We start from the raw sequence: 137511 nt of genomic DNA, 5'->3' as shown, positions 1-137511 counted from the left end.
CTTCCCGGGGACCAGGGTGGCCAAAGTACACAGTCGTCATTGAGTCCAAACTCAACACTGCTGCTGCACTGTCCCGTATTTTCCTTTGGGGAGGATGAAATTCCCTCGACACCTTTGGGCACTTTGATGGTGGAGGACTGACTGGTGCTGTTTTTCAGTTTCACATGCCCTTTATGGTTGCTAGGCCATATATATAATATCAGGGTACTTCTTGCAGTACAGAAGTTCAGGATCTGTGCGTAGGGATTGTCATCCATTATGGAGGTAGAGACTGAAGTGATTTTTTTGTTTTACCTCTCATATTTATACATGCAGCTTAACTCAGTGAGTCAACCCGCGTAACATTAGCCTATCCCAAGTGTTCACACCTTCACTATACCGCAGTGATTGGATTATTTGGATAATGGATGTCAACACTGGAAGGGTGGGTGCGAACTTTGCTCATTGTATAGTTAAGTTTTTTCCTAATATTTTTTATATAATCAGCATTATTGTATAATAATAATAATAATAATAATATTAATCAATCAATCAATTTTATTTATACAGCGCCAAATCACAACAAACAGTTGCCCCAAGGCGCTTTATATTGTAAGGCAAGGCCATACAATAATTACGTAAAACCCCAACGGTCAAAACGACCCCCTGTGAGCAAGCACTCGGCTACAGTGGGAAGGAAAAACTCCCTTTTAACAGGAAGAAACCTCCAGCAGAACCAGGCTCAGGGAGGGGCAGTCTTCTGCTGGGACTGGTTGGGGCTGAGGGAGAGAACCAGGAAAAAGACATGCTGTGGAGGGGAGCAGAGATCGATCACTAATGATTAAATGCAGAGTGGTGCATACAGAGCAAAAAGAGAAAGAAACACTCAGTACATCATGGGAACCCCCCAGCAGTCTAAGTCTATAGCAGCATAACTAAGGGATTGTTCAGGGTCACCTGATCCAGCCCTAACTATAAGCTTTAGCAAAAAGGAAAGTTTTAAGCCTAATCTTAAAAGTAGAGAGGGTGTCTGTCTCCCTGATCCGAATTGGGAGCTGGTTCCAGAGGAGAGGAGCCTGAAAGCTGAAGGCTCTGCCTCCCATTCTACTCTTACAAACCCTAGGAACTACAAGTAAGCCTGCAGTCTGAGAGCGAAGCGCTCTATTGGGGTGATATGGTACTACGAGGTCTCTAAGATAAGATGGGACCTGATTATTCAAAACCTTATAAGTAAGAAGAAGAATTTTAAATTCTATTCTAGAATTAACAGGAAGCCAATGAAGAGAGGCCAATATGGGTGAGATATGCTCTCTCCTTCTAATCCCCGTTAGTACTCTAGCTGCAGCATTTTGAATTAACTGAAGGCTTTTCAGGGAACTTTTAGGACAACCTGATAATAATGAATTACAATAGTCCAGCCTAGAGGAAATAAATGCATGAATTAGTTTTTCAGCATCACTCTGAGACAAGACCTTTCTAATTTTAGAGATATTGCGTAAATGCAAAAAAGCAGTCCTACATATTTGTTTAATATGCGCTTTGAATGACATATCCTGATCAAAAATAACTCCAAGATTTCTCACAGTATTACTAGAGGTCAGGGTAATGTCATCCAGAGTAAGGATCTGGTTAGACACCATGTTTCTAAGATTTCTGGGGCCAAGTACAATAACTTCAGTTTTATCTGAGTTTAAAAGCAGGAAATTAGAGGTCATCCATGTCTTTATGTCTGTAAGACAATCCTGCAGTTTAGCTAATTGGTGTGTCTCCTCTGGCTTCATGGATAGATAAAGCTGGGTATCATCTGCGTAACAATGAAAATTTAAGCAATACCGTCTAATAATACTGCCTAAGGGAAGCATGTATAAAGTGTATAAAATTGGACCTAGCACAGAACCTTGTGGAACTCCATAATTAACCTTAGTCTGTGAAGAAGATTCCCCATTTACATGAACAAATTGTAATCTATTAGATAAATATGATTCAAACCACCGCAGCGCAGTGCCTTTAATACCTATGGCATGCTCTAATCTCTGTAATAAAATTTTATGGTCAACAGTATCAAAAGCAGCACTGAGGTCTAACAGAACAAGCACAGAGATGAGTCCACTGTCTGAGGCCATAAGAAGATAATTTGTAACCTTCACTAATGCTGTTTCTGTACTATGATGAATTCTAAAACCTGACTGAAACTCTTCAAATGGACCATTCCTCTGTAGATGATCAGTTAGCTGTTTTACAAGTACCCTTTCAAGAATTTTTGAGAGAAAAGGAAGGTTGGAGATTGGCCTATAATTAGCTAAGATAGCTGGGTCAAGTGATGGCTTTTTAAGTAATGGTTTAATTACTGCCACCTTAAAAGCCTGTGGTACATAGCCAACTAACAAAGATAGATTGATCATATTTAAGATCGAAGCATTAAATAATGGTAGGGCTTCCTTGAGCAGCCTGGTAGGAATGGGGTCTAATAGACATGTTGATGGTTTGGATGAAGTAACTAATGAAAATAACTCAGACAGAACAATCTGAGAGAAAGAGTCTAACCAAATACCGGCATCACTGAAAGCAGCCAAAGATAACGATACGTCTTTGGGATGGTTATGAGTAATTTTTTCTCTAATAGTTAAAATTTTATTAGCAAAGAAAGTCATGAAGTCATTACTAGTTAAAGTTAAAGGAATACTCAGCTCAATAGAGCTCTGACTCTTTGTCAGCCTGGCTACAGTGCTGAAAAGAAACCTGGGGTTGTTCTTATTTTCTTCAATTAGTGATGAGTAGTAAGATGTCCTAGCTTTACGGAGGGCTTTTTTATAGAGCAACAGACTCTTTTTCCAGGCTAAATGAAGATCTTCTAAATTAGTGAGACGCCATTTCCTCTCCAACGTACGGGTTATCTGCTTTAAGCTGCGAGTTTGTGAGTTATACCACGGAGTCAGGCACTTCTGATTTAAAGCTCTCTTTTTCAGAGGAGCTGCAGCATCCAAAGTTGTCTTCAATGAGGATGTAAAACTATTGACGAGATACTCTATCTCACTTACAGAGTTTAGGTAGCTACTCTGCACTGTGTTGGTATATGGCATTAGAGAACATAAAGAAGGAATCATATCCTTAAACCTAGTTACAGTGCTTTCTGAAAGACTTCTAGTGTAATGAAACTTATTCCCCACTGCTGGGTAGTCCATCAGAGTAAATGTAAATGTTATTAAGAAATGATCAGACAGAAGGGAGTTTTCAGGGAATACTGTTAAGTCTTCTATTTCCATACCATAAGTCAGAACAAGATCTAAGATATGATTAAAGTGGTGGGTGGACTCATTTACATTTTGAGCAAAGCCAATAGAGTCTAATAATAGATTAAATGCAGTGTTGAGGCTGTCATTCCCAGCATCTGTGTGGATGTTAAAATCGCCCACTATAATTATCTTATCTGAGCTAAGCACTAAGTCAGACAAAAGGTCTGAAAATTCACAGAGAAACTCACAGTAACGACCAGGTGGACGATAGATAATAACAAATAAAACTGGTTTTTGGGACTTCCAATTTGGATGGACAAGACTAAGAGTCAAGCTTTCAAATGAATTAAAGCTCTGTCTGGGTTTTTGATTAATTAATAAGCTGGAATGGAAGATTGCTGCTAATCCTCCACCTCGGCCCGTGCTACGAGCATTCTGACAGTTAGTGTGACTCGGGGGTGTTGACTCATTTAAACTAACATATTCATCCTGCTGTAACCAGGTTTCTGTAACGCAGAATAAATCTATATGTTGATCAATTATTATATCATTTACCAACAGGGACTTAGAAGAGAGAGACCTAATGTTTAATAGACCACATTTAACTGTTCTAGTCTGTGGTGGAGTTGAAGGTGCTATATTATTTTTTCTTTTTGAATTTTATGCTTAAATAGATTTTTACTGGTTATTGGTGGTCTGGGAGCAGGCACCGTCTCTACGGGGATGGGGTAATGAGGGGATGGCAGGGGGAGAGAAGCTGCAGAGAGGTGTGTAAGACTACAACTCTGCTTCCTGGTCCCAACCCTGGATAGTCACGGTTTGGAGGATTTAAGAAAATTGGCCAGATTTCTAGAAATGAGAGCTGCTCCATCCAAAATGGGATGGATGCCGTCTCTCCTAACAAGACCAGGTTTTCCCCAGAAGCTTTGCCAATTATCTATGAAGCCCACCTCATTTTTTGGACACCACTCAGACAGCCAGCAATTCAAGGAGAACATACGGCTAAACATGTCACTCCCGGTCCGATTGGGGAGGGGCCCAGAGAAAACTACAGAGTGTTGTGGCTGGCGTGCCTGGCTGGCTTTTGTTTGTCTTCTGTTTGTCTTTTGGTTTTCCTTCCAGGTTGTGCGCATTTGGGACTGAGTGGTTGTGTGGCTGAGTTACCAGGATCTCACCCTGATTACCTGAGGCTGATCAGGTGCGGCTCGTCAGGACTCACAGCTGTGGTGCATCTACATGGATTGGAACATGGTGGCATTTAAGTCTGGAGTACACAGTGTGTATTTGCCAGAGACTCGACCTTGTGACCAGACGGGTGAGATCGTCGTCTCGAGAGCCATCTCATCATCAGTGGATGCAGAGAACGTCCAGGTTTGATGCATGGTCTGTGAAAGAGGAGGGGGTGAGGTCTCACGCTCGTCAGCACACTTCCTGAGGTACGTTAGGTTTTGTGACTAACATTTATACAGTCAGTAAATGTGGTGTCCCTCACACCTTATTATATTGAGCTGTTATGTTAGTCGTTTAATCAGCTTCCACTGCAGTTGGAGTTTGTGAACAGGGTGTTCCATGCCTGCAGGGTGGGAAGCTGATTAGCAATTAAGCCAGGAAGTGTTTGCTGTTTATGTACACCTTTGAGCGGTCTCTCTGTGTGTGGGGTGTGGACTCACATGATGATTTCTTCTTTCACAGACTCGGTTTGTCGCAGCCACCTGGGGGGTGTCGGCGGGGTCCTTGGGTCCGAACAGTTTCTGGCTCCGGACCGTTTGTGCTGCTAGGAGCGCACCGTAATCCACCACGCCAGACCGCGCACTCATTTGTTGTATTTTCCACTTCACTGTTATGTCATTAAATTTAGTTATCCTTTGTACCGTGCTCTGCTTATTTCATACTGGGTCCTTCAAACGCTGGTCGGTTCTCCGGGCTGCGTCCGACACATAACACAGAGTCCGACATTGTTTTTGCAAAGTTACACACCGATTCAGTGTTAATTTTAGTGACCTCCGATTGGCGTAACCGGGTGTCATTACTGCCGACGTGAATTACAATCTTACCAAATTTACGTTTAGCCTTAGCCAGCAGTTTCAAATTTCCTTCAATGTCGCCTGCTCTGGCCCCCGGAAGACAATTGACTATGGTTGCTGGTGTCGCTAACTTCACATTTCTCAAAACAGAGTCGCCAATAACCAGAGTTTGATCCTCGGCGGGTGTGTCACCGAGTGGGGCAAAACGGTTAGAAATGTGAACGGGTTGGCGGTGTACACGGGGCTTCTGTTTAGAACTACGCTTCCTCCTCACAGTCACCCAGTCGGCCTGCTTTCCCGGCTGCTCGGGATCTGCCAGAGGGGAACTAACGGCGGCTAAGCTACCTTGGTCCGCACCGACTACAGGGGCCTGGCTAGCTGTAGAATTTTCCACAGTGCGGAGCCGAGTCTCTAATTCGCCCAGCCTGGCCTCCAAAGCTACGAATAAGCTACACTTATTACAAGTACCATTACTGCTAAAGGAGGCCGAGGAATAACTAAACATTTCACACCCAGAGCAGAAAAGTGCGGGAGAGACAGGAGAAGCCGCCATGCTAAACCGGCTAAGAGCTAGTAGCTGGGCTAAGATAGCGGATTCCTAAAAACACGCAAAGTGAATAATGTGTAAATAATTTAGAGGTGATTCAGCAGAGGGAGTGCTTTAGTTAAGGCACGTGAAGATTACACTGGGAAACAAATCGTTATCTAGATAACTAGATCAATAATAATACTGTCAGCATAAACAGTGCTTATAGTGCCAACACGTGCCACAGTTAGAATGTATAAATGACATACACAGGTGAACTGGTAATGTTTAATACTTATTTGGAATTTGGGTGTGGCTTCTGTTAAATCATTCAAGGCAATAACAATAATACGAGGTCTGTGAGAAAAGTATCGGAACTTTTTATTTTTTTCAAAAACCATATGGATTTGAATCACGTGTGATTGCATCAGCCAAGCTTGAACCTTTGTGCGCATGTCTGAGTTTTTTCACGCCTGTCGGTTGCATCATTCGCCTGTGAGCAGGCTTTGTGTGAGCAGTGGTCCACCCCTCTTGTCAGATTTTTATTGCGAATAAATGTCTGAACGATTTGGAGCTTTGCTGCATCAATTTTTTTCCAGAAACTGTGAGAGACCTCCAGGTGGACACCATTCGGAAAATTAATATGGCTTTCAGGGATGATTTTATGGGGATTATACAGATTAAGGAGTGTTATTGCCGCTTTAAGGACGCTCCGAGCGCCGATCGACAGGCTGACACCCCACTGAAACAACAAGATCAGACGCGCGGTGGAGCCGCTCCTCTTTCCATGACAAAAACTCCTGTAACAGTGGAATGTGGCGTTCATTTCTAAACTGGATGCTGTCTTGATCCGGTATGTTGTCTGACTAGCACAGGAATTGTGAAAAGACGTGGACATCAGCACTTTTTCAGCACATTAAGACAGACGTGTGGAGGAGTTCCGCGCGTCGCGGTGGAGCCGCATGGCACAAAGCATTGCCGTGATGAAGCCTTCCAGGACATGTTGGGGCATGTCCAGCTCATGCACAATCACAATCGGATAATCACACGACTGCAAAGCAACCGGAATCCATCTGAAATCCACCTGAAAGCCGTCCTGTGAGACCAACACCGAGGTGGTTTTGTCCCGCGTAATAAACGGCTCTGTGGCGCATCCCTCCGCTTTTCTTTCCATGAAAAAAACTGCTGTAACAGTGGAATGTGCCAAAAAAGTGCTGATGTTCACGTCTCCTGCCTTTTTGTAAAAGTCAGACGACGTCCCGGATCAACAAAGCCTTCACGTTGGAAATGATCTGGTTGTTTGAGCGGGGTCTGAGCATGTCGATTGGCCCTGGGAGCGCGCCACGCTCTCAGCAGTTGTGGGCCGTCCTTAAAGCGGCAGTAACACTCCTTAATCTGTATAATCCCCATAAAATCGTCCCTGAAAGCCATATTAATTTTCCGAACGGTGTCCACCTGGAGGTCTCTCACAGTTTCTGGAAAAAAATTGATGCAGCAAAGCTCCAAATCGTTCAGACATTTATTCGCAATAAAAATCCAACGAGAGATGTGGACCAGTGCTCACACAAAGCCTGCTCACAGGCGAATGACGCAACCGATAGGCGTGAAAAAACTCACGCATGCGCACAAAGGTTCAAGCTTGGCTGATGCAATCACACGTGATTCAAATCCATATGGTTTTTGAAAAAAAATAAAAAGGTCCGATACTTTTCTCACAGACCTCATATTAATATAATTGGTTACAGCTTAGCTTTGAAGTGTTTTCCCAAAGCCTTTAATCTGCATAAATCTGTACAGGTGTTGAAGCTGATTTGCCTCATAATGGTCCTCAAGTGCTATGCTAGTTTTAGCCCTGGGGTAAGAACAGTAATAATAATAATGTAATTGGTGTATAATTAGAGTATCTCATCTGGGCTTTGAAGTGTTTTCACAAAGCCTTTAATCTGGATAAATCTGTACAGGTGTTGAAGCTGATTTGCCTCATAATGGTCCTCAACTGCTATGCTAGTTTTAGCCCTGGGGTAAGAACAGTAATAATAATAATGTAATTGGTGTATAATTAGAGTATCTCATCTGGGCTTTGAAGTGTTTTCACAAAGCCTTTAATCTGGATAAATCTGCACAGGTGTTGAGGCTGATTTGCCTCATAATGGTCCTCAAGTGCTATGCTAGTTTTAGCCCTGGGGTAAGAACAGTAATAATAATAATGTAATTGGTGTATAATTAGAGTATCTCATCTGGGCTTTGAAGTGTTTTCACAAAGCCTTTAATCTGGATAAATCTGCACAGGTGTTGAGGCTGATTTGCCTCATAATGGTCCTCAGGTGCTATGCTAGCTGTAAGTGCGAACTCACTAATTGCTATATCAGTGTTGTACCTATTAAAATGGCTAACACCAAAACTACCTCAGGTGTGATTAACACCCAATAACCATGTATATTTTGTCTTATCATCTGTTTTCATAGAGACGGTGGGGGTAAGAACCAACTGGAGGGGGTAAGAACTGACTAGTTATTTTTACCCTGGGGTAAGAATGGGAGAGTGGGGGGCATTCTGGGGGGTTACACCGAGTCTCATGTAGGCGTTATCCAGTATATACTGTATATTCTTGCTGATGACAGCGGATTGTTTGGTTTCAGTGCAGAAGGTTCATGGTTCAAATCCCACCCCTGCCGCATTTCTCCATTTAATGTGAATTTGCGTCAGGAAGGGCATCTGGTGTAAAATTTGTGCCAAATCAGCATGTAGATCCACCTGCTGTGGCGACCTTGAGTGAAAACTAGGGAGCAGCCGAAGGGACTTACTTACTATTTTGTAACTAATCAGGTCCACTCTCCATACTCAAATATATCTTTTCACAATATGTATTTTATTGAGATTCATTGAGATGTTTTATATGTATTGAAGCTATGTATTTATTTTCAATTAATCTATTTTGCTTATTCATCAAAATGTGTTACTTCATGTTCTTCAAGCAACTTTCTTTTGTCTGATTCAACCCATAAAAATGAAAAAGAATGAGGAAAAAAGACACAGATCGCTTACTTCACAATAATAACAGCTTGTAGATATTGAGTCAATGGTTTTACCAGTGATACAGCTTCATGGTGAAATTTCAGCTGTAGATTACGAGAAGGCATTTAGGAGACTCAACTAGAGCCTTGATTTAATCTGTTTTCTTAAATGAAAAATTTTCTCTGTTCTGCTCAGCGTGTCTTGGTGGCTTCCCTCACTAGTCTCCTTGATACACGGGCACTGTGTTTTTGAGAACTGCCAAATCCTGACATATTTACCATACAGTACCACACTGTTTGTATTCATGATTGATGTAAATGAAGTACAGAATGCAGAAACAAGACCCTCAGTTAAGGAGCAAAAATATAAAAAATAAAAAATTGTCCAATAGGTCACTGAATAAAATTAGTTTGTCCAGTTAAGGCCTGTAAAAGTGTAGGGACTGGTTATAAAAAAGGCTCTCAACACTTACTGCAATATTTTCATTAAATCCCTTGAATTAACTTTGAAAGTCTGCAATATGAGCTCATAGTTTCATTTCAAGTCCATTGTGGTGGTGTTCAGAGGCAAAATTTCAAAAATTGTGTCACTGTCCACATACCTATTGACCGGTCCATTTATCATGGTAATAATCGCCAACTATTATTACCTCTACCAACAAACAAGGCAGTGGTTTTAAGATTGGGTCTCAAGGACTGCTTATTTTTTCATCCAGACTATATAAAATGCAGTGTTTCATTATCAAGTACAGTGATGATACATTTTAAACTTTGAATGTCATAACCCCTATGGCCTTAACCTTTGAGATTCTGACCCCAAAAGTGTCATCATAGGCAGTGATCCAAAAGTCTACCTTTGCTGGTTGTAGCTGCAGCAGATAGATGGAGGCAGGGGATGGAGCGGTTTTCTGCCATCCAGAACCCAAGGTGGTTTTGCGGCATCGTGGATGTGGTGACGCGTAACACAATGCATGCTCCAAGACTTGACTTGGTCTGACTTGACAGAACATATCCGAACGGCACTATCAAGCCTATATGGGACATAAATCAGCCTCACTTTAGAAGTTCTTCTGGGGTAACACATAAGCCACCATGGTAACGCAATCAGCTGTCATTCACTGAAAGAACCAACTTAAAAAGTTGTTGCAGTTGGTAACATCTGAATGAATGTTTGAACTTAAATTAGTAAGTTCAATCAACTCTGACTTACTACCTTAAGTTCAAACAACTTAATTCATTATAGCTTGGGACTCCGGCAAGGGCGGTTGCATCTCCTCCTCTCTCCTCTCCTTTTGTGTTTTTCTCTATCTCTTGTCTTTTGCTGCTTGGATTATGCGCTGCCCTGACCTACCGAAAAACTGGCAAGACGGCTGCTACCAAAACCACAACTCCACATCTGTCGAGGTGGGCAAGGTGGTACAATCTCAGACTGCATTAACTTTTGAACTTAAACCCAAGTGGAACCCATCTCGGGGTAATTTGTCAGCCCTGCAAAGGAATTGATGTTGGAGACCAGTGAATATCCACAACTGGACCTGGATGGTTAAAGAGAGGCCCTATTGGAATTCTGTGTCTCTCTGCTTAACCCAAACATGGCAGCCTTATCAGCTACCTAAGGTAAAAATGCCCTGCTGTTTTCCTCCAGAAGGATTTCAACAGCCTTGGTGAAGCATTTGGCTCCCTCTTCATTTGGCCCTCCCCTACAAACTCTATGCATGCACGGACAGAGACTGTTATGAACTCATCTGCACACATGACGCACTTCCCCCACCCCTACCCTTCCTTTGTGTTTCTGTCCCCGCCCCACCCCGGCCACCGCTCTGCCATTCCGGGAGGCCGCGTGGCAGCAGCTGCAGACCCCCCCCAAGCTCAACTGCGCGGAACTCTGCTGCGGCCTACACTCACTTTGCCTCAATTCAGATGTCGGACTGCTTCAAAGTTGTGTGCCATTATTACATTCAATTTGTAATAATTGTGGATTAATTGCTGTATTTCTGAGGTAATTGGGTGTGAAGATAATTTTGTTGCACTTGTAATGACAATAAGTCATCATTCATTCATTCATTCATGTTACCAATTGAAACAATTCCTATAGGGGAACTATTCTCTCTTTTTTTGTCAATGTTCAAAACCTTAATTAGTAATCTGCACAAACATGTGATCAGTACTGACAGGCATGTGACTGTTTCTTTGCAGCATAGCGGCTCAGCAGATGGTGTCCACTGCAGCATTTGGTGTGCCGTTGCCGCAACTGCCCTGTGAATAGTCATCCTGGCACAATCATCTCAGCAAATGGCTGAGTATGACCATCTACATACCGCAGAGCCGACACCTTCCAGATCACAGCCACCAAAATGTGGCGTTATTGTGAGGCATTCACACGATGCAACCATAATTCTGATTTTAAAAGTGGTTCACAGCGAAGTGAGATCGACTGCAAACAGCTGCTGTTAAGAATCAGCCTGTAAATAGTGAGTAAGTGAGGGATTTTTTTTTTAACATTTCTGAACAAAGCTTTTTATTCTCAACTCCCTGTATAAACATTTGGACAAGCCACAGGCACATGCCAGACTCTTGTTTGCAGACTTCTCGTCGGCATTCAATACGATGCAGCCGTATCTTTTAGTACAAAGGATGCGTGATGATTTCCACCTGCCTCACCAGCTTGTTTTGTGGATTTTTAATTTTTTATCTGACCGAGAGCAGAGGGTCTTTGTAAATGGCTGCTTCTCGGACTCTGTTGTGTTGTCCACAGGGTCACCACAAGGGTGTGTTCTCGCACCCCTCCTTTTTGTCATGTATACAGACAGCTGTAGGAGTTCTCAAGACAACAGTTATTTGGTCAAATTTTCTGATGACATTACTGTTGTTTCTTCTCCACAGTTCAGAATCAGACCACGGAGCTGTTTTATCAGATTTCATTTGTTGGTGTGATAACTTTTTGGATTTAAATGTGTCCAAAACTAAAGAAATGATCATTGACTTCAGATGTAACAGGGATATGGCCAAGGAGTGTATCATTCACAATGAAAAAGTGGAACTTGTCACATCATATAAGTATTTGGGGACTATTTTTGATGACAAGCTGAAGTTTGATGTAAACACAGACGCCATTGTGAAGCAAGGACAGCAGAGAATTTATCTTCTCCGTAAACTGAATTCTTTTTCTGTCAGGCCTGCAATCCTTTGTCGTTTTTATTAGTCTTTTATTAAGAGTCTTTTGTGTTTTTCATTTATCTGCTGGTTTCACAGCCACTCAGTGAAAGACAGAAACAGCCTGAACAACATTGTTAAAATCTGTTCAAAGATTATTGGAGTGAAACAAAGAGACTTCACTCTTTTTGTAATCAACAGGTCCTCCGGAAGGCTGAAATCATATTATACTCAACAAAAATATAAACGCAACACTTTTGGTTTTGCTCCCATTTTGTATGAGATGAACTCAAAGATCTAAAACTTTTTTCCACATACACAATATCACCATTTCCCTCAAATATTGTTCACAAACCAGTCTAAATCTGTGATAGTGAGCACTTCTCCTTTGCTGAGATAATCCATCCCACCTCACAGGTGTGCCATATCAAGATGCTGATTAGACACCATGATTAGTGCACAGGTGTGCCTTAGACTGCCCACAATAAAAGGCCACTCTGAAAGGTGCAGTTTTGTTTTATTGGGGGGGGGGGGGGGGGGGGATACCAGTCAGTATCTGGTGTGACCACCATTTGCCTCATGCAGTGCAACACATCTCCTTCGCATAGAGTTGATCGTCAGTTGTGGCCTGAGGAATGTTGGTCCACTCCTCTTCAATGGCTGTGCGAAGTTGCTGGATATTGGCAGGAACTGGTACACGCTGTCGTATACGCCGGTCCAGAGCATCCCAAACATGCTCAATGGGTGACATGTCCGGTGAGTATGCTGGCCATGCAAGAACTGGGACATTTTCAGCTTCCAAGAATTGTGTACAGATCCTTGCAACATGGGGCCGTGCATTATTCTGCTGCAACATGAGGTGATGTTCTTGGATGTATGGCACAACAATGGGCCTCAGGATCTCATCACGGTATCTCTGTGCATTCAAAATGCCATCAATAAAATGCACCTGTGTTCTTCGTCCATAAGAGACGCCTGCCCATACCATAACCCCACCGCCACCATGGGCCACTCTATCCACAACATTGACATCAGAAAACCGCTCACCCACACGACGCCACGCACGCTGTCTGCCATCTGCCCTGGACAGTGTGAACCGGGATTCATCCGTGAAGAGAACACCTCTCCAACGTGCCAAACGCCAGCGAATGTGAGCATTTGCCCACTCAAGTCGGTTATGACGACGAACTGGAGTCAGGTCAAGACCCCAATGAGGATGACGAGCATGCAGAAGAGCTTCCCTGAGACGGTTTCTGACAGTTTGTGCAGAAATTCTTTGGTTATGCAAACCGATTGTTTCAGCAGCTGTCCGAGTGGCTGGTCTCAGACGATCTTGGAGGTGAACATGCTGGATGTGGAGGTCCTGGGCTGGTGTGGTTACACGTGGTCTGCGGTTGTGAGGCTGGTTGGATGTACTGCCAAATTCTCTGAAACGCCTTTGGAGACGGCTTATGGTAGAGAAATGAACATTCAATACACGAGCAACAGCTCTGGTTGACATTCCTGCTGTCAGCATGCCAATTGCACGCGCCCTCAAATCTTGCGACATGTGTGGCATTGTGCTGTGTGATAAAACTGCACCTTTCAGAGTGGCCTTTTATTGTGGGCAGTCTAAGGCACACCTGTGCACTAATCATGGTGTCTAATCAGCATCTTGATATGGCACACCTGTGAGGTGGGATGGATTATCTCAGCAAAGAAGTGCTCACTATCACAGATTTAGACTGCTTTGTGAACAATATTTGAGGGAAATGGTGATATTGTGTATGTGGAAAAAGTTTTAGATCTTTGAGTTCATCTCATACAAAATGGGAGCAAAACCAAAAGTGTTGAGTTTATATTTTTGTTGAGTGTATTTTTTAATTTTTTAATTTTTTTAACGGACTGCTCAAATGAAATTGCCCCTTGTGGGATTAATAAAGTTGATTGATTGATTGATTGATTGATTGATTGATTGATTGATTGATTGGTTGATTGATTGATTGATTGAACTTAAACTTCAAGGGTGCCAATAATTCTGACCAGGACTGCGTTGCCATAGGACTCTGGTCTTTAGATCTTACCTGTGTTGATGATGCACAGTTGTGCAGCTTTCTCAGTTCTTATTAACAATTCAGTGCTGAGATGTTGTATAGAACTGTGTAAAGTCTGAACAACTCCAGAACCCTTCTGGATGCTCTATAATTCAGTAAGTCCCTTCGGCTTCTGCCTTTTTTTCACTCAGGATCACCGCCGCTGATCCAAGATGCATCTGCATGTTGATTTGGCAGTTTTACACCACATGCCCTTCCTGACGCAACGCCATGTTACAGGTAGAATGGACAGGGGTCTTCTTGAACCATGAACCTTCTGGTATGAGAAGAAGCACACTGTCTTTGACACTGAAATTCAGCAAAACATAATAACATCATTTTAAAAATCACTGTAAGACAAACAAGAGGAATCATCTCATGAACACATTCTGATCTGATACCAGTTCTTCTTCTGTTCATTTAATTTAACACATGGCTGTAATCATTTTAGTGCAAATCACATGGTTAACTTGCAATTAAATCTAATGTACAAATAAAGTTGGCATGTCTCGACTAAAGTCAGATGGCCTTTTCTTATGCAGACTATTCACCCTCTTTTTCTGCATTTTAATATCTGAATGCATTTCCCTAAAATTTACATCTTCATTGTGACAGCCTGATGAAGCAGACACAGTTTGCAACCTAAAGAGAGTCTGGAATTCAAATTTCACTTCAATGAGGAGCTGAAAATTGTTGAATTGGTGGGAGATGGTGCCCCCTGCAGACAAAGAGGAGGCACATACTTTACAGGTTGATGTGGATCATACCACTGGTGGGGTGGATACCACACACACACACACACACTCTAACCCGATTGCTGAAGGTGGACTGTGATTAACTTTCATTAAATTCAAGTTAAGTGTGACTGAGGATAAACAGAGTTTTCCTGCAGCCGCAAAGACTGAATGAATGGACATGTTTGTTTCATAAGATGTTGGTGTGATAATCAATCATCAGAAGAATGAAATGCAAAGTTGATCACTTTATATTGGAAATACAGTCATTTATATCAAGAATTATGGACAGAAACATGCCATCTCTAGAATCCCCCAAACAAAAATAAATTAACTAATAAGTAAGTAAAAATGTTTTCATCAGGCAAAGATGCTGCAAGAAAATAATACACTGCAAAAATGCATAATCCTACAAAGTATATTTCTTTAATTTCTATTCAAAATATCTAATCTACACTCATTATAAGACACAATCAGTTAACAAGTAACATCTCAGTCAGATATAAGGACTTGTTTGTGTGTGTGTGTGTGTGTGTGTATATATATATATATATATATATATATATATATATACAGTGAGGAAAATAAGTATTTGAACACCCTGCGATTTTCAACTTCTCCCACTTAGAAATCATGGAGGGGTTTGAAATTTTCATCTTAGGTGCATGTCCACTGTGAGAGACATAATCTAAAAAAAAAAAAAAAAATCCGTAAATCACAATTTAAGATTTTTTAATAGTTTATTTGTATGTTACTGCTGCAAATAAGTATTTGAACACCTGTGAAAATCAATGTTAATATTTGGTACAGTAGCCTTTGTTTGCAATTACAGAGGTCAAATGTTTTCTGTAGTTTTTCACCAGGTTTTCACACACTGCAGCAGGGATTTTGGTCCACTCCTCCATACAGTTCTTCTCTAGATCTTTCAGGTTTGGAGTTTCAGCTCCCTCCAAAGATTTTCTATTGAGTTCAGGTCTGGAGACTGGCCAGGCCACTCCAGGACCTTGAAATGCTTCTTACAGAGCCCCTCCTTAGTTGCCCTGGCTGTCATGCTGGAAGACCCAGCCATGACCTATCTTTAATGCTCTTACTGAGGGAAGGAGGTTGTTTGCCAAAATCTCGCAATACGTGACCCCATCCATCCTCCATTCAATATGGTGCAGTCGTCCTGTCCCCTGTGCAGAAGAGCACCCCCAGAGTATGATGTTTCCACCCCTATGTTTCACGGTTGGGATGGTTTTCTTGGGGTTGTTCTCATCCTCTAAACATGGTAAGTGGAGTTGATTCCAAAAAGCTCTATTCTGGTCTCATCTGACCACATGACCTCCTCCCATGCCTCCTCTGGATCATCCAGATGGTCACTGGTGAACTTCAAATGGGCCTGGACATGTGCTGGCTTGAGCAGGGGGACCTTGCTGCCCTGCAGGATTTTAAACCATGACAGCATCATGTGTTACTAATATAATCTTTGTGACTGTGGTCTCAACTCTCTTCAGGTCATTGACCAGGTCCTCCTGTGTAGTTCTGAGCTTTTTCAGAATTATCTTTACCCCACAAAGTGAGATCTTGCATGGAATCCCAGACCGAGGGAGATTGACAATCATCTTGTGTTTCTTCCACTTTCTAATAAATAATCATAACAGTTGTTGTCTTCTACCAAGCTGCTTGCCTGTTGTCCTGTAGTCCATCCCAGTCTTGTGCAGGTCTACAGTTTCAAAGATTCAAAGAAATTTATTGTCATATGCACAGTATAGAACATGAACATGTTCCCTGCACAATGAAATGTGTCTACTGCATTTAACCCAATCCTAATTGCCAGTAGGAGCAGAAGTCGCCATTAGGCGCCCGGGGACCAGCTCCAGATGTACATCCCTGCCTTGGTCAACAGCAGGGCTGAGCAGACCAACACCGACCCATAACAAACAACACACACACAACACACAACACATGGGCCGGCCCGGTACATAAAACATATATATGAAAGCAAACACGAGGGAAAAGGAGAAGAAAAAAACCCTCATAGCCGCTGCATTACACAGCAGCAATGAGGAAAAAAAATCCCCATCAGCACAGAAAAACAATAATCACAGAGACAAAAAAACAAGGACACAGGACGACAACCGAGATTTGAAAGGACCAGTTTATCAGAACACTCCGGAGGCAGCCTGTTTGGCGCCATCAATGGCCTTGTCCAACAATCCTGGAGGGGGAGGGAACAGCCCTGCACAGTCTGAGCAGTCCTGGCAGTCCTGAACAGTTCTAACAGAGCTGGAGAAGCTGAGAGGAGGGGGGAAGACCAGGGAGCGAGGCTTAGGTGTTGATCTTCTGAGGAGGTTTTATCACAGCGACCTTGAAGTGCAGCTGTATTTGGGGAAGCCAAATGAATAGCCAGATTAGCAGACGCCTGAAAGATTCCACAGTTCTGAGAACAGAGTGGCTCTCAATGCATCTGAATGTAGAATGGTGGTCTTCACAGACGATCATAGCAGGTTTCCAGGGCCGCAATCCTGCTCAAGATGTTTTCCAACGCGCGGTTAACCCCCGCCGACTGCGCAGCCACTGCCTTCCCAATCGAATCAATCATGTAGGGCAGCCTGGAAGGACCAATCAAAGCTGCTTCCACTTTCTTGATTTTCCGGTAAACCAGCAAAGTGCCCGCTCCACACATCAGAAAGCCGGTCACCACCAAGCCGAATATGTACACATCTTCAACGTCCTCCACAGAAAGCATGTAAAGGCACATGACCTGCCATCTCCTCCACGAGTCCATCACGTAACCCATCACATGCGTCCCGCCCGGCAGGACAGGTCGGGTCCTCCGCCCCCGAATGTCTTGTAGAAAAAAAATAGTGTCAATTGCGTTCAGAGACCACTTTAACAGATCCATTTTTGTTGTTTTCCAGAAGAGCAAAGCTGCAGCCTCACAGACAACACGCCACAGAAGCAGGAGAGATAAGGAGGGAGGGAGAAGAGAAAAGTGCGTCCGTCTCGGTCGAGTGCAAGCTGGCAAAAAAAAAAAAAAAAAAAAAAAGTTTTGTCTCTGGTGTCCTTAGACAGCTCTTTGGTCTTGGCTATGGTGGACAGGTTGGAGTGTGATTGATTGAGTGTGTGAACAGGTGTCTTTTATACAGGTAACAAGTTCAAACAGGTGCAATTAATACAGGTAAAGAGTGCAGAATAAGAGGGCTTCTTAAAGAAAAAATAACAGGTCTGTTTGAGCCAGAATTCTTACTGGTTGGTAGGTGTTCAAATACTTATTTGCAGCAGTAACATACAAATAAATTATTAAAAAATCAACATTGTGATTTCCGGATTTTTTTTTTTTTTTTTTGTTACATTATGTCTCTCACAGTGGACATGCACCTAAGATGAAAATTTCAGACCCCTCCATGATTTCTAAGTGGGAGAACTTGCAAAACCGCAGGCCTATTCCACAAGTCATAAGGCGTGACCCTCGTGACACCCCGGACAGGACAGCAGTCTGTTGCAGGGCTAGATATAGACAAACACACACATTCACACCCGCACGCACACCTATGGACAATAAAGTTTCCAATTTGCCTAACCTGTGTGTCTTTGGATGTGGGAGGAAGCTGGAACACATGGCGGGAACCCACGCAAACAAGGGGAGAACATGCAAACTCCACACAGAAAGGCCACAGGTGGGAATTGATCCCATGACCTTCTTTCTTGCTTTTTTTTTTTTTTTTTTGGACATAACTCGTAACAAGTAAAATGTCGAAAAAGTACTTATGTGTGACTGGAATTTTAGTTGAAAAGTGATTTTGTCATATATTAAGTGCAAATTAGATGTTTTGAATTGATAATAGTCAAATATACTTGGTAGAATTTTGTGTTTTTGCAGTGCAAGTTCTAAATATCACACAAAATAAACAATACTAAAATTACAGAAAATCTAAATCTCTGCTGAGTAGCACTTTTCCTTTAAAACTGATTTTATTTATTTACTTACTGACACTTTTGTGTCTGTGTGTGTGTGTGGGGGGGGGGGGGGGGGGGGTTATCTGGAGAATCTGAGAGTCTGGGTTTGTAATTGTCATGGAGCAAGACCACAATCCAGGCTTTTGGTGACCTTCTGGGTTCAGTCATCAGAAGCGTATCTGTATGTGGGGAAAATGTTGAACTTGCAGAGACATTCACTTTATCTCACCGGTGACATTCATGTCTCTGGGTCCTCAGAACTTGAGGTTGAGAGACTCCTGTAAAAAGCTTATAGACTCATGAGGTCACTGGACAGAGGTGCTTGGTGATGCCCATATCTTTGAAGGTGAACAAAGATCCAAATCTTTAGGGTCCTCCTGGCTCTACCTGTTGTAGGAAAAGACCAAGAGGATGCCCACATCCACCAGTGTTTGTTCTCAGACTGGACCCAACCTCGAACGTACAAATCATCAGCTATGGATTGTTTTAAAGTAGCACATAGAACTAAAGTAGTAGTAGTTTCATCTTTTACATTCTTCATTTCAGAAGCTTCCTTGATGGTGAATCAGACTCTGCCGGTTTAAAGGATGTCATGCGGTTCACGTGAGGTGTCAGCCAAATCAGTTCTTCACGGGCTCCCATGACCCACCAACAGTCTTCAAGTCATTCTTTTCCATGCAGCCTCCCATAAAAGCCCTGACATTGCAGAAGCATCCATAAAGTCCTCTGAGAACCTGGAAGAAGGAACATCATGGCCACAAAGACTTTGCTTCTAGCCTGTGCGCTTATTTTGGGAATGTGCCTCCTTTCAAATGGCATGCCCAGTACAGCAACACAAGCCTTCTGCAAGATCGCCTGGTAAGACTTTATCTGCTTAATTTGATTTTCTCCCTGAGTCAAGAAGGTGAAGGTGGAATAGATAGAAGATACAATATTTGAAATAACTTTAACTGTTCACATCTTCAGGTTGGTTGGATTGCCGTGCGCTCAAGTGAATATGGCCATAGTATCCCAGATGAAGGCGATGGGCGCGTACAAGGTAAGACAAAGAGGAATTCTAATTTATCTAATCTACAAATGTTGTGCACAAAGCACCAGGACAACTTTTCTGAACGCATCAAAGCAAAGCCATAATAACGAAGTGATAGAGATTTGGAAAATTCTTATTCTGCTGCTCCTCTCCAGCTCGGCGTAGTGTCTCCAGGTCTGATTCAGGCCAACCACACCTCTGCGGTCGGCCAAATCGAGAATGTCACCTTCACCATGCTCCCCACAACTATGGGCCTGGGCTGCTATGTTGAGGTACATCAGTTACTTTTGCATTCTGCAAATGAACTCACTAGTGAAATAAAATTGTATATTAAAGGGAGTACAAGACAAAAGTAAATCAATCATGCATTTTTCATTTGCTGCTCAGGGTTCTTCCATCTCGGCCATGTGGTTCAGCCTCTTTGATAACGGCACCAACTACTGTAACCTGCACGATCTAATACAAGGTATGTTTTTGCAAAGTGGAGATTGTTGCACCTTTTCATCTGTGTTAAGCAATAACATTAAAGGAGTCATGTTGTGCAAAAAACAATATGGTGAGATGTTAAACATCCTCAAAGTTGCACATTTGCTTGTGCATGCAGAAACTCTTCTTCTGTGAACCATGTCTGGACTCGAAGCAACTTATTCAGACTCTTGTTTGCGCCAAAAACAAATGCACACTGAGCGTGTCTGTGACACGCCGAGACAGACTGGGAAAAGATGATGATGCCACGCCCTGTTTTTCAGATGTGGGGTGTGACAAACAGCACCTCATTTTACACTAACGCTTCTTTTCCACATGCATATGGATAATGTCCATAATATACGTAATTCGCCATCTAGTTTTCAACACAGACAAAAGGCCTTTCATTATGGAGGTGACAGTTTTCATCATCCAGTTGTGTGGAATACACACACTGAACACTAAAGAGACATAAACAAGCATAAGCAAATTTGTCTGACTCCTACAAAATATATGATACGATACGATACGATACGATATGATACGATACGATACGCTTTATTGTCCCTTCCGGGAAATTTGTCTTGGACTCCAAGAGCTGCACAGATAATACTGCCATGGCATAATTACATAACTCATGCATATTGCACATAACTTAATATATACACTAATATTGCACATAACCCTATTGCACAGCAGTCTCACACAGATGATCCATGCATATTGCACATATCCCTAATACACATACCCATATTGCACATACTGCCGTAATATAACTACCGTAATAGTCACAGTGTTGTAAAAGTCCCTAAACTACTCTATTTTTACTTCTCCAGTGAAATGAAGGAGATAGCTTGTTAGCTTTCCAAAACTTATAAGCTGTCCAAAGCTAGCTTCCTGGCACATATGGTGTCTCCAAAATCCACCTCACAGTTCAGGTTTTTTCAACATACTTGAGGCAAATTATGGATAAAACAAGAGCAATCTGAGATTTCTGGCAACCACCAATCCGGATCCGGATAACCTTCTAAATTCAGTGGACTCTTCCATGCCCTAATATCTATCTATGGAGCAAATTTATTGAGAATCCGCAAAGTAGTTTTGACGTAAGTAGTTTTGATGTAATCCTTCAAAGCCTATATAAAGTGAAATCTTGATCCAGAATCCGGATCTGGATCACCTCCAAAATTTAATGGAGTCTTTCATGGCCTAATATCTATCTGTGGTGAAAATGTCATCAAAATGCATGCTAACAGACAGACAAATAAATAAATGCCGATGATTTTATTATGTCCTTGGCGGACGTTAAAAAAAAAAACAAAAAAACAGGAGGAGCTTTGCATATATGACAGATGTCATGTCAACATCTTCTACAAAAATGAATGGGTAACCAGTCGTCATGGCTATGTTCACATGAGGCATTAAAGCAACAGGCACAAAAAACAGGGTTTTATTTGGTGGTGGGGGGTGTACAGTTAAAGATTATTTTTTAAAGCATCACCTCAAAAAGTATGTAATGTAATCTTTAATGTAACCTTTAATGTAATCTTTAATGTAATCTTTAAAGTAATCTTTAATGTAATCTTCATTTGGATGGGGCAGTAATCTTACAGCGTTCGTTCAGGAAACCATTAAAAACATGAAGACAGTGTTTAACATTTCAAACTGAGCACCATGGCTGTTTGCAGAATGTTTGCACTGACCTTTGTGATTCTCCTCTAAACAGGAAGTGGACTCACCAAAGCTCCAGGCTTCATAGAGTTCACCAATGAGTGGATCTGTCTTGGAGCTGGAATGTCTCCCTGCAAGAAGTGACTGTAAACATCTGAAATTCATGTACTGTCATATTAAAAAAATACATCCTGTCCTACATTTGGAGCATATGACAATGTATTAAAAATCATCTGAAGCTCAAGATCTGTTTGCATTGATGCCTATGTGTCACCCATGTGTTGGTAATTTGGTGTCTTCAGCTCCTTGTGAAGGAGCTGATCCTCTAAAGTGTAAAAAGTGACAGGTTAATAAATTATAAATGAAACAGAATAATTGTGATGGTGGCATGTATATCTTAAAGGGCCAAACTGATTCTGATGAAATGTGAGTTTTGAAGTTCAAATTGCAGAATTCAATAACAACATTGTAAGGACAACGCCCTGCACTCTGCTGTATGTATGCCAGACTGTACAGCAAACTAAAATAAGGTTCATACAACTCAAAGTAGCTATTCCCAAATGTAAGACTGCTGGAGCCCATTTTGAATCTGAAAATCATCTGAGGCCCATCCAGACCTTTACATAGGAAAAATATGTAATCAGATTATATTTACCTTGATTGCATTTTGATTATTAAAATATGAAAACTGTAAAATTCTGAAACTTCTTTTCAATCATCCAGTGTTATTAAGTCACTCACTGTAGGATCAAGAGGAATTTCTACCCCTTGTGGCCACTAGAGGTCAGTCTTCAACAAATAGTCCTTTTCTTCTTCTTCTTCTTTAAGACTAATTGCAATGTTGACAGGCAGCATGGTGGTTTAGTGGTTAGTGCTGTTGCCTGACAGCAAGAAGGTCATGGGATTGATACCTGCCTGTGGCCTTTCTGTGTGGAGTGTTAGTCTCCCAGCTCTTTTTGTATTACTGCCCCTAGCAAAGTACAAATTCAAAATATTCTGCACTTTTAAATTTATTCAAAGTCAGAATGAAAATCAGGCCTGGTTTCTGAAGAACTTCTCTCACACATGAGATCCGCCCATTCAGAACAATGGATACAAACAGTTTTATAAAATACTCCCTGGGTGTAACAAAGGCGGACCTTATTTCACAGAATCCTTCCCTTATTGGTCCTCGTGGGCATTCGAGGGAGGTCCCGCCCCATGCCACTGACCCGCGTGATAACGGGACGTTTATGATTTATAATGTAATCTGAATCTCTTTGTCCTGAGTGTTAAAACCGGTTAAATCCAGTTAGACATGCACATTCCAACAGATAACAGAGAAAAAGTATATGAAACTAAAAATACAATCCTAAGTAGAATAACTATTTTAATACCAAAACAAAGAGAATAAATAAGAAAAACAATAATTAAACACACAAATATATCTAACAGGAGTTTGCATGTTCTCCCCGTGTTTGGGTGGGTTCCCTCCGGGTGCTCCGGCTTCCTCCCACATCCAAAGACATGCAAATTAGGTGGATTGGGAACTTTAAAAATTATCTGTAGGTGTGCGTGTGGGTGTGAATGTGTTTGTTTGTCTATATTTGGCCCTGCATCCTGTCCAGGGTGTACCCTGCCTCATGCCCTATGACTGCTGTGATAGGCTCCAGCTGCACCCCCCCCCCCCCCCCCCATGACTCTTAATTGGAGTAAGCGGTTGAAGATGAGTGAGTGAGTGCAACGCTTGCAAGATCAACAAAATCTCCACAAGATGAAAGACTCAATAATGAGCAGTAGGTCCACATCACTTGAAAAATCAGTTCTTGGCAATATTGCCATAATTTTAAAGTTAAAAATGTGCACCAGAAGAATATATATATATAAATATATATCCCTTTTTATTGGTATGTCAACACAAAATCACTTCCAACAAACATGAATATGTGAACTATATTTTCTCTTCCATCATCATAATAATAATAATAATAATAATTTATTTGTAAGTGTACTGGCCAGTGTAATACCAAAAATCAAAACAAATCAATTTTATTTATATAGCGCCAAATCACAACAAACAGTTGCCCCAAGGCGCTTTATATTGTAAGGCAAAAGCCATACAATAATTACAGAAAAACCCCAACGGTTAAAACGACCCCCTATGAGCAAGCACTTGGCGACAGTGGGAAGGAAAAACTCCCTTTTAACAGGAAGAAACCTCCAGCAGAACCAGGCTCAGGGAGGGGCAGTCTTCTGCTGGGACTGGTTGGGGCTGAGGGGAGAGAATCAGGAAAAAGACATGCTGTGGAAGACAGCAGAGATCAATCACTAATGATTAAATGCAGAGTGGTGCATACAGAGCAAAAAGAGAAAGAAACACTCAGTGCATCATGGGAACCCCCCAGCAGTCTAAGTCTATAGCAGCATAACTAAGGGATGGTTCAGGGTCACCTGATCCAGCCCTAACTATAAGCTTTAGCAAAAAGGAAAGTTTTAAGCCTAATCTTAAAAGTAGAGAGGGCGTCTGTCTCCCTGATCTGAATTGGGAGCTGGTTCCACAGGAGAGGAGCCTGAAAGCTGAAGGCTCTGCCTCCCATTCTACTCTTACAAACCCTAGGAACTACAAGTAAGCCTGCAGTCTGAGAGCGAAGCGCTCTATTGGGGTGATATGGTACTGTGAGCTCCCTAAGATAAGATGGGACCTGATTATTCAAAACCTTATAAGTAAGAAGAAGAATTTTAAATTCTATTCTAGAATTAACAGGAAGCCAATGAAGAGAAGCCAATATGGGTGAGATATGCTCTCTCCTTCTAGTCCCTGTCAGTACTCTAGCTGCAGCATTTTGAATTAACTGAAGGCTTTTCAGAGAACTTTTAGGACAACCTGATAATAATGAATTACAATAGTCCAGCCTAGAGGAAATAAATGCATGAATTAGCTTTTCAGCATCACTCTGAGACAAGACCTTTCTAATTTTAGAGATATTACGTAAATGCAAAAAAGCTGTTGTGAAAGTGTCGTGACACGGACCCACAACAGGGGGCGTTAATGAACGGACAATGGATAAGCCAAAAGGTAACAATTTAATGTTGTGAATCTCACAACGAAGTACAGACAATAACAATATGGTGGAATGTCAATTATACACACGACGTGTGGGCAGGCTCGAAGATAGAAGACGTCTGGCGAGAGAAGAGCCGGATCCCACACAGCTTCCACCACCAACGGATCTGAAGAACACCGGAGCCGCCAAGCCCTGCGCCCCAGGTGGCCACTGTCTTCAGCAGTCAGACCCGGTACTGCTGGCAGAGAACAGAAACAGTATTGATGAGTGTGAGTTCGCACACTCAGTAATCCCACAGTCAATGTTCTCCAAGGAGGGAGCACCTCCAATCACACACTCGTGCAGCTCCTGTGTAACCACTTATCTGCTACGGAGCGTGATGCGAAGTCGTCGCGGTCACGCCCTTACTCCAGCTCCAATAAGGACACCACAGGGCAAACGGCTGCAAGGAAGAGTTAAGTTAGCAGAGAATTTTACCACAGAGGAGGTTACCTGAATGGTAGCTGATTTCTCGGCGGGGAGGTGGAGTTGCAGGCCGGCCTTTATGGTGATGGTGATGTGAATGAGTGACAGCTGGTGCTGATAACGAGTGACAGCTGTCACTCCCGGTTGCTATGACGCCCTCTCATGCTTGAAGCCTGCACTTCAAGCAGGGCGCCATCTGGTGGTGGTGGGCCAGCAGTACCTCCTCTTCAGCGGCCCACACAACAGGACCCCCCCCTCAACGGGCGCCTCCTGGCGCCCGACCAGGCTTGTCCGGGTGCCGGGCGTAGAAATCGGCCAGGAGGGCTGGGTCCAGGATGAAGCTCCTCTTCACCCAGGAGCGTTCTTCGGGTCCATATCCTTCCCAGTCCACTAAATACTGGAATCCCCGGCCCTTTCGACGGACGTCCAGGAGTCGGCGCACAGTCCAAGCCGGCTCCCCGTCGATGATCCGGGCAGGCGGCGGCGCCAGTCCAGGGGCACAGAGGGGAGAGGTGTGGCAGGGTTTGAGTCTGGAGACGTGGAATACTGGATGTATCCGCAGTGAAGCTGGCAGCTTCAGCTTCACTGCGGCTGGACTGAGGACCTTCACGATGGTGAAGGGTCCTATAAATCTGTCCTTAAGCTTCTGCGATTCCGTCTGTAGAGGTATGTCCTTTGTGGATAACCAGACCGCCTGCCCAGGCTGGTATGCAGGGGCCGGGGAACGCCGGCAGTCTGCATGGGCCTTAGCCCTCGTCCGGGCTCTGAGCAGGGCAGAGCGGGCGGTACGCCACACCCGACGGCACTTCCTCAGATGGGCCTGGACCGAGGGCACCCCGACCTCTCCTTCCACTAGCGGAAACAATGGCTGGTACCCCAAACACACCTCAAATGGGGAGAGGCTGGTGGCAGACGAAACTTGGCTATTATGAGCATACTCGATCCAGGCCAGATGGTCACTCCAGGCCATCGGGTGCGCGGAGGTCACGCAGCGGCGGGCCTGCTCCAGTTCCTGGTTCGTCCGCTCTGCCTGCCCGTTCGTCTGGGGGTGGTACCCAGACGAGAGACTGACGGTGGCCCCCAGTTCCCTGCAGAAACTCCTCCAGACCTGGGAGGAGAACTGAGGACCATGATCCGAGACAATGTCCGATGGAATCCCATGCAGACGCACGACATGGTGGAACAGGAGGTCTGCAGTCTCCTGGACCGTCGGGAGCGCCACGAAGTGGGCCGCCTTGGAGAACCGGTCCACTATCGTGAGCATGGTAGTCATGCCCTGGGACGGCGGGAGGCCCATGACAAAGTCCAGGCCGATGTGAGACCAGGGGCGATGAGGCACGGGCAGAGGCTGGAGGAGGCCTTGGACTTTGTGGTGGTCGGCTTTGCCCCTGGCACAGGTGGTGCAGGCCTGGACATACTCCCGGACGTCAGCTTCCATAGACGCCCACCAGAAGCGCTGCCGGACCACTGCCACGGTCCTTCGCACTCCTGGATGACAGGAGAGCTTGGAACCATGACAGAAGTCAAGGACCGCAGCCCTGGCCACTGGTGGGATGTACAATTTGTTCTTCGGACCTGTCCCCGGGTCCGGGCTCCGTGTCAGGGCCTCCCGGACGGTCTTCTCCACGTCCCAGGTAAGGGCGGCCACGACAGTGGACTCGGGGATGATGGTTTCAGGGGGGTCTGACAGCTCGGTCTTGACCTCCTCTTCATGCACCCGGGACAGGGTGTCAGATCGTTGGTTTTTCGTCCCGGGGCGGTAGGTGATCCGGAAGTCAAAACGCCCGAAAAACAGCGACCAGCGGGCTTGCCTGGGGTTCAGACGCCTGGCGGTCCGAATGTACTCCAGGTTCCGATGGTCCGTGAAAACCGTAAATGGTACCGATGCTCCCTCCAACAGGTGTCTGCACTCCTCAAGAGCCTCCTTCACCGCAAGAAGTTCCCTATTGCCGACATCATAGTTCCTTTCAGCCGTGGTCAACCTGCGGGAAAAGTAGGCACATGGATGGAGAACCTTGTCGGACTCCCCGCTCTGGGATAGCACGGCTCCTATCCCTGAGTCAGAGGCGTCCACTTCAACTACAAACTGGCGATTGGGATCGGGCTGCACCAGAACCGGTGCAGTCGAGAACCGGCGTTTCAACTCCCTAAACGCGGCTTCGCACCGATCCGACCAGGTGAAGGGGACTTTTGTGGAGGTCAGGGCTGTCAGGGGGCTAACTACCTGACTGTAACCCTTAATGAACCTCCTGTAGAAATTTGCAAAACCAAGGAACTGTTGTAGTTTCCTACGGTTTGTTGGTTGGGGCCAATCTCTCACCGCCGCAACCTTGGCCGGATCAGGGGCAACGGAGTTGGAGGAGATTATGAACCCCAGGAAGGACAAAGAAGTGCGGTGGAACTCGCACTTCTCGCCCTTCACAAACAGCCGGTTCTCCAACAACCGCTGTAGGACCTGACATACATGCTTGACATGGGTCTCAGGATCCGGAGAAAAGATGAGTATATCGTCTAGATATACGAAGACAAACCGATGCAGGAAGTCCCGCAAGACGTCATTAACCAACGCTTGGAACGTCGCGGGCGCATTGGTGAGGCCGAACGGCATGACCAGGTACTCAAAGTGACCTAACGGGGTGTTAAATGCCGTCTTCCACTCGTCTCCCTCCCGGATCCGAACCAGGTGATAAGCATTCCTAAGATCCAGTTTAGTGAAAATTTGGGCTCCATGCAAGGACGTGAACACTGAATCCAACAGAGGTAACGGGTATCGGTTGCGAACCGTGATCTCGTTCAGCCCTCTGTAATCAATGCATGGACGGAGTCCGCCGTCCTTCTTGCCCACAAAAAAGAAACCAGCACCCATCGGGGAGGTGGAGTTCCGGATCAACCCGGCAGCTAACGAGTCCCGGATGTAGGTCTCCATTGACTCGCGTTCCGGACGTGAGAGGTTGTACAGCCTGCTGGACGGGTACTCAGCGCCCGGTATCAAATCAATGGCACAATCGTACGGATGGTGTGGAGGCAGCGTGAGTACCAGATCCTTGCTGAAGACGTCAGCAAGGTCATGGTACTCGGCTGGCACTGCCGCCAGATTGGGGGGGACTAAAACCTCCTCCTTAGCTGTCACACCGGGTGGAACCGAGGATCCTAAACACTCCCGGTGGCAGGTTTCGCTCCACTGAACCACAACCCCAGACGGCCAATCAATCCGGGGATTGTGTTTTAACACCCATGGAAAACCCAAAATCACTCGGGAGGTAGAAGGTGTTACATAAAACACAATCTCCTCCCTGTGATTCCCAGACACCACCAATGTCACTGGCTGTGTCTGGTGTGTGATTAGTGGAAGAAGGGTGCCATCTAGTGCCCGCACCGACAATGGTGACGGTAAGGCCACTAGAGGGAGCCCAACCTCCTTTGCCCATCTGCTATCCAGCAGATTCCCCTCTGACCCCGTGTCCACCAGTGCTGGGGCGTGAAGGGTTAGATCCCGGATCGTGACTGGGATACGTGCAGATTGTCGGGGTCTCCCCGCGTGGGTGTTGTGACCCACCCTTAGCCCAGTCTCTAAGGACGAGTGCTGCAGTTTTGACCGTTTGGGGCATTCTCTCTGTGTGTGCTCGGTTGAGCTGCAGAGAAAACACTCTCCACGGATCAGCCTCCTTTGTCTCTGATCTGATCGCTTTTTGGCCCTGCTCGTTTCCATAGCAACGTCAGCAGGGGGAGCTGTCGTCACGTGGAGAGCCCTGGCTGTGGAGCGTGGGGAAGTCGGCTCCCTTTCGGACCCGGGAGAAAGAGGGACGGCTTGTGCCTGACCACGCCTTTCGTCTCGCTCCCGTCGTGTTCTGTTAATCGGTTGTCTAACCGTATAACCAGGTCGATAAGCCCGTCTAAATCCCGCGGCTCGTCCTTCGCCACCAGGTGCTCCTTAAGGACCAGAGACAGTCCGTTTACAAAGGCGGCGCGGAGCGCAACAGCATTCCAGCCGGCTCGCGCTGCCGTGATGCGGAAGTCGACTGCATACTTCGCTGCGCTTCGACGCCCCTGTTGTATCGACAGCAGCACACTTGAAGCGGTCTCGCCTCTATGAGGGTGGTCGAACACCTGTCGGAACTCCCTCACAAACTCAGTGTAAATTGTTAGGAGCCGTGAATTCTGCTCCCAGAGCGCCGTAGCCCAGGCGCGTGCCTCTCCTCGAAGCAAATTTACAACGTAAGCCACCCGGCTAGCGTCTGACGCGTACATGACGGGATGCTGTGAAAAGACGAGCGAGCACTGCATCAAGAAGTCCACGCACGTCTCCACACAGCCTCTGTACGGCTCCGGAGGGCTTATGTATGCTTCAGGGGAAGGTGGGGGGGTTCGTTGAACGACCAGCGGAATGTCTGTTTCTGGCATTCGGTCAGCAGGAGGAGGCGCTGCAGCAGCGCCCTGAGCATGCGCTTCCACCTGGGCAGTGAGAGCCTCCATCCTTTGATGGAGAATAATGCTCTGCTCGGTAACTACGTCCAACCGTGCAGTAAAAGCGGTTAAGATGTGCTGCAGCTCACCTAACACGCCTCCTGCTGGCGCCTGTGCACCTCGCTCTTCCATTGGCTGTTCAAGCGATGGTTGACGCCCCTCGGGATCCACGATGCTGGCCGAGAAATCCTGTTGTGAAAGCCCACAACAGGGGGCGTTAATGAACGGACAATGGATATGGTGGAATGTCAATTATACACAAGGTGACCTGTGGGCAGGCTCGAAGATAGAAGACGTCTGGCGAGAGAAGGGCCGGATCCCACACAGCTTCCACCACCAACGGATCTGAAGAACACCGGAGCCGCCAAGCCCTGCGCCCCAGGTGGCCACTGTCTTCAGCAGTCAGACCCGGTACTGCTGGCAGAGAACAGAAACAGTACTGATGAGTGTGAGTTCGCACACTCAGTAATCCCACAGTCAATGTTCTCCAAGGAGGGAGCAACTCCACTTCCAATCACACACTCGTGCAGCTCCTGTGTAACCACTTATCTGCTATGGAGCGTGAAACGAAGTCATCGCGGTCACGCCCTTACTCCAGCTCCGATAAGGACACCACAGGGCAAACAGCTGCAAGGAAGAGTTAAGTTAGCAGAGAATTTTACCACAGAGGAGGTTACCTGAATGGTAGCTGATTTCTCGGCGGGGAGGTGGAGTTGCAGGCCGGCCTTTATGGTGGTGGTGATGTGAATGAGTGACAGCTGGTGCTGATAACGAGTGACAGCTGTCACTCCCGGTTGCTATGACGCCCTCTCATGCTTGAAGCCTGCACTTCAAGCAGGGCGCCATCTGGTGGTGGTGGGCCAGCAGTACCTCTTCTTTAGCGGCCCACACAACAAAAGCAGTCCTACATATTTGCTTAATATGCGCATTGAAGGACATATCCTGATCAAAAATGACTCCAAGATTTCTCACAGTATTACTGGAGGTCAGGGTAATGCCATCCAGAGTAAGGATCTGGTTAAACACCATGTTTCTAAGATTTGTGGGGCCAAGTACAATAACTTCAGTTTTATCTGAATTTAAAAGCAGGAAATTAGAGGTCATCCATGTCTTTATGTCTGTAAGACAATCCTGCAGTTTAACTAATTGGTGTGTGTCCTCTGGCTTCATGGATAGATAAAGCCACACAAACACAGTTGCAAATGATCATGCAATATTAAAATGATTGTAAAACACAATTACTCATACTTTAAGCTGCACTTTTCTTAAAACAGATTTTGAGGTCCTGTGACTTATACCCTGGTGTGACTTATATTGAAAAAAAAAAAAAAAAATCACACATAAATAGAATCCAGTTTTCATATCAATTATCATTTCATTCATCACATATTTCATAACTCTGTCAAAAAAGATCAAATTTCTTTCATATTTGAGAGCATTATGCAGGATGGTATTCTTTATTCACTGATAAAGTTGGATCCATATCTGATCCAGATTACAGATTTTGTAGTCATTTAAATTAAGCATTGAAAACCCAATTTAATGTACATATTACATTATATCTTAATCAAACATGCCCCGCATATTTGAGAGCATTATGTAGGATGGTATTCTTTATCCACTAACAAAGTTTGATCCGGATCTGATCCAGATTACAGATTTTGTGGTCATTTAAATTAATAATTGAAAACCCAATTTAATTTACATTTTATATTATATCTTAAACAAACATGCCCCAGTCACTCTTATGTTTGAAAGTAAGGTGCAAACTGGCACTCACTATTCCCTGACAAAGTTTGATCTGGATCTGATCCAGATTGTGGACTTTGTGGACTTTATCTCAATCAAAGTGCCTCAGTCACTGTCATTTTTCTGTTATGGATTTAGGGCCCCTTCACATGTAGTACAATAAGTACAAACCAGGGTGAATCACAGCAGAACAGCTTGTATGAGGGAACCACAAAAACATCGAGCTGACAGGCAGGCATGAACGAATCCACTGCGACAGTGTCATGCACGACCGTGGACGAAACCTAAATACATTCTCCTGACATTTGATCACATATATTTTAGCTTATGAAAAGGCACTTCTAACAGGCCTTTAACTTCGAAAATTTTTTCCAAGGTTAGATTTTGTGGAATTAGAAAGTAGTGTTGGTGGAGATTTGCACCCTACGAGCACAGTGTTCTAGTTAATTCTAAAACAATGTGGTAATATGTCAGTACTTAATGGCATTGTGTTAAAAGGCTAATAATTTCACATTTAGCAGTAATTTAGTGCCACATTGACTAAGCGCCTACTAGAGTTAGTGTTTTAGCAAATTTTATACAACATCTTAGCAAAGTGCTAGAAGTGCAGTCATAGTTCTCAGCAGGAGAAATTGATGATTATGAAAAGTTGTGCTTCAAATTCGAGACAAATCTGTGAATACACACAATACTTAACAAGAGGATAAACATAATGTTGTAAATGTTTTTTGAAAAGCTCATTTACTTTAGTAAATGACCCTGTAATGATGCTGTTTTGGTTTTTGCTTATTTTTTCATGTGTGTATTTTTGATGCTATTCTTAACTGGTTTCAAGCATCATTTTATAAGCAAAGACCATTTGATGATTAAAACTAATAAAACCAAAGCACAAGACTCCATCAGGATTTCTTCTATGAATAACTTACAATCTGTACACACAAATACCTGATTTTATTTGTTTTTGAAAGCAATTACATCACAAATTATCCAGTTATTATTATCCAGCTTGATTATTATATTACCACAGTTAATGGTTATGAATATATGCAAAACGTGTTGAATTAACATGCACACGAGCAGAAAACATAACAAATTTGCAACTTTTATTGGCATTTTCCTCAATTTTAAAGCAGTGGCATTTTTAAGCATTACAGTGCTGTTAGATTGTAGTTTGCTTTACACATTCAGCAAAAACTGTGTTTGGAATTCAAATGTAACAAAATCCTACAATGACTTTGTTAAGTCATTTCAGCATTTAAGATTGTTTGGGTTTACAGGTGGCGAGTCCGTAGCCCAAACAGGCCCATTCACTGGTCATCTCCAGAAAGCCGGGATCCAAGGTCAGTCCACTTGCTATGAATGCAGACAAAGGAGAGCAGAAATTAAACATTTATCAATAGTCCTTTCACTGAAATGACAACTGCAACACAGCGTTTGATTTCTGAACTCACCTGACAGCAGGTTGTAGAGGTTGCAGTAGTTCAAGCCATTGTCAAGAAGGGTAGTGAATCCAAGAGAAACAGACCTGCCCTGGAAGACAAGGAAAAAAAAAAAAAAAAAAACAGCAAATAAATAAATAAATAAGGTCCCCAACACCAAAAATGGACAAAGAAACTATCAACAATTAAGAATCTTGAATCAATGAGGATGACCATCTATGAAAATAAATAAATGAATAAATAAGTAAATACTAAGTCCCTTTGGCTGCTCCCTTGTTTGCACTCGGGGTCACCACAGCAGATTCAAGGTGGATCTGCGTGTTGAATTGGCACGTTTTACACCGGATGCCCTTCCTGACGCAACTCCACATTACATGGAGAAATGTGGCAGGGGTGGGATTTGAACCAGGAACCTTACGCACTGAAACCAAGTGCACTGACCACTTGACCACCACGCCTGCTCAAATGTATGAATAAATACATTAATCAAATAAGAAGTACAATTATTTTCAATCTACGTATTTCTTTTTGTTTTAGTTGTTCTTGCTATAAGACTGAAATTCACGTGTATGTGATATCTGAGATCCATTTTAATCCTTATCTGTGTATTTGTGACTGGAGCAATAGGTTTGATTTCCAATTACTGATGAGTGTTGAATTGTTGTTGGGACAGATGCAGAACCTATAACCTGCTCAACCCTGAATGTAGGTACAAAACGTCCAGAAAAAGACAATTATTCACTAAATAGGGCGAAAAAAAAGAAAAAATTGTCCCTGACATTTGATCAGGTTTTTGGTCAACACTGGGGTGTAATTACTTTCTGCTGTCTCACAATCACAATGCACAATATTTCACCTGACCACGCCTCATTTTTAGACCCACATGCCCATGGATGCAAAATGAGCGCACTTATATTTGCTACTCAAACGTCATGGTTGTACATTAGTACCAATAACCTCATAAATCCAATCCTTCTGTGATCAACAACCTTCTGTTGAGGTGAAACAACATGGAATGCACATGCTAGTTGACTTGTCCCTTGAGATGTTCCCTTGCAGTATCAGGTTATGTTTTCTCCCTGATTAAAGGACTGAATCTTTGTTAGCAAATAGTTATTGTTGATACTTACAGTAACACGACAGCCCCCCGTCATGATGGTGGGGCTGAAAGTGATGGTTATGTTCTCAGCCTGAAGACCGTCTGGAGAGGTGTGGTTGGCTTTGATAGATTCATTGGTGGCTGAAACAAGCTGCATCAATGGACACCACCATTAGACCAAATATTATCCTTTCATTCTAATAATTACTTAAAAATCCTACAGCAGAAGGGTTCTTACATTATAAAAACACTCATCACAGCCACTCAGCGGGCCAAAGGCTTGAATCTGTTGCACCAGCTTTGTGTTGATTTCAACACAAGGTGTTCCAAAGAGCCTGGAGGGGAATGAACAACATAGTTTGGACATACTTAAGCTTCAAACCAGAAAAAGCAAAGATAATCTGGCATGAAAACCTCCAAATTTTTAGTGACTATAACTTAATATTTGACGTACCAGAGTGTTTGGCAGAAGGCGTGGTAAGGACCAGGGAAGGCAACCAAGGAGCCAATCAGTCCTGCAACGAGAGCAGAGGCCAGCAGCAAGGTCTTCATGGTCACAGTGAAGCAGACTCCTCGTCGTGAGGCACAGTGCGGTTAGTCAGAGTGAACTGAGTCAGAGACCGGTTCGTTTGAAAGCCACTTTATAGAAAACATCAGGCTGGTGTTGTTGCTTGAAATGGATTTTGCAGTGGTGATCACTTGCAGGTCTTGTGATGAATCTGTGACTTGTAGGTCCCATGGTGATTGTCTGGCTTATGTGTCTTGTACTGATTTTTTTCCCCCCGGAGTACAGTTGTTTTTTGTCTTTAGGATGCTCCCAGTTGCTCATGATTGCCTCAGTGGATGCCATGAAGATCTGCATTGGGAATTAGCAGGGTTTTTTTCCACTAGATGCCCTTTCTGACTGCAGTTCTACACGGGGAAACACACACACACACACACACACACACACACACACACACACACACACACACACACACACACACACACACACACACACACACACACACACACACACACACACACACAGCTCCTGCTTGCTGCCAGTCACCTTAAGATGAATTGAAGTGGTTGTAGGAGGAAGAAGAAAAATCACATTTTATGAGCTTTCTCTGCAGTTTTCCTTGTTTGTCAGCCCACTGCTGTGACCACCAAACAAAATGGGTTATTTCTGGCCTCTACCTCACTCACAAGCATCTCAATTTGTTTTAGAAAAGCTTATTTTCTTGCACATCTGCTTAGTTGCCATGATAAGTAAATGTACGTTGGGGTGTGTACGGCAAGCTTAAAAATTCAGGCGTGGTATCGGACTGATCATTGACTTTATTATATTTGTGTATAGGATGGAGTATGTGGCTGGTTCATGTCTGCACAAATCCTGGTGAACGTGTGATTTTGTCAGGTTTTTGGGACTGTTGGGTGGTTATGTTTTAGGTTACTGTCTTGTTTGGGTTGCCTTTGTGTTCTGTCTGTCTCTTGCTCTGTCTTTCTGCTTTGGTTTTCTCTGTCCTGCTTTTCTTGTCAATCTCTCTTGACTCTCGGTGGTGGGTGTCTCTCTCTGTCTGGCCACACCCTGGTTCTGGGAGCTTCTCCACACACCTGTTCTTGATTTGCAGTTAATCACCTGGGTGCTTTATAAGCCTCACAGTTTGCTTTGCCCCTCGCCAGATTGATGTGTCTTGTGCCTCTTTCCAGCTCACTTGTTGTATTTTTACCTTGCTCTGAGTACCTCATTGTGTTTTTTGACTACCTGCTTGTGTACCTCGACCACGCCTTTTGCCTGATGCTTCTGATACTGTTGCTCTGTCTTGACACTTTTATTACGAGTCATATGCACTGCTTTATAAATGAGACCTCAGGACCTTGTAATTACGTGACTCTGCTGATGTTTAACTTAAAACACCAACCATATATATGTGAAGAGCTATAAAAAAAAAAAAAATCAAATTGACCCTACAGAAGATTGCAACTGTCACTGCTAAACCAAAGTAAATCAACAAAATAAAACACAAACTGTCACATTGAAAAGTCACACAGGGACCCAAGGTATAAATTTAATTGTTTAATGATTTAAGTAGTTATTTTTAAGAATCCATTATTTCTGCCTTAAATGTTTCATATAAACATATAGATGTTAAATATTTCATGGTAAGTGCTAAGCGTACAAGCCAAAACAAAAATAGCATTTGTGTAATTGTGTAACATTTGGAAATAATAAAATTGCTCTTTTGCTGATGTACCGTGCATCTGGAAAGTATTCACAGCGCTTCACTTTTCTCACATTTTTTTCCTGTTACAGCCTTATTCCAAAATGGATAAACCCCCCCTCCCCCCAAATTTTACACACAATAACCCATAATGACAATGTGAAAAAAGTTTTTTCAGAGTTTTGCAAATTTATTAAAAATAAAAAAATAAATACTAAGAAATCACATGTACATAAAGTCTTTGCCATGAAGCTCAAAATTGAGCTCAGGTGCATCCTGTTTCCACTGATCGTGCTTGAGATGTTTCTACAGCTTAATTGCAGTCCACCTGGGATGAGTTCAGTTGATTGGACATGATTTGGAAAGGCACACACCTGTCTACGTATAAGGTCCCACAGTTAACAGTGCATGTCAGAGTACAAACCAAGCATGAAGTCAAAGGAAGGTGGTGACCAAGAGCTTTCCTCTGTGGAGAGAGGAGAAAGGAAGAGGAATCCACCAATCAGGACTGCATGGTAGAGTGGCCAGACGGAAGCCACTCCTTAGTAAAAGGCACATGGCAGCCCACCTGGAGTTTGCCAAAAGGCAACTGAAGGACTCGCAGACCATGAAAAACAAAATTCTCTGGTCTGATGAGACAAAGATTGAACTCTTTGGTGTGAATGCCAGGTGTCATGTTTGGAGGAAGCCAGGCACCATCCCTACAGTGAAGCATGGTGGTGGCAGCATCATGCTGTGGGGATGTTTTTCAGTGGAAGGAACTGAAAGACTAGTCAGGATTGAGGAAAAGATGAATGCAGCAATGTACAGAGACATCCTGGATGAAAACCTGCTCCAGAGTGCTCTTGACCTTAGACTGGGGCGACAGTTCATCTTTCAGCAGGATGATGACCCTAAGCACACAGCCAAGATCTCAAAGGAGTGGCTTCAGGACAACTCTGTGAATGTCCTTGAGTGGTCCAGCCAGAGCCCAGACCTGAATGTGATTGAACATCTCTGGACGGATCTGAAAATGGCTGTACACCGACGCTCCCCGTCCAACCTGATAGAGCTTGAGAGGTGCTACAAAAAGAAATGGTTAAAACTGCCCAAAGATAGGGGCACCAAGCTTGTGGCATCATATTCAAGAAGACCTGAGGCTGTAATTGGTGCCAAAGGTGCATCAAGAAAGTATTGAGCAAAGGGTGTGAATACTTATGTACAGGTGATTTCTTAGTTTTTTTTTTATCTATATTATAAGAGCCAAGTGGCCTGTGTGTGTGTGTGTGTGTGTGTGTGTGTGTGTGTGTGTGTGTGTGTGTGTGTGTGTGTGTGTGTGTGTGTGTGTGTGTGTGTGTGTGTGTGTGTGTGTGTGTGTGTGTGTGTGTGTGTGTGTGTGTGTGGAGAAAGCCGACTCACTTCACTGTAAACCAAATCTAACTTTTGGGTACAGGTATAGTTACCTTAATCTATCTATCTATTCTACCTACATACGCTTTTATCATCTCAAGCAATAAATTTCCATGTAATGTGAAATCACTGTGAAAGACATTGATATAAATCCACTGCAGTGCAATAGATGTGGAGAAGCACCACGTGAGGAATCATGAATGGGCAGTAATTTACATCGCTTTCTCACACAACCTTTGACTTTTGATTTATGTGTCTGTTCCTGGAACTGAAGAACATGTTGATTTCACAGTGTGAGCAAACATAGTCAGGATTTTCTCCAGATGCAATCCGTGTATCTGTGTAAGAGGGTGGGTTCATTGAATTCAATGTTATTTTGACAACTTTATTACAAATACAGTATGTGAACAAAACAGGAGAGTTCTCTGCACTTCTGTACAGCAAAAAATCTGGTGCAACCAGGTAGGACTGACTTGTAGAAAATGTTAACAGCTGGTGCAACACAGAAATAGGTGCTGAAAAGTTAATTAAGGTGCTAAAGACATTGAAAAAGTCTAACGTTTCGATGTGCAAATCATATCTTCATCAAAGTCCTGAAAAGACCTGGATGGTGCAGCCTAAATACTAACAGCAACCAGGTGTCATAATGCATAAATGGGGCGTGACCATCCATCAATCAAGGCACTCACTCAATTTATAATTAGTTCATAATTCGAGACACACCGTCCCAATTAAAAAAGAACAAACATAAAATGACAGTAACCCAGAGTAAAAAACATAAATATTATTGTTAGAGAAAACAAGTAAAGTTCAATTCTTCATTCAAACCAAACAGTTCCAAAGTGCCCAAAGTATAAATCCAAAATGCTTCTTTACATAAAAGTTTTTTTAATGATGTCACCTCCTCTGGGTGGAACTGTAATTTTCTCAATCTCCCAGAATTTTAAAGATGCTGGAGAGCCATGACCGGCCTGTTTATAATGGCTCGGCATGGCATAAGTTAGATTCTGGGTACAGATCGCTATTTTATGTTCAGCTATCTGTAATTTGAGTTGACGTTTTGTTTGGCCTATATATGCCAATACACAAGGACATTTTAGGAGATATACTGTGTGTGTAGTGTTACAGTTGATAAATGAAGAAATGGAATATTGCATAGCAGTACGAGGATGAGAGAAGCACTTTGCATTGGTGGAATTAGAACATTGTGAAATTGATGTAACTCATCAAATTAAGAGGACATCATCAATATATCTACGTCATAATGATATTTTTGAGTGGAAAGGGTTATTTTCATTATCATATAAATATATATATATATATAAATGTTACGCCAGTGTGATTGGATTAAACACTAAAGAATAAATAGCAATACACCCTTTTCGCGGACAGGTAATATTTTTCATACCACCCGAGTAATCAGCCAATCCATGCATATGTTGTGACGTCACGGCATTTGTTACTATTGCCTTTAGTGTACATGTACAGTGGTCCCTCGCTATAACGCAGTTCACCTTTCATGGCCTCGCAGTTTTGTGGATTTTTTTAGTCCAGTTTTTCATGCTTTTTTTTTTTTTTTTTTACAGCGCATTGTGTTCTGCGTCCTCATCAAGCAGGCCGGTCGCCGGCACCAGTCGCCATCACTGTGAAGGGAGAGCATGCGCATTGTGTTCTGCGTGTCTGTTTATAAGAGTCTTCTCGCCCAGAAGAAATAAGAGCGCCAACAACTACCCATAACTGTGTTCTTCACTCGGAAGAAGACACCTGCACCGAGGTGTCACTCAGTGGAAAAAGACACGACAGCGGAGCGGCACCAGGATGAAGAGGAGCAGTCAGAGGAACTGTAAAATACTGGCGAGTCACTATTAATAATTTCTTATGTGTCCAACCTCGTAGGTGTCTAAAGTGTATAAAGTGTGTAGTGAGGGGTTTTACAGCCTTAAAACATCTATAATAATTGTAAAAAATAACGCTGACTACTTCGCAGATTTCGCCTATTGTGGGTAATTTTTAGAACGTAACTCCCGCAATAAACGAGGGAAAACCCTTCAGAAAACCATACAACATTTATCATTTATAGGTATATGATAAAATCATTATCAAGTTGTTGTATATATATATATATATATATATATATATATATATATATATATATATATATATATATATATATATATATATATAGTTTTCTGAAGGGTGTAAAAAGCCATATTCATTGGTCAACAACTTGATAACTGATAATATTGAAGACGTGTTTCTCTTCCCAAAAACCCATCACCATATTTACCAGAATATCTGAAAAAAATGATTAGATAAAACAATCTCAACCAACATTTATTTTTTTTACTTTGGGTTACTGTCATTTTATGTTTGTTCTTTTTTTAATTGGGACGGTGTGTCTCTAATTATAAGTTTGAGTGCCTTGATTGACAGATGGTCACGCCCCTTTACGCATTATTACACATGAATCCTGTTAGTATTTAGGCTGCACCATCATTTTCAGGACTCTGATGAAGATGTGATTTGTACATCAAAACATTAGTCTTTTTCTATGTCTTTAGCACCTTAATACAACCCCAATCCCTATGAAGTTGGGACATTGAGTAAAATGCAAATAAAAACAGAACACAATGATTTGCAAATCCTCTTCAACCTATATTGAATTGAATACACCACAAAGACAAGATATTTAATGTTCAAACATAAACTTTATTGTTTTTGTGCAAATATTTGCTCATTTTCAAATGGATGCCTGCAACGTTTCAAAAAAGCTGGAACAGTGGTATGTTTACCACTGTGTTCCATCACCTTTCCTTCTAACAACACTCTATAAGCGTTTGGGAACTGAGGACACTCATGATTGGATATAAAAGGAGCATCCCCAAAAGACTCAGCCATTCACAAGCAAAGATGGGGCGAGGATCACCACTTTGTGAACAACTGCATAAAAAAATAGTTCAACAGTTTAAGAACAATGTTTCTCAACATTGTCAACATTCAATTGCAAGGAATTTAGGGATTCCATCATCTACAGTCCATAAATAATCAGAAAATTCAGAGAATCTGGAGAACTTTCTACACGTAAGCGGCAAGGCCGAAAACCAACACTGAATGCCCGTGATCTTCGATCCCTCAGGTGGCACTGCATTAAAAACCAACATCATTATGTAAAGGATCTTACCACGTGGGCTCAGGAACACTTCAGAAAACTATTGTCAGTTAACACAGTTCGTCGCTACATCTACAAGTGCAACTTAAAACTCTACCATGCAAAGCGAAAACATACACAACATCCAGAAATGCTGCCACCTTCTCTGGGCCCGAGCTCATTTGAAATGTACAGACGCAATGTGGAAAAGTGTGTTGTGGTCTGATGAGTCCACATTTCAAATTGTTTTTGGAAATCATGGACGTCCTGTCCTCTTGACAAAAGAGGAAAAAGATCATCCAGATTGTTACCAACGCTAAGTTCAAAAGCCAGCATCTGTGATGATATGGGGGTGTGTTACTGCCCATGGCATGGGCAACTTACACGTCTGTGATGGCATTATCAATGCTGAAAGGTACATCCAGGTTCTGGAGCAACACATGCTGCCATCCAAGCAACGTCTTTTTCAGGGACGTCCCTACGTATTTCAGCAAGACAATGCCAAGCCACATTCTGCACATGTTACATCAGTGTGGCTTCGTAGTAAAAGAGTATGGGTACTAGACTGGCCTGTCTGCAGTCCAGACCTGTCGCCCAATGAAACTGAGTGGCACATTATGAAGCACAAAATAGGACAATGGAGACCCCGGACTGCAACTTAAGTCATACATCAAGCAAGAATGGGAAAGAATTTCACCTACAAAGCTTCAACAATCAGTGTCCTCAGTTCCCAAACGCTTATTGAGTGTTGTTAGAAGGAAAGGTAATGTAACACAGTGGTAAACATACCACAGTCCCAGCTTTTTTGAAACATATTGCAGGCATCTATTTCAAAATGAACAAATATTTGCACAAAAACAATAAAATTTATCAGTTTGAACATTAAATATCTTGTCTTTGTGGTGTATTCAATTGAATATAGGTTGAAGAGGATTTGCAAATCATTGTATTCTGTTTTTATTTACAACCCCAACTTCATTGGAATTGGGGTTGTACGTACCAGAGTGTTTGGCAGAAGGCATGGTAAGGAACGGGGATGCAGCTAGAGGGCCAGTCAGTGCTACAGCAAGAGCGGAGGCAAGCAACAGAGTCTTCAATGTCACAGTAAAACTGTTGTTTAAATCTCTATATCACTGTGGAGTAAACCAGTGTGGAGCAGTGTAAGAACCAGAGTGCATGATTCTCAACAAAATTTATCACGCTCGTTCTGACATGCAATATGCATTTGTTGTGGTTATGCCTTGTGAGTCTTGTAGCGACTGACTGGCTCATGGGTGCTATGGTGATTATATTTAATTATTCACTAAATTCCAGAAAGATTGTTCATTGTATGTTGCTTATTTCAACTGATGGGGATTTCATCACTGAAGCGTGATATTATGTTTAAGAACTCAAACAGCAATTTTGAATCAAGTAAACATTTAATGTCACCTACTTTAGAAAAGGGAAGAGCACAGGGTGACATATAAGAGCATCATGTTTCGGCCCCTGGGGGGTCACTCCTCTTATTTCCCCTCTCCGCTGTATGATTTTCTAGTTATTATTTTAATTCTCAGTTCATCATTTATTTTCTGTTCAGTATTCTATAGTCTCTGGTTTTGTTTCTGTTTTTCTTACTTTAGTCATGTGGTTTATTCAGTTGTAGTCTCTGTCCAGTTATTGTTTTTTTTTTCCATTGTATTATGCTTTTGTTTCTGGTTTTATTTTCTGCTTCTTATTATGTAGTCTTTCGTTGTTTCATTCCTTTTTTGTGCTACATTTTATATAGTTGTCTTGGGTTTTGTTTTCTCTTTTGCAGTTATGCTGTTTATCTATAGGTTACTTTATGTTTATTATCTTTTAGACTTCAGCCATGTGTTCAGTTTGTTAGCTTAGTAGTCACTGATTTTGTACTTCGTTTGTATGTCCTTCACTTACACTCTTGCACCTGCCTGTTTCATCTTTGTCTGTCTGCCTTGAAAACTCCCTCACTCTCTTGCATCTCTTCCCTTCTCTTGGATTCACCCGACCACACCTCCCTTCTAGAACTTCCTTACACCTGTGCACCTTGTCAGCCTAATTACCACACCTGTGTATTTAAGCCCTTCTGTTGTGTGGGCCGCCAGAAGAGGAGGTACTGCTGGCCCACCACCAGAGGGCGCCCTGCCTGAAGTGCAGGCTTCAGGCATGAGAGGGCGCTGCCGCCACGGACACAGCCGGGGGTGACAGCTGTCACTCATTATCTCCTGACAGCTGTCACTCATTCATGCTTCATCAACTCACTCCATAAAACCCGGACGTCATCTCCACCTCATCACCGAGATATCGTCAAACCGTTCAGGTAGTATATTCTCAGCCGTATTCAGTAGGTACTACTGCACTCGTTATTGTGTTCCTGTTTTGGAGGTGGAGGTGTCTTACCCACCATTAAGGAACTGTCGCTGCTTGTATTTGCTGGGTGTGCACACACCCATATCTTATTGTCTCTGCTCCCTGCCAGCAGTACCAGATCCGACCTCCGAGGGCGGTGGCCACCTGGGGACTCGGGACTTGGAGGCTACAGTATTCTCCGGGTTCGGTGGTGGAGGAAATCGTGTGGTTCCGGTTCATCTCAGGACAGACGTCTTCTATCCTCGAGCCTGCCCACACGTCACCCTTGTGATTGACTGTGCAAAATTTCACATTCCTCTGTGTTGTGCTCATTCACAACAGTAAAGTGTTTATATTCGACTCTTTCATTGTCCGTTCATTTACGCCCCCTGTTGTGGGTCCGTGTCACTACACTTTCACAACAGGATATCTCAGCCAGCGTCATGGATCCCGAGGGGCTTCACCCATCTGTTGGACAGCCAATGGAAGAGCAGGGTGCACAGGCGTCTGCAGGAGGCGTGCTCGGTGAGTTGCAGCAAATCCTCACCGCCTTTACCGCTCGGCTGGATTTGATGACCGAGCAAAACGTCATCCTTAATCGCAGGATGGAGGCTCTCACCGCACAGGTGGAAGCGCGTGATCAGAGCGCTGCTGCGGCTCCTCCTCCTGTCGACCTGGTGCCGGATATTAACATTCCACTGGTCGTTCAACGAACCCCCCCACCATCCCCTGAAGCATACATAAGTCCCCCAGAGCTGTACGGGGGTTGTGTGGAGACGTGCGCGGACTTTCTGATGCAGTGTTCGCTCGTCTTTGCACAACGACCCGTGATGTATGCGTCTGACGCCAGCAGGGTGGCTTATGTTATTAACTTGCTTCGGGGTAAGGCACGCGCTTGGGCTACAGCGCTTTGGGAGCAAAACTCACGGCTCCTTACCTCTTATACTGGGTTTGTGAGGGAGTTCAGAACAGTGTTTGATCACCCTAACAGAGGAGAGACCGCTTCAACAGTGCTGCTGTCAATGCGACAGGGGCGCCGGAGCGCAGCCGAATATGCAGTCGACTTCCGCATCGCGGCTGCGAGGTCCGGCTGGAATAACGTTGCGCTCCGCGCCGCCTTCATAAACAGACTGTCATCGGTCCTGAAGGAGCACCTGGTAGCTAAGGAAGAACCGCGGGATTTAGATAGGCTTATCGATCTCGTTATACGGTTAGACAATCGGTTGGAGGAACGCCGTTGGGAGCGAGACGAAGAACGTGGCCGGGTACGTGCCGTCCCTCTCCCTTCCGGGTTCGAAAAGGCTCCCCCTCCCCACGCTCCACAGCCGCAGCGCTCCGTGGGGCAACAGCTCCCCCTGCTGACGTTGCTAGGGAAATGCACAGGGCCAAAATGAGAACAGATGACAGAATGAGAAGGCTGATCCGCGGGGAGTGTTTTCTCTGCAGCTCAAAAGAGCACATACAGAAACACTGCCCCAAACGGCCACAACGACAACACCCGCCCTTAGAGGCTGGGCTAAGGGGGGGTCATAACATTCACGTGGGACACACACATATTGCCACATGACTCCCAGTTACAATCCTGAGCGGGGATTTAACCCTTCAAGCCCCAGCACTGGTGGACACGGGGTCAGAAGGGAATCTGCTAGACAGCAGATGGGCAAGAGAGGTAGGGCTCCCTCTGGTGGCGCTTCCTTCGCCATTGCAGGTGCGGGCACTAGATGGCACCCTTCTCCCTTTAATCACGCACAAGACACAACCTGTAACTCTGGTGGTGTCTGGAAATCATCGGGAGGAGATCGAGTTTTTTGTGACTCCTTCTACCTCCCGCGTGATTTTGGGTTTCCCGTGGATGTTGAAACACAATCCCCTGATTGATTGGCCGTCTGGGGTAGTGGTTCAGTGGAGCGAAACCTGCCATCGGGTGTGTTTAGGATCCTCGGTTCCTCCCGGTTTACATGCTAAGGAGGAGGTCAAAGTCCCTCCCAATCTGACGGCGGTGCCGGTTGAGTACCACGATCTTGCTGACGTCTTCAGCAAGGATCTGGCACTCACCCTTCCCCCACACCGTCCGTATGATTGTGCCATTGATTTGGTTCCAGGCGTTGAGTTCCCGTCCAGCAGGCTGTACAACCTCTCACGACCTGAGCGCGAATCAATGGAGACCTACATCCGGGACTCATTAGCTGCCGGGCTGATCCGGAACTCCACCTCCCCGATGGCTGCAGGTTTCTTTTTTGTGGGCAAGAAGGATGGCGGACTCCGTCCATGCATTGATTACAGGGGGCTGAATGAGATTACGGTTCGCAACCAATACCCGTTGCCGTTGTTAGATTCCGTGTTCACCCCCCTGCATGGAGCCAAAATCTTTACTAAGCTGGATCTTAGGAATGCGTATCACCTGGTTCGGATCCAGAAGGGAGACGAATGGAAGACGGCATTTAACACCCCGTTAGGTCACTTTGAGTACCTGGTCATGCCGTTCGGCCTCACCAACGCCCCCGCGACGTTCCAAGCCTTGGTTAACGACGTCTTGCGGGACTTCCTGCACCGATTCATCTTCGTATATCTGGACGATATTCTCATCTTTTCTCCGGATCCTGAGACCCATGTCCAGCATGTACGTCAGGTCCTGCAGCAGTTGTTAGAGAACCGACTGTTTGTGAAGGGCGAGAAGTGCGAGTTTCACCGCACTTCTTTGTCCTTCCTGGGGTTTATCATCTCCTCTAACTCTGTCACCCCTGATCCGGCCAAGGTTGCGGCAGTGAGAGATTGGCCCCAACCAACAAGCCGTAGGAAGCTGCAACAGTTCCTCGGCTTCGCTAATTTCTATAGGAGGTTCATTAAGGGCTACAGTCAGGTAGTTAGCTCCCTGACAGCCCTGACCTCTCCAAAAGTCCCCTTCACCTGGTCGGATCGGTGCGAAGCCGCGTTCAAGGAGTTGAAACGACGGTTCTCTACTGCGCCAGTTTTGGTGCAGCCCGACCCTAGCCGCCAGTTCGTGGTTGAAGTGGACGCCTCTGACTCAGGGATAGGAGCCGTGCTATCCCAGAGCGGAGAGACCGATAAGGTTCTTCACCCGTGTGCCTACTTTTCTTGCAGGTTGACCCCGGCTGAACGGAACTATGACGTCGGCAACCGAGAACTCCTTGCGGTGAAAGAGGCTCTTGAGGAGTGGAGACACCTGTTGGAGGGAGTATCTGTGCCGTTCACGGAGGAGGAGGTCAAAACTGTGCAGTCGGATCCACCGGAGCCCATCCTGCCTGAGTCCACTATCGTGGCCACCCTCACCTGGGACGTGGAGAAGATCGTCCGGGAGGCCCTGGCACGAAGCCCGGACTCGGGTACTGGACCAAAAGACAAACTTTACGTCCCACCAGAGGCCAGGGCTGCGGTCCTAGACTTCTGTCACGGTTCCAAGCTCTCCTGTCATCCGGGGGTGCGAAGAACCGTGGCAGTTGTCCGGCAGCGCTTCTGGTGGGTGTCTATGGAGGCCGACGTCCGGGAGTACATCCAGGCCTGCACCACCTGCGCCAGGGGCAAGGCTGACCACAAGAAGTCCCAAGGTCTGCTCCAACCGCTTCCTGTGCCTCATCGCCCCTGGTCCCACATCGGCCTGGATTTTGTCACGGGCCTCCCACCGTCCCAGAGCAACACCACCATCCTCACGATAGTGGACCGATTCTCCACTCACTCCATCAACTCACTCCATAAAACCCGGACGTCATCTCCACCTCATCGCCGAGATATCGTCAAACCGTTCAGGTAGTATATTCTCAGCCGTATTCAGTAGGTACTACTGCACTCGTTATTGTGTTCCTGTTTTGGAGATGGAGGTGTCTTACCCACCATTAAGGAACTGTCGCTGCTTGTATTTGCTGGGTGTGCACACACCCATATCTTATTGTCTCTGCTCCCTGCCAGCAGTACCAGATCCGACCTCCGAGGGCGGTGGCCACCTGAGGACTCGGGACTTGGCGGCTCCAGTATTCTCCGGGTTCGGTGGCGGAGGAAATCGTGTGGTTCCGGTTCATCTCAGGACAGACGTCTTCTATCCTCGAGCCTGCCCACACGTCACCCTTGTGATTGACTGTGCAAAATTTCACATTCCTCTGTGTTGTGCTCATTCACAACAGTAAAGTGTTTATATTCAACTCTTTCATTGTCCGTTCATTCACGCCCCCTGTTGTGGGTCCGTGTCACTACACTTTCACACCTTCACTTTCTCCACTCCCCTGCCAGTTCGTAGCGATCCATGTATCCACATTCCAGTCACTTGATTTTGTCTTGTTTCTGCCTCAGTGTGTTTAGACCTTGTTTTGTTTACCGGACCTTATTTTTGCCTCTGCCTTTGATACAGTATCTCACAGTGTTTTTGAACCCAGCCTGTCTCTCAATCATACTTTTGCTTACCACTTATCTCTACCTCTGCTTCGCTGCCTGCCTTCCTGTGTACCGTACCCCTGCTTGTGAAAACGATAAAGATTATCTTTTTACTTATAACACCTGGCCCTCGAGTCTGCATTTTGTGCCCTCCCACATTTTTTGTGCCATGCATCCTCGAGCCTTGACAGTACAAACTGGCCAGAACTTGGGCACAGCGGACTCCAGCCTGACCATGAACTGAGTCCAGATCATCGCACCATCAAGGAGATTTTTGCAGATATTAGATTCTTTTTTTGTGTGCTTTTGTGACTGTTTCTCCCTAAGAGAGAAGTTTGATTATCTCGACCAGGCTTGGGATCTTGTGGAGGCAAACTCATGGCTGTTGATATCTTCCCTTAATTACTAGAGCTGGATGACTTATTTTCTGAGGAGAGACTGCCTGACTGGGTGAGGCACCCTGATGCGCACTTGCCATCCACTCTGCCACCTACAGACAGTGAGGCCAAGTGAGAAGACATAGATAGTGATGATGATTGCGATGAGGATGAAGACAACAGTAATGTTGAATCTTCATCAGAAACAGAGGGAATGAGGCTTCAAGACTGCTAACATTTTGTTTAAAATCCAGCACTTATTTTTTTTTTTAGTTTTTTGGCAATCCAGGGCATCAGCGCAAGCAGTGTATTTTTTCTGCTCTTGATGAGAGACTGCAGACACTAGCAAAATAAACAAATAAATAAATAAATAAAACACAAAGGGACAAACAGGTGGCAACAGAAACACAGCTTCCATAGCAAATGAATGAACACAAATATCAAAGTGAAAAATTATGTGATCAATGGGGAGCGTGTACATGGCAGGAGCAAGAAGTGATCCTTGAGGCACACCTCACCATAAAAGAGTTTCTAATAAAACACATACATTTATGGAAACAGAGTGCTTTGTTGCACTGTTTAAACTGAAACCATTCTCGTATAATTGTCACAGCAGGTAGCTCAGTGGGATAACCCCAGTGTCACAGACCGAACAGTCCCCCCTTAAAAATTGGTCCGCCCTGCCTTCACTGCGCATGCATCATTTCAGACCACAGCAGCTCATCTGAGACAGTCTCTTCACCCAAAGCGATCAAATAGATTAATGGGATTATTAACAATCAGATGATAAAGGTAAAACCTCTTCAATCATTCTAAAGTCAGTTTTAAGCAGAAATGAGGCCATTTTAAGCAGAAAACGAGGTGACAATTGGCGAGTCGTTATTGCCGCTCTGAAATGACGTAGGTGCCGCAGCAGCTGCTGTGCGCTCTGATCGGTCCGCTGACTTTTATTATGAAATAATGCTGAATTTATGTGTAAATGATTGTGTACAACAGCTTCAGATATGTCACTGAGACAGATGATGACTGGAGTGCAGTTTGAAGCAGAAAAGAGGTGATAATAACTGAATTGTTGGTGACGCTCAGAAATGACTCTGCTGAGGTCAGAAACGACACATGCGCAGTGAAGGCAGGGCGGAACGATTTTTAGGGGGGACCGTTCGGTCGCTGACACCTGGTTTGATTTTTAGTCCTTACTTGTCTCTTACCTGCATTGTCTCAGTCCATAGAGTTCTAAATTAATATTGGATTTGACTGAAGAAATAGCCTGCATCGGGTTGGTGGCCAGTCCGTGGAGGGAGTCGTAGATATTCATTTACTTCACTCTACAGAATCCAGGTGAGACGCACCCACACCAGTGGGCCTCAGGGCCTATAAATCATGAAATTCCACTCACTTTTTGAACCTTTGGACCGACAGATTTTCAATAATACATTTATTGTTTTTGAGATATAGTTTAAACAAAAACAGGAAAGGTTGGGCCTGTCTGTCTCTCTTTGTCCATTTACTTATGACATACATCCCGAGGTACATCCCAAGGTTTTTCCAAAAGAATAAATAGAACAAAACAATAAATGAATAATACCCAAAGAAATGTTAATGATACATGTATAACTTTTGGTATACATATATGGTTATGCTTTGCTAAAACATATATGCAGAACAATATTCAAAATCCAAATTGTTCTCTTGGCAGTAGATAAGCGTTCTGTCAATAAATTGTCTCTTCCGAATCAGAAAATGTTTTCTGTCGAGACTGCTGAGTCACATGTACAGTTGAACTAAAGTCGTATAGTCTTGAATGATTACTGTGAATCCCATCCTCTAATCTAATTTCACAAACATTATCGTCCGCGACCAGCCACATCCTCACAAGGAAACCACCTGACAAACAGCCCCACAAAGACACATTAAAATATTAAAGCCAAATTAAATGTTCTAATTGACAAATAATTTACAGAGACAACATGTGCCTGGTTTTCCGCCAAACATGACGTCTGACGTTCACCCCAAAGAGTTCAATCTTTGTGTCACCAGACAAAATTCTCTTGTCTTCCCTTGAATTTTGTTTCTCCTGGTCTGAGAGTCCTTCAGGTGCCATTTGTCAAACTCCAGGCAGGCTGCCATGTGCCTTTTACTAAGGAGGGGCTTCTGTCTGGCCACTCTACCATACAGGCCTGATTGCTCGATTGCTGCAGAGATGGTTCTTCTGGAAGATTCTCCTCTCTCCACAGAGGAATACTGGGGCTCTGACAGAGTGACCATTGGGTTCTTGCTCACGTCCCTGACTAAGGCTCTTCTGTCCTAATTGCTCAGTTTAGACAGACAGCCAGCTCTAGGAAGAGTCCTGGTGGATCTGAACTTCTTCCATTTATGGATGATGGAGGCCACTGTGCTCATTGGGACCTTCAAAGCAGCAGAAATGTTTCTGTTCCCTTCCCCAGACTTGTGCCTCAAGACAATCCTGTCTCAGAGGTTGACAGTCAATTCCTTTGATCTCATGCTTGGTTTGTGCTCTGACATGCACTGTCAACTGTGGGACCTTATATGTAGACAGGTGTGTGTCTTTCCAATTCATGTCCAATCAACTGAATTTATACCAAGTGGACTGAATTAAGCTGTAGAAATATCTCAAGGATGATCAGTGGATCTCAAGGGTGTAACATGGAAAAAGTGGTGTTGTGAATACTTTGTAGATGCACTGTAACATGTCTTTGACAGTATATAGGGCGTCCCAAAAAATACATTTAAAACACTTGGTTTGACCCTTAAATGCTACAAACCTAATCACTTATGTTTCTTTTTACTTGCAGAGACCCTGAAGTTTATGGTGATGCCAAACATCGATGCATTGAAGGAAAACATCTGACAGGAAATCCAAAACATTCCTCAGGACACTTTCCCCAAAGCGTTTGCAGGCCGTAATTGGCCAGCGTGGGGCCTACAATGAACATGTTGTCTAAGAGACTGACAAAATGCAGGGCCAATATTGACATTGGTATGAAAAACTTCAACCTTTCAGCTTTCTATCCAGCCATAAATTTATTTCCTAGACATATGCTTTGACCATTTTCTTTGCTGATAAAATGTTGCATATTTTTTGGGGACACCCGATATATATAATACTGAGGTCAGGTCTGGGAGCTTACAATTGTGCGGCATTAACTGTGCTAAGGTGTCTCTAAATTAACCATAGGTGTGTGTGAGTACTGCTGGAATGACTTTCTGTCAAAAGGTGACTTATGAAGTATGTCACTTCCATTCTGAGGGAGTGTCAGTGGCAACATTTGTCCATGTGGTGTTTTTCTCTGGGCATGATCCAGCATGCAGGTGCCTCCACACTGAGGACCACAACAGGGCCACATATCAACAGACAAACACAATCACACATGCACTGCACACACACCTACAACCTACAATGAATTTAGGGTCATCAATTCATATAACCTGCATGTTTGTATGTATGTATGTATATATATATATATATATATATATATATATATATATATATATGTGTGTGTGTGTGTGTGTGTGTGTGTGTGTGTGCTGTGCAAACGTTTTAGGCATCCCAGAGTTATAATAAAAGTAGCGTTTGATGTCAATTACCCACCACTTTTTTATTGGCATGTCAGCACAAAATTATGTCTAATAAAAGTGAATAATTGAGCTATATTATTTGATTCCATAAGAATAATCATAATAATGCTCCCTGCCTCACACCCTATGACTGCTGGGATAGGCTCCAGCTGCCCCCCATGAGCCTTAATTGGAGTAAACAGGCATAGAAAATGAATGGATGGATAATAATAATAATTTCTTTGTAAGTGTACTGGCCAGTAGAATACTCCACACACACACACACAGTTGCAAATTATCATGCAATATTAAATAGAACCCAGTTTTCATATCGATTATCATTAAAGTTGGAATTCATCCCACATTTCATTTATGAATATTTATCAGATTTTATTAATTTTTGATACTTTTATGATGTATTAAATGTCCCTAAAACATTTGTACAGTACTGTATATATCCTTTATAATGTCCTTTGAGTTGGTAATTATGAAAGAAAAGAAGAGAGTGGGCTAAGAAACATATACAGCATGCCGATATATCACAAGTTCAAATGTTCATTGTATTTTGGTTAACTTCCATTAAAAATGTGATCGCTTAGTGTCAGGGGTGGGGGTGGAAATTAAGTACATCGTTCACATGACTTGTTGTACCTCTGACAATTCTCTCCTCATAAATTGTGTGACGCCAGTAGTCTGTTAAAGGTCTTCATATTGAAGACATCTTTCTAGAAGACGCCAAACTAAGGCCACAATGAGGGTCAGAGCGCTGCTCGCTGCCACCTCTGTGTTCCTCCAACTGCTGCAGTCTGCAACCTCAGAAGGAGACCAGTCGACATGCAGAGTGATATGGTAAAGTACATGGTTATCGATTGCACTCTTTTGAAATTTTATGTAGAAAGCAGAATATCATGAAGACAAGATGTTCTGCACTCTCCTTGCAGGATCTTCAGTCTGCCATGCACAGAACCTGTCAGTGCTCTGTCCAACCAAGTCAAGGATTGGAGCACCAAGAAGTGTCGCAATAGCCAAGAAAAGTGCATGTATGAGGTGAGCTGTTTTTTTATTCTATGTGAAGTCATCTTATCAAAGCTTAATTGCCTGAGGTGTAAGATGTTTTGATTTCTTCTGTGACTGGTGTGTATTGATGCAGATATGTATAAATTTGAGTTATTACTGCATATTTATGCTGTATAGTTCATATAACACATAAAAGGTTTGTTGCTCATAGGCGGCTCAAGGGTGTGGCATTTTGGAGCTTTCATGTTACCAAGACCTTTGGAAGCTCAAACATAATGCTACGTGTAAATTAACATATTTAAACATTACGTCTTGATTCTCACATTCACTGACTGATTTGGATCTGTAGTTTCCATAGCAGATATTTTTAGCCTTACTTTATATTTATAATTGTATTAGACAGTGTAATTATGTCCAAAAATTTAACTTGTTATTGCCCTTTTTTAATATAATATTGCAATATTTTTGAAATATTAATACCTCAAGGGAGAAATAATATTTAGCATTTTTAAAATTCACAAAAGCAATGTAATTAAATAGATATACATTGCAGTGTCAATTCAAATAATTTATATAGTGCCAAATCACAACATAAGTCACCCCAAAGTGCTTCACAGGTTGAACCATACCAAGCCCCCGAGCAAGGCAAAAGTGGCATGGAGAAACTCCCTGGGGTGTTTTTTTTTGAGGAAGAAGCTTCAAGCAGACCAAACTCAGAGGGGTGACTAACTGGTTTGGCCACCCGAACAATAACACAGATCAAATAAAGTACAAAAGTCAAACTTCCAAAAGAAAAGCAAAACAACAACAACAAAAATGTTCATATTGTCAGAAAAACTCCATATGTCTTCATGATCCACAGTTGGTCACATGTTCAGGTCAAAGCCATGTCCAAAACTGCATGCTCAGACATAGGAACCGCTAGAAAGGTGCTTCCATTGCAGCCATCAGTGAAGAACGCAATGATCAGACAGAGAAAGAAAGCATAGAATCAATCAGCTGAAACTAACAACTCACAGGAGACTACAGGTGAACCCCGTTAACTCGCGTATGTGTTTTGGCTTTACTCACGATCGATCTGAGGACCCCGAAAATTTAGACTACTGTATAAAGACTACTGTATGTTTTTTGTCAACCTCATTTACTCATGGTTTCAGATAAGTTGCGGTTTGATTTTGTGGACCCCAACTTGTGTGAGTTAATGAGGTTCACCTGTACAACAAGTTTCTCAGCATCAAAATAACAGAGCAACGGACAAGATGCTAATGTGGCAGTTGGCAGCTAGCCCTTTGCTTCATGAACAGTCCCAGAATTTAGAAATGACGAGGCCTGCTCAGTAACATAATTTAAGAATATTTAAAAATATTTCAGTAAAACACAAATATCTTAGTCATAGGAAAGAGAGAACAAATGGGTCTGTAATCTTTAATACATTGAAAAATGAGAAGGCAGACAGTTTCAAAACCAGATGCAGAGCCCTGTGGCCTGCTGACTTCTTTTTAACCTTTGGAACACACAGTAAACTTACATCCTGAGAATGCAGAGCACGGGTCGGTATATAAAGTTTAATTAGATCAGCCAGATATGGAGGCGCTCGTCCATGAAGAATTTCATATGTTAATAACAAAACCATAAAATCTGACCTGACATGGATGGGAAGCCAGTGAAGGAAATTGGAGTAACATGGTCAAACGTTCTAATAAGTGTCAGAATTTTACCAGGAGTATTTTTTTTAATCAAATAGTTATTTTAAATGCATTTATAAGGAATATTTCTCATTGCTGACCGTGCACAGGAATCAGCTGTATGAGTTCATGCTACTCATGTAACATCAGATGTAGTACCTCTATCTATTGTGCTTTATTCACTTTGCTTATGCTGATGTAATTAAAATGGACTGTTTCCTTCTCAGACAACCTCATCCAGGAAACAGAATACAGAATAGAAAAAAAAACATTTTAAACAGAGGATGGCAGTTAAACATTCAGAGAGAGTGAGAGAGAATATCCCCACCTAAACAAAACAACATCTGTGTCAACTCTCTCGTTTCTTGTTAGAACTGTTAGTTTTTCTGTTACTCTGTCAGTAATTCTTTAAATTTTCTAAGCAATAATTGTTTTTCTTGTGTTTGTGTGTCTGAAATAACTGTGTAGTACTCATTTAAATATGGGATCTAAAATGCATATTTACTTCAAATGATATATTATTATATATTAAAAATCACCCCGCCCCCAACACAATATCAACTCAATCAATCAACTTTTTTCTTATATAGCGCCAAATCACAACAAACAGTTGCCCCAAGGCGCTCCATATTGTAAGGCAAGGCCATACAATAATTATGAAAAACCCCAACGGTCAAAACGACCCCCTATGAGCAAGCACTTGGCAACAGTGGGAAGGAAAAACTCCCTTTTAACAGGAAGAAACCTCCAGCAGAACCAGGCTCAGGGAGGGGCAGTCTTCTGCTGAGACTGGTTGGGGCTGAGGGAAAAAAAACAGGAAAAAGACATGCCGTGAAGGGGGGCAGAGATCGATCACTAATGATTAAATACAGAGTGATGCATACGGAGCAAAAAGAGAAAGAAACAGTGCATCATGGGAACCCCCCCACAATCTACGTCTAAAGCAGCATAACCAAGGGATGGTCCAGGGTCACCCGATCCAGCCCTAACTATAAGCCTTAGCGAAAAGGAAAGTTTTAAGCCTAATCTTAAAAGTAGAGAGGGTATCTGTCTCCCTGATCTGAATTGGGAGCTGGTTCCACAGGAGAGGAGCCTGAAAGCTGAAGGCTCTGCCTCCCATTCTACTCTTACAAACCCTAGGAACTACAAGTAAGCCCGCAGTCTGAGAGCGAAGCGCTCTAATGGGGTAATATGGTACTACGAGGTCCCTAAGATAAGATGGGACCTGATTATTCAAAACCTTATAAGTAAGAAGAAGAATTTTAAATTCTATTCTAGAATTAACAGGAAGCCAATGAAGAGAGGCCAACACGGGTGAGATATGCTCTCTCCTGCTAGTCCCCGTCAGTACTCTAGCTGCAGCATTCTGAACCAACTGAAGGCTTTTTAGGGAACTTTTAGGACAACCTGATAATAATGAATTACAATAGTCCAGCCTAGAGGAAATAAATGCATGAATTAGTTTTTCAGCATTACTCTGAGACAAGACCTTTCTGATTTTAGAGATATTGCGTAAATGCAAAAAGGCAGTCCTACATATTTGTTTAATATGCGCTTTGAATGACATATCCTGATCAAAAATGACTCCAAGATTTCTCACAGTATTACTAGAGATCAGGGAAATGCCATCCAGAGTAACGATCTGGTTAGACACCATGCTTCTAAGATTTGTGGGGCCAAGTACAATAACTTCAGTTTTATCTGAGTTTAAAAGCAGGAAATTAGAGGTCATCCATGTCTTTATGTCTGTAAGACAATCCTGCAGTTTAGCTAATTGGTGTGTATCCTCTGGCTTCATGGATAGATAAAGCTGGTATCATCTGCGTAACAATGAAAATTTAAGCAATACCGTCTAATAATACTGCCTAAGGGAAGCATGTATAAAGTGAATAAAATTGGTCCTAGCACAGAACCTTGTGGAACTCCATAATTAACTTTAGTCTGTGAAGAAGATTCCCCATTTACATGAACAAACTGTAATCTATTAGACAAATATGATTCAAACCACCGCAGCGCAGTGCCTTTAATACCTATGACATGGTCTAATCTCTGTAATAAAATTTTATGGTCAACAGTATCAAAAGCAGCACTGAGGTCCAACAGAACAAGCACAGAGATAAGTCCACTGTCCGAAGCCATAAGAAGATCATTTGTAACCTTCACTAATGCTGTTTCTGTACTATGATGAATTCTAAAACCTGACTGAAACTCTTCAAATAGACCATTCCTCTGCAGGTGATCAGTTAACTGTTTTACAACTACCCTCTCAAGAATCTTTGAGAGAAAAGGAAGGTTGGAAATTGGCCTATAATTAGCTAAGATAGCTGGGTCAAGTGATGGCTTTTTAAGTAATGGTTTAATTACTGCCACCTTAAAGGCCTGTGGTACATAACCAACTAACAAAGATAGATTGATCATATTTAAGATTGAAGCATTAAATAATGGTAGGACTTCCTTGAGTAGCCTGGCAGGAATGGGGTCCAATAAACATGCCGATGGTTTGGACGAAGCAACCAATGAAAATAACTCAGACAGAACAACCGGAGAGAAAGAGTCTAACCAAATACCGGCATCACTGAAAGCAGCCAAAGATAACGATACATCTTTGGGATGGTTATGAGTAATTTTTTCTCTAATAGTCAAAATTTTGTTAGCAAAGAAAGTCATGAAGTCATTACTAGTTAAAGTTAATGGAATACTCAGCTCAATAGAGCTCTGACTCTTTGTCAGCCTAGCTACAGTGCTGAAAAGAAACCTGGGGTTATTCTTATTTTCTTCAATTAGTGATGAGTAGAAAGATGTCCTAGCTTTACGGAGGGCTTTTTTATAGAGCAACAAACTCTTTTTCCAGGCTAAGTGAAGATCTTCTAAGTTAGTGAGACGCCATTTCCTCTCCAACTTACGGGTTATCTGCTTTAAGCTACGAGTTTGTGAGTTATACCACGGAGTCAGACACTTCTGATTTAAAGCTCTCTTTTTCAGAGGAGCTACAGCATCCAAAGTTGTCTTCAAAGAGGATGTAAAACTATTGACGAGATACTCTAACTCCCTTACAGAGTTTAGGTAGCTACTCTGCTCTGTGTTGGTATATGACATTAGAGAACATAACGAAGGAATCATATCCTTAAACCTAGTTACAGCGCTTTCTGAAAGACTTCTAGTGTAATGAAACTTATTCCCCACTGCAGGGTAGTCCATCAGAGTAAATGTAAATGTTATTAAGAAATGATCAGACAGAAGGGAGTTTTCAGGGATACTGTTAAGTCTTCTATTTCCATACCATAAGTCAGAACAAGATCTAAGATATGATTAAAGTGGTGGGTGGACTCATTTACTTTTTGAGCAAAGCCGATAGAGTCTAATAATAGATTAAATGCAGTGTTGAGGCTGTCATTCTCAGCATCTGTGTGGATATTAAAATCGCCCACTATAATTATCTTATCTGAGCTAAGCACTAAGTCAGACAAAAGGTCTGAAAATTCACAGAGAAACTCACAGTAACGACCAGGTGGACGATAGATAATAACAAATAAAACTGGTTTTTGGGACTTCCAATTTGGATGGACAAGACTAAGAGACAAGCTTTCAAATGAATTAAAGCTCTGTCTAGGTTTTTGATTAATTAATAAGCTGGAATGGAAGATTGCTGCTAATCCTCCGCCACGGCCCGTGCTACGAGCATTCTGACAGTTAGTGTGACTCGGGGGTGTTGACTCATTTAAACTAACATATTCATCCTGCTGTAACCAGGTTTCTGTAAGGCAGAATAAATCAATATGTTGATCAATTATTATATCATTTACCAACAGGGACTTAGAAGAGAGAGACCTAATGTTTAATAGACCACATTTAACTGTTTTAGTCTGTGGTGCAATTGAAGGTGCTATATTATTTTTTCTTTTTGAATTTTTATGCTTAAATAGATTTTTGCTGGTTATTGGTGGTCTGGGAGCAGGCACCGTCTCTACGGGGATGGGGTAATGAGGGGATGGCAGGGGGAGAGAAGCTGCAGAGAGGTGTATAAGACCACAGCTCTGCTTCCTGGTCCCAACGCTGGACAGTCACAGTTTGGAGGATCCAAGAAAATTGGCCAGATTTCTAGAAATGAGAACTGCTCCATCTAAAGTGGGATGGATGCCGTCTCTCCTAACAAGACCAGGTTTTCCCCAGAAGCTTTGCCAATTATCAATGAAGCCCACCTCATTTTTTGGACACCACTCAGACAGCCAGCAATTCAAGGAGAACATGCGGCTAAACATGTCACTCCCGGTCTGATTGGGGAGGGGCCCAGAGAAAACAACAGAGTCCGACATTGTTTTTGCAAAGTTACACACCGATTTAATGTTAATTTAGTGACCTCCGATTGGCGTAACCGAGTGTCATTACTGCCGACGTGAATTACAATCTTACCAAATTTACGCTTAGCCTTAGCCAGCAATTTCAAATGTCCTTCGATGTCGCCTGCTCTGGCCCCCAGAAGACAATTGACAATGGTTGCTGGTGTCGCTAACTTCACATTTCTCAAAACAGAGTCGCCAATAACCAGAGTTTGATCCTCGGCGAGTGTATCGTCGAGTGGGGAAAAACGGTTAGAGATGTGAACGGGTTGACGGTGTACACGGGGCTTCTGTTTAGGGCTACGCTTCCTCCTCACAGTCACCCAGTCAGCCTGCTTTCCCGACTGCCCGGGATCTGCCAGGGGGGAACTAACGGCGGCTAAGCTACCTTGGTCCGCACCGACTACAGGGGCCAGGCTAGCTGTAGAATTTTCCACGGTGCGGAGCAGAGTCTCCAATTCGCCCAGCCTGGCCTCCAAAGCTACGAATAAGCTGCACTTATTACAAGTACCGTTACTGCTAAAGGAGGCCGAGGAATAACTAAACATTTCACACCCAGAGCAGAAAAGTACGGGAGAGACAGGAGAAGCCGCCATGCTAAATCGGCTAAGAGCTAGTAGCTACGCAACCTAGCGGATTCCTAAAAACACACAAAGTGAATAATGTGTAAATAATTTAAATGTGATTCAGCAGAAGGAGTGCCCCAATCAAGGCACCAAACAGGCCATGAAGCAGCACAGGCAACGCACGACAACAGTGCTTAAAGAGAAAAATAAATAAATAAATAAAAAACGAAAGCGTTAGCAAGCTAGTTAGCTTGCCAACGCTGATGAAAGTTAGCAGATAAAAGTGCTCCGTCGCGATGTTTCGACCGTTAGAGGTCTTCCTTAGGCGTTGGAGCACAGTAAAAAAGTAAAAAAAAAAAAAGTAAAAAAGTCTTGAAAAAGACTGTTAATTCAAGTCCAAAGCAGCAGGTAGCAGTCTCAGTGTAAACAGTCCCAATATAGGACCACTAAAAACTCACCTCGGGCCCACTACGACTGATAACACATTGTGAGATTAGTTCAATTGCGTCCAAATAATAATGAACATTGTATATATTTTCCTGTCTCAACATTCTTTCATTTTCTTGTTTTTTGGCTTCCAGCTGGTCGAGGAGTCTCCATCGCACCTCCAAATCAAGCACACATCACCAAACACACAAAAAACCAATACTATTATTTTTTATTTTCATCCTCCATCAGCATCCAGCTTCTGTAAAGCTAAGGTGAGTTTGTTCAGTGCATGTTGTCCAAGAATAAATTTTTGCATTACCTGTTTCTTACATACTTTTTTTTTTTTTTTTGGTCAATTGTATTCAAAATGTTAATTTCACCAAGAGAGGCCAAAAGAAATTAGTTTAAATGTCTTACATTGGAGGGTTCACAATGCATGTAATTAACAATTAAAAAGTAATTAACAGTGTAGAGAACAAAGCAAATTAAGTATACAAAACCACTTAATTAAATGCTTTGCTAAACTTGAGTTAGTCTGACTATAAGTGTCTTGTGTGTACTCAGTAGTGACTGAGTTCAAATTTCTTAAAAAAAAACAAAAAAAACATGCAAATTGATATTTCATCATTCAATTGTTCGTTTTGGACTGTGGAATACGCCAAAGAATATTTCGCTTCTGTGGGCTGATCCTCATGATGTGTAAACTGAAATCAAGTTGAAACTACTCCTATATTTTATGACCAAAATGCCACCATGGGTGCAGCTTTGAACACTGTTACAAACAGCCCCGGTCTCCCCTAACTGTTATAACTAGTCTGCTCGCTGTACCAATAAAGATCACAGCTTTGACCCCCTAAAACAAACAAACACCACTCATTCATTTTATCTTAAATTTTCATCCTCATTTCCACACCAGGAGCAACATTTGGGAGTAAATCAACTTGTGGGCTCACCTGAGCTGAAGTGTGATCGAAAGGCAAATCCGAAGCTTAAAACTACTGAGACATCACGGCCAGGAGGAGTAGGAGCAGCAACTTAAAGTCCCAACATTCTTCAACTTATTCCAGCAAAACACACGGAGACAAAAAAATAAATATAACCCAAGTGTCGGTGGGGTTTTTGTTTCCGCCAAAAACAGCAGCACTTTGATAAATCCAGCTGTGACCCAAGCCATTAAATTTGGCTATGCTGATTGGTCAAATATTTATTATTTTTCCTTAGCAACCACACACAATTGGCCCAGGGGCGAAAATATCTCTCACCCCCAAGCCATTAAATCTGGTGATGCTGCTTGGCCAAATAGTCATTATTTTTCCTTAGCAACCATACACAATTGGTCATTTCGCTGCACTTCAAGGGCGCTTGAGTGATCGCCCAAGAAGAGAAATGATACATTCTGTGCTTTTCTCGGTGGAAATACACTGTTAAATGAGTCAGTTGGTGGAAATGTTGTTTTAAGAATTCAGATTACATGTAGGCACATACTATTAAGTAAAACTGACATTGATAATACTTTTTAAAAAAAGTTTCCCCTCCACATCTGGGAGGGCAGCGCCCGAGCGCAACCTATAGCCCAGCCGCCACTGTAAATCATACACTTTTCCTGTCAATTTTACTTCCCTGGAAACTGGCAATAAAATCAGGGCGATGCAAATCTTAACACAGGGCAATACAAAAAAAGACATTGAAAATATTAGGCTTTGTATCGCCCCGCTTTTCATCCAATCAGAAGCCCCCATTTCTCAGCCCCATCAATGACACCCCCCATTTTGTGTTTCCCTGGTGACAAATGCAGCCTCCTGATAGAGGATCCAGATCATTTCATTCAACCAAGATATCTGATCAAGGTGAGAGAGTCTCTATCAGGGAGAATTTTACAACTTGAGTCTCATGCTGAAGTTGTGAGACATCAGTGAAGAGGACACTCACGACTTTATAGAGAGACATAAGAACATTCCATAATTTCCATATTTACATGATTTACCTGCGTTATTTGTTCTACATTATTCATGTGTATGATTATTGTTCTTTATTTTTGTTGTAACGTGATAAATATCTTGTTACATGTTACACGACCACGACCCCTCACCTGTCCGTCATGATTAATGAGTTGGGCAAGGCGATACATTCTCAGACTGTGTTAACCCTTGAACTCAGATGTAAGTTGGTTAAAATCTCGGAGCAAATGTATGCCTTGCAAAGGAAGATGTCAGAGGCCAGGGAATACTCATAAATTGGATTTGGTCAGTCAGAGGAGCTGCAAATGTGTTTCTCTGCTCAACCAAACAAGGTCAAAACGCCCTGCTGTTTTCCTCCAGAAGAATCTCTACGGCCTTGGTGAACCATTTGGCTGCCCTCTTATCTTCTGCCCTCCCCGACAGTCTGATATTGTCAAGGCAACTCCAGGCATTATGCACACACTGACAGAAACTGATACAAACTCATCTGACTGATACGAACTCATCTCATCTGCACGCATGATGCACGCCCCCTTGTTCGATACAGACACATCGGGGCGTGATACATAAACAAACGTGAAAAGGTATAAGTAGTGATAGAATCCAGCAGAAAAGAAGAGTAGCTGGATATGAAAGCTTTAAAGAATATGACTCGAATCTTTAAGGTGCACAAATGTTCACACCAGATGAATTTCTTGTTGTATAAAGAGATGAATACTTGGCAAAAAGAGGAAGAAAGCATCACTGCATTTCAAACTCACTTTATTGACAGCTTCTTCCCTCACTACAGTGCAATGCAGGATGTGAGGTGCTGAGCAGAGAGGAATAAATACAGCAATAAATACAGTACTGACTAACCTTCCAGGCCTGTTTTTTTTTTTATTCACATTGGCTAAAGCCATCAAACCCTCAAAACAAACACATGAACTGATACAATTTCACCCACAGCAAGGAAGCCTTTGCTTCCACTTTAAATTATAGCGATCACGGATCAACTGATATAAGCAGCACCGATTCAGGACAGCAAAGATCCTCCCTGTGACGACTGCAGTTTAGTCATTGTTTTGATGTGCTCTCGCCCGGAGAGTCTGGAAGAAGCTATTTCACACGACTTTAAAAAATAGTTCCCAGCCAGGATCTGTACACAACGCTGATCGTTCGCTCTGAGCGTAACAGCAAACACGACAGGAGTCTGAATGAGCAGTAAGAGTTTAAAAAACGACATGCTTTGCCCTCATGTGGGATTTAACCAAAACAAAACCACAGTTGATCAGGGATCACTCTGCTCTTAATTTAATCAATTTTCCCTTAATTAGACCAATTGTGCTGTTATTTTCAATCAGGCTTTTTCCTCCCTGTGGTATGATTTTAAAAAATGACACTTCCTGGAAATCAACAGATGATTATGTGAGAATTCTTGCACCGCTGATCAGACGTCTAAAATAATGAGTACATGTAAACTGTATATATCTGTAAAAATGTACATTATAAATGCTTGCACACAAGTCTGCTGGCACACGGTGTGAGAAACAGTATCCAAACACAATCACGTTTTTCCATGTATGAAAGGCAAATGTGACATGATATATATTTCTTTTGGTGGGGGTTGGGTATCGTATTCCTTCACAATACAGGGGAGAGAAAAACAAAACAAAAAAGTTCACCTTTAAACTCAGAGATTGCCTTCAAATCTCACTTGTGTTTCCTACTTCACAATTTCAGCATATTGCTTACTCTATATAGCTTGTTAACCAGTGGTGGACACAGTTGAGCTAATCAGCTAACAGCTAAATAGTGAAGCTAACTTTTTTGTTCTCAGCTAACTTTGAAGCCATTAGCGGACCAATTAGCATCCACTAAATTTAGTTCTGCTAACTTAAAGTAGCTAATATTTCTTGAATAAAGTTCATTCAGAAACATTTCTGAACGCTAAAATCATGGGCAGCACGGTGGCTTAGTGGTTAGCACTGCTGCCTCACAGCAAGAAGGTCATGGGATCAATTCCCACCTGTGGCCTTTCTGTGTGGAGTTTGTATGTTCTCCCCGTGTTTGTGTGGGTTTCCTCCGGGTGCTCCGGTTTCTTCCCACATTTAAAGGCATGCAGGTTAGGTGAACTGGAAACTTTGCAATTTTCCAGGTTTCCCTTGCAAAAGAGGCCTTAATCTCAATGGGACTAACCTGGTTAAGGTTAAATTAAATAAAAAAATATATATAATACACTAATCCAATAAACAAAGCTGACATACAGCGCGAAGGCAAAAGCATTATGGAACAGGAGGCCAGTCAAGAATAAATGCATTCATTAGATTATTTAGCAATATGATTTTCATGTGTATTTTTATTTCTTAATATTTCTTATTAATGTCATACTTTCTGTACTGTACATGTAAACTCCTGTTAAAATTCGTCAGCTAAACCTTTTTGGAAACCATCATGTTTATGCTACAACATATTCAAATTTCAACTCTTTAGCTCTATTGTTTTTTGTTTTTTTTTAAGTTTTAGAGTCAAAACCCCCAAGCCAAACCTAGTTTCATGTAATACAAGTTACTGATTAGTGTTGATAGCTTTAGCAGTTTATCTGTTTAGCATGATCTCAGTTAACATTTCAGTTAGCGGTTTAGCAATTATCAAAACTAACATTTAGGTTAGCTGTAGCCACCACTGTTGTTAACTGTGTGTAACATCATAGATATGGATGATACTTCACATATACAGTACTGTCCAAACATTGAAATACCATAAAAAAAAAAAAAAAAAAAAAGACAAAGCAAAGTGCTGCAAAAATAATGAAAACCTTCTAGATATCAAGTAATTTTGAGCCAACAATGCTCAGCATAAAAGTTTAATTAAATATCTGTTGTGACTGCCCTACTACGTACATGAACAAGTCATTATTTACTGAATATTATCTTGTTTTTGGACTCATGCATTGGGCTGTAATGGTGTTTCTGTTAATCTTGTAGTTCCTTTAACATACAGCATTTCTTATTTTGGTAAAATAGATTTTAAAAAATCTTTGATTTTCTTTGGAAATTTTATATTTACTTAATACTGACATGGAAATGAAGAAAAACATTAAAAAAAAAAAACAACAACATTTCTACACAAATAATTTAGACTCCTGCAAAAAACTATAATTTGCAGGTTTGGGATTTTTAATGTTATTTGTATCAACTTAATGTAGTTTTAGTATGATTATTAGTTGCACATGTACAGTGCATGCAGAAAGTATAGTGCTTCACTTTTTCCACATTTTGTTGAAGTAAATTCATTTTTCCCCCTCAAAATGCTACTCAAACTCTCCATAGTGACAACATGAAAAAAGCTTGTTTTCTTTTTTTTTTTAATTTATTAAAACATTTTTAAAAAATCACAAGAACATATGCATTCATTCACAGCCTTTGCTCAATACTTTGGCACCAATTACAGCCTCAGGTCTTCTTGAATATGGTGTCACAAGCTTGGCGTACCTATCTTTGGGCAGTTTTGCCCATTCCTCTGTGTAGCACCTCTCAAGCTCCATCAGGGTGGATGTGGAGTGTCAGTGTACAGCCATTTTCAGATCTCTCCAAAGATGTTTAATCGGATTCAGGTCTGAACTCTGGCTGGACCACTCAAGGACATTCACAGAGTTGTCCTGAAGCCACTCCTTTGATATCTTGGCTGTGTGCTTTGGGTCATTGTCCTGCTGAAAGATGAACTGTCACCCCAGTCTGAGGTCAAGAGCACTCGGGAGCAGGTTTTTATCCAGGATGTCTCTGTACATTGTTGCATTCATCTTTCCCTCAATCCTGACTACTCTTCCAGTTCCTGCCGCTGAAAACCATCCCCACAGCATGATGCTGCCACCACCATGCTTCACTGTAGGGATGATGCCTGGTTTCCTCCAAAGATGACACCTGGCATTCACACCAAAGAGTTAAATTTTCATCTCATTAGACCAGAGAATTTTGTTTCTCCTGGTCTGAGAGTCCTTCAGTTGCCTTTTGTCAAACTCCAGGCAGGCTGCCATGCGCCTTTTACTAAGGAGTGGCTTCACTCTACCATACAGGCCTGATTGGTGTACTGCCGCAGAGATGGTTGTCCTTCTGGAAGGTTCTCCTCTCTCCACAGAGGAATGCTGGAGCTCTGACAGAGTGACCGTCGGGTTCTTGGTCGTCTCCATGACTAAGGCCCTTCTCCCTAATTGCTCAATTTAGACAGGCAGCCAGCTCTAGGAAGAGTCCTGGTGGACCCGAATGTCTTCCATTTATGGATGATGGAGGCCACTGTGCTCATTGGGACCTTCAAAGCAGCAGAAATATTTCTGTACCCTTCCCAAGATTTGTGCCTCGAGACAATCCTGTCTCGGAGGTCTACAGTCAATTCCTTTGACTTCATGCTTGGTTTGTGCTCTGACATGCACTGTCAACTGTCGAGCCTTATATGTAGACAGGTGTGTGTGTGTGTGTCTTTCCAAATCATATCCAATCAACTGAATTTACCCCAGGTGGACTTCCGTTAAGCTGTAGAAACATCTCAAGGATGATCAGTGGAAACAGGGGCCACCTAAGCTCAATTTTGAGCTTCATGGCAAAGGCTGTGAATACTTATGTACATATGATTTCTTAGTTGTTTTTTTTTTTAAATAAATTTGCAAAAATCTAAAAAAATCAAAACATTTTTTTAAATTGTCATTATGGGTATAGTGTGTACAATTTTGAGGGAAAAAAAATAATTTAATCTATTTTGGAATAAGGCTGTAATATAACAAAATGTGCGCTGTGAATATTTCCTGGATGGACTGTATATAGTGCCTAACTTCCACTATTGAACAGGTTAGCCAGTTAGTTTTTTTGTTAATTTAACATTCAGAATCACATTTCTGCTGATTAGTTTCTGTTATTGTTTAAATATGTTTTCATCTTTGTAGAAATAAGTTAGTTATGCATTTTTTTTTTTTTTTAAACTAATTGCAACAATTTGTTCATCAGCTGGAGCACTGATGCAAGATGTTCTTCTGAGCTTGTGGTAACAAGGGATATGGAAATATGTCTCATTATTTAAAAAAAAATGTGTACGTGCATCTTTTCCCCTCTCCTTTATCTCCCCCTCCTTCCACACATCCTCTGCTGTGTTATCCTAGGCTATGTGAAATGTAAACTGAAAACCCTCTGGCAAATGTTGAAAACAATGAATATGCAGGAGTTTGTTGCATTAGAGGATCCGTGTTTGGGGTATTAGTGTCCAGACTTGGCAGCAAACGTGCTGCTGTCCAGTAACTGATGTTGCGCTTGCTATGGAGCAGACAATTCTTCACTGCAGCCAGTTCTTAATGCATAAGCAGTTTGAATTTCTAATGTGTGATCCCAGTGTTTAGACTCACTACTTCAAAGAATATAAGACGTGGGACATCTGTTTTTAAGGCAGGCTCATGAATATTGCAAAGAGGTTTTGGCCCCCGTTTTGGAGTCCCTAGCTATTAACTGCTGCTTCCTCTCAGTGGGCAGGTTTCTATTGTCCTCTAAATTGCGCAATTAGAAGTGAAGCAGTGAATTAAAAATATGCTTAATGGGAATGTGTATTTCTTAAAAAAAAAAAAAAAAAAACTCAAATTTGCAAGAGTGTTTTTACGCTCACCTTAGGTGGCTTCTCAGGTGATTTGAAAAAGCCATATTTCATAAGACTGCAACAGAAACACATTTGCTGCAATTATAGGTCACGTGACATACAGAAAGAGTCACATGGCATACACTATGGTGCGGTACATGTGGACAGAGGAAGAGAGCTTGTTAAACCTTATAAGATGACATACTGGCAACATTAGATTAAAAAAAAAAAAACAGCAAAATGCCCATATTTAGCAGGACTTGCACATCTCTCGCCATGACTGTTGGAATGACAGTAACAGCGAGAGAACAAAACCCAAGAGACAGAAAAAAATTTTACTCACTTTGCAATTGTCTTTTGTCAACATTCTGAAAATATCACTTAAATATTGCACAAATCTGTAAACGGGTGGATACAGTGTGAATCATACAAGAAAATCATAGTGTGACACCATTAGGATGATCCACAGATGGAAGATATCCACCAAAAACAAAAACACCAAGCTGGAATCCTCTTTGGAAGAAAAAGCCATATTTGGTTTGTGTATCAGTCTCACACACAATGAATGATCTTTTATGGGGGCCCAAAAGCTTAAAAACAAACAAACAAATAAATACATAAACAAAGCACAGCTCTGATGAAGTGAATTAAAAGGTTAAAGTTGTCCGCTGAAGTTAATGCTGGGGGCTTTTTAAGAGGCGTGCAGAAACGGGGATAAACAAAGGTTCCACATGGAGGAGTTCAGTTCAGTTTTGTCTCACTTAACTGAGTTTGTTGCAAGATACAGAAAAATGTTTATACATACGTATAAGTTGGACAACAGAGAGAAACTCCCTCATTGCTCCTTTCACTTCATCTTGCATGTTGTGGGTTCAAATCAGAGCTTTGCAATCTGCCAGCTTGGAGATTTTACCCTTTATAGTATTTGAGGATTCAAGCTAGATCTTAATCAAAGTTTCATGCCGCTCTCTCTTCATGGTGGCATCAGTCCCTCAGACCCACTCCTGCATGGAGCGCTTGCAGTACAGTATGTGGCGCTGCGTGCTCTTCCTCCGAAACTGGAAAACCGTATAGAGGAGGACCATCATACACAACGCCAACACGCAGGGGATGGCGATGGCCACTGCTTTCTCTGTACCTCCTGTGCTGTCCAGTTTAATGACAATATCTGCATCGCCGTTGTCGTAGTGACGTTCCTCAGCCACTGGGGGGTTCCAGTCCCAGTCGGGGTCTGCTGGAAGGCCGTCACAGCCCATGAAGTCCCTCAGGATGGACCGAGGGTAGCCAGGCTCCACGCGAAGCAGCTGGTTGTTGAACTTCCAGTACTGCTTCCCCTTGTAAAAGTAAGTAAAACCTGGACAGAGACAACGTGCAACACAATGGATTTGATTTACACATTCACATTCAAAGAGAACAGGTTGATTTTAACTAGTTACACAGTTTTTGTTTTATTTTTAACAAATTATACAACATAATATACCATCAACAAAAAAAGGGATATATTGATGGATGGCTGGAAGCACGGTTGTATAAGTTGTTTGGAAAAATGTAAGGTTTTTGTTTTCCTTTAAGGAACAGGTCAGTTTGTAAAAGCCATAGACTGTATATATATACTGGACAAAGCCTGGGTGACGTCACCCATAGATTTTCTCTAGAGACCTGGAACAGCCGATAAGAAGCCTGTGCCTGGGCCGTGTTCTGGTTGTTGCCATGTTCACAGCAGCAGTATGATGAACTCATTAATGCATAAAGGTGTGGAGCATGGGACACTCCGTGTGTGGCAAAAGATGCCTGAACACGCCCATGTCTTTGAGTCAGAGCCACCTAACCTGAGTTCGGATGTTTATTAAATCATATTTTTGGGGACTGTGCAATGGATCTCTTAACCGTTTACAATGACCCTAACAAATTGTGGACATTAAAAGTTATAAGCCGCTTATTTTCTCAGTAACCATGCATTAAACGAACGTAATGGATGAAGGTACCGACAGCTGCTAAAAGTGATAACAATGTTAGCATACAACATTAAATCTAACGTGAATTTCACTCAGCACGAATACTGCAACAGAGACATCTTAGATGATCCTTTAGGGCATTTTACCACCCAATAAGCAGTATAATTCCAGGTGTTTGCAATAAAATACTCCAAAACAACAGATATAGCCTCCGTGTGTGGCAAAAGATGCATGAACACGCCCATCTCTTTGAGTGAGACCCACCTAACCTGAGTTTGGATGTTTATTAAATCATATTTTTGGGGACTATGCAATGGTTCTCTTAAAGGTTTACAATGACCCTAACAAATTGTGGACATTAAAAGTTATGAGCCGCTTATTTTCTCAGTAACCATGCATTAAGTGGACATAATGGATGAAGCTACCGACAGCTGCTAAAAGTGATAACAATGTTAGCATACAACATTAAATCTAACGTAAATTTCACTCAGCACGAATACTGCAACAGAGACATCTTAGATGATCCTTTAGGGCATTTTACCACCCAATAAGCAGTATAATTCCAGGTGTTTGCAATAAAATACTCCAAAACAACAGATAGAGCCTCCACAATCCGTATCAAGCGGACACTGAGCTAAAATCAGATGTGGAGTCATTTGACTCAGCTGCGGTCACTCAAAGCCCCCAAATTTACGTAACTTTATGATACATCTTAAACTAAGATGTTAGAAAAAATTCACCCCCAGTACAGTTGTCATGGAGGAGGAAACAATCTATAGAGACCAAAACAGTTGTTGTATCAGGCTGTAAACATGTTTATTTCCTATGGGAATGTGCTCTGTTTTGGAGAAAACCTCAAGTGGCCAGTCAAGGAACTGCACTTCTGTGCTGAGTTGATCTGGCCTTGTTGTGGTTTACCACTTGGTAAAAGCACAGAAAATACTATATGGTGAACAGACAGCTACTGTTTAAAAAGGGTACTGCAGTCTAGATTTAAACAATTAGAGAGAGTTATCTCCCCCTGCACTTTGTCTCTAGACCCAGTGTTGCTGCGCGGTTGCCAAGTTACTCTTGTTAGTGCATGTTAGCATGACAGCACATTAGCTAGCAGTAGTTGGCTGTGCATCACAAATAATCACTGCCTTGCTAACCCATCTGCGCATGGATCACAGGGTATAAATGCAAGTACTCGACTGTTAAAATTACATAAAATGCCCATCTCACACACACACACACAAACACACACGTCATTCCTTTACAAAATACGGCAGTGTCGCCGTGAGGCAGAGGTCTGGCTATAAAAAAGTGCTGCCACTACAGCGAACAATTTATTTAAAAAATGATATTTAACAATTAAACTTCTTTTGCAGTCAAGATTGGCCAGAGGCTGGTATAAATGGTGTACTGTTGTCTCAAGCGTCTTAAGAGAACAATGTCAAGAGAAATGACTTCCCAAATAGGCAATTGATACAAGTACAGCAACTTTGCATTATTAAAATTTAATAATAGCTTGAAACAGACATGCTAAACTGGTTTAAACTGCATAAATGTATTAAAACATGGCTGCAAATGCGATTGCATAAGCTTTCGGCTTTGCAGGTCTGACACTTTCACAAGAGCTTCACGTAACCCTGCAGGAGCTAAATGAGGTTAGTATGAGGCTTGTGGTAAACATGAGAAAGCCCATTAAAGGTTAAAGTTAATTAAAACACACAACAACTAATGTACCATTGGCCTTATCCACAAAAGCCCCCTGTGGAGAGTCGGGGATGCCTTTCCAGACGGTGATGGGTTTTGGATAACCTGGATCCATGGTCCTCATGTCCTCATTGTACCTCCAGTATCTACAAAAGGATATATAAGAATTGATAAATAAGTAGAAGGATTTTAATACAAGAAAAGACATCAAATCTAGGCTTAAGTCCTCCCATGTGCCTTATGGCAAACTGTAGCTAAAATTTCACATAATTTTTGAAGATAATCCTTCTCTGGTCCACTCCACGATGAAGCTGTGCAACTGGTCATGCAACAGACAGAAGCTGCCAGTAATGTCTTCAGAGTTGTCATGAATGTTTTAGTAGTTTTCCTTCCCTATTCTCCTTTTTGCATGGTCAGTCAGTTTTTGATTACCGCCTACCCAAGGCAGTATTTGTTTGTATTAGATGTGACACTCTGTTAGAGACTGCTTAAAAAGCTTAAAATACTCTCTCTGTGCAATGGCACCAGTTTACATTTTTGTGGCTGTGCAGAGTTGTGCTCTTCTAAAAAACAAAATAAAAATCACTCACTCAAGTTTGCACTCCATGCCAGTCCACAATTCATTCAGCGGTGTCCTTTCATAGTTACATAAAAAAATATAATGTGCATAAGGGTGGTCTCCCATTGGCAATTTTTGATGCCAGTTGTTAACGTTTGATGGAAAAACTATTTATTCTAAATTTGGGCCTGAATCTGTGGTAAAAGTAGCATTGTAGAACACTGTGAGCAATCAGGAAATGCAGACCGGTGGTTATCTTGTGTAAAAGCAGGTCAAAGTGGATGAGAGGGCAAAATATGTTGAGCAAAATCCTCCAACTGATCTTCCTCCTTAACATGAATCCCATGAAAAGCAAGTTGTGCTCTTCAGCAGAATACAGTTTTGGGATCTTAACAGAAATATTTTAGGTTTTGTTTTCAAAAGTATGGAAAAAATATGGAATTCATGAGGCATATGTTAAAAAAAATTTGTGCTAGGGGAATTGTACATACTTATGTATTTGGCAATATAAGAAGAAGTCAGTGGATCAAAGAGCCTTTTCGTATCATGCACCCACCCTGTGGAACAGTCTTCCTGCGACCGTGAGGCAGTCGGAGTCCATGGACATTTTTAAGTCAAGACTGAAAACCTATTTTTATTCTCTTTCTTATGAATAGTTTTTATTTTTTTATCTGTTTTATTCTTTTACTTCTGCTTTTAATTATGTATTTGAAATTTTTTATTCATTTTGAAATATTTATTTAAATTTTATGTTGAATTTTTCATGTAAGGCGCCTTGAGACGGCTTTTGCTGTGATTTGGCGCATTGTAAGCTAATTAAATTAAATTAATTTAATTCAATATTTGGTTGTATTCAGCAATACCTGGTTACACTCATATATAAGTGGGTATAAAGTAGTTGTTAATATGAATTTTGCCCACTGTTTTAAAACGACTAGCCCCATTTCCTCCATTTTAAAATTGGGAAGGAAATTACGGCCATTTCATTTGGGATCAGGACAACCTTCCCTCAAGGGTCTTGGTCCACTTGTTTTGGGTCACACCTGGTCAAATGGCAGCAAGGTGGCTTAGTGGTTAGCACCATTGCCTCACAGCAAGAAGGTCATGGGTTTGATTCCTACCTGTGGCCTTTCTGTGTGGAGTTTGCATGTTCTCCCCGTGTTTGTGTGGGTTTCCTCCCACATTTAAAGACATGCAGGTTAGGTGAATTGGAAACTTGTTAACTGTCCAGGTCTCCCTTTCAAAAGAGGATTTGATCTCAATGGGACTAACTTGGATAAATTAAATTTTAAAAATGAACGGCAACAAATCAAACCAGACAACAAAGCACAGACAGGAAAATACCCTAGAAATGGCTTTGCACAATATTACCCCTCTAAGACTATGAACATAATTGGACATTATGTTTCACCTGTTGGTAATCTGAGGTCAAACTCATCAGTTTACAAATGGGTTTTGCATTAAATTCAACCATATACTCACCAGCTAGTGATTTTAAGAGCAGTCGATCCCTGATCCATGTGTTCATTGACAAATTTGTTATGATTAGAGGATTAAATTAGAGGAAACGCCACCTTCCCTCACTGAGGGAAGACATGGGTGGACTGTTTTTGGACAAAACGTGTCCTTTTGGTGGTGATGTGCAACAGCCGGTGGAGGGATGACAGTATCATGACAAAGCACTTTGTCAGGTCTCACCACAGGGTCCCCTGACCTCTGAGGACATGATTGATCATGACAGCTGAACAAACACAAGTGTCACGCTGGCAGACTCTAAAACTCTGAACACATAAACAAGTAAAGTAAGTTCTTTCAGCTTCTCCAGTGTGGATCTGCTCAAGGTTGCGCAAACAACAGATCCACAAAATTTGTTAGGACTGAATGGAACCCTGCTTTAAACTTAAATCTCAGTCCACCCAGCTGTAAATGGGTACCAGCCTTGACTGGGGAAGTAACATGCCATGGACCGGTGTCCCTCCAGTGGCAGGTGCATACTCTGATCTGCTTTGAAATTTTTTCCAGTCTTCCTACAGTGCCTCTGCAGGACCACGCATAAAGAGGAAGCTAATGGACATCAGAATGAGTTTTAGAGAAATGTGCAGGTTTAAAATGATATAACCTAATAGATTTTGAATAATTTATTTTCACTATCATTTATGAACAATGAAAGTCATTAGACTGAGACTTTTTACTGCACTCAATCCTTAAGAAGACAGACTCTGATATTTTCAAATGTGAACAGCTGAATGCGTTTCAGAGTCACTCGGTCAATATTCATGAAATAAAGTGTGCTGACGTCAAATTTATTTGTGACTTTTGTAAGTTTTTAAAAGCCATTAATCCATCTCCTGATTTGTTTTAGCTCATAATTAAATGTGTCACATTCAAAAACTGTCCAGAAATATGTTTAAAACTATTTCATTCATCCATCCATAGAAAGACTGCAGGTAAATGCAGGTTTCCAGGGGCGGGACTACAATATTTTGATATTGGGGTGGGGGGGTGGGTTATTTCAATAATGCAGAAAGTGAAACAGTAAAACTTACAACCATGGAGTTTTGATAATAATGGAATGAGTAGTAAGTCCTATATAGACCCTGAGGCCTGTCCATGCTGGTCATTTCAGTTGGACTCTCCTCTACATCCGAATGAGAGTATACAACCAAAACAGATACTTAACAGAACAGCAGTACAACAAAAGTTTACTTCCACAGCCAACACTCACACCCATTTACAGCTGGGTGGACTGAGACAGTGAAGGTTAAGTGTCTTGTCCAAGGACACAGACAGGTCGCACAGGTGGGATTCAAACCCAGGGCCCGGTATCATAAAGCAGTCTAATCTTGTTTAGTTGAATAAACTCACAGCGCTTAGTTAAAGTTTTGCGTTACCTGACTAAAGTTATTAGCCTGGTACAGAAGAGGCTAATTTTATTTTAGTTGACAAAACCTCAGTGTCTTACCTCAAAAAGTGGCAGCTATCATGTACCAACACTTGATGGAACACTTGGTTGTAGCAGACAGCTGTCATGATGTGTTTGTGACAATTCTCACATTAGCCACCGGGCAGCACTGTTATGCTGAGCAGCGTTGTGTGCACAACAAGGGTTGCTAAGTGCTAAGCACATCATTCTGTAGTTTGTATGTGTCCGTAAATGTTAATAAAGCCAGTTAACGAAACAAAGGCAGGATAGTTCATGACAACAACCAACCCGGAAGTAAACAAAACTGTCGCACATTGGAGCCATCTCTTGGTAACAGCACGCGTGAGGCCATTATGCCCGTGAAAACCATCGACTAACCTAAGACAGCTAATCTACAAGTTTAGCCATCGATGTGAAACGTGATTAGACGGATAACGTTGAACGACTAATTGTAGTCAACTAAGTAAGTTTAGTAGACTGAAAGATTAGACTGCTTCATGAACCCAGGTCCGGTTTACATTATTGGCAAACCAGCTGCTTATCCTCTGAGTTAGCTGCTCTACATGACACATCAGTATGATGGCATATTCATTCTTATTTTGGTCTTGAAAAGGCACCAGAAGCTAGATACAGATATTTAAAATCTTCTTGGGGAAGACCCCCAAACCCCAAGCCTCTCCACCCCCATGTATGAGGGGGGAAACAGCAACAAATGTGTGAATGAAATTGTTACTTTTGTCATTCCAAGTCCTGAGCCTCAGTCACACTAATTGCTAATTATAATTTTAATAACCTGACCTGTCTCCTTTGAAGAAATAGGTTTTCGCGACATCCTCCCACCAGACAGCGGTCTCGATACTCTGCGTGGGCATGCCACTCCCAAACAGTGAGATGTCCTGAGGGTACGAAGGCTGCAAAGTTGTGTCCTTGAAGACCCAGAAACGATTTCCTAAAATACACACAGAACTTTATGAGGCTTTCGGTCAAAGACGAGATTATACACGCAACCTCGAAAACAAAAAAAGCGCTGCTCTGGGCTCATTCTAAACTTCTATGAGGGTTTTTGCCAGGAGGTCTATTTATGCCTTCAAGTTATTTCAAATTACGCATGCAATTTAAAATGATGTGCAGATGGTTGACAGATCTGCACAGAAGAAAATCTGTTCAGGCTTATCTGTACAATACAGTACATATCAAGATGATGCAATGAAGGCAACTCAGATGAGAGTTGTTTTTGAGTTTTATTGAAGATATTGCATTTAATTCAGTTCGATTACACGTGCCTCGGGCAGAGTGAGGAGAGCTGCTGTGCAACATGTGCTTGCTGTTGCACTGCTCTGAGTGAATAAATAACGCACTCTGATCCTGCTGGATGACAGATGTCATGTTAATCTTCCTGATGGACGAATGGCTGCAGCCAACCAGAACACAGAACTCAAATAACCTCACAGCTGCACAGTTATTTACTATAACATAAGTTATTGCTGCACGGCCCCACAGCTCACGCGTGTGCATTCATGTGTAGTGGTGTTAGGCAAAAAACTGCATTTATTCCAAGCTGTTATTAAAGCTACAGTGTGTAGGATTTAGTGCCATCTAGTGGTGAGGTTGTAGCATGCATTATGCCGTTACCATCACGATATTGTTTCTCGCCATGTTTTCACTTGGGTGACCGAGATTCAGGCTCCCTTGTGATATGTAATATGTATGAGCCTCCATTTCACAAAAATGAGGGTTCTTAAACTTATCCTGCACTAGCAGCAATATGTCACTATTGGATTACTGTATCAACATGGCAGTGCAACATGGCAGCCTCCACTAGGGAGCCCGCTCCCTTGTAGCTATGCACACAAATCTGTTGACTTCCTGTTCCGGAGCACAGCGGTGTTTTGCTGTATCTGTTAATTTTGGCTCTCTGTTGGGACTGTTTACACAGAGACTGCTACCTGCTGCTTTGGACTTTGAACTAATAGTCTTTTTCAAGACTTTTTTACTTTTTTACCTTTTTATTTTTTATTTTTTTTACTTGACTCTACTGGTGGTTGGCTCTCACTGCGGTATTGTATCACTTCTTGTTCCGGAGCACAGCGGTGTTTTTCTGTATCTGTTAGCTGTTTGATCTGCGCAGTTAGATTGATCTAGTTATCTAGATTACGATTTGTTTCCCAGTGTAATCTTTACGTGCCTTAACTAAAGCACTCCTTCTGCTGAATCACCTCTAAATTATTTACACATTATTCGCTTTGCATGTTTTTAGGAATCCGCTAGCTTAGCGTAGCTACTAGCTCTTAGCCGATTTAGCATGGCGGCTTCTCCTGTCTCTCCCGCACTTTTCTGCTCTGGGTGTGAAATGTTTAGTTATTCCTCGGCCTCCTTTAGCAGTAATGGTACTTGTAATAAGTGTAGCTTATTCGTAGCTTTGGAGGCCAGGCTGGGCGAATTGGAGACTCGGCTCCGCACCGTGGAAAATTCTACAGCTAGCAAGGCCCCTGTAGTCGGTGCGGACCAAGGTAGCTTAGTCGCCGTTAGTTCCCCCCTGGCAGATCCCGAGCAGCCGGGAAAGCAGGCCGACTGGGTGACTGTGAGGAGGAAGCGTAGCCCTAAACAGAAGCCCCGTGTACACCGCCAACCCGTTCACATCTTTAACCGTTTTTCCCCACTCGACGATACACCCGCCGAGGATCAAACTCTGGTTATTGGCGACTCTGTTTTGAGAAATGTGAAGTTAGCGACACCAGCAACCATAGTCAATTGTCTTCCGGGGGCCAGAGCAGGCGACATTGAAGGAAATTTGAAACTGCTGGCTAAGGCTAAGCGTAAATTTGGTAAGATTGTAATTCACGTCGGCAGTAATGACACCCGGTTACGCCAATCGGAGGTCACTAAAATTAACATTGAATCGGTGTGTAACTTTGCAAAAACAATGTCGGACTCTGTAGTTTTCTCTGGGCCCCTCCCCAATCAGACCGGGAGTGACATGTTTAGCCGCATGTTCTCCTTGAATTGCTGGCTGTCTGAGTGGTGTCCAAAAAATGGGTGGGCTTCATAGATAATTGGCAAAGCTTCTGGGGAAAACCTGGTCTTGTTAGGAGAGACGGCAGCCATCCCACTTTGGATGGAGCAGCTCTCATTTCTAGAAATCTGGCCAATTTTCTTAAATCCTCCAAACCGTGACTATCCAGGGTTGGGACCAGGAAGCAGAGTTGTAGTCTTACACACCTCTCTGCAGCTTCTCTCCCCCTGCCATCCCCTCATTACCCCATCCCCGTAGAGACGGTGCCTGCTCCCAGACTACCAATAACCAGCAAAAATCTATTTAAGCATAAAAATTCAAAAAGAAAAAATAATATAGCACCTTCAACTGCACCACAGACTAAAACAGTTAAATGTGGTCTATTAAACATTAGGTCTCTCTCTTCTAAGTCCCTGTTGGTAAATGATATAATAATTGATCAACATATTGATTTATTCTGCCTAACAGAAACCTGGTTACAGCAGGATGAATATGTTAGTTTAAATGAGTCAACACCCCCGAGTCACACTAACTGTCAGAATGCTCGTAGCACGGGCCGGGGTGGAGGATTAGCAGCAATCTTCCATTCCAGCTTATTAATTAATCCAAAACCCAGACAGAGCTTTAATTCATTTGAAAGCTTGTCTCTTAGTCTTGTCCATCCAAATTGGAAGTCCCAAAAACCAGTTTTATTTGTTATTATCTATCGTCCACCTGGTCGTTACTGTGAGTTTCTCTGTGAATTTTCAGACCTTTTGTCTGACTTAGTGCTTAGCTCAGATAAGATAATTATAGTGGGCGATTTTAACATCCACACAGATGCTGAGAATGACAGCCTCAACACTGCATTTAATCTATTATTAGACTCTATTGGCTTTGCTCAAAAAGTAAATGAGTCCACCCACCACTTTAATCATATCTTAGATCTTGTTCTGACTTATGGTATGGAAATAGAAGACTTAACAGTATTCCCTGATAACTCCCTTCTGTCTGATCATTTCTTAATAACATTTACATTTACTCTGATGGACTACCCAGCAGTGGGGAATAAGTTTCATTACACTAGAAGTCTTTCAGAAAGCGCTGTAACTAGGTTTAAGGATATGATTCCTTCTTTATGTTCTCTAATGCCATATACCAACACAGTGCAGAGTAGCTACCTAAACTCTGTAAGGGAGATAGAGTATCTCGTCAATAGTTTTACATCCTCATTGAAGACAACTTTGGATGCTGTAGCTCCTCTGAAAAAGAGAGCTTTAAATCAGAAGTGTCTGACTCCGTGGTATAACTCACAAACTCGTAGCTTAAAGCAGATAACCCGTAAGTTGGAGAGGAAATGGCGTCTCACTAATTTAGAAGATCTTCACTTAGCCTGGAAAAAGAGTCTGTTGCTCTATAAAAAAGCCCTTCGTAAAGCTAGGACATCTTTCTACTCATCACTAATTGAAGAAAATAAGAACAACCCCAGGTTTCTTTTCAGCACTGTAGCCAGGCTGACAAAGAGTCAGAGCTCTATTGAGCTGAGTATTCCATTAACTTTAACTAGTAATGACTTCATGACTTTCTTTGCTAACAAAATTTTAACTATTAGAGAAAAAATTACTCATAACCATCCCAAAGACGTATCGTTATCTTTGGCTGCTTTCAGTGATGCCGGTATTTGGTTAGACTCTTTCTCTCCGATTGTTCTGTCTGAGTTATTCTCATTAGTTACTTCATCCAAACCATCAACATGTTTATTAGACCCCATTCCTACCAGGCTGCTCAAGGAAGCCCTACCATTATTTAATGCTTCGATCTTAAATATGATCAATCTATCTTTGTTAGTTGGCTATGTACCACAGGCTTTTAAGGTGGCAGTAATTAAACCATTACTTAAAAAGCCATCACTTGACCCAGCTATCTTAGCTAATTATAGGCCAATCTCCAACCTTCCTTTTCTCTCAAAAATTCTTGAAAGGGTAGTTGTAAAACAGCTAACTGATCATCTGCAGAGGAATGGTCTATTTGAAGAGTTTCAGTCAGGTTTTAGAATTCATCATAGTACAGAAACAGCATTAGTGAAGGTTACAAATGATCTTCTTATGGCCTCGGACAGTGGACTCATCTCTGTGCTTGTTCTGTTAGATCTCAGTGCTGCTTTTGATACTGTTGACCATAAAATTTTATTACAGAGATTAGAGCATGCCATAGGTATTAAAGGCACTGCGCTGCGGTGGTTTGAATCATATTTGTCTAATAGATTACAATTTGTTCATGTAAATGGGGAATCTTCTTCACAGACTAAAGTTAATTATGGAGTTCCACAAGGTTCTGTGCTAGGACCAATTTTATTCACTTTATACATGCTTCCCTTAGGCAGTATTATTAGACGGTATTGCTTAAATTTTCATTGTTACGCAGATGATACCCAGCTTTATCTATCCATGAAGCCAGAGGACACACACCAATTAGCTAAACTGCAGGATTGTCTTACAGACATAAAGACATGGATGACCTCTAATTTCCTGCTTTTAAACTCAGATAAAACTGAAGTTATTGTACTTGGCCCCACAAATCTTAGAAACATGGTGTCTAACCAGATCCTTACTCTGGATGGCATTACCCTGACCTCTAGTAATACTGTGAGAAATCTTGGAGTCATTTTTGATCAGGATATGTCATTCAAAGTGCATATTAAACAAATATGTAGGACTGCTTTTTTGCATTTACGCAATATCTCTAAAATCAGAAAGGTCTTGTCTCAGAGTGATGCTGAAAAACTAATTCATGCATTTATTTCCTCTAGGCTGGACTATTGTAATTCATTATTATCAGGTTGTCCTAAAAGTTCCCTAAAAAGCCTTCAGTTAATTCAAAATGCTGCAGCTAGAGTACTGACGGGGACTAGAAGGAGAGAGCATATCTCACCCATATTGGCCTCTCTTCATTGGCTTCCTGTTAATTCTAGAATAGAATTTAAAATTCTTCTTCTTACTTATAAGGTTTTGAATAATCAGGTCCCATCTTATCTTAGGGACCTCGTAGTACCATATTACCCCAATAGAGCACTTCGCTCTCAGACTGCAGGCTTACTTGTAGTTCCTAGGGTTTGTAAGAGTAGAATGGGAGGCAGAGCCTTCAGCTTTCAGGCTCCTCTCCTGTGGAACCAGCTCCCAATTCAGATCAGGGAGACAGACACCCTCTCTACTTTTAAGATTAGGCTTAAAACTTTCCTTTTTGCTAAAGCTTATAGTTAGGGCTGGATCAGGTGACCCTGAACCATCCCTTAGTTATGCTGCTATAGACGTAGACTGCTGGGGGGTTCCCATGATGCACTGTTTCTTTTCTTTTTGCTCTGTATGCACCACTCTGCATTTAATCATTAGTGATCGATCTCTGCTCCCCTCCACAGCATGTCTTTTTCCTGGTTCTCTCCCTCAGCCCCAACCAGTCCCAGCAGAAGACTGCCCCTCCCTGAGCCTGGTTCTGCTGGAGGTTTCTTCCTGTTAAAAGGGAGTTTTTCCTTCCCACTGTAGCCAAGTGCTTGCTCACAGGGGGTCGTTTTGACCGTTGGGGTTTTACATAATTATTGTATGGCCTTGCCTTACAATATAAAGCGCCTTGGGGCAACTGTTTGTTGTGATTTGGCGCTATATAAAAAAAATTGATTGATTGATTGATTGATTGATATGCTCATATGCACATATATTGATTTGTGGATGCAGGTAACTACAAAGTAATGAACAGACGGTTATGAATGCTATGTCATTTCTGCTAATAAACGTCACTAAATCCTACACAGTGTAGCTTTGCATAAGACAAATCCTACATGCAGAGGATGGGGTGTCACTGATTTTTTTACCTTTGAAAAAGACAAACTTTCCCTCACTGTTTTCATACACTGCATCAATTTTTGGAGGTAACCCTTTCCAGAAGTAGTTGATCTGCATGGGGTATCCAGGAACTACGGAATTATCTCGTACCCTCCAGAACCACTGGTCCTGTAAGAAACATAAATTAGGTATTTTCAGCATCATCGACTTCCTCCTGCTCTTCTTCAGGTCAATGTAAAGTACTCTTAGACTCAGGATCTGACTTACCTTGAATACAAAAAGCTCCTGTCGGAGGATGGCCAAAGTGTTGAAGCCTCCATCGCAGATGTTGGGTTTGGAGTTGGGGTTGGAGGGTTTGGCCCCCTGTGGAGGGCGATGGGGTCTGACATGGCGGTCATGCTTGCGAGGATCTGAAGGTGGTTGGAAGCGTGGAGGAGGGACTGTTGGTGGAGGCCTGGTAGGCTGTGGAGCTCTGTCCGGTGGACCTGTAGAGACAAAATTCTTAGTAGAGCAGAAAAACTCACCATGTACAATACAGAGTATATCAGCTACTTCAGCTAAGTCAAATCTGCAGAACCTACCATAAAATTTAGTTCATATAAAGGGTCATCCTGTACACCTTTTAAGTGAACTAATATAGATGATCATTGAGGTATATGTTGATAGTCCGACCCCTATGCCAGAGAGCTGATCTGCATAGATATACCAACGATAGTATTTATTGTTTCTGAGTATCATGTTAGCAAACTGGAGATCATGATATACCATAGTCAGTTGAAAAGTTCTCTCTCCTATGCCGTTATTTCAATAACAAGCAAAATATAAGTGAACCTGGTACAAGAATAATCCTTTACTTATTGAGTATCGCTACACCAAACGGTTTTTGCCCGCAATTGCCAGAATGCTCTGAATCCCCTTTGGTGTAACACATGCACACAGTAGTCTTTAAAAATGGCAATGTACATGGACATGCATTTGAAACAACATGCTGTTACTGAATTCACCCCTTTACCTGCATTGACAAATGATTGTTGTTTTTGGCTATATCTGTCTGGATGACAGTACAGTCTGAAGGTGTCTGAAGAGCAAAAATCCAGCAATAATGAGTTAGCATGAACAGACCTGTAGCGGGTGCACAATAAAAGCCACAGATGCACAGCATCAAGTGTGCGTGCACGACCCATGACAGATACCTGAAAACTTTACAAAAGCTACGCACACGCTTGAAGCAGGTTCGTCCTCTAAAAGACGCAATTCTACAGCATGGCAATGCTCTTCCACACAAGTTGACAAATACAAGATGCATTGCAGAGGCTCAAATTTTGCAAGATCTGTACAGTTCGGATCTTTCGCCCTTGAGCTTCTTCCTTTTATCCAAGCTGAAAGAACACCAGAAGGGACACCTTCATACTAATGATGCACAGGTGCAAGCAGCTGTGCATCACTACTGCTGAGAGAAGAAACTTGATTCCTTCACCGAAGGGATACAAAAATTGTTTGTGTAAGTATGTGGAAGGGAAGGTGACTACATGGAAAAGTAACAACACTGTCTGATAGAGAACATTACAAGTTTTAAGTACATATGCAATTCATGTGAGTATCTTGCTTGTTAATGAAATAATCAGGTAGGAGGCAGAATTTTTCAGCCGATGCTAGTACATCTCACAGCCCCTGTAATGTGCTGAATGACAGCTAATAGTTTCCAACTGACTCTAAGAGGAAAGAGGTCAGATGAGACAAGGTTGAAAGAATTTTGGCATTCTCTCCAAGAATTCCCCCTTTTTTTTTTATAAATAAAAGTCTTCCTGATGGCTCCATCCTCATCATCCTTCTCCCTGTATACGCCACATTCCTCCTCTGCACCATCTCAGTCTCACCTCTCTTACTTCATCTCTGAACTTTCCAACCTCAGCTCTCATATGCTTGTTTCTAATCACTCCCAAGGAAAATTGCGTCATCTTCAGCTCAGTCTCCTGTCTTAGACAGGCAATACAGCCGATCTCACTCCCATCTTGCAAACGTTAACTTTCACTCTTGCAGATACAATTCTATCACTAATCACTCCTGCCACTCCTTTCTAATTAACATGGGAAAAGTGACCATATCTGTTCTTATTATCTGTATGGTGACCAGCAAAACTACTTTTCTACCATCAACATGTGAATGCAACATAATGAGTGACAACAATACAGTGTATATAATAAAAGTGTAGGCAAAATAACATATAATCCTTTAAATTTTAGAAACGACCCAGAATGCAATACTGTGTTAAAACAGTCAGCCGAGCGTCTGGTCCGTCTCATTCTTTACAGTGTTTGACATCTACATTTTATTTGTACATACTGTATCTCTACAAAGAAGCTAATTATTGAGAATACAAGATTATTCAATTTTGCAAGAGTGGGTCAGCGGTCTTAACGGGACACTTGTGATGTGGACTTTGAAGCACGCTTATTGGCTGTGGCTGGAGACATGGCACATGAATCAAGAAACACAAAGGTTACTATGGCAATCGGATGTTTTGTGACCATCATGTGGAGCTTCTGGAACTTTTAAATATCAAAGAATACTAAGCTCTGTGAAACAAGAAGCAGCGTGGGACAACAGGACAATATTCTCCGTAGCTTCGGTGTCCTGCTTAAGGAGAAGTAAAATCAGCAGGATTGTTGTGTTGTATTATTTGTTACTTAGTTTGTCCAGTCTGCTTTACACTTACTGTATGTATTTTTAGCACTGGCTGCTCCAGTTACAGCACAACCAGGAAAATGGCTGATTGTAAATCTCTTCAAAATAAGGCAAATAATAATAGCACGCCCACAATGGTGGCTCACATGTGCAGGAGGGAGAATTGGATATAACACTCTTTTTTTTCCATTTTGGACACAAAGACAGAATAAACATGTGAAACAGATGATTACCATAGATTTTCTGGATACCCTGTAGGTCATCATGAGGTAGTTTGAAGTTCTCAGTGTCCATGTACTGATAGAAGGGAGCCATGATAGCAGTTGGGTCATTTGAGTGCTCCAGACCGAGGGCGTGACCCAGCTCATGAACAGCAACCAAGAAAAGGTCATTACCTGATGAGAGATATGATAAGCACAGTAAACAACCATATTCATATTGGGTGCATAGTGCTGATGTCAATGAATATGGGCACAATTACAGGGCAACTTCACTGTTGAATGCACACACAGTCACACTCATCTTCAACCGCTTAGTCCAATTAAGGGTCACGGAGGGCTGGAGCCTATCCCAGCAGTCATAGAGCGCAAGGCGGGGTACACCCTGGACAGGATGCCAGTCTGTCGCAGTGCTGTTGAATGCAAATGTGGGGGTTTTTTTCAACATGTATTTTTAGTGTTTTGGGTCATTTTAACTGTTGACCGTGTCAAGTGAACTCAGGTTGACATCATCCTCCAGACTACAGAACTACCCCCCAAGTCTTAGATAGCAACAACCCAGGCACACAACAAAAACGCATTGGTTCTCAATTTCCTGTTTCTTGGTCTTGGTCTTCAGATTAATCTGACCATAATCCTGATCATTTCATACATTTTTGTTGGCATTAGCAATGTTGAAAATGGTTGAAGGTCTGAACTTTGAGCCAGCTGATGCCCTACTTTATATAAAATGTAAGATCATGGTACCAACAAGTGAAAAAATATAGATCAATTTAAGCCATGCATGTCCGTTACGATACGATTGAGGGTGGGGGGGACTTAAAAAATAAAATCTTTACAGTTGGGCTCTACAGTCTACAGTTTCAGCTATTTACATAAATTTTATGACTGAAGCAGTCCTCAGGAGGTTGTTTCCCTTCAAAATATGGTTTCCTCCAATTTCGTTGTACCCCCCAATTTTGTTGTACCCCCCTGTACAATGACAATAAAGACTATTCTATTCTATTCTATTCACATCTGCAGCCCCACACAACAGCCAGTGAACCCCAGCCAGCAGTGAAAACGCTTCTCCTCTCCCTCTTCCCCGTATATCTGAAAACACAGAAAATACTCTCAGGAGACGGGCCGGAGCTGCTGCCATTAGTGCTCATCAACATGCAGCATTTACAGTTATGGCGCTGAGAAAACCCATAAAGGACGTGCAGTTCTCCACACACATAAACGGAGACGGTAGCGTTTTCAGCTCTCAACACGTAGATAATGATGGGACGCTGCATCACAGTGAATATGAATCTGACCCGTGACTGTGCGACAAACAGGAAAAGGAGAACAAAAGGACGGGAGGAAGAGGATGGGAGGCAAACAGTGTGGAAGAACAAATAAAACGCGAGCTGCAGCCCTCCTCCTGACAGACTGGCATCCTGTTGGTAGGGTAATTAATGCGCTGCAACAACATCTTTATTATGCTGGTGAGGCTGCTGCACCCTGCTGGCATCAGTGTGAGGCAACACAGCATACTAAAACATGACACAACACTGCATATAACATAAAATAATGCCACAAATTAACATCTAAGAAACAAAACACCACATAATGTAACAAAACTATATCATAATACAACATGTAACACAACATGCATCCATCCATTTTCTATAACCGCTTACTCCAGTTAAGGATCGCGGTGTGGGGGGTGGAGCCTATCCCAGCAGTCATAGGGCATAAGGCAGGGCACACCCTGGACAGTATGCCAGTCTATCGCAGGGCCACACATAGACAGACAAACACATTCACACCCACATGCACTCCTACGATTAATTTAAAGTTTCCAATTGGGGGATTATTCCCATAGGGGAAGTAGCCCTCACGCAATGCATCATGGGATAATCTGTATGCCTACAGCCGGCATCTGTGGCTGTAAACAAAAAGAGATGCAGTACTTTTAAGCCAATTTTGGTCCCAGAATATGCACCTTGAGCTGTTATTAATTCACCAATCGAGGCAGCAACTGCAACGGAACTAAAAAGGTGGTTAAAGTGCAGAACTGAAAGTTTAAAAGGAACAAAAAAGGATGTGATAGAGAGGTAAGTTCTGACTAACTTTTTTCTAGGAGTTATTACCTTGTGAGTGATGGGGGTAAATTGCACATTTTTAGAGGTTTTATATCAAATGTTCATGAAATGCTTAATATTTCTCTTTTTTCCAAACACCTTTGCTGCAAGTTTTGAACAAAACTACTATACTGGTGGTTGATGGAAGTGGTTTGTATGGAAAAACCGGTGATTTGTCTGCCATGTAAGTTTTCTGGCTATTGGAGACTCAGTGAGTTGATGTCGGCTTCATCTTACTAGACTTTCTCTTATTTCCAGCCCTTCCAGTATTGGGAATCGACTTGTTTCTAAGTGTTGAATTCTTGGAAAAACATAGAAGTACACTTGATTATCCCTGAGATGGTTATTGAAGCATCCAGGGACACAACAAGTAATCCCCGACATTCTGAGCCTTTTGTTTTCTTTCTGACCATGTTTGTGCATCCACAGCAGACACACATTTCCCACAATCCCCTACACGACCAAAATCCAATATGGCGGGTATGCAATTCACCTCACCAGCATGTCTTTGGATATGGGAGGAAGTTGGAGCACCCAGAGGAAACCCACACAAACTCCACACACCAAGGCACCAGGTGGGAAGCAATCCCAAGGCCTTCTTGTTGTGAGGCAGCAGTGGTAACCACTAAGCCACTGTACTGCTCATGTAATACAACATGACACAAAATATCAGAATTTAGCGCGATATACAAGTAAACATAACACAACATGAATCAACGCAAATTATAATAAACCAACATAACACAATATAAGACAACACATAAGTAATTTAACAAAACACAACATAAGACATGACACAAATGATATAAGAAAACATAATATAATTTAACAGAAGTTATAAAGAAAATCACATGACACAGTATATAAGTAAACATAATAAACAAAACAAACACACCAAATGAAACAAAACACAACACTTTTTAATATAACATAACACAAAATAACAACATAACACAACACATGACATATATGATATATAAGAACACATAACACATAATTTGATCCAAATTATTTAAAATGACACAACATGACACAATATACAAATAAACACAAAATAACAACAGAACATAACATATCTTATGGATGACACAAAATATTGTAACTTAACATGATATATAAGAAAACATAACACAAGATAATCTGACAAAATTATATAAAAAATGACATGACACAATATACAAAACACAACAAACACACCAAATAAAACAAAACACAACACTTCACAATATAACGAAGCACAAAATAACAATATAACACAACATGTTACAAAATAATGCAACTTAAGATGATACATAAGTAAACATTACGTAATTTAACACAATTTACAACAGCATGACAGTAAAAGATGACACATAAGACAACTGAACAAAACACAACATAATAATACACAGCCTAATAAAATAACCCGACATGATGCAAAATACTGTAATTATGCCATATAAGAAAACATAACGCAAGATAGTTTAAAATAAACTACTGTACAAATAATGAATGTTTATGAGTGCAATAGTATGAATAGTTCCTGAGGTGAAAGATGAAATGTTCCATTCAACGAGGCGAATGCAAATACTGCAGATGCCTCCAGACGGTTTACAGCATACTGGATCTGTTTTGTGTGTGTGTGTGTGTGTGTGTGTGTGTGTGTGTGTGTGTGTGTGTGTGTGTGTGTGTTAAAAGAATAAGCAAAGTCAATAAAACATATTGCACCAAAATTGCACGCTAAATAGAACCAAAACTGCATGGTAAAAGGAACACAGTGGAAAATGGTATGAATAGTTCATATCATGTGACATACAAACCACCAATCAAATGACAAGGATCTATTCAGGCATTATATAAAACAAAATAACTTGACAGAATATAAGACAATGCAATTTAACACAAATTATATCAGCATGACACAGTATTCATAAATTCATTTTCTATATTCACTTACTCCAGTCAAGAGTCACAGAGGGGCTGGAGCCTATCCCAGCAGTTACAGGGCGTGTGGTGGGGTTCACCCTGGGTGGGACCCTAGTCTGTTGCAGGGCCACATATAGACAAACCAACACATTCACACCCGCACGCACACCTATGGACAATTTAGAGTCACCAATACACCTAATCTGCATGTCTTTGGATGTGGGAGGAAGCTGGAACACCCGGAGGGAACTCATGCAAACTCTACTTAGAAAGGATTAGGTGGGAAGCCATCCCAGAACCTTCTTGCTGGGAGATAACAGTCTTAACTAACCACTAAGCCACCACACCACCCATAACACAATATAATACATAAAACCCAATAAACACACCAAATGAAATGAAACACAATACTCCATAATGCAGCATAACATAGAATAGCAAGACACAACACAAAATACTGTAACTTAACATGATATTTAAAAAAATCTTAACATAATTTAACACAAATGATAACAAAACCATGTAAGACAATCTAAGACAACATGTAATGTAATTTATCAAAACACAGCAAAATGACATGACACCAGTGGTGGGCACTGTTCAGCTAATCCAATAGATAATTATCGAAGACAATGTTTTTGTTAGCGGATTATCTTTTCAGATAAGTTTTAAAACCATCATTGGACCAATTATCTTCCGACAAATTTAGTTCTGATAACTTTTAGACCGCTAACGTTTTTTTTACATAGCTAGTAATGTTGAAAAAATATTACTATAATCCCTTTTGCTTCTGTCTGTTATCTGTGTTGCAGCAGTGAGGTAGCTAAGAGGAGCTGAGCTCAACTCTGCTCCCAGCAGAAGGGGCCTGGCTGCCAGACTGCCACACAAAAAAAGAGAAGTCATTATTCCTTAAAACCATACATGGTCCAACCATGAGGCAGAGGTCTTGAAATGGAAAGCAGGTTTGACTTATGGTTTTGATTTATAAATCAAATTATTCCAGATAGAACAACTACATTAATGTAAACTCTTAAAATGTACAAAGCTGGAACACCCATCACCTTTCCTTCTAACAACACTCAATAAGTGTCAATAAGGAACTGAGGACACTAATTGTTGAAGCTTTGAAGGTGGAATTCTTTCTCATTCTTGCTTGTCCGGGGTCTCCGTTGTCATATTTTGCACTTCATAATGCGCCACACATTTTCAATGGCCGACAGGTCTGGACTGCAGGCAGGCCAGTCTACTACCCGCACTCTTTACTACAAAGCCACGCTGTTGTAATATGTGCAGAATGTGGATTGGCATTTTCTTGCTGAAATAAGCTGGACGTCCCTGAAAAAGACGTGCTTGGATGGCGACATGTGTTGCTCCAAAACCTGGATGTATCTTTCAGCATTGATAGTGAAATCACAGATGTGTAAGTTGCTCATGCCATGGGCACTAACACACCCCCATACTATCACAGATGCTAGCTTTTGAACTTAGCACTGGTAACAATCTCGATGGTCTTTTTCCTCTTTTGTCCAGAGGACACGAAATCCATGATTTCCAAAAACAATTTGAAACGTGGACCCATCAGACCACAGCACACTTTTCCACTTTGCGTCTGTCCATTTCAAATGAACTCGGGCCCAGAGAAGGCGGCCACGCTTCTGGATGTTGTTGATGTATGGCTTTCTCTTTGCATGTTAGTGTTTTAACTTGCACTTGTAGATGTAGCTACGAACTGTGTTAACTGACAATGGTTTTCTGAACTGTTCCTGAGACCACACGGTAAGATCCTTTACACAATGATGTCGGTTTTTAATGCAGTGCCGCCTGAGGGATTGAAGGTCACGGGCATTCAATGTTGGGTTTCGGTCTTGCTGGTTACGTGTAGAAAGTTCTTCAGATTCTCTGAATCTTCTGATTATATTGTGGACTGTAGATGATGGAATCCCTAAATTCCCTGCAATTGAACGTTGAGAAACATTGTTCTTAAACTGTTGGACTATTTTTTCATGCAGTTGTTCACAAAGTGGTGATCCTCGCCCCATCTTTGCATGTGAATGGCTGAGACTTTTGGGGGTGCTCCTTTTACACCCAATCATGAGTGTCCTCAGTTCCCAAACGCTTATTGAGTGTTGTTAGAAGGAAAGGTGATGTAACACAGTGGTAAACATACCACTGTCCCAGCTTTTTTGAAACGTGTTGCAGGCATCCATTTAAAAATTAGCAAATATTTGCAAAAAAACACTAAAGTTTATCAGTATGAACATTAAATATCTTGTCTTTGTGGTGTATTCAATTCAATACAGGTTGAAGAGGATTTGCAAATCATTGTATTCTGTTTTTATTTACATTTTACACAACATCCCAACTTCATTGGAATTGGGGTTGTAGCTGAGAGTGTACGGGAGACAAAATTGAAAGTAATCAGTTAGCTGTCGCTTCCGATAAATTTTTAGGCAGTTTATCAATTTAGCATTATAAAAGATAACTTTTTAGTTAGCTGATTAGCAGTTATCGAAGCTAACTTTGTGGTTAGCTGTGCCCACCACTGCATGACACAATATAAATACAACACCATAACGACACACAACACAATATAAAATAGGCCGTATCATAATACAACAGGATGCGTGTACCTGACCCACTAAAAACGTTATAAACATAATCGTGTGCCAGCAAGCAGTGCTTTAAAATAGCAACATTTTCTATCCTGCCATCTTATTACGGAGGAAAGGAAAAAAGCTTCAAAATCCTGACAGATGAGGTGACACATGCACAGCCTGATCAAAGATATTTCTGTGTGTTTTGCTTGCAGGAACGCGTGCATCATGCCACGCCGTCTCTGTCACGCCGTCCTGCTGCCCAGCCATCTGTATGAATCATTACTGCCCCCTCTTCTGATGAATGTACTTTTTCTTTTTGTCAACACACTCCTTCTTCCTACAGCATCACTTACATATTTTCTTTCTGGTCAACAATCCAGACGTCTCTTTATAGCCCCTTTCATATCTTATTTTCCCCTCCTGTTATCTCTCCATTCAGTCAGTGTGTCACATACCATCATGGTTTGGGTTCCCCAGGGTCCACGGCTCATCTGAGTCAAAGTGGGTGTCGCCTCCTATGCCCGGGCCGGGGAAATAGGCGTGGGCGAGGAATCCTCCCTCCCCATCAAAGGGGGAGCTGTCACCATGGAAACCCGAAGCAAAGATGATGGTGATGTCCACATCCCGCCTGCCAGTCTCCAAGGCGCTGTAGGGAACGGCCTCAAAGCGTAGGGGGGTCACGCCCTGCCAACATCAAATGCCCGGCGAATGGCATCGTGAGTCTCCCGAGCGCCCACCTTTGGTGTGACATTTTTTATGCTGAAGGAGGAAAATGGGGGAAAACAACCGAGAAGGTCGTGTTAGTGGCAAAAACTGAAAGCAAGAACCTGCTTATCGTCACATACAATCAGAAATTACAGGGAATCTAAATAAATAAATAAATAAATACACTGCAGCAACTCTTACTCTCATTATCAAATCTGAGTGAACATTTCCCTTTTCAAAATTAAGAGAGGCCAAAAAAAAAAAGAAGAAGTACTTGACACAACTATTTTGAGCCCAGAGGTTTTGAGTGAACTTTTAACATGGCAGGCGTTATCAGTTCCTGGCAGGCAGAGACGCTTTCATGAAAAAAGAAGTCAGCAGCAGCAGCAGTGACGGCGGCTGCGGCGGCGGTGCTTGCTCATCACTGATTGACATTCCATTAGGTGAGGTGGCTCATCAATTCCAAATTCACAGAGGAAGGAAGGATTTGAATAAATTGACAGCGTTATCAGCTTTTACTGCTGTAACCTGCCAATTTGCAGTGTGCCAGAGACCCGTTTATCATTCTCCTCAAAACCTATTAAAAACTGCAGCTTAATAAAGCAGGAATTTGACTATTTCTTCCAAGATTATGTCCAATTTACAGTCAGGATTTTCAAACTGTTTTATGTGAATGAGGAGCTAAAATTACATCTTTATGCTGCTCGGCAAAAACGTTTGTTTTACAAATGACCTAAAAATACTCTGATTAATGTTGCCACCGAGGATGGAAAATAAGCTTCCTTGCTGCGCAAATGTGTGTGTTAAATTATGCATTCCTGATTTGGAAGGCATTTTGATGATGACTGCCATTTACTTGTTTTTGTGGATTTTTATGTGTGCACACCCCCACACATGACGTTATTGTACAGTCTCTATGACAACACAGCACGTGTGATCCCAGATGGTTAAAGAGGAAGGGATGTGACACAGAGTACAGAAAATTAGCACTTTCACATCCGAAGCCAATAATAAGCGCTGCTAAAATAAATTGTCACTATGGCAACTGCCTCCAGTTTCTCACCTGTAAGTGATGTGTGTGCGCTGCCACTTTTGTCCTGTCAGCGCATACCTCCTCTTCCGTGACCTTGAGCCGTTGTCTGGAACGCCACAGCGCGGCCTTTGCATCCAACTTAAATGATGAGAGCAGAAGAGAGGAGAGCACAAGGAAAAATAGAAGACAAAAAAGAAAAAATCCAAGAGGAGAAAAAGTAAAGGAGAAGAAAAAAGCAGAGAACAAAAAGTGAGAAAGCAAAGACAAGAAAATTGAAAAGGACAAACACAAGATGAAAAACAGAACAACAAAAAGAAAAGAAAAAATAAAAATCAATTTGAAAACAAAAGAATATAAAAGGAAAACAAAAAGAAAAATCAATGGGTAAACAAAAGCAAACAACAAAAAGAAAACAACAATGAAAACAGAAGAAAACAAAAAGAAAAATCAATGCAAAAACAAAATAAAGCAACAAAAAGAAAAAGAGGTGAAACCAAAACAACCAAAAGAAAGGAACATAAAAGAAAAAAAATCCATGCCCAAACAAAAGAACGCAGAAAAAGACCAGGTGAAAACCGAAAAAAAGAAAAGATCAATGCAAAATCAAAAGAAAACATCAAAAAGAAAAGAACAAAGAAAAAGGCATGGTGAAAACAGAAGAAAACAACAAAAAGAAAAGAAAAGAGATAAGAAAGAGAAAGAAAAATAATTCAGAAAAAGACAAAACATTAATAAGATGGAAAAAACAAGTCACAGAGAAGAGAAGAGAAGAGAAGAGAAGAGAAGAGAAGAGAAGAGAAGAGAATGAGAAACAATAGAACACTACAGAGCATCATCACAGCAATATTCTGTTCTTCTGCAAATCATTCACACCTTAATGTGTCATCACTGCATTATTTAAAAAAGCGCCCAACCATTCACAAGGTGATGAAGGGAGTTATGTTTTAGTTTTATTTTCTGGTTTGTATTGTTTGTTTTCTCACCACAGTTACTCAAACCTGTGTGGACTAATTTTCATTAAACTCAGTGAAGAAGTGAGAGACGGGCCACTGAGGACTGCAGTATCATTTGATGCAGCTCCAGATGTGTAGAAATCATTTTTCACTTGTATCAACATTATGAAATAAGGCACTTTTTGGAATGGTCCGATTCTCATTACATAATGTATGGACCTGAATACAAGCAATCAAACAAACAAATTAATAACAGTCCATTCATACAATTTATGTGATGTGTGAATTTCCAGCATACGTTATCAAAAACAAATTGTTGCACATGCTGCAGGTACGAGTATATATATGTTTGTTTTCGCTGTGTTTGCAAGACATTTTGTGACGCCACAGCCTGTTCTAGAACTGATGCATGCATGTTTGTTTTGATTTTTATCACAGTAATTTTCTGTAGTATTGTTCTCGTGAGTCCCCCTCTGTAATATCTGCCAACACATAAATGTTATGTTTTATGTCTATGAAGACAACAACTTAAAAAGCTGCAGACTGATTTTGTGGAGGGGTGACATTTAGTCCAAGGAGGAGCTGTTTCCATTAAAATCTATATTTTATGCAGTATTTTGTTTAACTTCCCAGAATAATTAACCAGTATTAATGAAACCGATCAGATGTCTGTCAGTATGCGCCGTTTGAGACGGATGTGGATACAGATCCAGATCTGGCAGATGAAAACAGTTTTAGTTCAAATATACAGTTCATGTCACCATAGCAAATAAACAATCCTGATCATTTTGGGAGGGTATTATGATTGTGAGTTGTAGGGCATTTGGCAGTGGTTAGTTCTCAGTTTTTTCTCTTATCAATCAATCAATCAATTTTATTTATATAGCGCCAAATCACAACAAACAGTTGCCCCAAGGCGCTTTATATTGCAAGGCAAGGCCATACAATAATTACGTAAAAACCCCAACGGTCAAAACGACCCCCTGTGAGCAAGCACTTGGCAACAGTGGGAAGGAAAAACCTCCCTTTTAACAGGAAGAAACCTCCCAGCAGAACCAGGCTCAGGGAGGGGCAGTCTTCTGCTGGGACTGGTTGGGGCTGAGGGAGAGAACCAGGAAAAAGACATGCTGTGGAGGGGAGCAGAGATCAATCACTAATGATTAAATGCAGAGTGGTGCATACAGAGCAAAAAGAGAAAGAAACACTCAGTGCATCATGGGAACCCCCCAGCAGTCTAAGTCTATAGCAGCATAACTAAGGGATGGTTCAGGGTCACCCGATCCAGCCATAACTATAAGCTTTAGCAAAAAGGAAAGTTTTAAGCCTAATCTTAAAAGTAGAGAGGGTGTCTGTCTCCCTGATCCGAATTGGGAGCTGGTTCCACAGGAGAGGAGCCTGAAAGCTGAAGGCTCTACCTCCCATTCTACACTTACAAACCCTAGGAACTACAAGTAAGCCTGCAGTCTGAGAGCGAAGTGCTCTATTGGGGTGATATGGTACTATGAGGTCCCTAAGATAAGATGGGACCTGATTATTCAAAACCCTATAAGTAAGAAGAAGAATTTTAAATTCTATTCTAGAATTAACAGGAAGCCAATAAAGAGAGGCCAATATGGGTGAGATTGAATGACATATCCTGACCAAAAATGACTCCAGGATTTCTCACAGTATTACTAGAGGTCAGGGTAATGCCATCCAGAGTAAGGATCTGGTTAGACACCATGTTTCTAAGATTTGTGGGGCCAAGTACAATAACTTCAGTTTTATCTGAGTTTAAAAGCAGGAAATTAGAGGTCATCCATGTCTTTATGTCTGTAAGACAATCCTGCAGTTTAGCTAATTGGTATGTGTCCTCTGGCTTCATGGATAGATAAAGCTGGGTATCATCTGTGTAACAATGAAAATTTAAGTAATGCCGTCTAATAATATTGCCTAAGGGAAACATGTATAAAGTGAACAAAATTGGTCCTAGCACAGAACCTTGTGGAACTCTTCAAATAGACCATTCCTCTGCAGATGATCAGTTAGCTGTTTTACAACTACCCTTTCAAGAATTTTTGAGAGAAAAGGAAGGTTGGAGATTGGCCTATAATTAGCTAAGATAGCTGGGTCAAGTGATGGCTTTTTAAGTAATGGTTTAATTACTGCCACCTTAAAAGCCTGTGGTACATAGCCAACTAATAAAGATAGATTGATCATATTTAAGATCAAAGCATTAAATAATGGTAGGGCTTCCTTGAGCAGCCTGGTAGGAATGGGGTCTAATAGACATGTTGATGGTTTGGATGAAGTAACTAATGAAAATAACTCAGACAGAACAATTGGAAAGAAAGAGTCTAACCAAATACTGGCATCACTGAAAGCAGCCAAAGATAACGATACGTCTTTGGGATGGTTATGAGTAATTTTTTCTCTAATAGTTAAAATTTTATTAGCAAAGAAAGTCATGAAGTCATTACTAGTTAAAGTTAAAGGAATACTCGGCTCAATAGAGCTCTGACTCTTTGTCAGCCTGGCTACAGTGCTGAAAAGAAACCTGGGGTTCTTATTTTCTTCAATTAGTGATGAGTAGTAAGATGTCCTAGCTTTACGGAGGGCTTTTTTATAGAGCAACAGACTCTTTTTCCAGGCTAAGTGAAGATCTTCTAAATTAGTGAGATGCCATTTCCTCTCCAACTTACGGGTTATCTGCTTTAAGCTGCGAGTTTGTGAGTTATACCACGGAGTCAGGCACTTCTGATTTAAAGCTCTCTTTTTCAGAGGAGCTACAGCATCCAAAGTTGTCTTCAATGAGGATGTAAAACTATTGACGAGATACTCTATCTTACCTACAGAGTTTAGGTAGCTACTCTGCACTGTGTTGGTATATGACATTAGAGAACATAAAGAAGGAATCATATCCTTAAACCTAGTTACAGCGCTTTCTGAAAGACTTCTAGTGTAATGAAACTTATTCCCCACTGCTGGTTAGTCCATCAGAGTAAATGTAAATGTTATTAAGAAATGATCAGACAGAAGGGAGTTTTCAGGGAATACTGTTAAGTCTTCAATTTCCATACCATAAGTCAGAACAAGATCTAAGATATGATTAAAGTGGTGGGTGGACTCATTTACATTTTGAGCAAAGCCAATTGAGTCTAATAATAGATTAAATGCAGTGTTGAGGCTGTCATTCTCAGCATCTGTGTGGATGTTAAAATCGCCCACTATAATTATCTTATCTGAGTTAAGCACTAAGTCAGACAAAAGGTCTGAAAATTCACAGAGAAACTCACAGTAACGACCAGGTGGACGATAGATAATAACAAATAAAACTGGTTTTTGGGACTTCCAATTTGGATGGACAAGACTAAGAGTCAAGCTTTCAAATGAATTAAAGCTCTGTCTGGGTTTTTGATTAATAAATAAGATGGAATGGAAGATTGCTGCTAATCCTCCGCCTCGGCCCGTGCTACGAGCATTCTGACAGTTAGTGTGACTCGGGGGTGTTGACTCATTTAAACTAACATATTCATCCTGCTGTAACCAGGTTTCTGTAAGGCAGAATAAATCAATATGTTGATCAATTATTATATCATTTACTAACAGGGACTTAGAAGAGCGAGACCTAATGTTTAATAGACCACATTTAACTGTTTTAGTCTGTGGTGCAGTTGAAGGTGCTATATTATTTTTTTCTTTTTGAATTTTTATGCTTAAAGAGATTTTTGCTGGTATTGGTGGTCTGGGAGCAGCACCGTCTCTACGGGGATGGGGTAATGAGGGGATGGCAGGGGGAGAGAAGCTGCAGAGAGGTGTGTAAGACTACACTCTGCTTCCTGGTCCCAACCCTGGATAGTCACGGTTTGGAGGATTTAAGAAAATTGGCCAGATTTCTAGAAATGAGAGCTGCTCCATCAAAGTGGGATGGATGCCGTCTCTCCTAACAAGACCAGGTTTTCCCCAGAAGCTTTGCCAATTATCTATGAAGCCCGCCTCATTTTTTGGACACCACTCAGACAGCCAGCAATTCAAGGAGAACATGCGGCTAAACATGTCACTCCTGGTCCGATTGGGGAGGGGCCCAGAGCAAACTACAGAGTCCGACATTGTTTTGCAAAGTTACACACCGATTCAATGTTAATTTTAGTGACCTCCGATTGGCGTAACCGGGTGTCATTACTGCCGACGTGAATTACAATCTTACCAAATTATCCGTGTGATTTCAGCGTGAACTGACAGGACATCATTGTGTGTCATTCTTGTTGCGTGCATACTCACTCCTTGGTTTTCTCATCCAGTGTCCCTGTGACATTGAGCCCGTAGACACGCTGCATAGCAGCAATGGCCAAGTGCATAGTTTGGGCTGAGTGCAGGACAGACATTGCCGGTTCTGTGCGGGGAAGGTAACCATACCTTTGTAGCCATCCCTGTGGGGCACAGAAAGAAAAACAGATATGGGTTCGCATGACTACTGGTGCATTTTTGTTTGTTCAAACATGATTTCTGCAGAAAGAGGAAAGATGGAGCAGGAGGTGACAAAGATACTGAAGTGGACAGAGGACATCCAGATTGCTGTAGCGGTGCTGAACAATCAGGTGAAATGTTACAGTCAGAGAGCATTTGCATCGTGTTCACTCCACTTTATTATTTACACGGCACATAATCTGAGCGCAAAGTGAGGCAGAGGGAACCAAGGGGTTGTATTTGGTCTCTAAAACACTCGTGGGTGTCAGTGTTCTCTGTAGCACGGTGGAACTGAGGCAAAGTTTCAACAGCACGCTCAAATGAGAGATTTTCTGGCGAGTCAACATGAAACACATGAAACACATGACCAGAGAGCAGCTGCCAAGCTCCCTGAGGTGAAACAGTGAAGCACTAAGGTTAATCTTTATTATGTTAAATTCCTGTTTCAATTTAGTTTCATCGGACGTCATACAAGAACTTCTCGCACTAAGAGAAGTGTTTGTAAATGAGTCATTTAACAGATTTAAGAGAACGTCTGGCATTCACCAGTTTTCTCAAATTTTGGGTTTTCTCTTATGTAAGATCATAATTCACAAGTGGTTCAGACCTGTCATAGGACTCATGTGCAAACAGTCTGAATCTTATCCAGATCTGTTTTGAGTGATTGTTTGCCTATTTTATTACTTGGAAGCAGTTTGATTCACAATCCCACAGAAATTACACATCATAATTAATTTGATGTTTCATTTGCTGCCATGTTTAACTTGACAATATCAATTACAGTATTCACACTGTGTTCATGCGCACACCTGAGCTTGTACAAAATTGTCGCAGCGTGATCGTTCATGCCTGTCTGACTGTGTGTCCCTCCTGACAGCAGGTGGAATGCTTTGGGGATCCCCAATTGTTTTTTTCCACCCTTTTTCAGCTGGTTTGTGCTTTTCGACCAACTTCCCAAACAAATCTTCTACTCCCAACTGAGTGAAGGAAAAACGATTTGGAAGAGGGCAGAAGAAATACTACAAGGATGTCCTAAAGCACAACCTGAAGAACTGCTCCATTGACGAGAAGATTTGGAAAGAACACAGGAGGGACCGAGCCAGCTGGCGAGCAATGATCCAGATGGGAAAAGGATGTCTTTGAAAAAATATGGTTGGAGAAGAGGAGAAACAGGAAGGAGACATAGCAAGATCCTGAGCAAGATCCTCCAGCAGAAAGCTTCCTACAGCAACCATGTGGAGCATCTGTCAGAAACAGTACACATCAATACTGGGCCTGTTCAGTCACCTCCACATCCACCATCACATCCTGGAATCGACCAAGAGACCATCTTCCACACCACCAAAAGATTGCTACAGCAATGATTCTAAAGTAATTCTCATAGTCTGATACCATTAATTTATCATTAAGGTATTACTTTGTTAATCCCACAAGGGGGAAATACAAGTGACACCGGTCCAGGAAAGTTAAGACAAGCCCACACCTCCAAAAGGTGTGAGAAGGTGCACGGATTGTTGTCAGATCTGTCCTATGTGAGGAGAAAGATGACTAATGGGCTATATACAACCCCAATTCCAATTAAGTTGGGACATTGTGTAAGAGGTAAAACAGAATACAATGATTTGTAAATCCTCTTCAACCTATATTCAATTGAATACACCACAAAGACAAGATATTTTAATGTTCAAACTGGTAAACTTTATTGTTTTGTGCAAATATTTGCTCATTTTGAAATGGATGCCTGCAAACATTTCAAAAAGCTGGGACAGTGGTATGTTTACCACTGTGTTACATCACCTTTCCTTCTAACAACACTCAATAAGCGTTTGGGAACTGAGGACACTAATTGTTGAAGCTTTGTAGGTGGAATTCTTTCCCATTCTTGCTTGATGTACAACTTCAGTTGTTCAACAGTCCAGGGTCTCCGTTGTCGTATTTTGTGCTTCATAATGCACCACACATTTTCAATGGGCGACAGGTCTGGACTGCAGGCAGGCCAGTCTAGTACCTGCACTCTTTAACTACGAAGCCCGCTGTTGTAACCGTGCAGAATGTGGCTTGGCATTGTCTTGCTGAAATAAGCAGGGACATCCCTCAAAAGACGTTGCTTTGATGGCAGCATGTTGCTCCAAAACCTGGATGTACCTTTCAGCATTGATGGTGCCATCACAGATGTGTAAGTTGTCCATGCCATGGGCACTAACACACCTCCATACCATCACAGATGCTGGCTTCTGAACTTTGCACTGGTAACAATCTGGATGATCTTTTTCCCCTTTTGTCCGGAGGACACAATGTCCATGATTTCCAAAAAGAATCTGAAATTTGGACTCATCAGACCACAGCACACACTTTTAACTTGCACTTGTAGATGTAGCGATGAACTGTGTTTACTGACAATGGTTTTATGAAGTGTTCCTGAGCCCACGCGGTAAGATCCTTTACACAATGATGTCGGTTTTTAATGCAGTGCCACCTGAGGGATCTAAGGTCATGGGCATTCAGTGTTGGTTTTCGGCCTTGTCGCTTACATGTAGAAAGTTCTCCAGATTCTCTGAATCTTCTGATTATATTATGGACTGTAGATGATGGAATCCCTAAATTCCTTGCAATTGAACGTTGAGAAACATTGTTCTTAAACTGTTGGACTATTTTTTCCACGCAGTTGTTCACAAAGTGGTGATCCTCACCCCATCTTTGCTTGTGAACAGCTGAGATTTTTGGGGATGCTCCATTTATACCCAATCATGACACTCACCTGTTTCCAGTTAGGTGTTCTTTGAGCATTCATCAACTTTCCCAGGCTTTTGTTGCCCGGTTCCAACTTTTTTGAAATGTGTTGCAGGCATCCCATTTTAAATGAGCAAATATTTGCACAAAAACAACAAAGTTTATCGGTTTGAACATTAAATATCCTTGTCTTTGTGGTATATTCTATTGAATATAGGTTGAAGAGGATTTTTATTTACATTTACACAACGTCCCAACTTCATTGGAATTGGGGTTTTAAATGAATGGTGACTGATTAACTGATTGATAACGGGCATTCTAGGTGACCTGAGCAAACCTCCCACCCCCAGGGCCCACACATTAATGTGAATGGTTAAATGGACTGCATTTATATACCGCTTTTCCCATCTGCATCAGATGCTCAAAGCGCTTTACACCCCGTTGTCAGACTGTTGCCATGCAAGGCGCCCACATCCAGACCAGGAGCAACTAGGGGATTAAGGACCTTGCCCCAAGGGCCCTTAGTGATTTTCCGTTCAGGCTGGGATTAGAATTGAGGATCCTCTGGTCTCAAGCCGAACACATTAACCACTGGACCATCACCTCCCCTGAGCATTGCACACTGCAAAACCACTTATGAAGGTGGATTCTTTTGTTTATCTCTGTGAAAGGGGGCCTACCTGCTGTGGTAGCGTGGCAGTCCTCATCACTTTGCTGTGGTGAGACTTTTTAAATCAATTTACATGTTAAACCAAATTACTTCCTTATTTCAACAACATAGTCTGACCCTCTCAGGTGAAATGACTTACCATTAAAGACACTCAATTTTTTTCCCCCATTCACTGGCTTTAGAAGGTCACATAATGGCACTTTTTCCACTGTTAGACTAGTGGAATGTAGTGTTCAACTTAAAAAAAAAAAAAAAATCATCAATCATAATATCCCAACATCTATTTGAACTTGTTGGTCTGTTATTTACGGTAATTCACTTTTCTTTTGAAATTGTGCTGATTTATGCATAGGTGGCAGGTCATTTATGAAGTTATCTGAAGTTGGGAGCTTTGAATCTGATGTGACACACTCACAGGAATCCATCGTATGAAAAACACAAGAGAAATTTAGGATAAGACACAAAAACGTTCCTGCATGAGGCCCATTGTATGTTCAGGCAGAATGCATGTTGTATACCCGCCTTCATAAGGTGGAGGCAGGTACTGTATACAATGTATAAAGTGCATATAAAGTTTAAAGTACCATATAATAGCAAGAAAAGTCTGTGCGCAACTTCGGATCAGGTGTTTGTTGTCTGGGTCTGCGGCTCAGCCACTTTCTGCTCCTCGTGATAGCTATGAACCAACACTCCACCCTGAACACACCTCATGTTAACACCAGTGCACCCATGGGTGCACATATTAGTGGACGTGCATTAGTACCTGCACTGGTTAGAACTTGGAAACAAGCAGTGTTGTTGTCAAGATCACATAAACCAAGACCAATGTACTGTGAGACCGAGCCAAGTCCAGGACCAGATCAGTGTGGTTCACCACTGATCTGCTCTACCAACAACAAGCATTATATAAATGTACTAAGCACATATACAGCTAAATCCAGAAAACAGAACAAGATAAAATAACGATCGCAGATTCTTTCAGCAAGTACAAATGAATAACAGAAGTAATATCGTAATTAATGCTCAGACTAAAGACAAGAGCTTGATCTCTTTTATCTTTTATCTCAAATTTTGTATGTTTTCAAAGATACTAAATCCAAATAGGCCTAATATTCAGTAGCCTAACGTCAGGTTAAATACCATATTTTCCAGACAGTAAGTCGTGTTTGTTGCTGTTTTTACTCATTTGAGAGGTCCTGTGACTTATTTTCTGAAGTGACTTAAATGTCAAAAATTAGGGGTATAACATACACAAAACCATGATGCAGTAGGTTTTCAGTGCATTGGAAACACTCTCATCTTCAACCGCTTAGTCCAATTAATCCCAGCAGTCATAGAGCACGAGGCAGGGTACACCCTGGACAAGACGCCAGTCTGTCACAGGGCCACATATAGACAAACAAACACATTCACACTTGCACACACACCTACGGACAATTTTAAAAGTTTCCAATCCACCTAACCTGCGTGTCTTTGGATGTGGGAGGAAGCACCCGGAGAGAAGCCATGCAAACAAGGGGAGAACACGCAAACTCCACACAGAAAGGCCACAGGTGGGAATCGAACTCATGACCTTCTCGCTGTGAGGCATTTGGACGAAAACAGCGAAACAGTGCGAAACAGTTCGAAATTAGCGCACCATGAAACATTGCACCGACAGGCAGATGTGCACGAACCTGGTGCAAGGGTTCGTGCACACGCCGGTGTCTTTCGGGCAGGAACACACAGTCCCGGCTGCGGCACATCGCGCCGCTTATGTGGAATATAAAAAAAAAAAAAAAATGAAACCAGCTGGTGCCTGTGAGACCACATCGTGCCGCTTACGTGAAAAAACAAACAAACATATGATCCACTGGAAGCAAACCCGCACCGTCCAAAAGCTCTGATTGCCAGTCAGACTTTACCACTGAGCTAGGGAGCTGTCCTTTGAAAGCTGTGGGAATATGCCTCATATCAGGAAGGACATGCAAGTATTACAAAAAATAAAATAAAATCACACACCATATAAAAACACAGCATTTATGAAGTGAGCAATACAAATATGATCCATCTGTTCCTCTGGTGATGACCCATGATCACAGACAAACAGGTCGCTCATCTCTTTCATGTCCGCATCTGCTGGTGCATCTCCAACTGGCCGTGCGCGTGTCTTGTGGACGACGCGCCGCAGGACACCGCATCATGTGGAACAGAGCTCATGTGGGTGATGTGACAGTGAGATCACTTGTGCTGTGTCTTCTGATCTGACGGTCTGTTTCAACCTGGGAGCAGCCTGTCCATGTGCGCACCATGTGCGCGCTTGCTCGTTGCAGCATGGCACAGTGATATATGCTTTTATTTATGTCCACTTGATAACAGCAAACAGACACATGCACGTCACAGTGGGCAGTTGTTTGTTCACGTCCATCCAAACACAGTACAGTGGTGTCCAGCTGAAATGTCCAGATCCACAGATGTCCACAGCCGCTTCAGTGGGAGGACACACCTCCTGTCATGTCAGCGCACACACCAAAGCCACACTCGTGATGGACTTAGACAAGAGTGCGCCTGGCCACACATTTTCTAAGTGCCATGCGAGCAGTGTTAGATGTTCGTGTGTGTCACCTGGAATTTGGCCAACACCTGCTGCGAGAGGGTGCAATTGGTTCGCACAGCGCACACTTAGTCTTTCAGGTGCTTGTGTGCACAAATAGTTGTAGCAACAGGTGTACGAGGCGTTGGCGACAGGAACAACATTACACGGTTTGCACACGATTCCTGCGTCATGCACACTAAGTGTGCACTTCATCCCAACTTTGCACTGTGTGTGACTGAATAATTTTTCCAGACTGTCACAAAAAAAAAAAATTTTGTTTGTTTTTTTGTCTTGTGAAATATATATATATTTTTTTTAAATGTGATTCATACTCTCGTGCTAGTTATAGTCCAGAAAATGCACTAGTGATATTGACGCTGTTATGGTCTTTACTGGTCTTGAAATTATATCTTGAATCTTCAATGTCTGAAATCCAGATAAGGCAGAGTAAAAATGCAATCCTGTCCAAGGCCTGTAAAAAGTAGTCTCAAGATAGATCACGCCAGTTCTGCAACAACAGAAACAAGCAGTGACACTTGCACTGTGCTGCACTGGATCCTGTGCATTGTTCTTTTCTGTTCAAGATCATGAAGTACCTACAGCGCCACGAGCATCACAGCAGCAGAAAAACATTTAGCACGCCATAAAACTGTGGGTCTCCATGTGGTATGAAGGAGAAAATGTCATCAGGGTTTTTGCTGAACATCAGCAGGTGATTTTAGAATTCATCATAGTACAGAAACAGCATTAGTGAAGGTTACAAATGATCTTCTTATGGCCTCAGACAGTGGACTCATCTCTGTGCTGTCCTGTTAGACCTCAGTGCTAGGTTAATTATGGAGTTCCACAAGGTTCTGTGCTAGGACCAATTTTATTCACTTTATACATGTTCCCTTAGGCAGTATTATTAGACGGCATTGCTTAAATTTTCATTGTTATGCAGATGATACCCAGCTTTATCTATCCATGAAGCCAGAGGACACACACCAATTAGCTAAACTGCAGGATTGTCTTACAGACATAAAGACATGGATGACCTCTAATTTCCTGCTTTTAAACTCAGATAAACTGAAGTTATTGTACTTGGCCCCAGAAATCTTAGAAACATGGTGTCTAACCAGATCCTTACTCTGGATGGCATTACCCTGACCTCTAGTAATACTGTGAGAAATCTTGGAGTCATTTTTGATCAGGATATGTCCTTCAATGCGCATATTAAACAAATATGTAGGACTGCTTTTTTGCATTTACGCAATATCTCTAAAATTAGAAAGGTCTTGTCTCAGAGTGATGCTGAAAAACTAATTCATGCATTTATTTCCTCTAGGCTGGACTGTTGTAATTCATTATTATCAGGTTGTCCTAAAGTTGCCTGAAAAATCTTCAGTTAATTCAAAATGCTGCAGCTAGAGTACTAACGGGGACGAGAAGGAGAGAGCATATCTCACCCATATTGGCCTCTCTTCATTGGCTTCCTGTTAATTCTAGAGTATAATTTAAAATTCTTCTTCTTACTTATAAGGTTTTGAATAATCAGGTCCCATCTTATCTTAGGGACCTCATAGTACCATATCACCCCAATAGAGCGCTTCGCTCTCAGACTGCAGGCTTACTTGTAGTTCCTAGGGTTTGTAAGAGTAGAATGGGAGGCAGAGCCTTCAGCTTTCAGGCTCCTCTCCTGTGGAACCAGCTCCCAATTCAGATCAGGGAGACAGACACCCTCTCTACTTTTAAGATTAGGCTTAAAACTTTCCTTTTTGCTAAAGCTTATAGTTAGGGCTGGATCAGGTGACCCTGAACCATCCCTTAGTTATGCTGCTATAGACTTAGACTGCTGGGGGGTTCCCATGATGCACTGAGTGTTTCTTTCTCTTTTTGCTCTGTATGCACCACTCTGCATTTAGTCATTAGTGATTGATCTCTGCTCCCCTCCACAGCATGTCTTTTTCCTGGTTCTCTCCCTCAGCCCCAACCAGTCCCAGCAGAAGACTGCCCCTCCCTGAGCCTGGTTCTGCTGGAGGTTTCTTCCTGTTAAAAGGGAGTTTTTCCTTCCCACTGTTGCCAAGTGCTTGCTCACAGGGTGTCGTTTTGACCGTTGGGGATTTTCAGTAATTATTGTATGGCCTTGCCTTACAATATAAAGCGCCTTGGGGCAACTGTTTGTTGTGATTTGGCGCTATATAAATAAAATTGATTTGATTTGATGTCACTAATGACTACCACTATGAGATAAGGACAGAATGCCATCAGTGACATCACCTGCTGAGCTGATTGGCTGGAGTGAAAAGCTGCAGGCTGTTGGTCCTTCTTTGCATATTCTGCTCATCCCTCACCTGCTGCACCTTATAAACTACTATGCACGACATCAAAGGTGCTTAGAGAGCACAATGATGCCACACATTTGAAAGCTGAGAATGTTTCATGGGGATTAAACAGCCAAGTTCACTAATCATAACAATCAATATGTCTGGTGTTTCTATTTATATTTGCAAATTGTTTGTTTGTTTTTTACTTTCACTTTTGATGCTCTGTGTGGTTCTTACCCTGTGTGCTGCTATACAATGCTGCTGGAACCAAAATTTCCGTGAGGGAGTCTTCCCAAGAGATCAATAAAGTTCTATCTAATCTAATCTAATCTAATCTAATATAGTCTAATCTAATCATAAAATATCTGAACTCATGTCCATCAATGTAGCTATTTTCCCATACATTTAAACGGTGCACACAGATTTGAGCTTAACCCTACAACCCTGATAATTGACCAATCCAAGCCAAAATCAACTCACTTATTCCAAACTACAGGCCCAATTTCTGTAGTAAGAATGATCAAAATGAGATTAGGCGTTCTTGATATATCATGCTAAATTCGTACCAACACAGACACACAGATGTGTCGTTCATAAAAAACATTTTAGCCATTCTTTCAAGATGTTTGTACACCACAGCAGACACATTTCTATATAAACGTGTGTGTGTGTGTGTGTGTGTGTGTGTGTGTGTGTGTGCGTGCGTGCATGTACACTTTAACAATTTGCACTGCATACTACTCAGCGATGTCTCTAAACTCACAATAATACTACCATTAAAATATATGAATTTGTGATAAGCCATGTAGTGACCCATGATTGGCTAATCTCAGCGCACCCGCCTCACAACAACAGGTGATTGGTCGGGAGAATAATGACTGGAAAACATGCCTGCCAGCAAAACGTGGGGTTGGTACTAATCACCAGCGACTGCTTTCACAGCTGACACAAAATCTACAGCCTTTGTTTGTTTGTTTGTTTGGTGGCCACCATGATTCCTCAAACACTTATTGACTTACTTTCAATAAACTTGGTGAAGAGATGTTTTGACATGGGCAAGAATGAAGAAGCAACAGGTTGCTTAAAGGTTGACGGCATATTTTTTATGATTACATTTAACCAAGTGAATATTGTCTCCTTTGACTATTATTTTTCATCTGTAGAGACGTGAGGGCACAGCAGGTGGTTTAATGGTGTAGGAGTTGGACAGTCAATATTGCACTGGAGGGTTCAGTTCCTGGTCACATGGTCTATCTGTGTCCTTGGAGAAGACACTTCATCTGAATTGTCCCAGTCCACTCAGCAGTAAATGGGTACCTTGGCTGAGGAGGTCACCTGGGTTGGACTGGAGTCTTGTCCAGGGCATGTCGTAGACTCAAGTCTATGACCCAAGAGCACCAATTGGCCTCAGGTCCTGTACCGGATTTATGATATTTTGCTATTCCTTCCATGTTCTTTTCTTTGTTGATTAATATAACAGTTTATGTTTGATGTTGAACTGACAGCTGATGGAAGCTCACTGTTTTACTTTAGTTTAATTCTCTCTGTGCCATCTACGAAGACCCCAGTGGCTGGAGAGGTCCAAGCAAAAGCCACATCTCACACCTGGCTGTGGCAATTCAATGGTTAGTTTTGAGAGATGGGGATGGACCAGTTGTCTGCCTGGGTGGTTGTCGAAGAACCCGGGCGGTTTCATGGTGTGCTGTGCAACAAGGTGGAGTGCCAGTGCTGGACCTGACTTGACTCTATCTGTCCTGAAGAACATTGCAGGTGATATTTTTTTTGAGTGATGTGAATATGATTTTGTTGGAATATTGTAATTTTTTAAACCAAATTTCATCAGGTCAGGTCAGGTCTTGGAGCATGTGTTGTTGCCATGCATCTCTGCATTCACCACACCACAAAACCATGCTAGGTTCTGGATGGTAACTACCCAGGAAGACAACCAATCCATCCCCACCTCTTAAAAGTAACCATCTATCTCCTGCAATCGGGTGAAATATTGGCATCCCCTTGACCTTTTCATGTTCCTGGGTCCTCAGCACTGAGGCGCCTGCGTGCTAGAGTACACTTAGAGAAACACATGGCCACAATGACATTTCTTCACAATGGAACTGACACTCCCCATCTGAGTCTTCTGAAGTAACCATTCATCTGACACAAAGTCAGTCCCGTGGTACCCAACGATCCTCATAACAAACTGAGTACCAAAAACATCATCGTGCTGAGCAGTGGCTTAAGGTGATGACTAGATAGTCATCATCTTAGGCCATCCAAGTACCCAAGTCTCACAACCGCACTGTAGGACAATAATCACCAGGACTGTAAAGTCTGGGACCTTCATTCCTCTGCAAAGGCATTGGCACCACCAAACACATTTGCTCAGTGACCTCATTACTCCACAAACTCTTAAAAACATCTCTTGACCTCAAAGGCCAGGAACTCAGAGGCCTTTTTAATTCAATACACTAATTTCTTTTGGCTTCTCCAGTTTGCTCAGGGTCACAACAGCAGATTCAGTATGGATCCGCGCATTGATTTGGCACAAGATTGATGGAAGATTTAGAATATGGAAAGAGAAATAAACTAATTTTGATGTAGAACATAGTTGAGAGATGAATCTATGAAATTTTCTTCAAGTACATGCAGGTTTGTAAGGTAATAAGACCTTTCCCCCACTATTGTCAACCATTTTTCATAAACAAATAGACACAGGCCTTAAAGCTGGCATCATCATCATCATCATCATCATCATCATAATAATAATTTGTTATTGAGAGAATGCTTCAACCCCTTTCCAAAGAGAATAAGTAAATACATGCTGGACGGATGTATGAAGAAGTAAATAAAGCTGAACAGGTCCATTGATGCTGGTCCCGATCCTTAGATTCCATAGCGTGATGCTACTACTAATGTATGCTGATGACTCCGCGCTAGACTGGACACCAGTTCCTTGCAGGTTACTAGTTAAAGCCAGTATGCACTTACAGCTGGGAGGACAAGGGCGATGCAAATAAATCATCCAAAGGCAGGACAGATCTTATATAGCTGAACACCCGACCCACTGAGCTATGCTACAAGGAATGGCGTAAGACCGCATTATGTTGGCTTTGTGGCTGTGAGCTTCATCTTAGGAGCTATAATACATATTGACTATAATATACTGTTGTCATATATTTTCCAGCTATAAGCAAAGGTTTGGGTATAAAGGTGTATTCTGAGCCATGTCTTTAGTCAGGACTTTCATACTGCCTGTGCCCTGAGGTCACTCATGCTGCCACGGAGTCACGAGGTGCCCCACACAGCCCTGGCTGTCCACACTCATCCAGCTGTCTCCCCATCACAGACTGTGGTGTCTTGCAGCTCCAGCAGATCTATAGCTCTCTCTCTCTCTCTCTCTCACCTCGGCCCTCCTCCTGCAGTTCAGCTCTCTTTCTGCTGAGCTAAACGCTTGTTTTCCCTTGTTTGGTTCTCTCCTGTGGGCGCCTTTATTAGTGTCATTTGTTCAGAGGCAAAAATGAGACTGATTTCAGTGAGCCATAAAATTGAAAAATGATGTGTGTGTGAGAGAGAGAGAGAAAGAAAGAGAGACTGTCATCTTCAGCATTTAATTTCTTCAGAGGGATGAGAGGGAGGGGGCGCCTGCTGAGAAGCAAAATGCATCAATTAAACAATATTGCTATCATGCAATTTGGATTTTTATAAGTGTTGAATCTCCTCCTGCATCATCTTAACTTGGGTGTGCCAAAAACAGAGCGCAGTGGGCAACTCTTCATGGACTGCACATTTGGATCACTGATCATGGCCGGGCATCACATAAGCATTCTTCTGTTTCAATGCCACCTTTTACGAATCCGGGGTGCGGGGCTGTTTTTTGCCGTTTGGTGGCGAGTTGTCCTGATCTGCCTCCGTCTGATGATGATGATGATGATGATGATGCGCGCGGATGATGGATGGTGCGGGGGGAGTCAGCGCGTGCGATTTTCACGCTGAGACAGATGATTGTGGAGGAGAGAGCTCAGTCATTTATGGCAAAAAAAACAAAACAAAAATAAACACAGCGAAGGCCATTTGTCTTACCTCAACGCTGAACGGATGATCCTCCTCCTCTCCGGACGCGCCGCACGAAATCCAAAGCAAAAAATGCAAACAAACCGCCGCCGCGTAAAAGCAATCCGATGGTTTTCTTTTACTGGAGGATACTATGGTCATAATGACCCGTTTTTTCCCGAGTGTTTATTAGAAGAAGCCGGCCGTCCGAGTCGGATCCCGTGTCAAATGAAAACCATCAGGCTGTCAAGGCAGATTCGGATTCAAAAGGGAGAAATATGAGGCGTTTTGCGATTTCCCGCCGGCGCCATAAAACGGAGCGACGTCAAGCTGAGATAAAGCGCCATGTTGGAGCCGCTGTCCTCGCCATTCTTATTTACATCTATCCAGCAGCAGCAGCAGCAGCAGCATCAGTGGCCATGTACTGTAAGTCTGCGCAAAGACAGCCTGCCTCCCCATCCACGCCTGCGCTTTAGCGCAGCATCACCAGACCAGGTTCAAAACAAACACAATAATCACCAGACCTCGTCCATTCTTCAGCATCCCCACTGCAAAACCTTAAATTCCTGAAGCTTTGATCAGATATGCAAACATTCTCCTGCTGGGATACCTCAAAAGGTCACATAGATAATACAGCTCATCCAGATAGACAGTAATGGTTATCAACTTGCAGCCAAAAATACTATGCAGTGCATTAAAAATATATATATATTTCTGTGCCTGTTGCTTTAAACGGCAATGAGCTGCTCTTTGCCACGCCTCCTCTCCCCACCTTCAAAAACAAGGTTTTGGATTACAAACTGTGACAAGGCAGCAACCCATTTATTCAAAAAATAATAATTTTAAATAATAATAATAAAATAAAATAAAAACCTTACAAAGAGATTGCACACTGATGCAATCACATCTCATTTGTGCATAGCTGAAACACATCCTGTTCTTGTTTATTTTGTATTTTTATGATTTATGTATTTACTTTGGGGCAGCACTGTGGCTTAGTGGTTAGCACTGTTGCTTCACAGCGAGAAGGTCATGGGTTCAATTCCTGCCTGTGGCCTTTCTGTGTGGAGTTTGCATGTTCTCCCCGTGTTTGCGTGGGTTTCTTCCAGGTGCTCCGGTTCCTCCCACATCCAAAAACATGTGGGTTAGGTGGATTGGAATCTTTAAATTGTCCGTAGGTGTGCGAGTGGTTGTGACTGTGTGTTTGTCTGTTTCTGGCCCTGTGACAGACTGGCATCCTGTCCTGGGTGTACCCCGCCTCACGCTCTATGACTGCTGGGATAGGCTCCAGCCCCCCGCGACCCTCAATTGGAGTAAGCGGTTGAAGATGAGTGTGAGTGAGTGTGTGTATTTATTTTTTAGTTTAGGGGTGGGAAGACAGGTGGGGACCATAGTGGTAAATTTGTTTATCACTTGTTTATGTAGTTGTTTATTTATGTTTTTAAATTATTATATTCAACTAACTACAAAGAATTGCCCATTTTACATGAAATACAAATCGCCAAATTTGTCACAAGTCATAAGGTAGGATTTTTAGTCCATAGGAAGGGTAAAAAGTCACCAAATCTCATGCCAAAGTCGCTAAACTGGCAACACCGAGTCACTGATTTCTCATCTTGAGTACTGGCTGAGAGACCCTTCATCATCGTTGGTACCCAGGGTGCCAAAAAGGGGAGAATAAGTAGAAGGATTCTAGGGGCCCAGGAGGCTCCTAATACAATTATAATACTGACAAAATAATATTTGGGTGGCCCTAAGATTCCTTTTCACGGGGCCCAAAATCCCTGGCGCACCCCTGTTGGTACCGACCATGATGCCCGCAATCACTCAAGCAAGTAAATTTTGTTTTGGCTGCTGATAAAGACTTTATCATCAACTAAGATACAATTTTAAAACAAAACAATTTTGAATGCTTGTAGTTTTTGATGGTCACGATCAAAAGGTATGCGTAGCACCCGTGCCTGACTGGAGCATGTCTACTCCCACTCACGAAAGACACCTCCTTAGAATGTCATTCCACATGAAGTCACATGACTGCCAGAGTTAGTCAAACATAATTTCAATTCCATTCAATTTGATTCATAGAGCAATGAATCCAAAAGACAGCATCTGAAGGCATTTGTCTTATATCCCATACTATCACAGATTAGCTTTTGAACTTAGCACTGGTAACAATCTCGATGGTCTTTTCCTCTTTTGTCCGAGGACACGAAATCCATGATTTCCAAAAACAATTTGAAACGTGGACCCATCAGACCACAGCACCTTTTCCACTTTGCGTCTGTCCATTTCAAATGAACTCGGGCCCAGAGAAGGCGGCCACGCTTCTGGATGTTGTTGATGTATGGCTTTCTCTTTGCATGTTAGTGTTTTAACTTGCACTTGTAGATAGCTACGAACTGTGTTAACTGACAATGGTTTTCTGAACTGTTCCTGAGACCACACGGTAAGATCCTTTACACAATGATGTCGGTTTTTAATGCAGTGCCGCCTGAGGGATTGAAGGTCACGGGCATTCAATGTTGGGTTTCGGTCTTGCTGGTTACGTGTAGAAAGTTCTTCAGATTCTCTGAATCTTCTGATTATATTGTGGACTGTAGATGATGGAATCCCTAAATTCCCTGCAATTGAACGTTGAGAAACATTGTTCTTAAACTGTTGGACTATTTTTTCATGCAGTTGTTCACAAAGTGGTGATCCTCGCCCCATCTTTGCATGTGAATGGCTGAGACTTTTGGGGGTGCTCCTTTTACACCCAATCATGAGTGTCCTCAGTTCCCAAACGCTTATTGAGTGTTGTTAGAAGGAAAGGTGATGTAACACAGTGGTAAACATACCACTGTCCCAGCTTTTTTGAAACGTGTTGCAGGCATCCATTTAAAAATTAGCAAATATTTGCAAAAAACACTAAAGTTTATCAGTATGAACATTAAATCTTGTCTTTGTGGTGTATTCAATTCAATACAGGTTGAAGAGGATTTGCAAATCATTGTATTCTGTTTTTATTTACATTTTACACAACATCCCAACTTCATTGGAATTGGGGTTGTAGCTGAGAGTGTACGGGAGACAAAATTGAAAGTAATCAGTTAGCTGTCGCTTCCGATAAATTTTTAGGCAGTTTATCAATTTAGCATTATAAAAGATAACTTTTTAGTTAGCTGATTAGCAGTTATCGAAGCTAACTTTGTGGTTAGCTGTGCCCACCACTGCATGACACAATATAAAATACAACACCATAACGACACACAACACAATATAAAATAGGCCGTATCATAATACAACAGGATGCGTGTACCTGACCCACTAAAAACGTTATAAACATAATCGTGTGCCAGCAAGCAGTGCTTTAAAATAGCAACATTTTCTATCCTGCCATCTTATTACGGAGGAAAGGAAAAAAGCTTCAAAATCCTGACAGATGAGGTGACACATGCACAGCCTGATCAAAGATATTTCTGTGTGTTTTGCTTGCAGGAACGCGTGCATCATGCCACGCCGTCTCTGTCACGCCGTCCTGCTGCCCAGCCATCTGTATGAATCATTACTGCCCCCTCTTCTGATGAATGTACTTTTTCTTTTTGTCAACACACCCTTCTTCCTACAGCATCACTTACATATTTTCTTTCTGGTCAACAATCCAGACGTCTCTTTATAGCCCCTTTCATATCTTATTTTCCCCTCCTGTTATCTCTCCATTCAGTCAGTGTGTCACATACCATCATGGTTTGGGTTCCCCAGGGTCCACGGCTCATCTGAGTCAAAGTGGGTGTCGCCTCCTATGCCCGGGCCGGGGAAAGGCGTGGGCGAGGAATCCTCCCTCCCCATCAAAGGGGGAGCTGTCACCATGGAAACCCGAAGCAAAGATGATGGTGATGTCCACATCCCGCCTGCCAGTCTCCAAGGCGCTGTAGGGAACGGCCTCAAAGCGTAGGGGGGTCACGCCCTGCCAAACATCAAATGCCCGGCGAATGGCATCGTGAGTCTCCCGAGCGCCCACCTTTGGTGTGACATTTTTTATGCTGAAGGAGGAAAATGGGGGAAAACAACCGAGAAGGTCGTGTTAGTGGCAAAAACTGAAAGCAAGAACCTGCTTATCGTCACATACAATCAGAAATTACAGGGAATCTAAATAAATAAATAAATAAATACACTGCAGCAACTCTTACTCTCATTATCAAATCTGAGTGAACATTTCCCTTTTCAAAATTAAGAGAGGCCAAAAAAAAAAGAAGAAGTACTTGACACAACTATTTTGAGCCCAGAGGTTTTGAGTGAACTTTTAACATGGCAGGCGTTATCAGTTCCTGGCAGGCAGAGACGCTTTCATGAAAAAAGAAGTCAGCAGCAGCAGCAGTGACGGCGGCTGCGGCGGCGGTGCTTGCTCATCACTGATTGACATTCCATTAGGTGAGGTGGCTCATCAATTCCAAATTCACAGAGGAAGGAAGGATTTGAATAAATTGACAGCGTTATCAGCTTTTACTGCTGTAACCTGCCAATTTGCAGTTGTGCCAGAGACCCGTTTATCAGTTCTCCTCAAAACCTATTAAAAACTGCAGCTTAATAAAGCAGGAATTTGACTATTTCTTCCAAGATTATGTCCAATTTACAGTCAGGATTTTCAAACTGTTTTATGTGAATGAGGAGCTAAAATTACATCTTTATGCTGCTCGGCAAAAACGTTTGTTTTACAAAATGACCTAAAAATACTCTGATTAATGTTGCCACCGAGGATGGAAAATAAGCTTCCTTGCTGCGCAAATGTGTGTGTTAAATTATGCATTCCTGATTTGGAAGGCATTTTTGATGATGACTGCCATTTACTTGTTTTTGTGGATTTTTATGTGTGCACACCCCCACACATGACGTTATTGTACAGTCTCTATGACAACACAGCACGTGTGATCCCAGATGGTTAAAGAGGAAGGGATGTGACACAGAGTACAGAAAATTAGCACTTTCACATCCGAAGCCAATAATAAGCGCTGCTAAAATAAATTGTCACTATGGCAACTGCCTCCAGTTTCTCACCTGTAAGTGATGTGTGTGCGCTGCCACTTTTGTCCTGTCAGCGCATACCTCCTCTTCCGTGACCTTGAGCCGTTGTCTGGAACGCCACAGCGCGGCCTTTGCATCCAACTTAAATGATGAGAGCAGAAGAGAGGAGAGCACAAGGAAAAATAGAAGACAAAAAAGAAAAAATCCAAGAGGAGAAAAAGTAAAGGAGAAGAAAAAGCAGAGAACAAAAAGTGAGAAAGCAAAGACAAGAAAATTGAAAAGGACAACACAAGATGAAAAACAGAACAACAAAAAGAAAAGAAAAAATAAAATCAATTTGAAAACAAAAGAATATAAAAGGAAAACAAAAGAAAAATCAATGGGTAAACAAAAGCAAACAACAAAAAGAACAACAATGAAACAGAAGAAAACAAAAAGAAAAATCAATGCAAAAACAAAATAAAGCAACAAAAAGAAAAAGAGGTGAAACCAAAACAACCAAAAGAAAGGAACATAAAAGAAAAAAAATCCATGCCCAAACAAAAGAACGCAGAAAAAGACCAGGTGAAAACCGAAAAAAAGAAAAGATCAATGCAAAATCAAAAGAAAACATCAAAAAGAAAAGAACAAAGAAAAAGGCATGGTGAAAACAGAAGAAACAACAAAAAGAAAAGAAAAGAGATAAGAAAGAGAAAGAAAAATAATTCAGAAAAAGACAAAACATTAATAAGATGGAAAAAACAAGTCACAGAGAAGAGAAGAGAAGAGAAGAGAAGAGAAGAGAAGAGAAGAGAAGAGAATGAGAAACAATAGAACACTACAGAGCATCATCACAGCAATATTCTGTTCTTCTGCAAATCATTCACACCTTAATGTGTCATCACTGCATTATTTAAAAAAGCGCCCAACCATTCACAAGGTGATGAAGGGAGTTATGTTTTAGTTTTATTTTCTGGTTTGTATTGTTTGTTTCTCACCACAGTTACTCAAACCTGTGTGGACTAATTTTCATTAAACTCAGTGAAGAAGTGAGAGACGGGCCACTGAGGACTGCAGTATCATTTGATGCAGCTCCAGATGTGTAGAAATCATTTTTCACTTGTATCAACATTATGAAATAAGGCACTTTTTGGAATGGTCCGATTCTCATTACATAATGTATGGACCTGAATAAAAGCAATCAAACAAACAAATTAATAACAGTCCATTCATACAATTTATGTGATGTGTGAATTTCCAGCATACGTTATCAAAAACAAATTGTTGCACATGCTGCAGGTACGAGTATATATATGTTTGTTTTCGCTGTGTTTGCAAGACATTTTGTGACGCCACAGCCTGTTCTAGAACTGATGCATGCATGTTTGTTTTGATTTTTATCACAGTAATTTTCTGTAGTATTGTTCTCGTGAGTCCCCCTCTGTAATATCTGCCAACACATAATGTTATGTTTTATGTCTATGAAGACAACAACTTAAAAAGCTGCAGACTGATTTTGTGGAGGGGTGACATTTAGTCCAAGGAGGAGCTGTTTCCATTAAAATCTATATTTTATGCAGTATTTTGTTTAACTTCCCAGAATAATTAACCAGTATTAATGAAACCGATCAGATGTCTGTCAGTATGCGCCGTTTGAGACGGATGTGGATACAGATCCAGATCTGGCAGATGAAAACAGTTTTAGTTCAAATATACAGTTCATGTCACCATAGCAAATAAACAATCCTGATCATTTTGGGAGGGTATTATGATTGTGAGTTGTAGGGCATTTGGCAGTGGTTAGTTCTCAGTTTTTTCTCTTATCAATCAATCAATCAATTTTATTTATATAGCGCCAAATCACAACAAACAGTTGCCCCAAGGCGCTTTATATTGCAAGGCAAGGCCATACAATAATTACGTAAAAACCCCAACGGTCAAAACGACCCCCTGTGAGCAAGCACTTGGCAACAGTGGGAAGGAAAAACCTCCCTTTTAACAGGAAGAAACCTCCAGCAGAACCAGGCTCAGGGAGGGGCAGTCTTCTGCTGGGACTGGTTGGGGCTGAGGGAGAGAACCAGGAAAAAGACATGCTGTGGAGGGGAGCAGAGATCAATCACTAATGATTAAATGCAGAGTGGTGCATACAGAGCAAAAAGAGAAAGAAACACTCAGTGCATCATGGGAACCCCCAGCAGTCTAAGTCTATAGCAGCATAACTAAGGGATGGTTCAGGGTCACCCGATCCAGCCATAACTATAAGCTTTAGCAAAAAGGAAAGTTTTAAGCCTAATCTTAAAAGTAGAGAGGGTGTCTGTCTCCCTGATCCGAATTGGGAGCTGGTTCCACAGGAGAGGAGCCTGAAAGCTGAAGGCTCTACCTCCCATTCTACACTTACAAACCCTAGGAACTACAAGTAAGCCTGCAGTCTGAGAGCGAAGTGCTCTATTGGGGTGATATGGTACTATGAGGTCCCTAAGATAAGATGGGACCTGATTATTCAAAACCCTATAAGTAAGAAGAAGAATTTTAAATTCTATTCTAGAATTAACAGGAAGCCAATAAAGAGAGGCCAATATGGGTGAGATTGAATGACATATCCTGACCAAAAATGACTCCAGGATTTCTCACAGTATTACTAGAGGTCAGGGTAATGCCATCCAGAGTAAGGATCTGGTTAGACACCATGTTTCTAAGATTTGTGGGGCCAAGTACAATAACTTCAGTTTTATCTGAGTTTAAAAGCAGGAAATTAGAGGTCATCCATGTCTTTATGTCTGTAAGACAATCCTGCAGTTTAGCTAATTGGTGTGTCCTCTGGCTTCATGGATAGATAAAGCTGGGTATCATCTGTGTAACAATGAAAATTTAAGTAATGCCGTCTAATAATATTGCCTAAGGGAAACATGTATAAAGTGAACAAAATTGGTCCTAGCACAGAACCTTGTGGAACTCTTCAAATAGACCATTCCTCTGCAGATGATCAGTTAGCTGTTTTACAACTACCCTTTCAAGAATTTTTGAGAGAAAAGGAAGGTTGGAGATTGGCCTATAATTAGCTAAGATAGCTGGGTCAAGTGATGGCTTTTTAAGTAATGGTTTAATTACTGCCACCTTAAAAGCCTGTGGTACATAGCCAACTAATAAAGATAGATTGATCATATTTAAGATCAAGCATTAAATAATGGTAGGGCTTCCTTGAGCAGCCTGGTAGGAATGGGGTCTAATAGACATGTTGATGGTTTGGATGAAGTAACTAATGAAAATAACTCAGACAGAACAATGGAAAAAGAGTCTAACCAAATACTGGCATCACTGAAAGCAGCCAAAGATATACGTCTTTGGGATGGTTATGAGTAATTTTTTCTCTAATAGTTAAAATTTTATTAGCAAAGAAAGTCATGAAGTCATTACTAGTTAAAGTTAAGGAATACTCGGCTCAATAGAGCTCTGACTCTTTGTCAGCCTGGCTACAGTGCTGAAAAGAAACCTGGGGTTCTTATTTTCTTCAATTAGTGATGAGTAGTAAGATGTCCTAGCTTTACGGAGGGCTTTTTTATAGAGCAACAGACTCTTTTTCCAGGCTAAGTGAAGATCTTCTAAATTAGTGAGATGCCATTTCCTCTCCAACTTACGGGTTATCTGCTTTAATGCGAGTTTGTGAGTTATACCACGGAGTCAGGCACTTCTGATTTAAAGCTCTCTTTTTCAGAGGAGCTACAGCATCCAAAGTTGTCTTCAATGAGGATGTAAAACTATTGACGAGATACTCTATCTTACTACAGAGTTTAGGTAGCTACTCTGCACTGTGTTGGTATATGACATTAGAGAACATAAAGAAGGAATCATATCCTTAAACCTAGTTACAGCGCTTTCTGAAAGACTTCTAGTGTAATGAAACTTATTCCCCACTGCTGGTAGTCCATCAGAGTAAATGTAAATGTTATTAAGAAATGATCAGACAGAAGGGAGTTTTCAGGGAATACTGTTAAGTCTTCAATTTCCATACCATAAGTCAGAACAAGATCTAAGATATGATTAAAGTGGTGGGTGGACTCATTTACATTTTGAGCAAAGCCAATTGAGTCTAATAATTAAATGCAGTGTTGAGGCTGTCATTCTCAGCATCTGTGTGGATGTTAAAATCGCCCACTATAATTATCTTATCTGAGTTAAGCACTAAGTCAGACAAAAGGTCTGAAAATTCACAGAGAAACTCACAGTAACGACCAGGTGGACGATAGATAATAACAAATAAAACTGGTTTTTGGGACTTCCAATTTGGATGGACAAGACTAAGAGTCAAGCTTTCAAATGAATTAAAGCTCTGTCTGGGTTTTTGATTAATAAATAAGCTGGAATGGAAGATTGCTGCTAATCCTCCGCCTCGGCCCGTGCTACGAGCATTCTGACAGTTAGTGTGACTCGGGGGTGTTGACTCATTTAAACTAACATATTCATCCTGCTGTAACCAGGTTTCTGTAAGGCAGAATAAATCAATATGTTGATCAATTATTATATCATTTACTAACAGGGACTTAGAAGAGCGAGACCTAATGTTTAATAGACCACATTTAACTGTTTTAGTCTGTGGTGCAGTTGAAGGTGCTATATTATTTTTCTTTTTGAATTTTTATGCTTAAAGATTTTTGCTGGTTATTGGTGGTCTGGGAGCAGGCACCGTCTCTACGGGGATGGGGTAATGAGGGGATGGCAGGGGGAGAGAAGCTGCAGAGAGGTGTGTAAGACTACAACTCTGCTTCCTGGTCCCAACCCTGGATAGTCACGGTTTGGAGGATTTAAGAAAATTGGCCAGATTTCTAGAAATGAGAGCTGCTCCATCCAAAGTGGGATGGATGCCGTCTCTCCTAACAAGACCAGGTTTTCCCCAGAAGCTTTGCCAATTATCTATGAAGCCCGCCTCATTTTTTGGACACCACTCAGACAGCCAGCAATTCAAGGAGAACATGCGGCTAAACATGTCACTCCTGGTCCGATTGGGGAGGGGCCCAGAGCAAACTACAGAGTCCGACATTGTTTTTGCAAAGTTACACACCGATTCAATGTTAATTTTAGTGACCTCCGATTGGCGTAACCGGGTGTCATTACTGCCGACGTGAATTACAATCTTACCAAATTATCCGTGTGATTTCAGCGTGAACTGACAGGACATCATTGTGTGTCATTCTTGTTGCGTGCATACTCACTCCTTGGTTTTCTCATCCAGTGTCCCTGTGACATTGAGCCCGTAGACACGCTGCATAGCAGCAATGGCCAAGTGCATAGTTTGGGCTGAGTGCAGGACAGACATTGCCGGTTCTGTGCGGGGAAGGTAACCATACCTTTGTAGCCATCCCTGTGGGGCACAGAAAGAAAAACAGATATGGGTTCGCATGACTACTGGTGCATTTTTGTTTGTTCAAACATGATTTCTGCAGAAAGAGGAAAGATGGAGCAGGAGGTGACAAAGATACTGAAGTGGACAGAGGACATCCAGATTGCTGTAGCGGTGCTGAACAATCAGGTGAAATGTTACAGTCAGAGAGCATTTGCATCGTGTTCAACTCCACTTTATTATTTACACGGCACATAATCTGAGCGCAAAGTGAGGCAGAGGGAACCAAGGGGTTGTATTTGGTCTCTAAAACACTCGTGGGTGTCAGTGTTCTCTGTAGCACGGTGGAACTGAGGCAAAGTTTCAACAGCACGCTCAAATGAGAGATTTTCTGGCGAGTCAACATGAAACACATGAAACACATGACCAGAGAGCAGCTGCCAAAGCTCCCTGAGGTGAAACAGTGAAGCACTAAGGTTAATCTTTATTATGTTAAATTCCTGTTTCAATTTAGTTTCATCGGACGTCATACAAGAACTTCTCGCACTAAGAGAAGTGTTTGTAAATGAGTCATTTAACAGATTTAAGAGAACGTCTGGCATTCACCAGTTTTCTCAAATTTTGGGTTTTCTCTTATGTAAGATCATAATTCACAAGTGGTTCAGACCTGTCATAGGACTCATGTGCAAACAGTCTGAATCTTATCCAGATCTGTTTTGAGTGATTGTTTGCCTATTTTATTACTTGGAAGCAGTTTGATTCACAATCCCACAGAAATTACACATCATAATTAATTTGATGTTTCATTTGCTGCCATGTTTAACTTGACAATATCAATTACAGTATTCACACTGTGTTCATGCGCACACCTGAGCTTGTACAAAATTGTCGCAGCGTGATCGTTCATGCCTGTCTGACTGTGTGTCCCTCCTGACAGCAGGTGGAATGCTTTGGGGATCCCCAATTGTTTTTTTCCACCCTTTTTCAGCTGGTTTGTGCTTTTCGACCAACTTCCCAAACAAATCTTCTACTCCCAACTGAGTGAAGGAAAACGATTTGGAAGAGGGCAGAAGAAATACTACAAGGATGTCCTAAAGCACAACCTGAAGAACTGCTCCATTGACGAGAAGATTTGGAAAGAACACAGGAGGGACCGAGCCAGCTGGCGAGCAATGATCCAGATGGGAAAAGGATGTCTTTGAAAAAATATGGTTGGAGAAGAGGAGAAACAGGAAGGAGACATAGCAAGATCCTGAGCAAGATCCTCCAGCAGAAAGCTTCCTACAGCAACCATGTGGAGCATCTGTCAGAAACAGTACACATCAATACTGGGCCTGTTCAGTCACCTCCACATCCACCATCACATCCTGGAATCGACCAAGAGACCATCTTCCACACCACCAAAAGATTGCTACAGCAATGATTCTAAAGTAATTCTCATAGTCTGATACCATTAATTTATCATTAAGGTATTACTTTGTTAATCCCACAAGGGGGAAATACAAGTGACACCGGTCCAGGAAAGTTAAGACAAGCCCACACCTCCAAAAGGTGTGAGAAGGTGCACGGATTGTTGTCAGATCTGTCCTATGTGAGGAGAAAGATGACTAATGGGCTATATACAACCCCAATTCCAATTAAGTTGGGACATTGTGTAAGAGGTAAAACAGAATACAATGATTTGTAAATCCTCTTCAACCTATATTCAATTGAATACACCACAAAGACAAGATATTTAATGTTCAAACTGGTAAACTTTATTGTTTTGTGCAAATATTTGCTCATTTTGAAATGGATGCCTGCAAAACATTTCAAAAAAGCTGGGACAGTGGTATGTTTACCACTGTGTTACATCACCTTTCCTCTAACAACACTCAATAAGCGTTTGGGAACTGAGGACACTAATTGTTGAAGCTTTGTAGGTGGAATTCTTTCCCATTCTTGCTTGATGTACAACTTCAGTTGTTCAACAGTCCAGGGTCTCCGTTGTCGTATTTTGTGCTTCATAATGCACCACACATTTTCAATGGGCGACAGGTCTGGACTGCAGGCAGGCCAGTCTAGTACCTGCACTCTTTAACTACGAAGCCACGCTGTTGTAACACGTGCAGAATGTGGCTTGGCATTGTCTTGCTGAAATAAGCAGGGACATCCCTCAAAAAGACGTTGCTTTGATGGCAGCATGTTGCTCCAAAACCTGGATGTACCTTTCAGCATTGATGGTGCCATCACAGATGTGTAAGTTGTCATGCCATGGCACTAACACACCTCCATACCATCACGATGCTGGCTTCTGAACTTTGCACTGGTAACAATCTGGATGATCTTTTTCCCTTTTGTCCGGAGGACACAATGTCCATGATTTCCAAAAAGAATCTGAAATTTGGACTCATCAGACCACAGCACACACTTTTAACTTGCACTTGTAGATGTAGCGATGAACTGTGTTTACTGACAATGGTTTTATGAAGTGTTCCTGAGCCCCACGCGGTAAGATCCTTTACACAATGATGTCGGTTTTTTAATGCAGTGCCACCTGAGGGATCTAAGGTCATGGGCATTCAGTGTTGGTTTTCGGCCTTGTCGCTTACATGTAGAAAGTTCTCCAGATTCTCTGAATCTTCTGATTATATTATGGACTGTAGATGATGGAATCCCTAAATTCCTTGCAATTGAACGTTGAGAAACATTGTTCTTAAACTGTTGGACTATTTTTTCCACGCAGTTGTTCACAAAGTGGTGATCCTCACCCCATCTTTGCTTGTGAACAGCTGAGATTTTTGGGGATGCTCCATTTATACCCAATCATGACACTCACCTGTTTCCAGTTAGGTGTTCTTTGAGCATTCATCAACTTTCCCAGGCTTTTGTTGCCCGGTTCCAACTTTTTTGAAATGTGTTGCAGGCATCCATTTTAAAATGAGCAAATATTTGCACAAAAACAACAAAGTTTATCGGTTTGAACATTAAATATCTTGTCTTTGTGGTATATTCTATTGAATATAGGTTGAAGAGGATTTTTATTTACATTTTACACAACGTCCCAACTTCATTGGAATTGGGGTTTTAAATGAATGTTGACTGATTAACTGATTGATAACGGGCATTCTAGGTGACCTGAGCAAACCTCCCACCCCCAGGGCCACACATTAATGTGAATGGTAAATGGACTGCATTTATATACCGCTTTTCCATCTGCATCAGATGCTCAAAGCGCTTTACACCCCGTTGTCAGACTGTTGCCATGCAAGGCGCCCACTCCAGACCAGGAGCAACTAGGGGATTAAGGACCTTGCCCAAGGGCCCTTAGTGATTTTCCGTTCAGGCTGGGATTAGAATTGAGGATCCTCTGGTCTCAAGCCGAACACATTAACCACTGGACCATCACCTCCCCTGAGCATTGCACACTGCAAAACCACTTATGAAGGTGGATTCTTTTGTTTATCTCTGTGAAAGGGGGCCTACCTGCTGTGGTAGCGTGGCAGTCCTCATCACTTTGCTGTGGTGAGACTTTTTAAATCAATTTACATGTTAAACCAAATTACTTCCTTATTTCAACAACATAGTCTGACCCTCTCAGGTGAAATGACTTACCATTAAAGACACTCAATTTTTTTCCCCCATTCACTGGCTTTAGAAGGTCACATAATGGCACTTTTTCCACTGTTAGACTAGTGGAATGTAGTGTTCAACTTAAAAAAAAAAAAAAAATCATCAATCATAATATCCCAACATCTATTTGAACTTGTTGGTCTGTTATTTACGGTAATTCACTTTTCTTTTGAAATTGTGCTGATTTATGCATAGGTGGCAGGTCATTTATGAAGTTATCTGAAGTTGGGAGCTTTGAATCTGATGTGACACACTCACAGGAATCCATCGTATGAAAAACACAAGAGAAATTTAGGATAAGACACAAAAACGTTCCTGCATGAGGCCCATTGTATGTTCAGGCAGAATGCATGTTGTATACCCGCCTTCATAAGGTGGAGGCAGGTACTGTATACAATGTATAAAGTGCATATAAAGTTTAAAGTACCATATAAATAGCAAGAAAAGTCTGTGCGCAACTTCGGATCAGGTGTTTTGTTGGTCTGCGGCTCAGCCACTTTCTGCTCCTCGTGATAGCTATGAACCAACACTCCACCTGAACACACCTCATGTTAACACCAGTGCACCCATGGGTGCACATATTAGTGGACGTGCATTAGTACCTGCACTGGTTAGAACTTGGAAACAAGCAGTGTTGTTGTCAAGATCACATAAACCAAGACCAATGTACTGTGAGACCGAGCCAAGTCCAGGACCAGATCAGTGTGGTTCACCACTGATCTGCTCTACCAACAACAAGCATTATATAAATGTACTAAGCACATATACAGCTAAATCCAGAAAACAGAACAAGATAAAATAACGATCGCAGATTCTTTCAGCAAGTACAAATGAATAACAGAAGTAATATCGTAATTAATGCTCAGACTAAAGACAAGAGCTTGATCTCTTTTATCTTTTATCTCAAATTTTGTATGTTTTCAAAGATACTAAATCCAAATAGGCCTAATATTCAGTAGCCTAACGTCAGGTTAAATACCATATTTTCCAGACAGTAAGTCGTGTTTGTTGCTGTTTTTACTCATTTGAGAGGTCCTGTGACTTATTTTCTGAAGTGACTTAAATGTCAAAAATTAGGGGTATAACATACACAAAAACCATGATGCAGTAGGTTTTCAGTGCATTGGAAACACTCTCATCTTCAACCGCTTAGTCCAATTAATCCCAGCAGTCATAGAGCACGAGGCAGGGTACAACCCTGGGACAAGACGCCAGTCTGTCACAGGGCCACATATAGACAAACAAACACATTCACACTTGCACACACACTACGGACAATTTTAAAAGTTTCCAATCCACCTAACCTGCGTGTCTTTGGATGTGGGAGGAAGCACCCGGAGAGAAGCCATGCAAACAAGGGGGAGAACACGCAAACTCCACACAGAAAGGCCACAGGTGGGAATCGAACTCATGACCTTCTCGCTGTGAGCATTTGGACGAAAACAGCGAAACAGTGCGAAACAGTTCGAAATTAGCGCACCATGAAACATTGCACCGACAGGCAGATGTGCACGAACCTGGTGCAAGGGTTCGTGCACACGCCGGTGTCTTCTGGGCAGGAACACACAGTCCCGGCTGCGGCACATCGCGCCGCTTATGTGGAATATAAAAAAAAAAAAAAAATGAAACCAGCTGGTGCCTGTGAGACCACATCGTGCCCCTTACGTGAAAAAACAAACAAACATATGATCCCACTGGAAGCAAAACCCGCACCGTCCAAAAGCTCTGATTGCCAGTCAGACTTTACCACTGAGCTAGGGAGCTGTCCTTTGAAAGCTGTGGGAATATGCCTCATATCAGGAAGGACATGCAAGTATTACAAAAAATAAAATAAAATCACACACCATATAAAAACACAGCATTTATGAAGTGAGCAATAACAATATGATCCATCTGTTCCTCTGGTGATGACCCATGATCACAGACAAACAGGTCGCTCATCTCTTTCATGTCCGCATCTGCTGGTGCATCTCCAACTGGCCGTGCGCGTGTCTTGTGGACGACGCGCCGCAGGACACCGCATCATGTGGAACAGAGCTCATGTGGGTGATGTGACAGTGAGATCACTTGTGCTGTGTGTTCTGATCTGACGGTCTGTTTCAACCTGGGAGCAGCCTGTCCATGTGCGCACCATGTGCGCGCTTGCTCGTTGCAGCATGGCACAGTGATATATGCTTTTATTTATGTCCACTTGATAACAGCAAACAGACACATGCACGTCACAGTGGGCAGTTGTTTGTTCACGTCCATCCAAACACAGTACAGTGGTGTCCAGCTGAAATGTCCAGATCCACAGATGTCCACAGCCGCTTCAGTGGGAGGACACACCTCCTGTCATGTCAGCGCACACACCAAAGCCACACTCGTGATGGACTTAGACAAGAGTGCGCCTGGCCACACATTTTCTAAGTGCCATGCGAGCAGTGTTAGATGTTCGTGTGTGTCACCTGGAATTTGGCCAACACCTGCTGCGAGAGGGTGCAATTGGTTCGCACAGCGCACACTTAGTCTTTCAGGTGCTTGTGTGCACAAATAGTTGTAGCAACAGGTGTACGAGGCGTTGGCCGACTAGGAACAACATTACACGTTTGCACACGATTCCTGCGTCATGCACACTAAGTGTGCACTTCATCCCAACTTTGCACTGTGTGTGACTGAATAATTTTTCCAGACTGTCACAAAAAAAAAAATTTTGTTTTGGTTTTTTTGTCTTGTGAAATATATATAATTTTTTTTAAATGTGATTCATACTCTCGTGCTAGTATAGTCCAGAAAATGCACTAGTGATATTGACGCTGTTATGGTCTTTACTGGTCTTGAAATTATATCTTGAATCTTCAATGTCTGAAATCCAGATAAGGCAGAGTAAAAATGCAATCCTGTCCAAGGCCTGTAAAAAGTAGTCTCAAGATAGATCACGCCAGTTCTGCAACAACAGAAACAAGCAGTGACACTTGCACTGTGCTGCACTGGATCCTGTGCATTGTTCTTTTCTGTTCAAGATCATGAAGTACCTACAGCGCCACGAGCATCACAGCAGCAGAAAAACATTTAGCACGCCATAAAACTGTGGGTCTCCATGTGGTATGAAGGAGAAAATGTCATCAGGGTTTTTGCTGAACATCAGCAGGTGATTTTAGAATTCATCATAGTACAGAAACAGCATTAGTGAAGGTTACAAATGATCTTCTTATGGCCTCAGACAGTGGACTCATCTCTGTGCTTGTCCTGTTAGACCTCAGTGCTAGGTTAATTATGGAGTTCCACAAGGTTCTGTGCTAGGACCAATTTTATTCACTTTATACATGTTTCCCTTAGGCAGTATTATTAGACGGCATTGCTTAAATTTTCATTGTTATGCAGATGATACCCAGCTTTATCTATCCATGAAGCCAGAGGACACACACCAATTAGCTAAACTGCAGGATTGTCTTACAGACATAAAGACATGGATGACCTCTAATTTCCTGCTTTTAAACTCAGATAAAACTGAAGTTATTGTACTTGGCCCCAGAAATCTTAGAAACATGGTGTCTAACCAGATCCTTACTCTGGATGGCATTACCCTGACCTCTAGTAATACTGTGAGAAATCTTGGAGTCATTTTTGATCAGGATATGTCCTTCAATGCGCATATTAAACAAATATGTAGGACTGCTTTTTTTGCATTTACGCAATATCTCTAAAATTAGAAAGGTCTTGTCTCAGAGTGATGCTGAAAAACTAATTCATGCATTTATTTCCTCTAGGCTGGACTGTTGTAATTCATTATTATCAGGTTGTCCTAAAAGTTGCCTGAAAAATCTTCAGTTAATTCAAAATGCTGCAGCTAGAGTACTAACGGGGACGAGAAGGAGAGAGCATATCTCACCCATATTGGCCTCTCTTCATTGGCTTCCTGTTAATTCTAGAGTATAATTTAAAATTCTTCTTCTTACTTATAAGGTTTTGAATAATCAGGTCCCATCTTATCTTAGGGACCTCATAGTACCATATCACCCCAATAGAGCGCTTCGCTCTCAGACTGCAGGCTTACTTGTAGTTCCTAGGGTTTGTAAGAGTAGAATGGGAGGCAGAGCCTTCAGCTTTCAGGCTCCTCTCCTGTGGAACCAGCTCCCAATTCAGATCAGGGAGACAGACACCCTCTCTACTTTTAAGATTAGGCTTAAAACTTTCCTTTTTGCTAAAGCTTATAGTTAGGGCTGGATCAGGTGACCCTGAACCATCCCTTAGTTATGCTGCTATAGACTTAGACTGCTGGGGGGTTCCCATGATGCACTGAGTGTTTCTTTCTCTTTTTGCTCTGTATGCACCACTCTGCATTTAGTCATTAGTGATTGATCTCTGCTCCCCTCCACAGCATGTCTTTTTCCTGGTTCTCTCCCTCAGCCCCAACCAGTCCCAGCAGAAGACTGCCCCTCCTGAGCCTGGTTCTGCTGGAGGTTTCTTCCTGTTAAAAGGGAGTTTTCCTTCCCACTGTTGCCAAGTGCTTGCTCACAGGGTGTCGTTTTGACCGTTGGGGATTTTCAGTAATTATTGTATGGCCTTGCCTTACAATATAAGCGCCTTGGGGCAACTGTTTGTTGTGATTTGGCGCTATATAAATAAATTGATTTGATTGATTTGATGTCACTAATGACTACCACTATGAGATAAGGACAGAATGCCATCAGTGACATCACCTGCTGAGCTGATTGGCTGGAGTGAAAAGCTGCAGGCTGTTGGTCCTTCTTTGCATATTCTGCTCATCCCTCACCTGCTGCACCTTATAAACTACTATGCACGACATCAAAGGTGCTTAGAGAGCACAATGATGCCACACATTGAAAGCTGAGAATGTTTCATGGGGATTAAACAGCCAAGTTCACTAATCATAACAATCAATATGTCTGGTGTTTCCTATTATATTTGCAAATTGTTTGTTTGTTTTTTTACTTTCCCTTTTGATGCTCTGTGTGGTTCTTACCCTGTGTGCTGCTATACAATGCTGCTGGAACCAAAATTTCCGTGAGGAGTCTTCCCAAGAGATCAATAAAGTTCTATCTAATCTAATCTAATCTAATCTAATATAGTCTAATCTAATCATAAAATATCTGAACTCATGTCCATCAATGTAGCTATTTTCCCATACATTTAAACGGTGCACACAGATTTGAGCTTAACCCTACAACCCTGATAATTGACCAATCCAAGCCAAAATCAACTCACTTATTCCAAACTACAGGCCCAATTTCTGTAGTAAGAATGATCAAAATGAGATTAGGCGTTCTTGATATATCATGCTAAAATTCGTACCAACACAGACACACAGATGTGTCGTTCATAAAAAACATTTTAGCCATTCTTTCAAGATGTTTGTACACCACAGCAGACACATTTCTATATAAACGTGTGTGTGTGTGTGTGTGTGTGTGTGTGTGTGTGTGTGTGCGTGCGTGCATGTACACTTTAACAATTTGCACTGCATACTACTCAGCGATGTCTCTAAACTCACAATAATACTACCATTAAAATATATGAATTTGTGATAAGCCATGTAGTGACCCATGATTGGCTAATCTCAGCGCACCCGCCTCACAACAACAGGTGATTGGTCGGGAGAATAATGACTGGAAAACATGCCTGCCAGCAAAACGTGGGGTTGGTACTAATCACCAGCGACTGCTTTCACAGCTGACACAAAATCTACAGCCTTTGTTTGTTTGTTTGTTTGGTGGCCACCATGATTCCTCAAACACTTATTGACTTACTTTCAATAAACTTGGTGAAGAGATGTTTTGACATGGGCAAGAATGAAGAAGCAACAGGTTGCTTAAGGTTGACGGCATATTTTTATGATTACATTTAACCAAGTGAATATTGTCTCCTTTGACTATTATTTTTCATCTGTAGAGACGTGAGGGCACAGCAGGTGGTTTAATGGTGTAGGAGTTGACAGTCATATTGCACTGGAGGGTTCAGTTCCTGGTCACATGGTCTATCTGTGTCCTTGGAGAAGACACTTCATCTGAATTGTCCCAGTCCACTCAGCAGTAAATGGGTACCTTGGCTGAGGAGGTCACCTGGGTTGGACTGGAGTCTTGTCCAGGGCATGTCGTAGACTCAAGTCTATGACCCAAGAGCACCAATTGGCCTCAGGTCCTGTACCGGATTTATGATATTTTGCTATTCCTTCCATGTTCTTTTCTTTGTTGATTAATATAACAGTTTATGTTTGATGTTGAACTGACAGCTGATGGAAGCTCACTGTTTTACTTTAGTTTAATTCTCTCTGTGCCATCTACGAAGACCCCAGTGGCTGGAGAGGTCCAAGCAAAAGCCACATCTCACACCTGGCTGTGGCAATTCAATGGTTAGTTTTGAGAGATGGGGATGGACCAGTTGTCTGCCTGGGTGGTTGTCGAAGAACCCGGGCGGTTTCATGGTGTGCTGTGCAACAAGGTGGAGTGCCAGTGCTGGACCTGACTTGACTCTATCTGTCCTGAAGAACATTGCAGGTGATATTTTTTTTGAGTGATGTGAATATGATTTTGTTGGAATATTGTAATTTTTTAAACCAAATTTCATCAGGTCAGGTCAGGTCTTGGAGCATGTGTTGTTGCCATGCATCTCTGCATTCACCACACCACAAAACCATGCTAGGTTCTGGATGGTAACTACCCAGGAAGACAACCAATCCATCCCCACCTCTTAAAAGTAACCATCTATCTCCTGCAATCGGGTGAAATATTGGCATCCCCTTGACCTTTTCATGTTCCTGGGGTCCTCAGCACTGAGGCGCCTGCGTGCTAGAGTACACTTAGAGAAACACATGGCCACAATGACATTTCTTCACAATGGAACTGACACTCCCCATCTGAGTCTTCTGAAGTAACCATTCATCTGACACAAAGTCAGTCCCGTGGTACCCAACGATCCTCATAACAAACTGAGTACCAAAAACATCATCGTGCTGAGCAGTGGCTTAAGGTGATGACTAGATAGTCATCATCTTAGGCCATCCAAGTACCCAAGTCTCACAACCGCACTGTAGGACAATAATCACCAGGACTGTAAAGTCTGGGACCTTCATTCCTCTGCAAAGGCATTGGCACCACCAAACACATTTGCTCAGTGACCTCATTACTCCACAAACTCTTAAAAAACATCTCTTGACCTCAAAGGCCAGGAACTCAGAGGCCTTTTTAATTCAATACACTAATTTCTTTTGGCTTCTCCAGTTTGCTCAGGGTCACAACAGCAGATTCAGTATGGATCCGCGCATTGATTTGGCACAAGATTGATGGAAGATTTAGAATATGGAAAGAGAAATAAACTAATTTTGATGTAGAACATAGTTGAGAGATGAATCTATGAAATTTTCTTCAAGTACATGCAGGTTTGTAAGGTAATAAGACCTTTCCCCCACTATTGTCAACCATTTTTCATAAACAAATAGACACAGGCCTTAAAGCTGGCATCATCATCATCATCATCATCATCATCATAATAATAATTTGTTATTGAGAGAATGCTTCAACCCCTTTCCAAAGAGAATAAGTAAATACATGCTGGACGGATGTATGAAGAAGTAAATAAAGCTGAACAGGTCCATTGATGCTGGTCCCGATCCTTAGATTCCATAGCGTGATGCTACTACTAATGTATGCTGATGACTCCGCGCTAGACTGGACACCAGTTCCTTGCAGGTTACTAGTTAAAGCCAGTATGCACTTACAGCTGGGAGGACAAGGGCGATGCAAATAAATCATCCAAAGGCAGACAGATCTTATATAGCTGAACACCCGACCCACTGAGCTATGCTACAAGGAATGGCGTAAGACCGCATTATGTTGGCTTTGTGGCTGTGAGCTTCATCTTAGGAGCTATAATAACATATTGACTATAATATACTGTTGTCATATATTTTCCAGCTATAAAGCAAAGGTTTGGGTATAAAGGTGTATTCTGAGCCATGTCTTTAGTCAGGACTTTCATACTGCCTGTGCCCTGAGGTCACTCATGCTGCCACGGAGTCACGAGGTGCCCACACAGCCCTGGCTGTCCACACTCATCCAGCTGTCTCCCCATCACAGACTGTGGTGTCTTGCAGCTCCAGCAGATCTATAGCTCTCTCTCTCTCTCTCTCTCACCTCGGCCCTCCTCCTGCAGTTCAGCTCTCTTTCTGCTGAGCTAAACGCTTTGTTTTCCCTTGTTTGGTTCTCTCCTGTGGGCGCCTTTATTAGTGTCATTTGTTCAGAGGCAAAAATGAGACTGATTTCAGTGAGCCATAAAATTGAAAAATGATGTGTGTGTGAGAGAGAGAGAAAGAAAGAGAGACTGTCATCTTCAGCATTTAATTTCTTCAGAGGGATGAGAGGGAGGGGGCGCCTGCTGAGAAGCAAAATGCATCAATTAAACAATATTGCTATCATGCAATTTGGATTTTTATAAGTGTTGAATCTCCTCCTGCATCATCTTAACTTGGGTGTGCCAAAAACAGAGCGCAGTGGGCAACTCTTCATGGACTGCACATTTGGATCACTGGATCATGGCCGGGCATCACATAAGCATTCTTCTGTTTCAATGCACCTTTTACGAATCAGGGGTGCGGGGCTGTTTTTGCCGTTTGGTGGGCGAGTTGTCCTGATCTGCCTCCGTCTGATGATGATGATGATGATGATGATGCGCGCGGATGGATGGATGGTGCGGGGGAGTCAGCGCGTGCGATTTTTCACGCTGAGACAGATGATGTGGAGGAGAGAGCTCAGTCATTTATGCAAAAAAAAACAAAACAAAAAAAACACAGCGAAGGCCATTTGTCTTACCTCAACGCTGAACGGATGATCCTCCTCCTCTCCGGACGCGCCGCACGAAATCCAAAGCAAAAAATGCAAACAAACCGCCGCCGCGTAAAAGCAATCCGATGGTTTTCTTTTACTGGAGGATACTATGGTCATAATGACCCGTTTTTTCCCGAGTGTTTATTAGAAGAAGCCGGCCGTCCGAGTCGGATCCCGTGTCAAATGAAAACCATCAGGCTGTCAAGGCAGATTCGGATTCAAAAGGGAGAAATATGAGGCGTTTTGCGATTTCCCGCCGGCGCCATAAAACGGAGCGACGTCAAGCTGAGATAAAGCGCCATGTTGGAGCCGCTGTCCTCGCCATTCTTATTTACATCTATCCAGCAGCAGCAGCAGCAGCAGCATCAGTGGCCATGTACTGTACAAGTCTGCGCAAAGACAGCCTGCCTCCCCAATCCACGCCTGCGCTTTAGCGCAGCATCACCAGACCAGGTTCAAAAACAAACACAATAATCACCAGACCTCGTCCATTCTTCAGCATCCCCACTGCAAAACCTTAAATTCCTGAAGCTTTGATCAGATATGCAAACATTCTCCTGCTGGGATACCTCAAAAGGTCACATAGATAATACAGCTCATCCAGATAGACAGTAATGGTTATCAACTTGCAGCCAAAAATACTATGCAGTGCATTAAAAATATATATATATATTTCTGTGCCTGTTGCTTTAAACGGCAATGAGCTGCTCTTTGCCACGCCTCCTCTCCCCACCTTCAAAAACAAGGTTTTGGATTACAAACTGTGACAAGGCAGCAACCCATTTATTCAAAAAATAATAATTTTAAATAATAATAATAAAATAAAATAAAAACCTTACAAAGAGATTGCACACTGATGCAATCACATCTCATTTGTGCATAGCTGAAACACATCCTGTTCTTGTTTATTTTGTATTTTTATGATTTATGTATTTACTTTGGGGCAGCACTGTGGCTTAGTGGTTAGCACTGTTGCTTCACAGCGAGAAGGTCATGGGTTCAATTCCTGCCTGTGGCCTTTCTGTGTGGAGTTTGCATGTTCTCCCCGTGTTTGCGTGGGTTTCTTCCAGGTGCTCCGGTTTCCTCCCACATCCAAAAACATGTGGGTTAGGTGGATTGGAATCTTTAAATTGTCCGTAGGTGTGCGAGTGGTTGTGACTGTGTTTGTTTGTCTGTTTCTGGCCCTGTGACAGACTGGCATCCTGTCCTGGGTGTACCCCGCCTCACGCTCTATGACTGCTGGGATAGGCTCCAGCCCCCCGCGACCCTCAATTGGAGTAAGCGGTTGAAGATGAGTGTGAGTGAGTGTGTGTATTTATTTTTTAGTTTAGGGGTGGGAAGACAGGTGGGGACCATAGTGGTAAATTTGTTTATCACTTTGTTTATGTAGTTGTTTATTTATGTTTTTAAATTATTATATTCAACTAACTACAAAGAAATTGCCCATTTTACGTGAAATACAAATCGCCAAATTTGTCACAAGTCATAAGGTAGGATTTTTAGTCCATAGGAAGGGTAAAAAGTCACCAAATCTCATGCCAAAGTCGCTAAACTGGCAACACCGAGTCACTGATTTCTCATCTTGAGTACTGGCTGAGAGACCCTTCATCATCGTTGGTACCCAGGGGTGCCAAAAAGGGGAGAATAAGTAGAAGGATTCTAGGGGCCCAGGAGGCTCCTAATACAATTATAATACTGACAAAATAATATTTGGGTGGCCCAGTAAGATTCCTTTTCACGGGGCCCAAAATCCCTGGCGGCACCCCTGTTGGTACCGACCATGATGCCCGCAATCACTCAAGCAAGGTAAATTTTGTTTTGGCTGCTGATAAAGACTTTATCATCAACTAAGATACAATTTAAAACAAAAACAATTTTGAATGCTTGTAGTTTTTGATGGTCACGATCAAAAGGTATGCGTAGCACCCGTGCCTGACTGGAGGCATGTCTACTCCCACTCACGAAAGACACCTCCTTAGAATGTCATTTCCACATGAAGTCACATGACTGCCAGAGTTAGTCAAACATAATTTCAATTCCATTCAATTTGATTCATAGAGCAATGAATCCCAAAAGACAGCATCTGAAGGCATTTGTCTTATATCAGTTATGGAGAGATCCAGCATTCAGTGAGCACACAGGGACAATGACAAAGCAATACCTCCCTTAAAGAAACCTCCAGCAGTACCAGGCTTAATGGAGGGTCCATCTGCTGCCACAAGATGGGTTAAGAGAAAGTGAGTAAGAAAGAGAGAAGCACCAAGAAGTCAAATCAAGTCTGGGAGCACACACTGGTACCACACTTCCCCACATCTACAACACCAAGAAACCATGGGTTCTCGATGGCAAACACCCTGTACATCCTCACATCTCAAAAGTTACTTCTATCTACCACAGCCAGGGAAACTGTGGACATCCCATTGGCCTAACACCAACAACAAGATGACTTAGTCAGGTATTATCGACAATAGCAATACCCCTAAACACCTTGTAGTTCTTGCATATTCTCAGTTTCATAGACTGTCCCCTGTTAGCTAAAATTAGAACTGAAACACACCCAACTGCAAACATATGTCTGAGGTTTACTGAAGTGACCTTGTGTATCAAGTTTCACCTTGATACACAAAGTCTTTGTCAAGATATTGCATACAAATGGTTTCCCTCACTGGTGGCCACATTTTAAAGCTAAAGACTTCCAACATCTAAGTTGTTTGAAGTTTTCCTGACATGGCCTTGTGTACCAAGTTTTATGTTGAAACGCAACGTTTTTGTCAAGAGATTGCATAGGCATGGAAGACACAGACAGACAGATACACACACTTAAAAAAAATAATAGATTTGTTTTGAATATGGAAAAAGTGAGTTCTGCATTCTGTCTGAAAATAAACACTGCACAACAATACAGTTCCCACCAAAAAAAACATCACACCCACATAACCTCTTTCTAGGTCCACAGTAACAATCGATGTACAACAGAACCATGTGAACCATAGGGGTGATTCTACTGTTTTGTGAGCAGCAACATGACGTGTGAGATTAGTGTTAGATCACGCTCAGCAAACTTCAGCGATCACATGACATGCTGGCAAAGCAGGCAGGATTCCAGAAAAGATCTGTAAACTGTAAATATGATCCCCTTTAAATCAAAGGTCTATGAACAAGCCAAAGGTGTGTAATAATGTGCACTAGAAATAGTTTGTTCCTGAAAACTTTGACAGTAAAAGACAGATTAATTATTAATAATTTGACCTTATTGATTAGCCAATTTCCAATAATCATAAACACTATAAAGTCCAACTCTGCTAAATGACAGATTTTTTTCTCCAATTCTCAAAGTAAAAGGTTAAACCAACCTGCAATGACCTTGTGTTGTTCTCCATGTAGCCACAAGATGGGGGTGTTTCACTGAAGAATCTGGCCGTTGGCTGATGCCTCAGAGAAAAATAGTCCCACTGGGGCCTGAATGATTCACCCAAAGCAGACTGATCAACCAAGAAAGTGACAGGAAATGGATTTGGTATGACAGATCGAATGAACAGTTAACAAAAGTGTGAAGATAAAACTCAATCTTTTGGTCTCGTCTTTTGACAGACTGGGTGATATGGGATCAGACGGACTCATGATGTAAAACAAGAAGGGTCATTCAGAGAGAACAGGATCTGCACATTTTGCATGTGCCATGCAAATTTAGTCTTTCTGATACTGGTTCTGTGTGGTCTTGACATTTGCTGGTACTTTTTACTTGGACCAGCACACAAACCTTCCTTCATGTTTTATCCAAAGTGGCACCAAACTGTTTGACTTCAGCCGTTATGACTTTGCCCTTTCTAGGCCACCTATGGTAAAATATCATGTGACCAGCAAAAAGGTGAAATGCGACTTCAAATTTGGAACTTTAATGTTTCCCATAATCCCCCTGCGCTTCCCAGAATGCACTGCGGCGCCAGCAGAGGTCCGGTGTCTCACAACCCATGTAAACAATGGGTAGTAATCAAGTACACGGACTTGATACACAAGTACACGGACATACACTGGACCTTATTTTAACTTATGGTATTTCTGTGTGTAATTTAGAAGTCTGTGATGCTGTGTTTTTCGATCATGCGCCAATTCTTTTTGACGTGCCTTATTTATGCAACACTGTCAAACCAGCTGGTCTTGATCCTAGTGATCTATCCAACTTTCGATCTATTTCCAAACTACCATTTTTGTCAAAAGTGTTGGAGAAAATTGTTTTTAATCAGCTGAAAGCATTTTTAGATGAGCATGAGATCCCTGAGGTCTTTTAATCTGGTTTTAAGAATTTTCATAGTACCGAGTCAGCTTTGATGAGGGTTTTTAATGTCATGCTGGTGTCCACTGATTCTGGTCACACTGTTGTTTTGGTGTTGTTGGATCTGACCGCTGCGTTCGACACAGTGGATCATGAGATCCTCCTGGATCTCCTTAAGAATGTGGTCGGCATTCAGGGCTATGCTCTAGAATGGTTCAGATCCTACTTAACAGATTGGAGTTTTTGTGTAAGACTTGGAGATTTTGTTTCTTCCACAGCTCCCCTGTCATGTGGTGTGCCACAGGGGTCCATTCTTGGTCCGCTTCTTTTTTCATTGTATTTGCGTCCGCTGGGATCAGTTTTTTGTAGATTTGGGGTATCATTTCACCTTTATGCTGATGACAGTCAAATCTATGTGCCCCTAAAGCG

At 42.1% G+C, this 137511-nt stretch overlaps 2 protein-coding genes across 2 annotated transcripts; both read right to left on the bottom strand.

Moving 5' to 3' along the window:
• Window positions 1-67280: 67280 nt before the first annotated feature.
• On the bottom strand, window positions 67281-110474 carry LOC117521772 (matrix metalloproteinase-16-like). The gene is given in 11 exon segments (XM_034183112.1): window positions 67281-68470; window positions 70800-70915; window positions 75050-75200; window positions 81109-81247; window positions 81347-81564; window positions 83998-84159; window positions 91048-91284; window positions 91287-91351; window positions 92361-92468; window positions 97544-97692; window positions 110091-110474. Coding segments are annotated over 11 exon segments (1839 nt in total). The 5' UTR covers window positions 110223-110474; the 3' UTR covers window positions 67281-68108.
• Window positions 110475-113742: 3268 nt separating this feature from the next.
• Window positions 113743-133189, bottom strand: LOC117521773 (matrix metalloproteinase-16). The gene is given in 5 exon segments (XM_034183114.1): window positions 113743-113859; window positions 113861-114082; window positions 115095-115202; window positions 120248-120396; window positions 132795-133189. Coding segments are annotated over 5 exon segments (699 nt in total). The 5' UTR covers window positions 132927-133189; the 3' UTR covers window positions 113743-113771.
• Window positions 133190-137511: the final 4322 nt, after the last annotated feature.

The sequence above is a fragment of the Thalassophryne amazonica genome, chromosome 12 (genome assembly GCF_902500255.1).
Source record: "Thalassophryne amazonica chromosome 12, fThaAma1.1, whole genome shotgun sequence".
NCBI classification, from domain to species: domain Eukaryota; kingdom Metazoa; phylum Chordata; class Actinopteri; order Batrachoidiformes; family Batrachoididae; genus Thalassophryne; species Thalassophryne amazonica.
Note: the sequence above shows the minus strand (reverse complement) of the source record. Positions and strands in the feature narration are given on the sequence as shown.